Here is a 144179-nt window from a genome sequence, read left to right on the forward strand (position 1 = left end):
CTCTCTCACACTCTCTCACTCACTCTCTCTCACACTCTCTCACTCACTCTCTCTCTCTCTCACTCTCTCTCACTCACTCTCTCTCTCTCTCTCTCTCACACACACACACACACACACACACGCATACCTCCTTTAACCTTTAGCCTGCTGAATTGATTTAGCATAAAGCGCTGAAAAGATAGAAAACTACACATTACAAAATACAAAATACACAAAAATATCCTGAGGTTTTCAATCATACCAAAGTTAACACCAAGGCGAACATGCTTCTTGAACTTACCTGAATTACATTATTGAAGGGGTATGCGTTTCATGTTAGAAACCTGTCGTTAAATTTGTTCAAATTGATTTTAATTATCCTATATCCGATATTTTTAATCTAAGTTTAAATTTGATTTTATATCGGCAAATAACGCGATGGTAATCGGTAACAACACAGTTGATTGTGCTGTCAACCGACTTGCATGCTTGAATGAAGGTTGTGTTCCGTCACTGCACATACGGTCGATACTGTGAAACCAAGTCCTCGCTGGAACGTAAAGCTATTTTCACAACTCAGCCCAGTGTCTCAAACAAACTGTTAAGTAACGGTTAAATGATATATCTATGTGTCAGTTTGACCCAAAGGCGTTGTGGAAAGTTGTTGTAAATTACTATTAAAAAAGGGTCAAATCTCTCAATTGAAACTCCGCATGGGGTGTTATACTGCTCGATCTGCGCCTTCCTCAGCTGTGCCAGCACACCACTAACGCAGTTTATGATAGGGTTTGTTTGCTGTTTTTAACGCCGCACTCAGCAATATTCCCGCCATATGGCGGCGGTCTCTACATAATCCCGTGATTCATATCATGAGCATCGATCCACGCAATTGGGATCGATGACATGCATCAACCAAGTCAGCGAGCCAGACCTCCCGATCTCATTAGTCGCTTCTTACGACAAGCATAGTGACCTTTTACGGCAAGCAATATAGCTGAAAAGCTATTCTACCCGGATCTCCACGGGCAATGAATAAAGTGATGATTTAAACCCGATGCAAACACACTGATAATAACTCCGAACAGCCTAACATTACGGTTTATTGACGTTTTCACTCATCTCTGAGATATAGTACAGCCACGGACCTATATAACCTATACAAGTCCGTGGTACAGCCAACCAGCCCTTCCTCAAACACAATCAGAAGCACGACAAGCAGGTGCTTGTTTAAACAGCGCCTGTCCTGTACGGTTCAGCAACTTTCATGAACCAGCCAGCTTCATCACCATCCAGTCGATGCATGGATGCAGGTTGCATGTAGCACATCTGGCTCCTCCTTATCCAAAGTGCCATTTAAACATTACTATCGGTATTCTTGAGTGAACCCTAGATTCAGCATGGTTTCAAGGAAGAGTCAACCTATTTGCTATACCTCCATTCTAATCGGAGTTGCCGTCGCGTGTGCGGTCACCAAAGGGGATGGCGATGGGAAAGAAAGAGAGGTTGCTCCAGACAACTGTTTGATTTGGGGACCTGGCCTGACACCCAGAATTGCTCTACCTGTTCGATATTTCTACATTCAAGCTGTCGATCAGTTTAATCAGAAGTAAGTGTGGACGTTCGTTGTATTTTATAGACTGCAAGCAAGTGTTGCTGTCTACACGCGTCCCTAGCAACCAATCGATCCTCACTGACCTTGGCCTCAAGTAAGAGTAATGGTATGTTTGAACGTAAGGGTGATTTTGCGTCAAACAAATTTCCTTAAATGGAGAGTTACATAAATTACCACATTATACAAACGCCCACGGATGAGTGAATGTTGTTTAACGCCGCAGTCAGCAGTTTGTCAGTGATATGGCGGACTGTAAAATACAGTAAACTACGGTTATAACGAACTCAAAGGGACCACTAATTTTAGTTCGTTATATGCATATATACAGCATAACGATAGCAAATATTTGGGTAAAAAAAGTAGGTTCGTTATATCCGTCAGTTCGTTATAAGCGTGTTCGTTATAAACGTAGTTTACTGTAATAAGTCTGGACCAGAGACACTAACAACAGAAAGCGTGTCGAATGATCCACATTTTGATTCGCAGTCCACAAAGGGGCATCAACATAATCGCATCGAATGTCATGGAATAGTATATTTTCATATGAACATCTATCCCATCAAAGGGATGGGATTATATCGAAAAAATATTTGCTTAATGCTTAAAATAAAAAATTATGCTTTGGAAAGTTGAAAACAGAAAATACACTTAATTATTTAATTACTAAATTATTCATTATTTTATGTCATTTGTGGTAAATGTTCATTATTCTCTGTCACCTGTGACATATATTTCTTTATTTTGTCACCTGTGACATATATTTCTTTATCTTGTCACCTGTGACATATATATCTTTATCTTGTCACCTGTGACATATATTTCTTTATCTTGTCACCTGTGACATATATTTCTTTATCTTGTCACCTGTGACATATATTTCTTTATCTTGTCACCTGTGACATATATATCTTTATCTTGTCACCTGTGACATATATGTCTTTATCTTGTCACCTGTGACATATATTTCTTTATGTTGTCACCTGTGACATATATTTCTTTATCTTGTCACCTGTGACATATATATCTTTATGTTGTCACCTGTGACATGTATTTCTTTATGTTGTCACCTGTGACATATATTTCTTTATGTTGTCACCTGTGACATATATATCTTTATCTTGTCACCTGTGACATATATTTCTTTATCTTGTCACCTGTGACATATATTTCTTTATGTTGTCACCTGTGACATATGTTGTTAGTTATGGTGTCTGTATACGGTGTCATGTTAGGTTTGCAGAAAAATATTTGGCGAGGCGTCAACTATACGGCAACTAAAGAAACCGTAAAGAATTAATTATGCCGAAAAATTTACAATATTTGGTATTTTTGTTGCAGATGTCATGTCAAACTTAAACACTTACAACCGAAGACGTTAAAGACCAAAGGGAGACTACTCTTCAAACCTTGTTGATAATTTAATTGTATATATTCTTAATTAAAGTTTATTGTGTTTATTGACACATGTTCATTATCTTGTGTCACCTGTGACACATGTTCATTATCGTGTGTCACCTGTGACATATGTTCATTATCGTGTGTCACCTGCGACATATGTTCATTATCGTGTGTCACCTGTGACATATGTTCATTATCGTATGTCACCTGCGGCGAAATGTATATCATCTTTTGACCCCTATGTGGATAAGATTCAACACATGGGTATTCCCGATGCAATACCGTAATATTGCTGCAATGTTGCTAAAATTGGCGTTAATCTATACTCATGCCCTTATTAACTCTGTTACAGAATCCGACCTTACACTACTTTATTTTCTAGTGTACAGATGTTGGACCTCTTGTTAACTGAATCGTGATAACACCGTGATACACCTGGAATATTGTTCAACGCGGCGTTAAACTCTTACAACCGAAGACGTTAAAGACCAAAGGGAGACTACTCTTCAAACCAATTGTACAGGTGTTGGACCTCTTGTTAACTGAATCGTGATAACACCATGATATAACTGGAATATTGTTCAACGCGGCGTTAAACTCAATTCATTCACTCACTGAATAGTGTGGTAAAGTTCAAGAAGGAAAGAATAGGACATAGGAAAATATGTTCTTTTCTTTAAAACGTTTAAAATATTCTTTAATACAAACTTTCAATTTTTGTTGTGTAGTTTCACGGAGTCAGTTGGATCACAGGCGTTTAAATTCGGCATCAACTTGTCGGATGGTAGTCGTTTACGGAGTGTTAGAGTGGATGTTATTGACAGACGGGATGGATCGTACATCGCCAGATTCCGTCTCCTCAAGGCGTCAGTGGAAAACGTCATCATCACCGTCATGTACGACGGCAGGCAAGTCGCAGCATCGCCTTATAAATTGATGGGTAAATATGTGTTTATGTTTATTCCCTTTGTTCAGAGTAAACGTAGGCTATTAGTGAGTAATAAAACAAAGTTAGACGTTTACCACTTTGGTGAGCAAGGGTATGTTGAAACATTATCAGGACAAAACGGGATTCAAATCCGTGCTCACTGGCTTCTGGTACGTCTAAGGGACACAACTCTTCACAACGAATTGCGTTGCCTAAGACGACTGGGCAGTATGTTAGCTTTAGACGGCGAAACTATTTATTCCCAGCAACAGAGGACCAGAGATGATAAAATTGCCTGAGACACGTGAGTTCTTAGCCATACCAGGATCCGCTGATAATGGGTTCAAATTTCAGGTCATCCCTGATTATGATCCTTGGTCTGTCAGCACCTTATCCGGGCGTTCAGGTTTCCCTAGAGTGGAAAAAGTCACACATGTCACTTCACCAAACTTTTTACCTTTACATTTAGACTCTTCAAACTTCTTCATTGTACTAACACAAACCTTATTAGTTTAATAGTATTCAATTAAGAATTTCATTTAAGATTCTTAACTTACTTCTTCCAACTGCAATGCCCAGAGAGGGGAGTCTGTTGTTATATGTAAGTGTAACAGACGTACACTGATGCTAACCACCCCTAGTGTGCATGTTCTGTGCGGGTTTCACCGCCGCTAGAGTGCTGGTAGTATACGGCATGTAGCACACCAAGTATGCAGGTAATATAAGGCAAGTAGCACACCAAGTATGCAGGTAATATAAGGAATGTAGCACACCAAGTAGGCAGGTAATATAAGGCATGTAGCACACCAAGAATGCAGGTAATATAAGGCATGTAGCACACCAAGTAGGCAGGTAATATAAGGCATGTAGCACACCAAGTATGCAGGTAATATAAGGAATGTAGCACACCAAGTAGGCAGGTAATATAAGGAATGTAGCACACCAAGTATGCAGGTAATATAAGGCAAGTAGCACACCAAGTATGCAGGTAACACATACACCAAGTGTGATGTAAGAAGCAAAAACTACTAGAAAGGGTACTCACAGAACTATTGCCATGGAACAGTTACAAAACATGATATTGGATAATTGATTTCAGTTTCTGTGTTTCAAAATGTGCATAAAACAAGCTACGAAACATTTCCACATTTCATGTGAAGTCAATGCTACGATTCCGACTGTATCATGAGCATGTGTTTATGAATCAGTATCAAACAGTGATGTCACATTGGGCTCCAAAACCAATGTATATCGTCAAGAAATCAACGCAGGATACAATATCTATGAAATATACAGTAATACATTGTTATGACTCTCTCATGTTTCTACCAGGCCCGATCTATGATGAGCATTGCGACTGTCCACAACCGAACCTCCAGGAATGGTTCTCCACTATGATGTGTCCTGCCACCTACAAGCAGCTGCAGCAGGATCTCAGCATCTTCCAAGACCCACTAGACTTTGATAAGGTGGCAAAGGAAGCCGTGGAACGGTTTTATGGCACCTTTAGCCACTACAAGATCATCGCTAACAAGGCATGTTGGAAACCAATAATAGATAGAACTATGAATCATGTGAAACATTCTTTTGTTTGCAATACTGACAGGCACGGTTCATATATATAAGGAGAACTCTTTGCTGGAATATAGTTCTAACTAAAGCCTTGAAATCTGTTCATGTACCAGTTTACACACTATATGATGCCCATTTCTGGTAGATATTGTTACAAGGATAAATGATTGAATTCATCAAACTGACCTAGCTAATGAATATTTCTAAAATATGTTCTCAGTGAAATAACTTGGTAAAATCACAGGACAATAGCTGTATCCAATTATCGCAATTAATTTACACTTCTTATTTCATTAACAGATATACAGGAAGGATTTCTTTGGTACAAGGCACATTACTGGAGTGTCGTTTATAGACGAAATTCTGCTTTCACTCGCACGTAAAGTAAGACTTTGTTCTAAGTATCTACCCTGATGGTATTTGGTTTATTTTCTAATTTTAACCCGTTTTGTGAACAAAAAACCCTTTGTTCTATTCTTAAAACAATGATCATTTATATGTTTGGAAGAATAGAATGTTTAATATATTTTTAAAAGGTTCATATGAAAGATTCCTTATATGAAGGTACTTATGATTACTGTAGTAACCTGTTCGTTGCAAGGTAGTGGGGAGTTGTTAGGTTTAGTGACACGATTCAGGCTTCGAAAGTCTACGGCAAACCTGATTATGTGACCTTATTTACACCATTTCTAATCGACAGATTCTGCTGTCAGACTACATGTACGATCTAATAACAGCATCATTTCCCCACTCATAGGTAAAGCTGCCAGATGTTGAATTCATCATGAACCTTAGTGATTGGCCTAAGGAGAAAAAAGATATTAAGGACGGACCCATCCCTATTGTCTCCTTTTGTGGATCTGATGACAGCAGAGATATAGTTCTACCGACCTATGAAATGGTTAAATCTACTATATATATGTTAGAAAGGTGAGTAGGGCTGCCCCTATGGTCTAGTGGTAGACTGTCCGCCCGGAGAGGTGAAGGTCCAGGGTCGATCCCCAGACGCGTCATACCAAAAGACGTTAAAAGATGGTACTTGTTGTTACCCTGTCTGGTGCTCGGTATTAAGGGGCTAAAACAAGGACTGGTCGGCTCGGAGTCAGTATACTGTGTCTGAGTGGGGTAATGTGACGTCACATGCGACACAATCCCTTGCTTTCTGTCTGCAGAATGAGTGCATGAGTAAGAATGGCTTTACGCTACTTTTTGCAGTATTCCGGCCCATGAAGATCCGGGGTAGAATAGGTCTTCAGCAACCCATTCTTGCTGAAAGGTGACTATGCTTGTTGTAAGAGGCGACTAACGAGATCAGGTGGTCAGGCTCGCTGACTTGGTTGATGCATGCCATCATATACCAATATTGCGTGGGTCGATGCTCATCACTGGATTGTCTGGTCCAGACTTGATTATTTACAGACCGCCATCTTATAGCTGGAATATTGCTGAGTGCGCGTTAATCAACAAACGAAACCAAAAAGCAATATTCCAGCAATACTATAGCCAGGGACACCAGAAATATCCTATCTGTAGAACATTATGAAGTGATAATAAGTATATACTAGGACCAAACATTTCAAGGCTCCCCTCATTTTGATTTGAAAGGTCCTTCAGAGAGCTTACAGAAATCACACTGTTTCTGAATCGATTTAATGTACGTGTATATCTACATGTATATGTAGTGGTGTAAATAGTAGATGGTTTGTGCATGTGAAAGCAAACATTTGTGGATCAAAAGCAATACTGTAAACAGCTTTATTTCTGCACCGTTAAAATATTGCGAATACCACGCCAAAGACAATACTGCGACGAGATATTTTTGTGAGTTGCTGTGTTGAGATGACCCCTCGCGTACCAAACAATAGACAGCTTCTCTCCGAAGCTAGTTTTTCTGAGTTGGCCGGAAAGTTGACCGGAAGAGATTGCGACCAATTATCAAATACGATAATTGACTCAACTCAGTGTCATGTCATGTCATGTGTGGACAAAATTGCAAAGGACACTGACGCAATCAAGCGAGGTTGGAAGAAGGCATGATTACTGTGAGGTAACAGTGACACTAACTGGTCTGTTTACATTGTCATTTGTGATGTATTGTGTGACCATTCTGCATTCATTTGTGTTTTTAACTTATTGAGTAACTTGTAGTTCTGGTTGATGATTTCAAATTTGATGACGTGTTGCAATGAATAAAGTATGTATGTATTATTTATACTTACTTTTGCGTTTTTAATTTTTGCGATTGAGTCTCGTTCGCAAAACTTGCAATAATAAAACGGTCGCAAAAAATTCCCTGTTTACAGTACTTACTGTTCCCTGAATTCGACCATCCAACCAGCTGAAGATATAAGCATAGGTTTCCAGACAAAATTAAACATTTCTTGTTTTGATTGATTGAGTGATTGGAGAAAAACCAACTTTAACATACCTCCATGTCAGAATGACGAGATCTGATTGGCCCACGTGATCTTGATAAAATACGATGTATCCCGCCTTGGGGGGAATCATTTCTCAGCATCATTTCTAAATCCCTTATACCCCGCCACCAGCAATTCAGCCTGCACGTGCATTTCTGAGAGACAAAATATATCCCTTATACCCTTCCTTATACCCTTCCACAGCTCAGTCTAACAGCTGTTTTCTATCAATTTTGAATATGTTTGAATTATTTTACAATGACATATAACAACATGTCGGTAAGATAAATTCGTTGCAGCGTTTCATTTCAGAGTTTCGTATGAAATGTATGGACTGAAACCTTGAAACCACTTTATTGAAGCCCAGTAGGTCCTGTGCGTCTGAACCTTCTTTCATGTATTCCAACAGACACAACACAGACCAATTCTCTGTCCAAGGCAAGACTGGGCCAGTTTGGGAGGAAAAGACCAACTTGGCCTTCTGGAGAGGGAGGGACAGTCGACAGGAACGTCTGGACTTAGCTGTCATGGCGCAGAAACATCCAGATGTCTTCAACGTGTCTCTGTCACGGATGTCCTTCTTCCCGAAGGATGAGAAGTACGGGAACATATCCAAACACGTCAACTTCTTTGACTTCTTTCAGGTTACTGTTCTTTACTTTATTCAAATCTTGAGCTTATGTATACTTCATCAAACATATGTCATTGCTTTAGTAACTTCTGTCATGCGCTCTGTGTGTGCGCGCGTGTGTGCATGTGTGTGCGTGTGTGTGTGTGAGAGAGAGAGAGAGAGGGAGAGAGTGTGTCTGTGCGTGACTGTGTGTGCGTGTGTGTGTGCTTGTGTGTGTGTGTGTGAGAGAGAGAGAGAGAGAGAGAGAGAGAGAGTGTCTGTGCGTGACTGTGTGTGCGTGTGTGTGTGTCTCTGAGGGTATGTTTGTGTCTCTCTGTGTGTTTTTGTGTGTATGTGTGATTTTTGTTTGTGTGTGTATCTCCGTGTGTGTTTCTCTGTGGGTATGTGTGTGTGTCTCTTTCTCTCTGTTTGTGTGTGTGTCTCTGTGGGTACTAGTATGTGTGTGTGTATGTGTGTTTTTTCTATATGTGTGTGTCTGTGTTTGTGTGTGTGTGTCTCTGTGGGTATGTGTGTGTGTGTGTGTTTTTGTGTTTGTGTGTGTTACTCTGTGTGTTTTTGTGTCCATGTCTGTGTGTTTCGTGTGTGTGTGTGTGTTTGTGATTTTGTCTATGTGTGTATCTCTGTGTGTTTTTGTGTTTGTGTGTGTATGTGTGATTTTTGTTTGTGTGTGTATCTCCGTGTGTGTTTGTGGGTATGTATGTGTGTCTCTTTCTCTCTCTTTGTGTGTGTGTCTCTGTGGGTACTAGTATGTGTGTGTGTCTGTGTGTTTATTGTATATGTGTGTGTCTCTGTTGGTATGTGTGTGTGTGTTTTTGTGTTTGTGTGTGTTACTCTGTGTGTGTGTCTGTGTGTTTTTGTGTCCATGTCTGTGTGTTTTGTGTGTGTGTTGTGTGTTGTGTGTTGACATGGTTAGGGTGAGGGTGTAGGTAGTTGGTTGTTCAAATTCGGGATGTTTAACTTGGTAATTGATAGGTAAAAAAGTCAATATTACGAGCAGTATGGATGCTTGTTAAATCCACTGTTCATTCAACTAAATATATATTGTCAATGTAAGAGAATAACCAGTCTGGCTTATCCACTGGAACAGATTCCTTTTGGTATAAAGGGCAAAAGTACTAATCTAAGAACCAATCTGATCCAATAAATTAGCATGTTGCTGTTTCACGTGATCACCTGATATTAGACCACAAGACATTCACTAGAAATACCACAAAGCTTTTGTTAATGATGGCACCACTGTGAACCATGTGTATACATCTTGAAAGATCATGTGATGGTTTTGGCACAGAATTGCTGTTCAGTAACCTATGATTGTGGACAGAGGAACCTTAAATGGGTCGGATGGTCGATCTCAGTGACCTTTATCATAAGAACAAAACTACATGTCTACATGTAGGATTGTACAGAATTTCACTCAAATATGTGCATGTTAAACAATGTGACCTGACAATGTGATCATGAATTCCCTGTCACTTATATATGCTGTTGTTATTGTCAGCAGCTGGGAAATCCCAGTGACTTCATTGGGAAACAACCCGCTTTTTCAGTCCCTAACACAAATAAGTTCTCTGTCAGAGTTATGATAGGTATTCGAAAATCTATCTTATCTTAACCTTAAGATATCTTATCTTTGAATGTAAGTTGTTAAGATTTATCTTAGCTAAGATCGTTTCGAAAATCTAGGCGCTGGCTGCTTACACCTGGTTGTCACCCTGCGCTGGCAGCATGGGTACATTGCTCACGACAACCACTAGTGTGTCAGGACTATTTACCACCCAACATCATAAAACTGAAATATTGCAGACTGTAGCATCCATTCAAAGAAGATTGAGGCGACCCATGAACCACTCCTTTGTGTACTGACTTATATACATGAGAATATATTTACAGCACAAGTACCAGATCACAATCGACGGCACTGTGGCCGCATTCCGACTGCCTCTTCTTCTAGCCTCAGACTCTGTTGTCCTGAAACAGGACTCCACATATTACGAACACTTCTACCACGCCCTGGAGCCATACGTTCACTATATACCCTTCAAGAGCGATCTCAGTAACCTCTTAGAGCAGATCCAATGGGCGAAGGACCACGATGAAGAGGTAAGGTGGTGTACAGGTACTTATATTGGGACCCATGAAGATCCGGGGTAGAATAGGTCTTCAGCAACCCATGCTTGCCGTGAAAGGCGACTATGCTTGTTGTACGAGGCGACTAGCGGGATCTGGTGGCCATGCTCGCTGACTTGGTTGATGCATGTCATCGATCCCAATTGCGTGAATCGATGCCTCATGATATTAATCACTGGATTTTCTCGTCCATACTCGATTATTAACAGACCACCGTCATATAGCTGGACTATTGCTGAGTGCGGCGTTAAACAACAAACAACAAACGTTTCTTAGCATATTGGCATTATTGCCATCCATATCGATGGACAACTTAAATAATTCTTAAAAATATCAATTATTGGGTTTTTTATCATTGGATTTCAATATATTGAAGATGTATTTATTGTTTTGAGTTACGAATTGTGGAGTAACAAAATTTTTGAAATAACGTACAAATTGTTAAGTTGATGTTATCCGAAATCCTACATCAATACATTACATGTACAAACCCTGATACACAGTTCCCTTCTTAACCAGCATCCGACCCGTGATGATCCGGGGTAGAATATGTTCTTAGCCACCCATGCTTGCCGTAAAACGCAACTTTGCTTGTCAGACGAGGCGACTAATGGGATCGGGTGGTCAGACTCGCTGACTTGGTAGATGCATGCTACCGTATCCCAATATTGCGTGGATCGATGCTCATGATGTCAATCACTGGATTGTCTGGTCCAGACTCGATTATTTACAGACCGCCATATATAGCTGGAACATTGCTGAGTGCGGCGTTAAACAACAAACCAACAAACAATAACCAGTACCCTGTCACTTCCAGGCCAAGGCTATCGGGCGAAGGAGTCAGGACTTCGTGCTGGAGCATCTCACACCAAGCCATCTGTACTGCTATCACGTCAAGGTCTTGCATGTATGTAACTACTTACTTATGTAAGCAACAGAAACAAATAAACCTCATAAATCATTAATATCGTTCCCAATCCAAATCATGGTTTCAAAGAAGGGTCCATTGTTCTTTTACTTTAACCATCCGGAAAGCTGAGTTTCCGGAATAACGCGATTCGGATTGACGAGTTTCGCTATAATTGATAACTTTTTCATCAAATTTAAGTATACTTATTTTATTTTGACCTACGTTGTATTCTTGTTGTTATTCTGTATATTGGTCATCGTCATTCTAACAATACCCCATCCGAAGTCTAGTGTATAGAACCTCTGCCGCGAGAGCGGAAGGCTTGTGGTTCGGTCATCGGCCCCGTCATACTAAAATACGTTAAAAGATGGTACTTATTGTTACCCTGCCTGCTGTTCGGAATTAAGGGGATAAAACAACGACTGAAGGGCTCCGAGTCAGTATACTGTGTCTGAACGGGGTGTTAAACTGCGGTGTGTTATCTTAGTGGGTCAACACTATGAAACCGACGTAAGTCCGGCCTCGGACAGAAAGAAACTTATACGCATGCACGCACGCACGCACGCACACGCATACACTCATGCACGCACGCACACAAACACACGCACGCACACACGCACACACACACACGAACATGCATACACACTCATGCACACACACAAACACGTGCACGTCGCTTTACAAGTGCAATAATCTTGAGCGCAACGTTAAGCCCCATTTCACCTCATCTGTATATTACTCATTGTTTTTTAATAAAGAAAATGAATGAAAACGAAAATGAAAAGTTAGCCCATTGTTCAGATGACGTAATAATATCTATTTGTGATGTCATGAACAATAGTTGACGTCGCTTTAACTATCCAGCCAGCCTCTGGAATCCCTACGAATCGGGAATTTATTAAACTCGGTCATTCTACCATTCCGGTTTATCAAGAGGCATTTGGTTTGCAAAGTGCACATAATGTATTTTAGCCGGAAGGGTGATGGGGTAGCCTAGTGGTTAAAGCGTTCGCTCGTCACGCAGAAGACCCGGGTTCGATTCCCCACATGGGTACAATGTGTGAAGCCCATTTCTGTTGTCCCTCGTCGTGATATTTCTGGAATATTACAAAAGGCGGCATAAACCAATACTCACTATTTTTGGCGGGATGGGAAGAGATTGAGATTTAATACAAGGGGAGAATTCGTCTTTCGTTACTTTTTACACCTTCTCTGTTTTTTTCTATATATTTCAGGAACTTTCCAAACTGTTAAAGAATAAACCGAAATTGGAAGAGGGTTTCGCTTTAGTAACATCCAAGGATCCGATTTCTAAGACCTGTGACTGCAAAGAGTTCGACAAGGTGAGATTATTTCGTAGAGTGAACAAAAATGTAATTCACGAGTACGAGTATGGAGCTAGTAAATCTAGAATTTTGGTTTCAAACCCCCGTTATGTAAATAAAACATTAACATAAAGTGATAGATCAGTCTTTACATGTTCCTCATTAAAATGACCGCCTTGGTGGTTTAGTGGTAGAGCGTTCGCCCGATCCCCGGCCGTAAAAGGATGGTACTTGTTGTTTCCCTGCCTGTCGCTTGCCATTAAGGGAGTTAAGGGTCACTGTGTCTGAGTGGGGTATTCATGTTAAACTGTGGCATGGTATCTCAATGGACAAGCACGATAATTCGGCATCAGTCCGGACTAGAACAAGCAAACACACACGCACGCACGCACGCACGCACGCACGCACGCACACACACACACTCACACACACTTGCATCAAACAAAATGGCGGTGCCCAGTCAAGACGATGTGATCGATAATCAAGATCTATATTGTGTTAAAACGGGTCTTACATCGCGAAGTGCATCAAATCACGTGAACCCCTTGATTAAAAACATGAAAAGATTTGGAAAATAGCTGTTGACAACGAGTTGGCGGTGCACATGCAGTCGACCGAAAACTGCATTACAGTATACGAACAGGATTTCGAATTCGTTGCGCTATTTTGATTGGACTCTGCATAGACTCGTTAGTCCAGCCAAAATGTAACTCCTGGTTAACAGCCTGGTTCGGCAAGGGTGGAAACTGGACTTTTATAGTCAGTTAACTCCCTTGTCCCGGGAAGATGTCATGAAAAGGCTGACATATTGCTGAAAACGGCAACATTCAAGCACGCACTGTAAGCACTAACGAGCAATGTAAGCACTGACGAGCTCAAAACACACAACGTGCAAAATACCTCGGTATGTTGTCCTCTTTACAAACTTTGCTGAGGTTTGATCACGTGAGTTAGATTTACTCCAAACTCGATGGAGGACATCAAGAATGGCTTCACACACTGTACCCAAATATAGAGTCGAACCCAGGTTTTTTAATGCTCTTGTGAATCGATCAGGAAATTAAAGGTGACATGGGGTGGCTTAATGGGTAAAGCGTTGCCTCGTTACACCGAGTAGACCATGGCTCGATTCCCAACATATGCAGAGATCATTAAGTGAGTGAGTGAGTATGCTTTTACGCCGCTTTTAGCAATATTCCAGCAATGTCACGGCGGGGCACACTAGAAATGGGCTTCACACATTGTACCCATGTCGGGAATCGAACCCGGGTCTTCAGCGTGACGAGCGAACGCTTTAACCACTAGGCTACCCGACCGCCCCTCACAGATCATTAAGCACATTATGTCCCCAATCGTGACATGGCTGGAATATTGCTAAAAGCGGAGAAAAACCCAAGTCACTCACTCTCTCTCTCACTCACTGAAACATGTTTCGATTGTTTTTGCCACTGATAAATAATCTACCGATTTGAAGAAAATTAGTTCCAGACCCGCTTTGTTCTTTCAGGCACAGGAACAGTCTCATACAGAATTATAAAGTGGGTCTCTGGGGCCCTCGATATGAAGTACGGGGCCCTCGAGATGAAGCACGGGGCCCGCGAGAGGAAGTACGGGGCCCTAAGGGCCAACACTTAGTGTCTTTAGTTGCCGTATACGGTGTCATATTAGGTTAGCATATAAAACATTGGGCTCGGCGTCAGCGGTATACGGTGTCATATTAGGCTGACGCAGAGCCTAATATTATTTATGCTAACCTAATATGACACCGTATACGACAACTAAAGACACCATAACGAATTTATTATGTCGAAAAGTTTACATTTTCTGGTATCCACATCAGACACTTTGCCTTTTATCAGAGATTTCCTCATCGGTGCTACCATCAAAGCGTTTGACAGCCATTGCTGATGTCAAAGGGAGGCCACTCTTCAAACCTTAGAGGCCAAACCTTGTTGAAAATTTTATCTATATCAATAAAGTTACGAACGTGATCTAAAAAAAGATTAATGTCCTTGCACATCACAAGTAATGATAGTAAAACACTAAACAGTGTAAAAAAGCATTTCCATGTGAAATATGTGAGGTGGGGGTTGCAAACACCAAGATAGCTGTTACTGACGGTATACGGTCTCATATTAGGTCAGTATCAGCCATCTTGGATATTTACTGACGGTATAGACCTTTTTCACACTTTGCAACTCCTGGTTTGAAAGCGAGGCGTGGGGAGCATCGCTGCTCGTGCAGGTCGATTCAACACACATGAAGTAATGGCTCACTGCGCGGTCCCATTCTGTGCGATCGATCGGAGAAAAGCAGTTTCTTCGGATTTGTCTTTTTTTAATTTTCCTAAAGACACGCATCTCAGGAGGAAATGGATCGCAGCCATACGTCGAGATGTGAGCAACTCCTTCCAGGTAAGCAGCCTGTCACAGGAACTCGATGATATCCTCTGTAACAACATATATACATGTACGTATAGAGAAAAACAATCACACCCCTCTACATAGCCTGCAACCTCGGGGCATCGCGGTACTTGTCATGTACGCTAAACGGAACAAAATACACTCACTAACCTTTATGTTCTCTATATCAGGTGTCATTTATTTTATCTAACAAGGCATGTTTTACTGATAAAAGTTCATTATTTACATTAGTAGCTCCGGGTGAAAGCCGGGCCTCGTGCTCAGTTTGACAAGGGAGATAACTCCATCGTATCGCGGTACAGAGAAAAGTTGTGTATGGAGGTCCGAATTGGACAATAAGAGGACATAATTCTACGAACCACTTAGTATGATCATGCCAGATATCAGTGATTTGTCCAGACAAGTGCAAAGGAATGCACAAGTAAAATTCTAAATGTGTAATCAGTAATAGGTATTCAATGCATATTTGCCGAAAAGTAAGAGAAAAATATTTTAAAAATCAACAACAAAATATCAGAAATGATATACTAAGATTGTTTTTAAAAAAGATTGGATGACAATAATTTTTCACAAAATGGAAAAATGTTTGATGGACTCCTAGTATGCCCAAAGTATGTATTTTTCTTTTGGCTACAAGTGAAGAACGTATTTCTAAGTTTGGCATTATGGCCCTTATGATCTCCCAATAGATTCTGAGCATAGAGCGGTTACCTTACCGTTACCTTATTTTGCTCCCTTCACATACACGGATTTTTCTTACGAGTCCTTAAGGATCGCACAAATTCACGGATCCTTACGATTTGGCCACTTTTACGACCGATTTAAGGATTGTTACGAGTTATTACGAGCTATAAACGGTTTATTACGGATTATTACGAGTTATTACGATGTATTTACGGCAAAATTCCACGAGTTGTTACTAGTTGTCACGGATAACTCCGAGCAACTTCCGGGCATTTCACGAGCTTTTTACGGATTGTTACGAGTATATTACGGAATGTTACTATTCATCGAAGCTTTTACGTGTTAGTTACGACCTGTTTACGTGTTGTTACGAATCGTTACGAGTGAGTTACGAATACTTACGAGTCCTTACGATTTTGTGCCAAAAGATATATAGATCCTGCAAATCTCAATGTATCATCATTCGACAACTGACATCCAGAGAGACAACATGGCATATGAGAGAAACAGATTGCAGTTATATCAACAATTTCTACAATTGCTCCTTCAACTAGCCCAGAAGGAAGAGAACGAGGCCCGGCAGCTACCAGATATTCCTGGACCGATATTGTAGAGTAGATATGCAGAGATGTGACTTCTATGACTTCTTAATACAACTGAAAATGAAGTGTTCGATTTTGTAGCTTTTATACCTTTTCCCAAATCGTAAACAATACGAAAGAATACGTAAAATATACGTATCTATTCGTAAAGTAATCGCAACTACACGTAAAGTGCTCATAATAACTCGTGGGAGTAGTGCACTTTACCGGGCGCACTTTTTCAAATCCAATTAGCGCTGTGGGGCTCGAACGCGCTTCATTAGCACTCAATTAACACACATGCTTAATTCAGTAATCAATGAATTGGGCATGTGTGTGACGTCACGGTCCGCTCTCCCATTCATCTTTTCTTGAAACCACACCCGCCATTGTTTATGTCAACATGACCGACCAATCGAATTAACCGGATTAACGCTTGAAAAGGTAAGAATTTATGGCTAACCCTTGCCCAAAGCAAGCTAACCCTAAGGACCGAAAAGGGGTGTTGGATCGTAAAGATGTGTAAGTTTCCCTAAGACCGAAAACGGGTGTTGGATCGTTAAGCGAGAGTCACCGGAGCGTGAGACACTGTAACGGTATAGCGAGACAGCGGTTGCACTATAGTAATTGAGTGGATGGCAGAGCTCGGGCTGTGCCCGGTAAACTGCATTGTTGCCCTTTTGCAATTTGGTTTACCCAAGTTTCAACAAAACCGGGTCCTATGACCGGGACACAGTTTAAATTTTTGGTCCACACAGTCTTCACGCTCAAATTGGTGGAAGCCATTTCGTTACTGTTTCCTTTACACGGAAGCACTCAATGCTCCCCAAGCCTCGTTTTCGATACAAGATGGCGAAAGTGTGAAAAAGCTCATATATATTATACGGTCTCATGTGGAGTCAGTAGTAATTATGCTCTCTGATTGGTCAGTCTCACTTTGAGGCATAATAATCCCCGGTATGGTACCCTTTACAAGCATGGTGAAGATGTCGTGACTCACGGAACTGAAACTAGTCACATGCCTATGGGAGACAACTCTGGTGTGTTTTTAGTTCTTGCCAGGTGTGCTTCTTCTAATATACTGAACCGCAAAAGAAACGTCACCCCAAGTAACATTGCATGAAAAGTTGTCATTTAAATATCTGGATATTTTTTGTCAAAGTTTTTAAAATTTAACATTACCTTGTCCGAAAAAATGAATTTTGATGATAAAAAACCCCAAAGTAGATGACAATAAAACCGATCGCCCAAACGCATCACGGCAGCGGCCATGGTAACCCGATGCACGTGAGTTCCGTGCAAGTTGAAATGCACATGCGTTCCCCCATTTTACGCCTATTAAGATCCACCCAGATCGGATAACGTTCATTCGTTATTGAATTGCTACCACATGCCAAGATTGACAAGAAATCAGCGACACCAAGCCTTTGGACGATTGCAAGCTGGACAAACTGCCCGGCAAGTAGCCAATGCATTTCAAGTCAACGTAAGGACCATATACAGGCTCCAGCAACGGTACCAGACCACCAACACAACAGATGACCGACCACGTAGTGGAAGACCAAGGATCACCACCCGACGTCAAGATCGTCAGATTGTGTGACAGCATCTTCAAGATCGCTTTATTACTGCTGCGGAAACTGCTCGACAGACCATGGGGACACACCAGCGACAAATTAGTGCGGACACCGTGCGTCGACGATTGACGAGCAGACACCTCCACTGTCACAGGCTACACCGAGGACCCATTCTGACACCACGTCATCGCCGGGACCGTCTTCAGTGGGCAACACAGCACCATCATTGGCGCCACCAGCAGTGGAGAAGAGTCCTATTCTCAGACGAGAGCCGTTACTGTCGCCGCAACCACGAGTTTCAGCATGATAACGCCCGTGCCCACACTGCGAGAGCAACAAGAGACTACCTACAGCAGAATAGCATCAGAACCATGTTGTGGCCTGCCCTCAGACCCGATTTAAATCCCATTGAGCATCTGTGGGACGAGATTCAAAGACGGCTGAATGACGTCCGACCAAGGTCGACAACTGCAGCTGAACTGCATCAGGCGTTCCTCGGAGTGCCGGCTCAAGTGCTTATAGCCTTCATCAACCGCCTCATCCATCCATGTATCGACGTTGCACGGCAGTCATCAATGCACATGGCGGACACACGAGATTCTGACTTGTGATGTCATTTTCCCAGAGACTATTGTGTTTCACTATAAGAACATTTGACACTTTAATTTCAACCTTGATGATCAGTTTTGCCATATTTCATCTTTTTAATATCTCTCAAAGTATGTTTACAGTGTTTGGACAAATAAGGTTTCTCATATATCTATGCATGGTGACGTTTCTTTTGCGGTTCAGTATATTATCCCCATTTGTTATGCTCCATTGGATTGAATGTATGCGGTGTACTAAGGGTGATGTCCGGCAGCCGGCAAACAGTTAATCCCCACCATGTGTGTTTAAGACGAGGGGTCGTTTCAAATATGTCTATATTTATTCGATATATAATATGATTTCTGTACATACATTCACAAACCAACAAGACGCGACACTGGGTCATGGTACTGGTATTTGGATTTCTGATTTGTAGTCAGAAGTCGCTTCTCTCTTCCAAGAGCGTGTTCCAAATTCAGATACCGCCTCTTTTTTGGCGCATCAAACTACCAGACTGCAGCTGCATGATTACAATCTCATTACTGTCCTGCTGGGCGATTTCACTGCTAAGACAAAAGGTGCCAGACAAGTAGGATGCCCCCCTAAGTGTGTTTATTGCTGTGTAAAGGACCTGGGCAAAAAGGACAGTTTGGGTAAGATGCAGTTATGAAGTTATCGATTTGCGAAATGATGCTAGTGCCACTTCACACTGTCATAGTTTAGTCTTCACCTGGAAGAAAACATTTTAACTGGTTTTTTTTATATAAAATGATTCGAAATGTGTTTTGTGAGCCATTTCGACCGATGTTTGTGCCTCATTTTTCGTGTTATGAAATCAAGATAATATTCTTTTATCGTTCACATTTTATGATGGTCAATTTATAGTCAATTAATTGCAAGTGATTCTATGGTATTTGATTGGCTGACTTAGATGTTGTTTTCGCTTTTTTGGTTCCACAAACTGAAAAAGATTAGGCCACGCCAACTAATGGACTTCTGTTTCCTGATTTGGCGGGGCTTGTGTTGTATTAATGCCCTGTACGATGTCACTGATTTCGTATCGTTGTCTACAGTTTTTTTGTGTGTGTTAATGAATAAATAAGCAGTCTGTGGAGTTGTTTCTTTAAAATAAGATTTGACTTGAAATTATTTTCTTTGCGTGTACATGGCCTTGCGGATTTACACAGCATCCAATGTTCTTTGGGGGAGGTCTGCGGTAAGGCTGTTACAACACGTGCAACATGTGGTCTGGCAGCAACCTGCTGCAACGTGACGTTACGCCCCTTCATTGGCACAAAGGGTAGAATAGGATCTCGAACGATGTCGTCCCTGTAGCGTACGCCAACGCTTGTCGATTTTATTTTTTTATTTATTCTAAAATTATTATTTAACAATGAATACACAAGTACTTAAATGTGTCTCAAAAGCCTAATAAGACTGGATGTACAAGCTTTTGTAATGAACACCTCTCTCTCTCTCTCTCTCTCTCTCTCTCTCTCTCTCTCTCTCTCTCTCTCTCTCTCTCTCTCTCTGTGTGTGTGTCTCTCTCTCTCTCTGAGCCATTGCTGTCAGTTACACAGGGATTTACTGGAGGCAGATCCCACCAGGTTCCTCTGGCATTTTCTGGCAGAGATGTAATAGAGGTAGAGGTTTCGTAAGAATTATCGAACAATAGTTATTATTGTTAATAAGTAGTAGGTGAGGAGGGAGAAGTGGTATTACTGCCATTATGACGTCATGGTAGTTACGAGACTACTTGGCGACAAGACCCGTGAAGATCCGGGATAGAATCGATCTTCAGCAACCCATGCTTGACGTAACAGGCGACTATGCTTGTCGTAAGAGGCGACTAAAACGGGAATCGGGTGGTCATGTTAGCTGATTTGGTTGATGCATGTCATCGATCCCAATTGCGTGGATCGGTGCTCATGGTGTCAATCACTGGGTTGTCTGGTCCAGACTCGATTATTTACATCATATCGCTGGATTATTTCTGAGTGCGGCGTTAAAAAACAAACAAACAAAACAAAAAAAATTTGGCGTCAACTAATTGTGTGATTGACAGTGAAGAGGACATCTGTTGAAAATCTAAAAAAACATCAGTGTGATTAAGGCCAAAATACAGGATTTATGGCAGAGATGTAATAGAGGTAGTATTCTTAGAATTATAAACAATGATTACTATTGTACTTTCTAGAGATAGTGTCACGAACCTGTGCTTTAGGTTCATCATATGCAGGCAAGCTGTTACGGCTATGGCTGAGAGCCATCTCGTCACATTCTGTGCAGGGCCGGTGGCTGATACTTCAAGCTACCACGAAGGGAGACGCCAAGCGACTCACCAATCTCCGCTCTATTTAAGGTAAGATTCAATTATGTTTATAGTTAAACTGTTCTTGCGATCCACATATTATACGATCGTCTCCATGGTCTAGTGGTAGAGCGTTTCCCCGGAGAGCGAAAGGTCGGGTGTTCGATCCCCGGCCGCGGCATACCAAAAGACGCTAAAAGATGGTCCTTGGTATTTCCCTGCCTGACGCGGGGGTTAAAATGACAAGTCGGCTCGGAGTCATACTGTGTCTAAGTTGAGTGTTCAAGTTAAACTGCGGCATGATATTTAAGCGGGATAACACTAAAAAATCGGACGAGTACAAGCAACCACACACACATACACACGCTATATAAGTGCAATAATCTTGGGCACGATATTAAACCCCATGATGTGCTTCCAAGCGGTGTATAAGGGAATATTCTGCCTCTCCGAAATAACAATAGACCGCATAGCTGTCAACCCCTGGATGTCTAAATGCGTGAGAAGCCAAGGTGCAGGGTCCAGGGCTAATTTTAAGCCCCCCCCCCCCCCCCCCCCCCCCCACACACACACACACACACACCCGAGAAAACTGGTTTAGAATGATTTTCAGACCATTTAAATGGCCTTAGAGAGCATGTATTCTGAAAAATTATATTTTTATCTACATTTTAATGAATGCGTGAGAATTTCCCAACCTTCCGTGTGAGCGTGACATAGGTGATAAATGTGTGAGACTCACGCGAGATGCGTGAGTTGACAGGTATGAGACCGGTACTTATTTTCATACAGTATGACTGTTAACATTTACTTTCATGACATTGTATCTTTACTAATGAATTTACATACACAAAATGTATTGTGCATACTGTATAAATAAAATACCAGATATTTCACAGATTACATCTACAATATTAGGTAGCTGACACATTTTACAAAATGGCATGATTTGAAAACAAATAGATACATGTTGTTGTTGTTGCATTAAGTGTCTAAGAGGTCGCCTTCGGTGTTCACATAATTTCGGTTTTTGCATTGATATGATTTCTATTTTCTTATATTGATGTGGTTTCATTTTAATCCTTGGCTGCTCTGTTTATATACGTTCGAGCAGCTGTCCATCTCTCAGAAATAGAGTTAGTTTGGCCTTCGCTATTGCATATCTTGGCTTTAGGAGATCTATGACAGATAGCGGATCTAACTGAAATTCTTGTTTTAACCTAGCTCGGGCTGGGGCATGGTCTTGACATTCAGTAACAGGTGGTCAATGGTTTCAGCCCGATTGCAAGATGAACAAACCTTGTCATAGTGCTTTTTGTGACCAAGTCTGAGGCGTGAGATAGCAGTTTCAATTTTCCTTTCATTTGAGTATGAGTTTGGCTTTTGTTGGACCTTGGGTTGAATTTTGTATAGCCATCTGCCGATCTTACTTGCGTCCCATTGGACTTGCCATCTTTTTGCTATGGAGGCTTTGATTTTGCTTTTTATCTCTAGTTTACTTTTCTAGATACATGTACTTCACTTCGAGAATAAGGACTCTAAGGGTCTCATCATCTTTGTATGTTTTAAGGTAATAGACATTGTGACGTGGCAAACAAGATCACGCCAATGCCCAAAACGGCAGCAAGCAAAGCGACCTCACAACAAACAAATTAACTAAACATGTCATACCTTTGCTTTGATAAGTAATCAAAACATTTCCAGGTGACAGGTGTTCACTCAAAATTCAACTGTCAAATGTTCTCTTCAGCTTCTAAGCTTTTGAGCTTACTAGCGTTCACTCCACAGGATCAGACAAAAAATCCCCAAGCCCGAGTTTCAGTTTTCAGCGCATTTAAGACACTGAGTAATTAATGTCAGGATAAAAAAATCCCTCACTAAAGCCATCTGGGATATAAGTATGTGAACTCATTCGAAGTCACACCAGGCCTTAACAGGAGAAATGCCACTTAAACTACGTAGGGAACAACTTACCCTAAACATCTGGGCCGCGTCCCAATCAAACCCACTAATCGAAAACTTAATAAAACAAAATATTAGCCCTAGAAACCAAGCCCTAGCCCGGAAACATCCACTACTTACTCCAATTTCCCAAAGAATAACCAATTACCTAAACGAACTCAAAATAAATAATCTTAAACAAAACAATAAATCATCCAATATCTTCACTCCAAAACTTAAAATACCAAAAATAGACACAACACTAGCCGATACACTAAATAAACAGACCGATCCTAACATCGCTAAAACCACCACACTAGCATACATACATGAAAATTGGCCAAATTGGTGTCACATATACACAGACGGATCCTCAGATCCGATCTCAAAACACACAGGTTTCGGAGTCCACATCGCACAACCAACCAAAGACACACAATCTTACCGACTCCCAAATAACCAATCCATATTCACGGCCGAACTAATGGGCATGGCCTCAGCACTACACAATCAGCAATTTAAAAAACACCAAAAAATCCTCATCCTAACCGACTCCCTCAGTGGACTACAAGCCCTCAAAAATAAAAACACTAAAAACCGCCCCAAACTAATAAATCAAATACTCAATAGCTCAAACAACTTAACTAAGGTAGGTAAACAAATAGAGTTCATTTGGAACCCCGCCCACGTAGGAATCTTTGGAAATGAAAAGGCAGATAAAGCAGCAAAATTATCCCTTAAACTCCCAGAAATATGCTTAAACTTACCCAACTCAAAATCAGAAATCAAAAGTGTCACTAAACAAAAAATGAACAAAAAATGGCAAAATATATACCAAAACTCAAATAGCCAAATCAGGAAAGTACTCAAAAAAAACCTAAATAAACCCAAAATACTACACCCATCCATAAAAATCGACAGAATAATTACCAAACTACAAACAGGCCACACCAAACTAAATAATCACCGTAAAATAGCTAAACTACACACAACAGGAAACTGCCCACATTGCAAACAACAAGAAACACCAGAACACGTACTCATTCACTGCACACACTACCAAACACACCGAACAACACTACAGACCACCCTAAATCTTAAAACCGGACTTACACTAGAATCAATCCTAAATCCACAAAATAAATTAGAAAAATTCAAAGCCTTAGGCATATACCTAATAAAAACAGGACTAATTAGTCGCATTTAAACCCCAAATAAAATATTAAAACCAAAACTACCTTATTTGATAACCACCCAACACACACAGCTCCCTTAGTTCGTCCCCCACCCACTCTTGGCATTCTTTCCAAATCTCAAAATTTCAAGATTACTATATAAGTAACCCCTAAAGTCCCCTCCTAGGTTGCACAAACTCACTTTTCCCCTTTTTGGAAACACATTAAATGGCCTGGCCGGGCCCGTGTGCGACATACGCTTGCAGTCGGAAAGCGCACGTTAAATCTCCAATATAAGTAAGTAAGTAAGAAGTCACAATTGCGATTAATATTCAGCCTCCAGAAAGTCACTACAAAGGGTTACACCCTCCCTGGACTTTACAAACTCCCAAAGTTGACACTGCTTTAACATCAGAAGTCACTAAAAGAGAAAACCCAACCCTACTACGATCCATATCCACAGCTCCAAACCCCAAGCACGTTCAGTTCGCTTGCCTGATGGTCAGTCAGTATTCACGGCAGTCAACAATATTCTATACGAATATACAAAACTATCGGACCAAGGGCAACAGGTGGAGCTGTGTTGGATACCCTGTCACATAGATATTCATGGAAATGAAAAAGCAGACTCACTAGCGAAGCTAGCTCTAGACAAAGCGAATATACAGCCTATTCCCTTTAGTAAACTAGAGATAAAAAGCAAAATCAAAGCCTCCATAGCAAAAAGATGGCAAGCCCAATGGGACGCAAGTAAGATCGGCAGATGGCTATACAAAATTCAACCCAAGGTCCAACGAAAGCCAAACTCATACTCAAATGAAAGGAAAATTGAAATTACTATCTCACGCCTCAGACTTGGTCACAAAAAGCACTATGACAAGGTTTGCAATCAATGAGGCTGAAACCAATGCTCACATGTTACTAGAATGTCAAGACTATGCCCAGCCCGGGCTAGGTTAAAACAAGAATTTCATTTAGGTCCGCTATCTGTCATCGATCTCCTAAAGCCAAGAGATGCAATAGCGAAGGCCAAACTAACTCTATTTCTGAGAGATGGACAGCTGCTCGAACGTATATAAACAGAGCAGCCAAGGATAAAAATGAAATCATGTCAATATAAGAAAATAGAAATCATATCGATGCAAAAACAGAAATTATGTGAACACCGAACTCACAATAGATATGTGTATCCTTCTCACACACAGGAGTCCCAAAGAGGGACAGGTCAGCCGAAATTGCCTAGGCAGAAGGCGACCTCTTAAACACTTAATGCAACAATACAAGGATAGAAAGAAAAATTGCTTTAACCTAGCCCGGGCTGGGGCATGGTCTTGACATTCTAGTAACACGTTGTCAATGGTTTCAGCCTGATTGCAAGATGAACAAACCTTGTCATAGTGCTTTTTGTGTCCAAGTTTCATCTGCATACATTGATCATACCAAGCGTGTTGTCGATTACAGAAGAAGAGAAGAAGAAGAAAAATGGTTTATTTAAGTGTCCAGCGGTGTATACATAAAATTACATCAATTTATACAGGAAGTAAAATAATTGCTGTCAGTGACAAGGTCAGGTCACACGCCACTGCAGCTTAATTCAATTAACACGTCGATATAACCGACAGAACAGATGGCAAATCCAAAATTGATTGTTAAACTGTGTGGTGAAACGGGATTAGCAGTGTATATATGCGGCTGAAAACGGTTATGTGCAGGACGCCATCATGTAGCTGGAATATTGCTCAGCGCGGCGTTAAACAAACAAGCATACATGCAAACAAACAAACTATGTTTAAATAAAGAATCTGTATTAAGGTTCCTCTTCATCTTGTCGTCAAGTCACAGTTTTTTCCAACACAATAAAATAAGATACTATTAGGCTTTACCCCACATAAACCCCTAAGGGGTATGTCACGTGGGGATACCTCGGTTTGCCGGCACCTATAGATCTTGGTTAAAAATTACCCAACCCTCACTGACAAGTATACAATAGGGGGATTATGAGGATTAAAAAGGGATTTAAAAGAGGGCAACATGGCTTTCGTTATTTTATTTCTCATGTACATACAGCATACATTATAAATCATACATGTGTTCATACATACAAAATATATAAACTTAAATCAGAAATTAAATTAATTATTTACACTTCACACACAACTCACAAACCAATAAATCTTGCCACAGAATCAGCATATTCTGTTGGTGACTGCCAACTACTGCAACTCCCGGAGGTCATTCGAAAACATCGTCCCGACCGAGTATGGCGAAAACACGAAACAAACAACCCCCGCCAAACCAGCTACCTCGCCACCTCAAAACACCAAAAAACGCAAACTCGACACATCCACTCCACCTCCATCGCCCACACCCTCCCCGGCCGCCTTCCTCACCACCTTCGCCCTCTACTTCTTCTCAGCAGGCTCAGGCACCACTGTCTAACTAGAACTTTCGACAGATAAGATAGGACTTTGGTTTAAAAGAGAAAAAATAAATAACAACAATATTAAAAAAAGCCAACAAAGGATACCAGATAATCTTCCCTAACCGAGCATCTTACAACGGAGCAAATAAAATAACTCAAATATTGAGAGAAAGAATGTTTATTTAAGTGTCACGTGTGTATTATATGATAAAATACAAAATGTACATTCATAGAAAGATAAAAAGCACCCGGCCATATGGCCTATGGGACAATATAATCTAAAATATCACAGAACAACAATAAGTTAAGAAAGTACAAATGACAAACAGTCCCTACATTCAATATATAATTAAAACATGAATTATACCCAAACCTGTATGAGAACAATCATACAGGTCTATCAACAACATAGATTCTCGTACAAACATGCATTCAGCCGAACGCATACACACACATACATACATACACGCACACACACACATACATACACATAGACACACAGACCATACCCCCCCCCCCCCAACACACACACACACATACATACATACATACATACATACATACATACATACATACATACATACATACATACATACATACATACATACATACATACATACATACATACATACTTACAAACATTACAGAAATTACGTTAACTACATAAATCATAAAAGAGCATTCCTTCTTCTGACCATGAGATAAATCTTATAAGCAAGTAAGAGTTGGCAATTAGGATTTTGCATTAAAAACACATATTTTTCTGTTGGTTTTTTATGCGTAAATTCATCGTCTACATTCAGGGCATACTTGAAGACGTCGTACATTATATCTGAGTACAGTGGGCAGGTGATGGTGAAATGGGCTTCATCCTCGATCTCTAGGGGGCAGAGAGGACAGATTCTGTCATGAAGTGGAATAGGCGGCTTAGAATATCTGCCTGTCTCTACACACAGAGGCAGACTGCAGGATCTCACGTCACGGTAATCAAACAAACACCTAATTGGCAACAATATACACGAGGCGTAATTAGGTTTAACCCAAGGGAAACAACTGAGGACTTACAATTATACTCTCTAGAAGCTAACATAAACCAAGACCATAACCCTCATGCCCTAATCACCAGCACGCGTAGAATAACCTCAACCAGAAACGAAAAAACGGTCCCAACCTCCATTGTCATAATCAACTTAAAAAAACCCGCTAAATTCCCTGAAGCCCCCAAACACATATCCTTCGGAGCCCACACCAACTTAGAAGTCAAACCCTATATAAAGCAGGTTAAGCAATGTTCAAAGTGCCTTATATACAACCACACTGCCTCCCAATGCACATACCCTAAAACTAAATGTAAAAAAATGCGCACAGACTGCCCAGGCACATGCACACCCTGGTGCATCCACTGCAAATCCATCCAACACACTTCCCTTTCAAACCAATGCCCACACAGACACACACTCACCCAGCAGGCCAACAAACACATAAAATTAGACAAGGCTAAAATCCAAACACGAAAATTTGCTACACCCGCATCCAAACCACTCCTCCCTGCACCACACCCAAACACCATCCCACAAACAAACACCACACCCATAACCGACAGCTCTGTCTGGGGCCCCTACCGAGAAACCGCACCCACCTCACACACACAAGCAGCCACTCAACCAACCACGAACCCTCCCACATCTCACATAGCCAAAACATCAACCCCCGCATGCAAAACGAACCACAAAACGACCGCCACAACACGACCCTCATCCAAGCACCCTACAGCCCACATGGCAACAACACTCCCCTACAAGCAAGCACAAAAACAAAACACAAACACTAAGAAATCATCAACAATAACAAAGAACAATAAAAATCTGGAAATAAACCAACCATACACAATGGAGGAGCTCCTCTACGTAATCCAAAACAGGAAAAAGGGCACAGCCCCAGGATTAGACCAAACTTCTTACAAAATAATTAAAAAACTCCCCCTAAAACTACTCCAGGCACTACTCAAACTATACAATCTCATCTACCTAAACGGACAGGTTCCTACTCCCTGGAAACAGACCCTAGTCATACCAATCCCTAAACCTAATAAACCAGCTAATCAAGCTAACTCATATAGACCAATATCCCTAACTTCAAACTTATGTAAAGTAATGGAATCAATTGCTAAAAATAGATTACAACATTACTTAACCCAAAATAGCATCATAAACCCAGATCAAAGCGGTTTCACTCCTGGCCGCTCAACCCTAGATAACCTCGCCCGACTAGAGCAAGATATTAAGACAGGACAACTAAAAAAACAATATACCACAGGCATCTTCTTAGACTTCTCTAAAGCTTTCGACATGGTATGGCACGATGGGCTAATACAAAAACTTAAAAAAATTGCACTCAAAGGTCAGATAATAAACTACATCCAGGACTTCCTAAACAATCGTAAAATAACCGTGGGTATAGACCAAACACTATCGGATCAATGTCCCCTAGAAAATGGCACTCCCCAGGGAAGTATCCTCAGCCCCACCCTCTTCAATATAATGATAAACGAGCTATTCGAGGGCCTATCCCCTAAAGCAAACACATCGAAATTCGCTGATGATGGAGTCCTCTGGATCCGCACTAAAAGCATTAAAATGTCCCAAAATTTACTCCAAAAATCTCTTAATAAAATACAACAATGGGCTGACAAATGGGGCTTCTCCCTTAACTCAGGAAAAACAACAGGAATAGTATTCAAACATAAAAACATGAAATCCGCCTCCCCAATCCTCCAGCTAAACAACCAAACAATCAAATTTCAAAAACAAACCAAATTCTTAGGACTTATTTTCGATGAACATCTCACCTGGGATGCTCACATCCAAAACCTAACAACTAAATGCAGTATAGACCTAAACACCCTAAGATGCCTAACTGGCTCAAACTGGGGAGCCTCCAAAGATACCCTTCTCTCTCTCTACATATCACTAATGAGATCAAAACTAGACTACTGCTGCGCCATATACAACACCCTAAACAACTCTCTATCTAAAACACTTGACTCAATACAATATCACGCTCTCAAGCTAATTACACGCATTCAACATGGCACCTCCTACACTTCACTTCAGGCCTTAATAGGAGAAATGCCACTAAGTCTACGCAGGGAACAGCTAAGCTTAAATTTCTGGGCCGCGTCCCAATCAAACCCTCCCATCCAAAACTTAATAAACCAAAATATCAGACCCAAAAACCAAGCTCTAGCTCGTAAACACCCCTCACTTACCCCAATATCCCAAAGAATAACAAACTACCTAAATGAACACCAAATTAAAAATCTTAAACAAAACTGCAAACAATCAAATATCTTCACCCCTAAACTTAAAATACCCAAAATAGACACAACACTAGCTAGCCAAATAAATAAACAAACCGATCCAAACATAGCTAAAACCTCCACACTAGCATACATACACGAAAATTGGCCAATTGGTGTTACATTTACACGGAAGGATCTTCAGATCCGACCTCCAAACACACAGGTTTGGGAGTCCATACCACACAACCAACTAAAACCACACAATCCTTCCGACTCCCAAACAACCAATCAATATTCACGGCAGAACTAATTGGCATGGCCTCAGCCCTCCATAATCAAGAATCCAAAAACCACAAAAAATCCTAATACTTACCGACTCCCTAAGTGGACTGCAAGCCCTCCAAAACAAAAATACCCATAACCGACCTAAATTAATAAATCAAATACTTAAAAGCTCCAACGACCTAACTAAAGCAGGCAAACAAATAACCTTCTTGTGGATACCCGCCCACGTAGGAATATACGGTTATATACCGCCCATAAAGCAGCTAAACTATCCCTCAAAATCCCATAAATAAGCTTAAACTTACCCATCTCAAAATCAGAAATTAAAAGTGTAAACAAGCAAAAAATCACAAAAAAATGGCATAACCTATATCTAAACTCAAATAGCCAAATCAAAAAGTACTCAGCAAACCACTAACCAAGCCAAAAATTCGCCATCCATAAAAAAAAAATCGACAGAGTAATCACTAAACTCCAAACAGGACGCACCAACCTAAATAACCACCTAAAAAATATTTTAAAAAACCCACTACAGGTAACTGCCCACACTGCAAACAACTAGAAACCCCAGAACACGCACTCATCCACTGCACACACTACCTAACACATCGAACCGCATTACAAACCACCCTCAATCTAAACAAGGCTCTCACTCTAGAAGCAATACTAAATCCACAAAATAAACTAGAAAACTTCAAGGCCCTAGGCGTATTCTTAATCAAAACAGAACTAATAAAACGCATCTAAAAGCACTATAATCTACCAAATCAAAATCACATAAACAAACAAACATCGACCATACCCATCTCCCTTAGTTCTACTCCCCAATCCCATCGGCATCTATTCCAAATCTCAAAATTCCAAAATTCTATATAAGCAACCCCTAAAGTCCCCTCTTGGGTTGCACAGACCACTTTTGCCCCTTTCGGAAACACATTAAATGGCCTGGCTGGGCCCGTGTGCGAAATACGCATCAGTCGGAAAGCGCACGTTAAATCTCCAAAGCAAGCAAGTAAGTAAGTAAGTGAGTGAGTGAGTGAGTGAGTGAGTGAGTGAGTGAGTGAGTGAGTGAGTGAGTGAGTGAGTGAGTAAGTAAGTAAGTAAGTAAGTAAGTAAGTAAGTAAGTCGAGGTTAAACCTGTCACGTATGTAGCTATTCAGTACATCTATATAATCAAATGCATTTGTGTGAACAAATTATTGCACAAAACAGAATATAAAGGATTTTATTGTCACCTATTAGTACAGTTAGCTGTTGTTAATAAACCCGTGAACCAATTACCACGTTTTCATTATTACTTCATTCTTGTTTAATGACAGCCCTCTTTGGAGGCATTCGACATAACAATAGCACCATGGCCATTTTCTATCATTCGGCATATCAATAGCGCCATGGCCTTTTACCATCATTCGGCATATCAATAGCGCCATGGCTATTTACTACCATTCGGCATATCAATAGCGCCATGGCTATTTACTACCATTCGGCATATCAATAGCGCCATGGCTATTTACTACCATTCGGCATAACAATAGCATCATGTCCATTTACCATGACTCGGCATATCAATAGCGCCATGGCTTTTTACTACCATTCGGCATATCAATAGCGCCATGTCCGTTTACCATCAGTCGGCATATCAATAGCGCCATGGCTATTTACTACCATTCGGCATAACAATAGCACCATGTCCATTTACCATCATTCGGCATATCAATAGCGCCATGGCTATTAACCTGGATTTATCATTCCCATTGTCTAAGTCTTGTAATCCTTCGCGGTTATGTTAGACGACTTTCTATCAGCTGGCCAGACAAGTTGCAATTCAAGCACAAGGCGCAATATCTCTCAACCAGCTCCTGCCATACCTGGTACACCCTGACAAGTTGGGGTTAGAGCCAGCTCAAAGCATTAACTACATAGGGGCAGGGTTGTATCAGGGGCGCTCGTCACGCCGAAGACCCGGGTTCGATTCCCGACATGGGTACAATGTGTGAAGCCCATTTCGGATGTCTCCCGCCGTGATATTGCTGGAATATTGCTAAAAGCGGCGTAAAACCAAACTCACTCTAAAAGGTATCTTCGCACCTCCAGGGAACAGATATTTAGAAGCACGGGAGATAATCTTAAACACGCTCGATCATCCTATCAGATCACGCCCCTGAATATCTCGCCAAAGCACTGTTACATCTCTCGAGGGCGGTCGGGTAGCCTAGTGGTTAAAGCGTTCGCTCGTCACGCCGAAGACCTGGGTTCGATTCCCGACATGGGTACAATGTGTGAAGCCCATTTCTGGTGCCCCCCCCCCCCCCCCCCCCCCCCCCCCGCACTGATATTGCTGGAATATTGCTAAAAGCGGCGTTAAACCATACTCAATCAATAACTTACATCTCTCGAAGATCTAACCTACAGTGAGAGGTTACCATTATGTCCACTTCTGGCTTCAGATGAACACTACCAGAAATATAGAACAGGAAGATCTAACTCAACACCATCCAGGCCAGCTGTTGGAACTACTGGTGTCCCAATGTCATGCCAGGCACTCCTCTCATATTTCTCTATCCAATACGTCACCAGTACACAGACGCGTCAGACAAAGGGTGCTCACATAGATGACGTCATAGTTCAAGGGGTTTGGTCAGAGTAAGACAAGAAGATGCATATCAATTGTCTGGAAGGAGAGCTATTATCCAAACAAACTAAGCATGGAAACATCTGTTGCACCACTCGTGAGCAATGTAGCCACAAACAACACCACGTCAAGGGGGAACGAGGTCAAAACAATGAAGGTTTCACATTTATTTGCCTTGGCAGAGTTGAGGGGATGTAGGAAGGAAGCACCTTGCACACCGCGCAACATAAACGTGCTTGCAGATTACCTGTCCTGTCCCGGAACCACAAGACCATGCTAACTGAATAGCCCTTCCATCCTAAGGTATTCAAATTGATCACCCCTTTGGCACATGCCTCATCAGATCTCTTTATTTACAAGGCGGGTCGATGTAGTTGCAATATTGATAAAAGCAACACTTATCCAACAATCCACCCACTCACTAACTCAACCACACACTTACTCAACGCTCAAGTAAAAGTAAGACGAGATGTTGTTTAGCCCTATCCATCTATTGCTTGATAAAGGTGTTAGGATCTACACCGAAACGTCGCACTAATTGTAATAAAGAAGTTGTTCATCCATAGAACTCGTCTTACTTCATCACTCCAACTTCTAAATGCCACTGAAAGAAGCTCAAGTAAAAGCTGGCTGCTGACGGGTGCATTGTAAGTGTTCGTCAACCGTGACTGTTCCTTTCAGACGTTCTAAGGCTGTGCACCTGCCCACGCTTGGTAACATACGGATGAGATAGCACTAATTCCCACATATCCTCATATTAATTTAGGACTACATTTGTTACGTAACCTATACTGCATGTCAGGAACATCTGTTTGCCTTGTCATCTGCCTAAAACTAGTCGTTCAGCCGGGACGGTACAGCCTATTGTGTCTGTGCCTGGTTCTGTACGTTCAGTCAAGCGAGAAGGGCGTGTATTGGGCGACGCATTTTGCTATTGGTGTACGTCTTATGTCAAGAAGGGGTAAGGTGACATATATAAATAAGACGAAGTTGAACAAAGCTGATGGTGGAGAATGTGTTTCCGTTGTTGATGCTTCTTTGAGAGGCATTTAGAAGTTGGTGTACAAAGTAAGGATACGATTTTTTTTATGGATGAACAACTTCTTTATCACAATTAGTATCGACGTTTCGGCGTACGTTCTAACACCGTCATTAAGCAAGTGATGTATAGAGTTGTTGTTGCATTAAGTGTTTAAGAGGTCGCCTTCTGCTTAAGCAATTTCGGCTGACCTGTCCCTCTTTGGGACTCCTGTGTGTGAGTAGGGTACACATGTCTATTGTGAGTTTGGTATTCACATATTTTCTGTTTTTTTGTATTGATATGATTTCTATTTTCTTATATTGATATGATTTCATTTTTATCCTTGGCTGCTCTATTCAAATACGTTCGAGCAGCTGTCAATCTCTCAGAAATAGAGTTAGTTTGGCCTTCGCTATTGCATCTCTTGGCTTTAGGAGATCTATGACAGATAGCGGATCTAACTGAAATTCTTGTTTTAACCTAGCCCGGGCTGGGGCATGGTCTTGACATTCAAGTAACATGTGAGCATTGGTTTCAGCCTGATTGCAAGATGAACAAACCTTGTCATAGTCCTTTCATTTGAGTATGAGTTTGGCTTATGCTGGACCTTGGGTCCTTGAATTTTGTATAGCCATCTGTCGATCTTACTTTCGTCCCATTGGGCTTGCCATCTTTCTGCTATTGAGGCTTTGATTTTGCTTTTTATCTCTAGTTTACTAAAGGGAATATGCTGTATATCCGCTTTGTCTAGAGCTAACTTCGCCAGTGAGTCTGCTTTTTCATTTCCATGAATATCTATGTGAGATGGGATCCAACACAGCTCCATCTGTCATGTACAGAGTATGGTTGACAAGTATATATACAGGTAGGAGGCTTGTTTATACAGTAGAGTAGATGTCAGATGTAGTTACACTGGAGTGGAGAAGCCGGTTATGTACACAGAAAGGGTAGTAAACATATTGATCGGCGAAGTCAGTAATGTAAACAAAAAGGTGAAGCCAGTAATATAAACATAAGGATTATGACTGATTGGGGTCTTTGATGAGTTGATGGTAGGCCGGGGGTATGTAATAGTCTAGGCTTGGGTTGTCACGGATATGGTCTGATAGATCTGATTTAGATTCATCTTTTGAGACTGAGCTTTATGTTCTTTAATTCGGGTTTTGAGGGCATTAGATGCCAGCTCCCTTAGTTCTCCTCCCAAACCCCATCGGCATCTATTCCAAATCTCAAAATTCCCAAATTCTATATAAACAACCCCTAAACTCCCCTCTTGGGTTGCACAGACCACTTTCGCCCCTTTCGGAAACACATTAAATGGCCTGGCCGGGCCCGTGTGCGAAATACGCATCAGTCGGAAAGCGCACGTTAAATCTCCAAAGTAAGTAAGTAAGTAAGTAAGTAAGTAAGGGCATTAGATGTTTCTCAAATATAAGCTTGTCCACAATTGCACGGCTCCTCCCTAACCCCATCGGCATCTATTCCAATTCTCAAAATTCCCAAATTCTATATAAGCAACCCCTAAAGCCCCCTCTTGGGTTGCACAGACCACTTTCGCCCCTTTCGGAAACACATTAAATGGCCTGGCCGGGCCCGTGTGCGAAATACGCATCAGTCGGAAAGCGCACGTTAAATCTCCAAAGTAAGTAGTGAGTGAGAGAGTTGGGTTTAACGCCGCTTTCAACAGTATTCCAGTTATATCGCGGCGTGTCAGCTTAATGTGGGAGGAAAGCCCGAAGTGATGCAGGTCCCAGACGTTTACCACTTCGGTGAAACCCACGAGCACGGGTATGGTGCTGACAAACCTAGAAACATAATCGGGGCGAACCGGGATTCGAACTGATCCTGAATTTAATCTGAGTTAAGAGCTGAAACATACTGCACAAAACCTTTTGAAGACCGATCATGTCAAACTAAAAAAAATCATATATAGCATTGAATGCACCCTTTGTGGATTGATATATGTTGGAGAGATACAGCAGAAATTATCGACACAATTCAGCCAGCAAAAATTGGGATATTAATGAAATCACCACCCATCTAATAGCCCTAAATGCAGTCGACCTTATAGAATGTCCAGAGACAATCATTGGACTCGACTGTTGTGTGCAGCAATGCCACATGGATGTAATGACAAAATATAAGACGTCGGCAGTTCGTTGGTTAGAAAGACACTGACTCTGTTTCCGGCATCCCAAAGACGTCGACGCCGCCATGGGCCTCAGAGAGGACAAAGGCCAAATTATACCATTGATTTGGAAGATTTGTTGCCTCTCCGTCAGGAAGCATTGGGCCTGCACAAAGTAAGAACAAGACGATTTCATGTGTCATTAAAAGAAATTTAACGACTCGAGAAACTTTTGCTGATATGTTGGTCTACAAACAGCACGAGCCTATCGACTCGAGAATATATTTCTTGATATCGTTTTGAAACGTTTGGCGAAACCAGAAACGGACTCCACTAAATCAGACAAAGATCTAGAACGCATGTTCTTGAATTTGAAATTGGCAAACAAGGGATTTGATGCCATAAATTTCGGTAACAGGCAAAAATTAGTTTCCCAAAATGTGCCACAATATTTTAAATTTCAGGAACCACCAACGTCATTTTCTTATTTCGTCCAGGCTGTTCAATCATAGGAAAGTGTTGCTGAAAGTGGACTTGACAGCTCATGATGTTAATTCCACTACTTGTGTCTGACAAGACTCAGCATACTGCTACCAACCTGTAGGTCATATAATTACAGGGGACTTCTCTATTGTTGACAATAACAACCTCCGTCAGTTATTCAAATATGGACCAAAATACCGTGAGCAGACTCTTCCAAATTGGGATCACAACTTTAAAACCATTATAGATGCAGTCGAAGCATATACCAGTATATGGGCCAAAAGAGAAGAAGAACCTGTTGATTGTCTTTCAGAGTGGGTTAAGCCCGTGTGTGATGTTGTCATTGGTAGAATGCACAAACAGATAAAGGAGGAAACAGAAATGAAACAAACCCATTCTGTCGCAGCCAGCTGTCATCCAAAGTCTGGTAGCCCTACATGAAAAGTTTGTTGTTAATCCAACTGGCAAGGCCTCAAATAACATGAGCATTATATGTAAACATCACTACATTAATTGCTTGATGAATGAACCTGGTACATTAATTGCTTGATGAATGAACCTGGTATAAGTGACATGACACAGTGACGTAAGGCCAGTATGTTAACCGAGCTTGACATCTGCCCAAACCATGCATCAGCACTATCAACGTTTGACTTGACCCTGAAGACATGTCTATTCGGGGGACACGGGGGGCCAAGTCGTCTAAGGCGCCGCGATTCAGAGTGCAGAGTTGCGTCCCTTGGGCACGCCAGAAACCTATGATTGTGGGTTCGAATCCCGGTTCGCCCCAATTATGTTTCTAGGTTTGTCAGCACCATACCCGTGCTCTTGGGTTTCACCGAAGTGGTAAACGTCTGGGACCTGCATCACTTCGGGCTTTCCTCCAACATTAAGCTGACACGCCGCGATATGACTGGAATACTGTTAAAAGCGGCGTTAAACCCAACTCACTCACTCATGTCTATTCGCCTTTTGTACTGGATTCCAAAACTTAATAAGAAACAGTACAAAGAGAGATATTTTGCTGGGTCCAGCAAATGTACCCAGTCTCAAAGACTAACCATAGTCCTTAATACATTCAAGGAGAGACCTTCTTTATATTCACAGAAAGTACTTGTAAGAAAAGTGGAATTAATACCATTATTACTATTCTCAAATACTCAAAGGATTTACTTGACTTTTTACAGTCTCAGAAAAGAACCAGGTTCCATTCTGTCAGAACATTTGATTTTTTAACTTTGTACACCACTATCGCACACCACGAATCAAAGGAAAAACTTCATCCCTTGACCCATAGGGACACACGTCACTAAACTGGTGACCGGGGATATAGTTACACCTCTATCTCCAGAGGTTAAAGTCAATTTGTCAAAAATGAAAGCAAATGCCATTGAAGTTTGCTGAGAAATCCATTTGTGAAATGCTGGACTTTCTTACTGATAACATCTATGTAATATTTGGGGGTAAGACATTTAGGCAAGACGAAGGTATCCCCACGTCACCAACTGAGCTCCCCTTCTTGCTGATCTGTTTCTTTATGCATATGAATCAGAATTTCTGCTCGGTTTGGTCAAAACAAGGTAATTTGGCCAAGAAGTTTAACTTAAGCTTTAGGTATATCGATGATCTGATGTCGTTCAATAACCATTAATCTTCCCATTTCCCTTCCACTGATTTACCCACCTGAACTAGAAATAAAGGAGACCAGCGAGACCGCCTCGTCTGTTTCATATTCAGATCTATGCATACAGATTCAGAGTGACAAAACATTCTCCACAAGACTTATGACAAGAATGATGACGTCCAATAGTCAACTTTCCCTTTATGTCAAGCAATATTCCTTTCAAAACGATCATGGTAGACATGTATGACCACTTTCCATATAGCATTGTGTGCTCACATGTGTAGGACATTTCCAAATTTGACGGAGTGACAAAAAATGTTGTCCGATGCAATTCCCTAATTTGACCATATGTTCCCGTGTTTTTTCCGGTGAACAATTGACTTGCCTTTGCGTGCGTTTGTCTCACGTCATTAGGCTGGTCAGATACATTGTAAATAAGTGAGCGAGTTTAAAGCTGCTTTTAGCAGTATTCCAGTTATATTACGGCGTGTCAGCTTAAAGTGGGAGAGGGGCACGGGTGGCCCAGTCGTCTAAGGCGCTTCGATTCGCTGATCAGAGTTGCGTCCCTTGGGCACACCAGAAACCTATGATTGTGGGTTCGAATCCCGGTTCGCCCCGATTATGTTTCTAGGTTTGTCAGCACCATACCCGTGCTCGTTTGTTTCGCCGAAGCGGTAAACGTCTGAGACCTGCATCAATTCGGACTTTCCTCCCACATAAAGCTGACACGTCCTGATATAACTGGAATACTGTTAAAAGCGGCGTTAAACCCAACTCACTCACTCACTAATGTGGGAGGAAAATCCGAATTCCGAAGTTCGAAGTCAGACCTTTACCACATTGGTGACACTCGCAAGGACGAGTATAGTGCTCACAAACCTATGAACACCATCGAGGCGAACCGGGATTCGAACCCACGATCTAGGTTTCGAGCGTGTTCAAGGGAGGCAATTCTGCACAGCGACTAGACCATCCGTGCCCCCGAAAACAAGTGGTTGCAACACAAGCAATGATTACATCCGTAGGCTTACTCTCTTGTAGGGGGTACGCTCTTGTCATAAGAATGTGGGGAGGATAGAATAGCCTCGTGTGTATTACATGTATATCTAAAGGTAAATCAAAGGGGTCTACGATGTTACCGTTTGCACATGGTGTTCATCCTGTTTTATCTTTCAGATAATCACATAATGGAGAGCCACCACATATTTTCAACTTTCAACGAGGAAGAAGTTAAAAAAGCATGGGCAAGATCAATGGGTAAGTGGTAATCGATATTGATCAATCAGAGGTTTCAAATAGAGAATCTCACCCGAGTGATATCAAATATATCAACTCGAGTTGATAAAAGTGGGAAAGCTCCGAGGCTTGCCGATGATATTTTCCACTTTTATCAACGAGTGTTGGTATATTTGATATCAAAAGACACTCGGGTGAGATTTTATTTATCATCCAACATCATTCTTCCAACTTGGTCAGTTTGTAGACAGTAATAAGCAGTGGCTAAAGGTACTGTTAACGGCTTCAGTAGCAGAGCCATTAGTGATGTCATTTGATTGTGACGTCATGGTAACCAGTGACGTCACAATGGTCTGCAAAGCAAGCGATATCTCCTGTGGGAGCCAGTTTTGAATGATAAATAGAGAATCTCACCAGAGTGTCTTTTGATATCATATATATACGCATCAGTCGGAAAGCGCACGTTAAATCTCCAAAGCAAGCAAGTAAGTAAGTAAGTGAGTGAGTGAGTGAGTGAGTGAGTGAGTGAGTGAGTGAGTGAGTGAGTGAGTAAGTAAGTAAGTAAGTAAGTAAGTAAGTAAGTAAGTCGAGGTTAAACCTGTCACGTATGTAGCTATTCAGTACATCTATATAATCAAATGCATTTGTGTGAACAAATTATTGCACAAAACAGAATATAAAGGATTTTATTGTCACCTATTAGTACAGTTAGCTGTTGTTAATAAACCCGTGAACCAATTACCACGTTTTCATTATTACTTCATTCTTGTTTAATGACAGCCCTCTTTGGAGGCATTCGACATAACAATAGCACCATGGCCATTTTCTATCATTCGGCATATCAATAGCGCCATGGCCTTTTACCATCATTCGGCATATCAATAGCGCCATGGCTATTTACTACCATTCGGCATATCAATAGCGCCATGGCTATTTACTACCATTCGGCATATCAATAGCGCCATGGCTATTTACTACCATTCGGCATAACAATAGCATCATGTCCATTTACCATGACTCGGCATATCAATAGCGCCATGGCTTTTTACTACCATTCGGCATATCAATAGCGCCATGTCCGTTTACCATCAGTCGGCATATCAATAGCGCCATGGCTATTTACTACCATTCGGCATAACAATAGCACCATGTCCATTTACCATCATTCGGCATATCAATAGCGCCATGGCTATTAACCTGGATTTATCATTCCCATTGTCTAAGTCTTGTAATCCTTCGCGGTTATGTTAGACGACTTTCTATCAGCTGGCCAGACAAGTTGCAATTCAAGCACAAGGCGCAATATCTCTCAACCAGCTCCTGCCATACCTGGTACACCCTGACAAGTTGGGGTTAGAGCCAGCTCAAAGCATTAACTACATAGGGGCAGGGTTGTATCAGGGGCGCTCGTCACGCCGAAGACCCGGGTTCGATTCCCGACATGGGTACAATGTGTGAAGCCCATTTCGGATGTCTCCCGCCGTGATATTGCTGGAATATTGCTAAAAGCGGCGTAAAACCAAACTCACTCTAAAAGGTATCTTCGCACCTCCAGGGAACAGATATTTAGAAGCACGGGAGATAATCTTAAACACGCTCGATCATCCTATCAGATCACGCCCCTGAATATCTCGCCAAAGCACTGTTACATCTCTCGAGGGCGGTCGGGTAGCCTAGTGGTTAAAGCGTTCGCTCGTCACGCCGAAGACCTGGGTTCGATTCCCGACATGGGTACAATGTGTGAAGCCCATTTCTGGTGCCCCCCCCCCCCCCCCCCCGCACTGATATTGCTGGAATATTGCTAAAAGCGGCGTTAAACCATACTCAATCAATAACTTACATCTCTCGAAGATCTAACCTACAGTGAGAGGTTACCATTATGTCCACTTCTGGCTTCAGATGAACACTACCAGAAATATAGAACAGGAAGATCTAACTCAACACCATCCAGGCCAGCTGTTGGAACTACTGGTGTCCCAATGTCATGCCAGGCACTCCTCTCATATTTCTCTATCCAATACGTCACCAGTACACAGACGCGTCAGACAAAGGGTGCTCACATAGATGACGTCATAGTTCAAGGGGTTTGGTCAGAGTAAGACAAGAAGATGCATATCAATTGTCTGGAAGGAGAGCTATTATCCAAACAAACTAAGCATGGAAACATCTGTTGCACCACTCGTGAGCAATGTAGCCACAAACAACACCACGTCAAGGGGGAACGAGGTCAAAACAATGAAGGTTTCACATTTATTTGCCTTGGCAGAGTTGAGGGGATGTAGGAAGGAAGCACCTTGCACACCGCGCAACATAAACGTGCTTGCAGATTACCTGTCCTGTCCCGGAACCACAAGACCATGCTAACTGAATAGCCCTTCCATCCTAAGGTATTCAAATTGATCACCCCTTTGGCACATGCCTCATCAGATCTCTTTATTTACAAGGCGGGTCGATGTAGTTGCAATATTGATAAAAGCAACACTTATCCAACAATCCACCCACTCACTAACTCAACCACACACTTACTCAACGCTCAAGTAAAAGTAAGACGAGATGTTGTTTAGCCCTATCCATCTATTGCTTGATAAAGGTGTTAGGATCTACACCGAAACGTCGCACTAATTGTAATAAAGAAGTTGTTCATCCATAGAACTCGTCTTACTTCATCACTCCAACTTCTAAATGCCACTGAAAGAAGCTCAAGTAAAAGCTGGCTGCTGACGGGTGCATTGTAAGTGTTCGTCAACCGTGACTGTTCCTTTCAGACGTTCTAAGGCTGTGCACCTGCCCACGCTTGGTAACATACGGATGAGATAGCACTAATTCCCACATATCCTCATATTAATTTAGGACTACATTTGTTACGTAACCTATACTGCATGTCAGGAACATCTGTTTGCCTTGTCATCTGCCTAAAACTAGTCGTTCAGCCGGGACGGTACAGCCTATTGTGTCTGTGCCTGGTTCTGTACGTTCAGTCAAGCGAGAAGGGCGTGTATTGGGCGACGCATTTTGCTATTGGTGTACGTCTTATGTCAAGAAGGGGTAAGGTGACATATATAAATAAGACGAAGTTGAACAAAGCTGATGGTGGAGAATGTGTTTCCGTTGTTGATGCTTCTTTGAGAGGCATTTAGAAGTTGGTGTACAAAGTAAGGATACGATTTTTTTTATGGATGAACAACTTCTTTATCACAATTAGTATCGACGTTTCGGCGTACGTTCTAACACCGTCATTAAGCAAGTGATGTATAGAGTTGTTGTTGCATTAAGTGTTTAAGAGGTCGCCTTCTGCTTAAGCAATTTCGGCTGACCTGTCCCTCTTTGGGACTCCTGTGTGTGAGTAGGGTACACATGTCTATTGTGAGTTTGGTATTCACATATTTTCTGTTTTTTTGTATTGATATGATTTCTATTTTCTTATATTGATATGATTTCATTTTTATCCTTGGCTGCTCTATTCAAATACGTTCGAGCAGCTGTCAATCTCTCAGAAATAGAGTTAGTTTGGCCTTCGCTATTGCATCTCTTGGCTTTAGGAGATCTATGACAGATAGCGGATCTAACTGAAATTCTTGTTTTAACCTAGCCCGGGCTGGGGCATGGTCTTGACATTCAAGTAACATGTGAGCATTGGTTTCAGCCTGATTGCAAGATGAACAAACCTTGTCATAGTCCTTTCATTTGAGTATGAGTTTGGCTTATGCTGGACCTTGGGTCCTTGAATTTTGTATAGCCATCTGTCGATCTTACTTTCGTCCCATTGGGCTTGCCATCTTTCTGCTATTGAGGCTTTGATTTTGCTTTTTATCTCTAGTTTACTAAAGGGAATATGCTGTATATCCGCTTTGTCTAGAGCTAACTTCGCCAGTGAGTCTGCTTTTTCATTTCCATGAATATCTATGTGAGATGGGATCCAACACAGCTCCATCTGTCATGTACAGAGTATGGTTGACAAGTATATATACAGGTAGGAGGCTTGTTTATACAGTAGAGTAGATGTCAGATGTAGTTACACTGGAGTGGAGAAGCCGGTTATGTACACAGAAAGGGTAGTAAACATATTGATCGGCGAAGTCAGTAATGTAAACAAAAAGGTGAAGCCAGTAATATAAACATAAGGATTATGACTGATTGGGGTCTTTGATGAGTTGATGGTAGGCCGGGGGTATGTAATAGTCTAGGCTTGGGTTGTCACGGATATGGTCTGATAGATCTGATTTAGATTCATCTTTTGAGACTGAGCTTTATGTTCTTTAATTCGGGTTTTGAGGGCATTAGATGCCAGCTCCCTTAGTTCTCCTCCCAAACCCCATCGGCATCTATTCCAAATCTCAAAATTCCCAAATTCTATATAAACAACCCCTAAACTCCCCTCTTGGGTTGCACAGACCACTTTCGCCCCTTTCGGAAACACATTAAATGGCCTGGCCGGGCCCGTGTGCGAAATACGCATCAGTCGGAAAGCGCACGTTAAATCTCCAAAGTAAGTAAGTAAGTAAGTAAGTAAGTAAGGGCATTAGATGTTTCTCAAATATAAGCTTGTCCACAATTGCACGGCTCCTCCCTAACCCCATCGGCATCTATTCCAATTCTCAAAATTCCCAAATTCTATATAAGCAACCCCTAAAGCCCCCTCTTGGGTTGCACAGACCACTTTCGCCCCTTTCGGAAACACATTAAATGGCCTGGCCGGGCCCGTGTGCGAAATACGCATCAGTCGGAAAGCGCACGTTAAATCTCCAAAGTAAGTAGTGAGTGAGAGAGTTGGGTTTAACGCCGCTTTCAACAGTATTCCAGTTATATCGCGGCGTGTCAGCTTAATGTGGGAGGAAAGCCCGAAGTGATGCAGGTCCCAGACGTTTACCACTTCGGTGAAACCCACGAGCACGGGTATGGTGCTGACAAACCTAGAAACATAATCGGGGCGAACCGGGATTCGAACTGATCCTGAATTTAATCTGAGTTAAGAGCTGAAACATACTGCACAAAACCTTTTGAAGACCGATCATGTCAAACTAAAAAAAATCATATATAGCATTGAATGCACCCTTTGTGGATTGATATATGTTGGAGAGATACAGCAGAAATTATCGACACAATTCAGCCAGCAAAAATTGGGATATTAATGAAATCACCACCCATCTAATAGCCCTAAATGCAGTCGACCTTATAGAATGTCCAGAGACAATCATTGGACTCGACTGTTGTGTGCAGCAATGCCACATGGATGTAATGACAAAATATAAGACGTCGGCAGTTCGTTGGTTAGAAAGACACTGACTCTGTTTCCGGCATCCCAAAGACGTCGACGCCGCCATGGGCCTCAGAGAGGACAAAGGCCAAATTATACCATTGATTTGGAAGATTTGTTGCCTCTCCGTCAGGAAGCATTGGGCCTGCACAAAGTAAGAACAAGACGATTTCATGTGTCATTAAAAGAAATTTAACGACTCGAGAAACTTTTGCTGATATGTTGGTCTACAAACAGCACGAGCCTATCGACTCGAGAATATATTTCTTGATATCGTTTTGAAACGTTTGGCGAAACCAGAAACGGACTCCACTAAATCAGACAAAGATCTAGAACGCATGTTCTTGAATTTGAAATTGGCAAACAAGGGATTTGATGCCATAAATTTCGGTAACAGGCAAAAATTAGTTTCCCAAAATGTGCCACAATATTTTAAATTTCAGGAACCACCAACGTCATTTTCTTATTTCGTCCAGGCTGTTCAATCATAGGAAAGTGTTGCTGAAAGTGGACTTGACAGCTCATGATGTTAATTCCACTACTTGTGTCTGACAAGACTCAGCATACTGCTACCAACCTGTAGGTCATATAATTACAGGGGACTTCTCTATTGTTGACAATAACAACCTCCGTCAGTTATTCAAATATGGACCAAAATACCGTGAGCAGACTCTTCCAAATTGGGATCACAACTTTAAAACCATTATAGATGCAGTCGAAGCATATACCAGTATATGGGCCAAAAGAGAAGAAGAACCTGTTGATTGTCTTTCAGAGTGGGTTAAGCCCGTGTGTGATGTTGTCATTGGTAGAATGCACAAACAGATAAAGGAGGAAACAGAAATGAAACAAACCCATTCTGTCGCAGCCAGCTGTCATCCAAAGTCTGGTAGCCCTACATGAAAAGTTTGTTGTTAATCCAACTGGCAAGGCCTCAAATAACATGAGCATTATATGTAAACATCACTACATTAATTGCTTGATGAATGAACCTGGTACATTAATTGCTTGATGAATGAACCTGGTATAAGTGACATGACACAGTGACGTAAGGCCAGTATGTTAACCGAGCTTGACATCTGCCCAAACCATGCATCAGCACTATCAACGTTTGACTTGACCCTGAAGACATGTCTATTCGGGGGACACGGGGGGCCAAGTCGTCTAAGGCGCCGCGATTCAGAGTGCAGAGTTGCGTCCCTTGGGCACGCCAGAAACCTATGATTGTGGGTTCGAATCCCGGTTCGCCCCAATTATGTTTCTAGGTTTGTCAGCACCATACCCGTGCTCTTGGGTTTCACCGAAGTGGTAAACGTCTGGGACCTGCATCACTTCGGGCTTTCCTCCAACATTAAGCTGACACGCCGCGATATGACTGGAATACTGTTAAAAGCGGCGTTAAACCCAACTCACTCACTCATGTCTATTCGCCTTTTGTACTGGATTCCAAAACTTAATAAGAAACAGTACAAAGAGAGATATTTTGCTGGGTCCAGCAAATGTACCCAGTCTCAAAGACTAACCATAGTCCTTAATACATTCAAGGAGAGACCTTCTTTATATTCACAGAAAGTACTTGTAAGAAAAGTGGAATTAATACCATTATTACTATTCTCAAATACTCAAAGGATTTACTTGACTTTTTACAGTCTCAGAAAAGAACCAGGTTCCATTCTGTCAGAACATTTGATTTTTTAACTTTGTACACCACTATCGCACACCACGAATCAAAGGAAAAACTTCATCCCTTGACCCATAGGGACACACGTCACTAAACTGGTGACCGGGGATATAGTTACACCTCTATCTCCAGAGGTTAAAGTCAATTTGTCAAAAATGAAAGCAAATGCCATTGAAGTTTGCTGAGAAATCCATTTGTGAAATGCTGGACTTTCTTACTGATAACATCTATGTAATATTTGGGGGTAAGACATTTAGGCAAGACGAAGGTATCCCCACGTCACCAACTGAGCTCCCCTTCTTGCTGATCTGTTTCTTTATGCATATGAATCAGAATTTCTGCTCGGTTTGGTCAAAACAAGGTAATTTGGCCAAGAAGTTTAACTTAAGCTTTAGGTATATCGATGATCTGATGTCGTTCAATAACCATTAATCTTCCCATTTCCCTTCCACTGATTTACCCACCTGAACTAGAAATAAAGGAGACCAGCGAGACCGCCTCGTCTGTTTCATATTCAGATCTATGCATACAGATTCAGAGTGACAAAACATTCTCCACAAGACTTATGACAAGAATGATGACGTCCAATAGTCAACTTTCCCTTTATGTCAAGCAATATTCCTTTCAAAACGATCATGGTAGACATGTATGACCACTTTCCATATAGCATTGTGTGCTCACATGTGTAGGACATTTCCAAATTTGACGGAGTGACAAAAAATGTTGTCCGATGCAATTCCCTAATTTGACCATATGTTCCCGTGTTTTTTCCGGTGAACAATTGACTTGCCTTTGCGTGCGTTTGTCTCACGTCATTAGGCTGGTCAGATACATTGTAAATAAGTGAGCGAGTTTAAAGCTGCTTTTAGCAGTATTCCAGTTATATTACGGCGTGTCAGCTTAAAGTGGGAGAGGGGCACGGGTGGCCCAGTCGTCTAAGGCGCTTCGATTCGCTGATCAGAGTTGCGTCCCTTGGGCACACCAGAAACCTATGATTGTGGGTTCGAATCCCGGTTCGCCCCGATTATGTTTCTAGGTTTGTCAGCACCATACCCGTGCTCGTTTGTTTCGCCGAAGCGGTAAACGTCTGAGACCTGCATCAATTCGGACTTTCCTCCCACATAAAGCTGACACGTCCTGATATAACTGGAATACTGTTAAAAGCGGCGTTAAACCCAACTCACTCACTCACTAATGTGGGAGGAAAATCCGAATTCCGAAGTTCGAAGTCAGACCTTTACCACATTGGTGACACTCGCAAGGACGAGTATAGTGCTCACAAACCTATGAACACCATCGAGGCGAACCGGGATTCGAACCCACGATCTAGGTTTCGAGCGTGTTCAAGGGAGGCAATTCTGCACAGCGACTAGACCATCCGTGCCCCCGAAAACAAGTGGTTGCAACACAAGCAATGATTACATCCGTAGGCTTACTCTCTTGTAGGGGGTACGCTCTTGTCATAAGAATGTGGGGAGGATAGAATAGCCTCGTGTGTATTACATGTATATCTAAAGGTAAATCAAAGGGGTCTACGATGTTACCGTTTGCACATGGTGTTCATCCTGTTTTATCTTTCAGATAATCACATAATGGAGAGCCACCACATATTTTCAACTTTCAACGAGGAAGAAGTTAAAAAAGCATGGGCAAGATCAATGGGTAAGTGGTAATCGATATTGATCAATCAGAGGTTTCAAATAGAGAATCTCACCCGAGTGATATCAAATATATCAACTCGAGTTGATAAAAGTGGGAAAGCTCCGAGGCTTGCCGATGATATTTTCCACTTTTATCAACGAGTGTTGGTATATTTGATATCAAAAGACACTCGGGTGAGATTTTATTTATCATCCAACATCATTCTTCCAACTTGGTCAGTTTGTAGACAGTAATAAGCAGTGGCTAAAGGTACTGTTAACGGCTTCAGTAGCAGAGCCATTAGTGATGTCATTTGATTGTGACGTCATGGTAACCAGTGACGTCACAATGGTCTGCAAAGCAAGCGATATCTCCTGTGGGAGCCAGTTTTGAATGATAAATAGAGAATCTCACCAGAGTGTCTTTTGATATCATATATATCAACACGAGTTGATAAAAGTGGAAAAATTCCGAGGCTTGCCGAGGATTTTTGCCACTTTTATCAACGAGTGTTGATATATTTGATATCAAAAGACACGAGGGTGAGATTTTATTTATCATCCAACATCATTCTTTCAACTTTTTCAATTTGTAGACAGTAATTAGCAGTGTCTTCAGTGTAAAAAGTACTGCAAACAGCTTCAGTAGCAGAGCCATTAGTGATGTCATTTGATTGTGACGTCATGGTAACCAGTGACGTCACAATGGTCTGCACAGCATTGTGATGTAATTTCATTGCAGCGATATCTACAGTGTAGATATCGCTTGATCTCATCCAAGCGATATCTCCTGTGGAAACCAGTTTTGGATGATAAATATAGAATACTAAACGAGCTCCCGTGTAATACCAATTTTATGAAACGAGTGAAAAGTTCGCGAAAGCGAACCAGATACCACAACTATTAACGAGTTTCATAAAATTGGTTTTACACGGGAGCGAGTTTAGTATTTTATTTATTACTGGCCATTTATAACGTTTTTAGAATTATACTGTTGAGCGTAAATAGGCTGACACCTACACGATCCATGCATGGCATAATCCAGCTGAGTTTAACACAGTAATACTTCAAACACGTCAAAAGTTGAAACGTATGAATTTAATACCATCCAACGGTCCACCTTTAGAATTCAGGCGTCCGTTCCACAAAATTATCGTAGCGTTAAGGTTATCGCAACCCATATACTTTAACTTAGACCAACGACTGTCGTTGCGCTACCGTACGATAGCCTTGTGGAACGGGGCCTTGCACCTCAAAGTTTACAATCACGTCACAATACCCGATGACGTAATTTCTGGAATTTTGTTGCAAGATCCTAAGGCGTAACAATGCCATGTGACGTCAACCTAGCAACAAGGTTGCTGGGGTCAACGAGTGTGCATAAGCTCCTCTCAGTGATCTATCATCTCCACACGCAATGTCGTTGAATAAGCCAAGGGATGTTGAGAGCTTTCAATATTTGTTCGTGAAACGTGTTCCGAGAGTACATAAGCACGCGTTTTGGTATTACACAATGTTGAATACAGCTGTATGTTTATTAAACGGGTGATCTCTTCACGGGCAAGTAATAAATAGAGGTTATCACGCGAGTGTGTTTGGGGATGGTAAATATCATGCATTAGGAATAAACATTGTATTTAGCGAGCCTTGGCGAGCTTAATACATAGTGTTTATTCCTAATACACCTTTTATGGCAAGCATGGTTTGCTGAAGAACTGAAAATCGGCGTTAAACTTACATGTACCTCACTCACTCACTCACTCACTCACTCATATTAAATAGAATGACATAGTTGATTGTCGCTGTCACCGATTGAGTAGTGTACTCAGTGTATATGGATACCGATTATCCGAGTAAACTGCATTATCAATACCTAAAATACATTCATATTGAATCACATATTACCTTGAAGATTTGTTTTTGTTATGACAGATGTCTTTTCGAATATGAATACTCGTATGGCCTTCGAATATTTTTTATGGCTCACTGTTTTAGTTGTTAGATAATATAGAAAAAAGGTTAGGAATGGCGCAGCTGGGAATTAGTATTTTACCTACTGTGCACATAGATCCATGTTACAAATGTTATATTTGGGATAACTATTTACAAACCAAGAAGTAACAGCTTCGCATCCCGTCGAGGTTTGAGTGAGTGAGTTGGGTTTAACGCCGCTTTTAACAGTATTCCAGTCATATCGCGGCGTGTCAGCTTAAATAAATAAATAAATCCAGATTATGTTAATAATAAGAACATGTTGTCCTGGACTGTTGAGACTGGAGTACTGTCCATATATCCAGACTTGCCTATTAGGAGGATATTATACTACTCAAAAGAAGTTAAGGATCACCCGATTCTTTCATATGGTAAAGTTAATCTGTCATGACATGAGTGATTAACTATAGTGATATGAAAGAATCAGGTGATCCTTAACTTCTTTTGAGTAGTATATTACTACACATCCATGGACTTATCTCTCAGTACAGCCCTAGGGCAAGGTTACTCGAGCGGGTTTCAATCAATTAAAAGAAATTACAAAATAGCCATGGTATATATCTAAGTGATATATCTACCTGAAACAATTTTCACCGAGACAGTCGGACCATTTGCCCAGCGGGCAGGGGTGTATGTAAACTCGTAACCCAAACACATTCGTACACCTTGGTGACCACAAGTCAACAGTATTAACTTCAAAGAAAACGTTGTGAAACAAAAATGTCTGACGCCATTGCAAACAGGCAACACCAACTATAGTGCACTATTTCTTTATTGTGACATGAAGGATAAATCATCATGAGTAATGGTTATGTCTTTGGTGTAACCGCCTTGTCTTTGGTGTAACCGCCTTGTCTTTGGTGTAACCGCCTTGTCTTTGGTGTAACCGTTTTGTCTTTGGTGTAACCGCCTTGTCTTTGGTGTAACCGTTTTGTCTTTGGTGTAACCGCCTTGTCTTTGGTGTAACCGTTTTGTCTTTGGTGTAACCGTTTTGTCTTTGGTGTTACCCCAGAAACCTATGATTGTGGGTTCGAATCCCGGTTCGCCCCGATTATGTTTCTAGGTTTGTCAGCACCATACCCGTGCTCGTGGGTTTCAACGAAGTGGTAAACGTCAAAGACCTGCATCACTTCGGGCTTTCCTCCCAAATTAAGCTGACACGCCGCGATATAACTGGAATACTGTTAAAAGCGGCGTTAAACCCAACTCACTCACTCACTCACTTTGGTGTTACCGCCTTGTCTTTGGTGTAACCGCCTTGTCTTTGGTGTAACCGTTTTGCCTTTGGTGTAACCGCCTTGTCTTTGGTCTAACCGCATTGTCTTTGGTGTAACCGCCTTGTCTTTGGTGTAACCGCCTTGTTTTTGATGTAACCGTTTTGTCTTTGGTGTAACCGCCTTGTCTTTGGTGTAACCGCCTTGTCTTTGGTGTAACCGCCTTGTCTTTGGTGTAACCGCCTTGTCTTTGATGTAACCGTTTTGTCTTTGGTGTAACCGCCTTGTCTTTGGTGTAAACGCCTTGTCTTTGGTGTAACCGTTTTGTCTTTGGTGTAACCAGAGGAAATTCTGAAAATGATTCAGGTAAACACACACTTCATAGCATTATTTTCAACACGCACAAAGAACGTGTTCAATTAAAAATAGAATATTGAAATTATATCGATCATTTCGGTAATGTGTGGGACACAGAGAAGAGTAAATTATCTGTTTTTCTTTTTATTTCTCACAAAGAGTGATAATCCAGGTTTTCAAACGTCGTGATGTTAAAATGAGATTCTTTTTCTTTTCTTGGCAGAGGAAAAATATTAGTTTTACAATAATACACCGAAAGAAATATTGTATTTATTTTGTACTTCTGCAAAAGATCGGTAACTATAGTGGTTACACTAAGGACAATAGATTTCCACCGATTCTCCAGTGTATTTGAAATATTTCAAAATTATGTTTCTTTGTGTTGGCATAATTCAATATTTGTTAAGTTTAGATGTTTCTTGTTAAATCACTAAAAGTTTGAATTTTCAAGTTTTATTTTTGTTTATTCAACAGAACCAAAAGAGGTACAAATTTTGATGACCCAAATGCGTAAGAGCGATATTTCAAATGAACAAGGACAACGTTTATGGGGTTTATCTTCTGATGAAGCTAAGCTTTAAGAAATCAATGACAATTACTTGTGGGCTCCTTGAATCCAGTAGCTGTTGAGATGGAGATGGGGCGGGATTGTGTATGGTTTAGACCAGGAGGGTCCAGTGTCTAATCATTGAAATGGTTAATTGTTTAGTTAAAGGTATTTTGAAAGATATTCAGGAACTCTATGCTCAACTGTGAGAACACTGTGTGAGTCGGCCCTGCATGCAGCACGTCAAATGTGTTCCCAGAGTCTTTCGCACGTGCACGTCGCACTTTGCCGATTGGGTTATGAAATGCATGTCCCGGGGCAAGTATCCCATCCATTTTGGACCAACTCAAGCATAGTTATCAATCACCTTGATTTTATTTGGCCATGTTGATGGGCCTATTATGGAAAACACAGCCCTGATTAATTTGATAGTAATTTCTTTTCTTTCTGTTCGTTTCGTTCAACGAAAAGCCACCAAATCACAAGTACTGTACAAATACTAGAATGCATAGAGTAACATACTGTATAAAAAATACATAAAACATATTTCGCAGTTCATAAACGGATAAGCAATTAGTCCTGATGTAAGTAAATATTCAGTTGTTAATTTCATACAATTTGTCCTAAGTTGCCGTGGCAGAAGTCTACATTCGTTGACCTTCGCGGGTTCGAATCCCGCTGGCAACAAACGTTTTTCATGGAATTATTCTATCATCAAGATAAATGACAGGGAAAAAAAGAAGTTCCGTCATTGCCAAGTGGTGTTTAACTAACAATTCAGTTAGTTAGATCTCGGTCAAGGACAAATGAGCCTCGGTTTAATAAAGAAATAGACGAGTGGGAGTTGTTTATCGTACAATAAAACACTGCAAGGAACATAAACCATGATCATAAAACACTGCAGGAAGAATAAACCATGAAGGGCGCAGCCCCGATTGGTTTTTTCTCTCTGCAGTGTTTTATTGTACGATAAACGGCCACGACTCGTTTATTTCTTGTATGATATATCAACATTATGCGCAGCCTCTCTAAGGATGATGAAGTAATTACAAGCTTTAAATATATTTTCCCGTATTTTAATAATGATAACTCCCTCAATAGAATCCGACCTCGGCAATGTCGGCCAAGTCCATTTAATGCACGCCTGACGGTGGGTATTTCCAGAATATCTTCACAATCCTCAGGTCGATTGCTCCTTTACCTAGCTTTTCTCCCAATACCGATTGTGATATCTCTCTCGCTTTTAGATGCGATCGTTCGGCCACTGCGATTATCTGCCCAGCTACATCTATGGAAAACAACTAACACTCCCCTCTCAAAAATAACGTCGCCCAATACACGTCAAGTTGCGAGCACATGTTCGAATCTCCAGAAATGACGTCATGATAGAACAATGTTTTATAATAAACCACATTTCGTTCTTGTTGTTTGCTATTTATCGCGTATCTATCTCATATTTAACGACAATACCAGGAAAAGGTGTATAAAGTGAAGATGAATTCGTTCAATTACTTTGAACGATGGCTTATGAATCGAATGTGATTTTGAAATTCAGACGCGCAAGCAAGCACTTCAGTGTGATAAATGCGATGGGTGGCAACCCTTTTTAAAAGATGCAACGTACAAAATATTCATGGCTATCTGAATGCAATGATTGCGAGGTGATATGTTTTTCTACAAAAGTCTCAAAAGTGTGTTTCCCCCCTCTATTCCTGTGCGTTGAATGAACTGATCCAGTAGCTGTGACATCACCCAACGAATATATAGAAATACGAAATAGGGTTACGAAGTTTCTTATTTTTAGGGGTTATAAATTTTCTAGGGTTAAGAATTCGTTTGGGTTACGAAATAACCGCCACTCGCGGGCAGACAGATATTTCAAGCACTGGTCTTAAAAGGTGTGTTTGTTTTTTTTAATTTGGAAAAAATGGTTAAAGGGGAAGTGTACACGCAAAAATCACTTTCTTTCTTTTTCTAAACAAAACGCAATTTTAGAATTAGTTAGTATCTGTGTTTGAAAATATACACTCATTTTTTTCACAGTGAAAGTAGGAAGCTCACAATAGTGTGAAAGTGATATGCCGTTATGAGGCCTTCGTTTTATGAGCGAAATAGGCCTGAGTTATCCCCCTTAGATTATGACGTAATTGGTGCCAATTCAACTGGGTCCCTGTCTATTCTCAACACAAAAGATATCAAGAACCAGTTTGCGGTAAAACAATATGGTCTACGACACACTCCGGCGCAGGGTGACTCAGCATAACACAATTCTGGCTGGCATCTGAGATGCTAGAATCACAAAACTGTACCTACACCACGTGAAGCGGCTCTAACAAAGCATGATGACGTCATAATGTTTATCAATTGGCAGCAATGACGTCATATTGCAAGGGGCATAAGCCATGGTGTTTTTGTTATGGAAATAGAACACTTGGTAAATGTGAAAAATATAAATCGTTTTAGTGCAAAAAAATATGTTTATTAAATATGATGTTTTTATATTTTCAGTAACACACATATATATATCGAACTAATTTTACAATACAAATCTATGCAGAGTCTAGGTTTAGTGAACCAATGTAAAACGACAACACATTTACTAGATCTAGATATAGCTTTAATTAATAATATTATTACTGTCGTTGTTATGGAGCCAAAGATACTGGCGATTCAAATACATCCGTGAACTGAGCGGGCTATCGCTGTGTGGAGCTTGGGCAAAGGGGGGTAACTCTAATACCACAACCTCACGTGCAATATTGTCAATAAATCCAGGAACTGACTTTGTGACGAAGAGAAGGTAGTATAACAAGTGCTTATTTCTCACAATACACCACATTAAGCATAGGCATAATCATGAAATGTAATATCGGAACTTGAGCTTGATGTGACAAAGGTGCAACTGTTCAATAACTACGAAATGCTCGTAGACCCTCTAATATCTACTAGGGCCGACTCGGGAGTATTCGCTAGTTTTTTACAACCTGACATCTGACACATTGTCTGTCCTAATATATAAAACAATACATATAACTTATTTTCTTACGTATTGTGGATGCATGTGCGACCAATAGATGTGGGATAGTGAAAACAGTAAACGGTTTTGCCGCGAGGACATCGAATCATAATTAACATTATCAGCTGATTATGGCTGTTGGAGGTGGGGAATTGCAGAATCTACTTCTAGTCCTTCCCTGTAATTTTAACATGCTGGTCGGCGGACACACTGAGTGGAATTTGCGCAAGTTTTTTGCGAGTTTGTTATACATTCCTCCCGGCTTGATCCTTAGATTCCTTGTGTGGAAACATCCTTGATCAGAGTTTCCAGCTTTTTACCTTCATTTGCCTAGCATGCATCACCATGACGACCTGCCCAGTACAGGGCATGCCCCTGGATCTGTGCAGCACACTGTCCTCGATCTGGTCCACTGACTGCCTCCCCAGCTTGACAACAATGTGATAACGTTATGGTAACGCTTGGTATAGCGCTTGGGATAGTACGTCCATATAACGATATTCTGTGGGATCCTCATTCATTATGTCACAACGTCATGGGCTAACGTTGTGTTACATCATACTTACGTTGTCACAATGTGGTGATCATGTTGTATTTTACGTTGTGGGAAAGTTGTATTTTATGTTATGGTAATGTTGTATTTTATGTTGTGGCAATGTTGTATTTTACGTTGTGGCAATGTTTTAATATTGCATCCCTACAAAGTTATTCTGTGGACTCCCATGGACGTTGTCACAACGACGTGTAATAACTTTGTGTTACAAGGATGAAAAAAGTTGTGACAACATTATATCATGCCCATTCCCGCAAAAATGTTGTAAAAACATACCAAAAACATTTCCTGACATGTTCCGGAAATGTTTTAGAATATGCTTTCATCATGTGTGTAATCTTCTATTCTATTGAGACTTATTGACAGAAGATTGACAGAAGCACACAAGTTTATTGGTGTATCCAACTCGCAGGTGTGAGACGGCATGGACTTCCCAAAAGTAATGACATCCAACACATACATGTATACCGTATATACCCGCTCTAATAAGCGCCCACAGCGGTATAATTGCTAATATATTGGCTAGTGAACAATCCCAATTAGCACCCCTCCCGATTGATCAATGTTCACAAGACTTATTTATTCGCATACAATACTCACTCATGTGTCATATGCACCCTTAATTATGGGCAATTAAATTCTAGAAAAATATATCTGTCATACATAAACATTTTAGGCTGTCAGCATAAACCACGATATTTATCTTTCAACTCCGTTTTTTTTCACCAAAATAATATTCTAATCAGAGCCCCCTATTTCTATTTTTGAAAGCGCCCTGGGCGCTTATTACGCTGAATACGGTAATAATATCGTAACAATATTACGTAATAGCGCAACTCATCCCATCTCCCCTGATTACCTGACATTTATAGATGAACACAGAAATAACTTGTTCTAATAAATTCAAAGAACACACATGGGAAATGTAATAAAGTTAATGTCTTTGAGTTGTCTTTGAGATTTGCACAGACATTTATGCACACTGATTTAATGTCTGATTAGAGTTTCTTATAAATCAAGTTTCTCAGGTGGTCGGATAATGTGACCACATCTGGAAGTAACAGTCCCTTGCACAGGTGTGACTATGTTCGTCACAGGTGGTGGTTTTGGTTTTGGTTCGCTGATCCTTGGTGTAGCTGGTTTCATCGGTGATGACTGCTTGACTGGTGGGGATGTTGCTAATCCAGGTCGGTTACATGTTGACAGAGTTGTCTCCCCTCTACCTGCTGAAGCATGTTTCCAGTTGATGTTAGTAGTCCAGCCCTGGGTGGACGTCACATTCACTGACCTATGGACTATATTGTGGGATACAAGAAAAAAATCTAATCTAGCTTGCTTAATAGGGTTAGGCTGTCGCCAGGTGAAACACCTGTCAAACAGATTTGAATCTTGCCAAACATCTTTCAAATCAAAAGTTTCCATAATATCTAATACCCCATTCCTTGCTTTGGGATTGTTTAAATGCTTATAATTAAACGTATCCATATTCATATCCATAATAAAATTCCAGTCCCCACACAAAATATGTACACTACTGCCTAAAAGTTCATTCCCCTAACACGCTTTGTGAACGCATGTAACATGTATGTGACACAGGTGCCCAACGGGTTGCACACAGGTTGAGTACTTATACCATGTTAATAGGATATCTTTAGGATTTTAATCCTTTCTTTCTCTGTGGGTAATCCTTTCAAGTTGATGGAAGGAATCACTCGATCAGGTCATGACAATGGTTATGCGCAAGGCTCGGGATCGCGAGGTGTTGATTGTTGATCACAAGAGGTGTTGATTGAGGCTGGACATACAGCATACAGCATTTCCAATGTAGGCTGGCACCTCGTCTTTCTTTCACTCAGTATTGAAAACCTTGTTTAACTGGTCACTGCAAGTGCCTTAATTATTTAAATTTCAGTGAACTGAGTTTATTCACATGTTAGCTTTCATAGGTTGTGATGGACACTTGTAAAATCCTCAGTTGAGTTCCCTAACAACTGTGAGTGTTCTTGGCATGACTTCTGTGCTTGTGTAAACACAGTAACTGTTAAAAGCGGCGTAAAACTATGCTCGCTCACTCACAGTAACTGTTAATCCTCTGCAGTGTGCTGGCAGAGGTAGGGTGAGAAAGAAGTTTAGTATTAATAGGGATTTAGGACACCTATTAAACGCAACAGGTTTTAAAGATAAATTTTCTGTTTGTACACAGGTGGAACAATGGTGTATGAATGAATATGTTACCCATTGGAATGATATGTTAAGAAAGGAAGAGGGGCGAAACGGGCTTAATAAATTGAGAATGTACCGATGTTACAAACAAGTATATGGGACAGAATACTATGTTTCAAATAAGATGGCCAGAGACTACAGATAGGCACTAGCCAAGTTTCGATGTGGCATGGCTCCTATTCGAGTGGAAACCGGTTGGTACGAAGGTGTACCTGTCCACAATAGAAAATGTTTTCACTGTAATGACAGCGTAGAAGACGAGGTCCATGTTTTGTTTCACTGCGCCTTTTATACATAACAAAACCCTGTGACCGATGAATTGGTGCCTTGATATGCAACAAGAAAGTATCTTGTTTATTCCGAGGCCATCCTGATCATTGTTTACTACAACTACATGCATGGCTAGAGGCAAGATCAAAAGCACCGCCCAGCATTTATTAGACAACAGACAGGGTTGTCTGTTTCGCTTTGAACCACCAGCCACACCCAGTCGGATGGGGTTATGTAATCGGTGCGCACATAACTGTGTCCAGTCTACCGTAGGGTTTGATGCGGTGTCAGTGTCGAAAGGTTTTGTGAAAGTTGTGCAAATATTCGTTGTATATCGTATATGTTTGTTACTAACTATCTCTATTTGCTAAAAGAAAACGGATATTACCAACAGTAAGTCAGCCAACTGGAAGATCCACTGCCCGCATGCTGGTACAGTATCGTAACATTTACATATATAGTCATATTCAGATGATGTCTCTACATATAAGTAAGGGCAAGCTTCTTCTCTTTGTTTACCGGGGGTAATCAGTTTTCCTCCTGGCTATGAATGTGGAACATGGACTTTAGGGTTACATCTTGTTAACATTGTATTTTAATGCGATTTGAATATTATTATTTACGTGTAAGCTCAACGCAATTGACAAATACTCTAAAAGATATGACAAGTAAACCATTAATGTACGTTGAAAAAAATTATATTGTAAATGCCAAAATGATGTATCTAGGATCAAGAGGAAGATATATTGACAGTAGCACTGGGAATTTATTCAACAAGCCAGTGAAAACAACACATGCTTCAGCTCAATGTTTACCTCTCCTGGCGGCCATTATGCGACGGCCATCTTACACACAACCCAATGCTGATTGCTTACGTCTACAGGTCTCTTCCTGTGGTACGGTAATTAGTAGAACCCTCTCCCCAAAGTGTATCCTCCATCATATAACCTACTCTCATTAATTAAATGCTGAGACAAAGAGACCCAACCATCATAAAGTAATTAGGGTCCAATAAAAACAATGCTCCGCCAAACCTCATAAACATGATCACTGAAAGTCGTACTACAGACTTTTATTGTCAAATCACAAAAAAGCATGTGAATAACAATAACATTTAACAGGATCATGTATTCTCTTAACACCATCGCAAAACATCATGTAGACATGGTAGAAGCCACAACAGTACTCATAATTTCCAATAAAATCACATCTAAAAATGAGACATCAGCAAATACATATAATAAAATGTGTATTAACATTTTTCGCCAGGAAATAAAAACTATATCTCCTTGTTACCACCTCCATGTTCAGCTTAACACGGGTCCTCCTTTGGTCAAATGTTTGTTCCCCCTCTAATGAGTGCGTTGCACACGAGTGACGAACGGGGTGCACCCCCGTGTGCAACGCGTTGAACACGGGTATCACACGCGTGGCGGACAGGTTCCACACGCATGACCAATTGGGTGCACACGGGTCGCGTACACGTTGCCCCTGCGTGTAAGGGGAATGAACTTCTAGGCAGTAGTGTATATGTCCATCTAGTTCTGTAATAACATCTCTTAGTTTTGCATAAAATTCAGGCTTATCTTGATTGGGGCCATATATATTAACAATAGTATAAACAATGTCCTGTATCCTAATATTCAGTGCTAAAACATTTCCTTCCGCATCATCTTTGATTACTTTTAAAATTTTAAATTCAAAATTATTATTAGATAAGATAGCTGTGCCTCTTGCATTACGTGATGTTCTATATTTGGATGGTCCACGTGGGTAAGTCTACAAGTTTGTGCTTTTAGCAGAAGAACTCGTTTAGTTTTTTAAATCATAAGATAATGCGATCAAATGTTATTCTTGCTAAAAATATAAAAGCCATAAATCCTAGTTCAGCATGAATCAAATACGAGTGATACGAACAGTTTTCTTAACAGTTCAACAATACATTAATTATCACTGTAAATTCAATACTGTAAATCTTGAAATTAACGCGAGCGTGAATTAAATGCGAAAAATGCGTGTGGTCTTTGCTCGCATTCTTAAACATGGCATTTATATCAACAATAAGACAGTTTGGATAGCAAAAATATCAACTTAGACATAAGCTGATGTATTCCACACCACTGTTTATTGAGTAGCATTTGTATATAAACTTTATAAAGTATATAAAAAATGTCATTCAAACACTAATTACGTCCTGTGAATTGTCACTGCTGGGGTCAAGACAAGAGTTCTACTCATTTATGTCATCACTGATCACAGCTGCAAGTCCAGACAGATGCCACCCTTTGTTCTTTGTGACTGCGTCGAAGGCCGACACGAGCCAGCGCGCACGTATTGTTTTTGCGGAAGTACTTTACTCAGCGCTAATAAGCGGTGCTATTTAATGTGTGATTGGATTAATGTAAGGTTGGATTACGGTTAGGATTCTAAACCTGACTGAGGACATCTTTAGATAGAAATCCACTGATGCTTGAGAGGAGGGGGTGTCGCATTCATATTGAGTCGCATTTTTGGCTAGGGTCCAGTGGTCGCATTCTTTTGGAGACGCATTAAATTCACGTTTTCCAGTATCTGGGAGGGTGGGATAAAATTTTCACACAATAAGCATTTGAGGCGATATTTATCTTTAAAAATCCTTTATATCTAACATCTAAGGAAGAATGAAAACTAATAAACTCCTTGCCTTTAGGAATTCCATGAATAACACAAATCACAACTACCTGTTATTTTACGCTCAAGCCACCTCACACTTTTGGCAGATAACTTGAGATCGCTATGCGTCCCGAAAATAAAACTGGAAAATAACAGTGTCTTAAGCAAACACTGTCCAAACCGTTATTAGTGTTAACACATATGTAAACACATCCATGGTCCTGAATGGGCTTGTAAACTAGTCAATGCACAGTATCATCTGGTCCAAAGCTGATCCACTCTGCTCTTGAATTTCTTCTGTACTGTAGTGTCAATACTATTCCCCGTTCCAGGATCCGGGTCTGGTAGTGATGGGTCTGTCTGATTTCATACGCCCTATTGGCAAGGCTGCGTCTCTATTTTTTTAACACAACTGGCAGGTCTGTGCGAATGTAGACCTTCTTACTGCTCAATAAAGCTGACATCTTGAAGCTTGCCTCACGCACCCTTTGTCTTTCAGACATCAAAACAAACTTCATAACAATCGGCTTGGGCCTGTCAGCTGATTGCGATGTATTAGCCATATGGGGTAACCTGTGTATCGCGGCAAACCGCATCATCTGTGCCACAGGTATCTCCAACTCTTCCAAGAGATCTCGTGTTGCCGTCTCCGGGTTTTCATTTTCGCCAGATACTTCCACTGGTGAGATCATTTTCCCCTGTAAACCTCTATATTTTATCTCACCAGTGGAAGTATCTGGCGGCTGCCAGATAAAATATAGAGGCATACAGTGGAAAATGATCTCACCAGTGGCGGGTATGTGCCACCGTAGTCATCAGCATGATCAGATGTGATCAACATGTATTTTGATGTCACAGTTTTAATATAATCATTATTTATTTTTCAATATAAGGAATGGCAAGTCCAGCCCGGAGGGTGAAATGGACAGCGATAGTTCTCACGTGTGCCAACAAGACTCACACACAGGCTCTACAGAAAGGTGAGACGAAACAGCAATTACCGTATTCAACGTAATAAGTGCCCCGCTCTAATAAGCGCCCACGGTGATGGTTGCTAATATACTGGCTTATCCACCCCTTCCGACTGATAAATGTACACAAGACTTATTCGTGTATGATACTAACTCGTGTGTTATATGCACCCTTAATTATGGGCAATTAAATGCTGGAAAGATATATCTGTCGTGTATAATACGCACAGACTTTTCTTTTGTATCATTTCAGGTTGTCAGCATAAACCACAAAATTTACGATCTTTCAACTCTGTTTTATAGCACCAAAATTATATTCTAATAAGAGCCCCCTATTTCTAATTTTGAGAGCACCTTGGGCGCTTATTACGTCAAATATGATAAGCCTTTGTTGGTTTCTTGTTTTACCAAGTTTATCCTAAGTTTTTAAAAAAACAATTTGAAAAAACTTGTAATTATGCTGTTTTAATGCATGTAGTAGGTCAGAGAAAAATCTCCTTAATATTCGTTATTATGGTGTACTTCTATTTAAATGAAATAATCTTGAATGAGACGTTAAACCCCATTTCACCTTTGGGGGCACGGGTGGCCCAGTCGTCTAAGGCGCCGCGATTCGCTGTGCAGAGTTGCGTCCCTTTGGGCACGCCAGAAACCTATGATTGTGGGTTCGAATCCCGGTTCGCCCCGATTATGTTTCAAGGTTTGTCAGCACCATACCTGTGCTCGTGGGTTTCACCGAAGTGGTAAACGTCTAAGACCTGCATCACTTCGGGCTTTCCTCCCACATTAAGCTGACACGCCGCGATATAACTGGAATACTGTTAAAAGCGGCGTTAAACCCAACTCACTCACTCACTCACCCATTTCACCTTACCTCACATCTCATGGGCATGACAAAATACCCAGATGCCTCACCATGCCACGAACACATTTGATAAACAGAACTTGAATTTGAACTTAATATATTTTAAATTAAATCTTAATTTTTTAAAAATATTTTATTTCGAAATTCTATGAATCCATTTCAGCCCAAAAAAAGATGAATACACATTAAAGACATGAACTGAGTATGTTTCTGGAAAATATTCACACATGATGCAAGGAAGATTATTGCAGTTACTATAACAATGTTTTATGCTAACTTCCTGTTCACAGAGCTGGAGATCCGACAGGCCAAGGGTTATATAGACAGGGATGTCATCCTGTTAACTGTGGAGGACCCCAAGTCTAATGTTGGGAGCGGCGGTGCCACCATCAATGCCCTACTGACTGTTGTAGAGTTCATCAGTGCTAGGAAGGGCTACACGGTGAGTCTTTGACATCAGGGGTCTCAAATATCACTTACGCCCTACTGACTGTTGTAGAGTTCATCAGTGCTAGGAAGGGCTACACGATGAGTCTTTGACATCAGGGGGCTCAAATATCACTTAGGCCCTACTGACTGTTGTAGAGTTCATCAGTGCTAGGAAGGGCTACACAGTGAGTCTTTGACATCAGGGGGTTCAAATATCACTTAGGCCCTACTGACAGTTGTAGAGTTCATCAGTGCTAGGAAGGGCTACACGGTGAGTCTTTGACATCAGGGGGCTCAAATATCACTTTGGCCCTACTGACAGTTGTAGAGTTCATCAGTGCTAGGAAGGGCTACACGGTGGGTTTTAGATGTCAGGGGGCTCAAATATCACTTAGGCCCTACTGACTGTTGTAGAGTTCATCAGTGCTAGGAAGGGCTACACGGTGAGTCTTTGACATCAGGGGGTTCAAATATCACTTAGGCCCTACTGACAGTTGTAGAGTTCATCAGTGCTAGGAAGGGCTACACAGTGAGTCTTTGACATCAGGGGGTTCAAATATCACTTTGGCCCTACTGACAGTTGTAGAGTTCATCAGTGCTAGGAAGGGCTACACGGTGAGTCTTTGACATCAGGGGGTTCAAATATCACTTTGGCCCTACTGACTGTTGTAAAGTTCATCAGTGCTAGGAAGGGCTACACGGTGAGTCTTTGACATCAGGGGGCTCAAATATCACTTAGGCCCTACTGACTGTTGTAGAGTTCATCAGTGCTAGGAAGGGCTACACAGTGAGTCTTTGACATCAGGGGGCTCAAATATCACTTAGGCCCTACTGACTGTTGTAGAGTTCATCAGTGCTAGGAAGGGCTACACAGTGAGTCTTTGACATCAGGGGGCTCAAATATTACTTAAGCCCTACTGACAGTTGTAGAGTTCATCAGTGCTAGGAAGGGCCTACACGGTGAGTCTTTGACATCAGGGGGCTCAAATATTACTTAAGCCCTACTGACAGTTGTAGAGTTCATAAGTGCTAGGAAGGGCTACACGGTGAGTCTTTGACATCAGGGGGCTCAAATATCACTTACGCCCTACTGACAGTTGTAGAGTTCATCAGTGCTAGGAAGGGCTACACGGTGAGTCTTTGACATCAGGGGGCTCAAATATCACTTAGGCCCTACTGACTGTTGTAGAGTTCATCAGTGCTAGGAAGGGCTACACGGTGAGTCTTTGACATCAGGGGGCTCAAATATTACTTAAGCCCTACTGACTGTTGTAGAGTTCATCAGTGCTAGGAAGGGCTACACGGTGAGTCTTTGACATCAGGGGGTTCAAATATCACTTAGGCCCTACTGACTGTTGTAGAGTTCATCAGTGCTAGGAAGGGCTACACAGTGAGTCTTTGACATCAGGGGGTTCAAATATCACTTAAGCCCTACTGACTGTTGTAGAGTTCATTAGTGCTAGGAAGGGCTACACGGTGAGTCTTTGACATCAGGGGGGTTCAAATATCACTTAGGCCCTACTGACAGTTGTAGAGTTCATCAGTGCTAGGAAGGGCTACACAGTGAGTCTTTGACATCAGGGGGTTCAAATATCACTTTGGCCCTACTAACTGTTGTAGAGTTCATCAGTGCTAGGAAGGGCTACACAGTGAGTCTTTGACATCAGGAGGTTCAAATATCACTTAAGCCCTACTGATAGTTGTAAAGTTCATCAGTGCTAGGAAGGGCTACACGGTGAGTCTTTGACATCAGGGGGTTCAAATATCACATAAGCCCTACTGACAGTTGTAGAGGTCATCAGTGCTAGGAAGGGCTACACGGTGAGTCTTTGACATCAGGGGGCTCAAATATCACTTAAGCCCTACTAACAGTTTTAGTCTTCATCAATGTTACATGGTGAGTTTTACATCAGGGGGTTCAAATATCACTTACGCCCTACTGACTGTTGTAGAGTTCATCAGTGCTAGGAAGGGCTACACAGTGAGTCTTTGACATCAGGGGGCTCAAATATCACTTAAGCCCTACTGACTGTTGTAGAGTTCATCACACAACAACAAAAGGCAATACTAAGTGTCTCCATTTGAAAGCATTGAACATCATTTATTAAATACATTTTCTCTTTTAAGAATGGGAGTTATCTCACTTTAACAGATATGTTGAAATGTTGCTTGTTCAAGAAACTATTGAACAACATGCCAAATAAGTTTTGATAGGGGTTTTGCAATGTATGCATGATTCTGTGGAAATAATGCTCGGAAACTATTTGGCACTATTTGTTGCATGAGGCAGTTCACACACACTGTATTCATACGCAGTTTCTAAATGAGATTATTACCCTTATGCACATTCGTCACCACTCGCCCCTTTCCATAACCTGCAAGAAGACTCGTCCCCCTATCGATAAATGTTATGTGCAAAAATACGACAAACCAATCAGAATGAGCGTCTGATTTCAAGTTCTTCATCAAAGAATCCCTCAGGAATAGTTTTTGAATTCACATATGTCTTGGATCTAAAAATATACCAAAGACACAGTAAAATGTGTTCAATCATACTGTATAATTCCGCTCGTCCCGATGTGCTTTAAATTGCACCTGAAATATATATGATATATGGGGAAAATGTGTGAACTATTAAAGCAACGAGTTGACAATTGTTTTAGGTGTGCCCGTTTGCGCTAAGACGGAACCCGGTCGCAAAAATGGCCAGGAGAGGGGCACCAGTCGCTATTTGGCTTGTCACGACTGCCTTATGCAGTGTTCAAAATAAGCTTCTACCTGGAGGATTTGTGTTTGGCAAATAGTTTCAAATTTGTATGGGTACTTATTGCCTGCACTGAATTAACGTGATGTTTTTTTCACAATAAGATCAGTTTTTTTAAATGAGGGTCTGAAGAGTTTAGTCAGGGCCTGTAGCTTCTAAAGTCTGTGCTCCCTGACGGCAGCGTGGATATTTTTTTTATTTCATATATTTACAATTTTATATTTCAGACACTGCCCATGTGTTTCTGTGAAATAAATATCATATATTTAGAAAGATGCAATTGGCTCACTAAATGCAATTTTGGTTCCTAATTTATTATATTAATAACATGGAAACACAAACGCTAATACCGTATTCAATGTAATAAGCGCCCCGCTCTTATAATCGCCCATATTTGCTGATATATTGGCAAGTGAACAATCCCAATTGGCACCCCTTCCAATTGATCAATGTACACAAGACTTATTTATTTGTGTATAATACGCACACGTGTGTTATATACACCCTTAATTAAGGGCAATTAAATTCAGGAAAAATATATCTGTTGTATATAAACAGTTCAGGCCATCAGCATAAACCACAAAATTTATCTTTCAACTCTGTTTTTTCCACCAAAATAATATTCTAAAAAGAGCCCCCTATTTCTATTTTTGAGAGCACCCTGGGCGCTTATTACGTCGAATACGGTAATCTCTATATATCTCCCTACAAGTTGTATTGGCAATACTGGAAGCTATCAGTACGATGGGTGCAGTTTTTTTTTATCTGTGTTGAAAACTCATTCTTTTGCTTGTTTCAGGTGATCAACCCAGATGTACTTGAAGATGCCAAAATTCTCATCCTCCATCACGTGAGTTGTGAAGACAGGGATTTTCTAGTTTATGACTAATGAGCTGTGAGGAATTACTGACTCTCTGTCCCTCCTGGAAGAATAGTGTCGGCCCAAGCTGTTAGCAAGGAACCTTCTACCATGTGACGCCACTTTGAACAGTATTCCTGTTATATCCTGGCTTGTCAGCTTGATGTGGAAGGAAGGTCCGAAGTGATGCAGGTTTCGGACGTTTACCACTTTGGTGAAATCCACAAGCACGAGTATGGTGCTGTCAAACCTAGAAACATGAATCGGACGAATCAGGATTTGAACCCAATTATTAGTTCCTGGCATCCCCAAGGAAGGCAACTCTGCTTAGGAAATTGTGGCTGGGCCACCCATGCCCCCATAAGTTGTTTGAAATCAGGTGAAGCATGCCTCATCTCATCCAGCCTGGCCCCCAAAATATATCACTGTGAGTCCCCTGAACAAGATAGGGGATAGATGGCCCCAGTGAAACCCTTCTATATCTTTGTTTGCTCTTTCTTTGTTTGGGGCGGTCGGGTAGCCTAGTGGTTAAAGCGTTCGCTCGTCATGCTGAAGACCCATTTTCGATTGCCGACATGGGTACAATGTGTGAAGCCCATTTCTGGTGACCCCCACCGTGATATTGCTGGAATATTGCTAAAAGCGGTGTAAAACCATACTCACTCACTCACTCACTCACTCTTTCTTTGTTTGACTGCCTCCGTGGTCTAGTGGATACAGCATCTGCCGGGAGATGGAGATACCGCATCAGACATTTAAAGATGGTACATTCTTACCCAGCATTTAGGGGCCAAAATATGAGCTGGTCGGTTCGCAGTCCGCATACTGTGTCTGAGTGGGGTATCCATTTTAAAACTGCAGCATGGTATCTCAGTGGGCTGGCATTATCAAACCGGCATTAGTCCAAACTAGTACAAGCAGCCACACACACGTGAATGCACGTCGCTATGTACATGATGTAGGTGCAATAATCTTGAATGCGATGTTTAACCCCATTTTACCTCACCTCACCTCACCTCACCACACCCTACCACCTCACCTCACCTCACCTCACCTCACCACACCTCACCTCACCACACCTCACCACACCTCACCTCACCTCACCTCACCACACCTCACCACACCTCACCTCACCACACCACACCACACCACACCACACCACACCACACCACACCACACCACACCACATCACCTCTGTGGGAGAGGAGAGGGGGCATTCATTACTTATCTCAATGAAATGGATTAAAATAGTCCCCATCAACATGTTTTCTATGTGTTTGTACCAGGGTCGACCGTACGGCTATGACACGTGTGGCCGGGTCTTCACGACACTTCCTGTGCACCACACCTCCCCACAGTATGACGGCCTTGTCGACACCATCGACACCTACCTGAAAATATTCACAGAAAAAGTGAGTTTTATAATGAAAGTTATACTGGGAATCCATCTGGTCAACTGGTGAGGTTAATATCTGTTGTATTAATTGTAATTATACACTTGTTTTATTTATCATTTTAATCAATATTAGTGTAATATACTCCTTGCTTTAAGAAAGGCTTGTACATTTCATTCATGTAAAAGATTTTGCACATTCTGGGCCTATAACGTTTTGGCAGCAATTTCTGTAGAGTTTATATTATTAAATGGACTATTAGCTAACTTGACTCTACTAGATCCAGATCCAGACTTCAGACAAGTGTTTAAAGGGCAAGTGAAGTGAAAAATTGATTGCGATGTTTTTTGGGATTATCAGTTGTCCAATATATATGAAGTCAATTTCCGAGTGAAATAAAATCATGTTTGGGGGAGTGGTCTAAAGGTACCAGCGCAGCAGTAAGTGACAAAGTTTTTCATTGGCTGATATGTGATTCTTAGCAGCTATATATATAGTATTTCTGCTATTACTGTCCTACAAATATAACAACATTGTTTTCATTGTTGAATTTGTGAAATGTCACCTTATTGTGAATAATAAAAATAACAGTTAACAATCTGTAATTAGCATTTTATTACTATATCGTTTTGGGTTATATAAACAATGTACCCATGAAGATCCGGGTTAGAATTGGTCTTCAGCTACCCATGCTTGCCGTGAAAGGTGCTTCTTGTAAGAGGCGACTTATGGGATCAACTGGTCAGGCTTGCTGACTTGGTTGATGCATGTCATCGATCCCAATAGCGTGGATCAATGCTCATGATATCAATCACTGGATTGTCTGGTCCAGACTCGATTATTTATACAGACCGCCATCATATAGCTGGAAAATTGCTGAGTGCGGCGTTAAAACAAACAAACTATAAACAATAATCGTTCACCGGTTCCTGGTTGGCAAGAAGATGTCTCATCTCTCTCTCAAGGGCACGGTCTAGGTTTTGAAACTTCTTTTTGGGTGGCATCAAACAAACTGGATTGTGGTCGCGGTATTATCCAGCTCAACCCGCAGTATCTCAATGAATTTTTACAGATGATTTGCTGGCGTTGACCCACTCTTCAGTGATATATTGTTGTGCTTTGTGACAAAGTCTTTGTGAGTGAGTGAGTTGGATTTAACGCCGCTTTTAACAGTATTCCAGTTATATCACGGCATGTCAGCTTAATATGGGAGGAAAGCCCCAAGTGATGCAGGTCTCAGACGTTTACCACCTCGATGAAACCCACGAGCATAGGTATGGTGCTGACAAACTTAGAAACATAATTGGGGCGAACCGGGATTCGAACCCACAATCATAGGTTTCTGGCGTGCCCAAGGGACGCAACTCTGCAAAACGAATCGCGGCGCCTTAGACGACTGGGCCACACGTGCCCCAACAAAGTCTTTGTGTTAATGGTAGTTGGTCATCTTCTTAGGGAACATTTCAAATGAATGGAAGTTTAAGGTCCAGTGTTAATCATGAGCTTGTATAGCGGTAGCGAAAACTGACATCTGACTTTATGAGATTGCAGTTGAGGTGGACTGTGTCAATATCAGATAACTTGCAAAAAATGAAGGGTTAGAAGTATCTTGTATGATCATTATGAAAAAATAGCCTGCGACAATAATGGCGATTATATGCTTAGTTGACACAATATTTCAGCTGGCAGTGAAGGCAGACCCCGGTGTCTGGATCGGCAGCACGGACATGCTCCTCTCCATCCCAGCTGATGCTGGTGAGTTCTCTGATAATAAGAGCATTATCTGACACCCAGCTACAGTAATCTTTTTAAATTTATATTTTGTTTATTTTGCTTCTTGTTTAATGCCGCACTCAGCAATATAAAAGCTATATGACTGCGGTCTGTAAATAATCGAGTCTGGACCAGACAATCCAGTGATTAACATCATGAGCATCGATCCAAGTAATTGGGATATGAAGACATGCATCAACAAAGTCAGCGAACCTGACCACCTGATCCCGTTAGTTGCCTTTCATGACAAGCATATGCGCATAGTCGCCTTTTACGGCAAGAATGGGTTGCTGAAGACCTATTCTACCCCGGATCTTCACGGGTCTTAAATTTAAATATATAGCAGTCTTGTATATTATGATTAATGTGAAGCCAACAGAAACACCCATACTAACAAGTATCAGTGTAAGCGTATTACTTTTTCCACACTTCCCGCTGCCATTTCATAGTCTCACAACACATGACTTGTTGGCATACAGAAGTTCAAAACGGAACATTTGAACATATTTTTGAGTGTCTTTTTCAATCCTGATACAAATAAAGATAATTCTGTCCATGAGTATGCATACCTTCAATTGTCCGAAATGGTCATCCCTCTGTGGTAACGCCAAGGGGGTTCTGGGTTAGAATTGCTCCCCAGAAATCTACAGGTCGTAAAAGGCCAGCAAATGGATCCGGTGTTCAGAGTCGGTGTCTTGGTTATTGCGTGTCATCGTACCCTGATGACGCGGTTCACCGCTCACAATATATCACTGAATTGTCTGGTCCAGACTTGTTTATGTAAAGCTGCCATCATATGGCAGGAATATTGCTGAGTGCAGAGTAAAACCACCAACAAAACAATTTATCATCATCATCGTCATCATCATCATCATTGATGTTCTTTGAACTTCTAGATGCCTATCAAACTCTTGAAGGAGACAAGGGTTTAAAATATAGTGACTGGCAAAATTTGTATTGTTCAGTAATTCTTGTGCTGCTATAAAGCCAAACTGAAACACTGTTGTCGATGTTGTAGAGATTCCATGGGAGCAATCGGAAGCCATTGCTATCACTGTACCATCCACTCCCCAGTATTGTAAGGACCATGGAGTGTTTAAGATTGATACGCAGGTGAGTACACAAGGTGTTCTGACATAGAGGCTTGAGTGACGAAGTTGTTGAATAATTGTTGGAGTTGTTGGACGGTGGATCTTGGAGGGGTGGATCCTAGAGGGATGGATCCTGGAGGGGTGGATCCTGGAGGAGGGGATCCTGTGGAGTGGATCCTGGTGGAGGTGGATCCTGGAGGGGTGGATCCTGGAGGGTGGATCCTGGTGGAGGGGATGCTGGAGGGGTGGATCCTGGTGGAGGGGATCCTGGAGGGGTGGACTCTTGTGGAGGGGATCCTGGTGGAGTGGATCCTGGAGGGGTGGATCCTGGAGGAGGGGATCCTGGTGGAGTGGATCCTGGTGGAGGGGATCCTGGAGGGGTGGATCCTGGTGGAGGGGTGGATCCTGGTGGAGGGGATCCTGGAGGGGTGGACTCTTGTGGAAGGGATCCTGGTGGAGTGGATCCTGGTGGAGGGGATCCTGGTGGAGGGGATCCTGGAGGGGTGGATCCTGGAGGAGTGGATCCTGGAGGAGTGGATCCTGGTGGAGTGGATCCTGGTGGAGGGGATCTTGGAGGGGTGGATCCTGGTGGAGTGGATCCTGGTGGAGGGATGGATCTTGGTGGAGTGGATCCTGGAGGGGTGGATCCTGGTGGAGGGGATCCTGGAGGGGTGGATCCTGGTGGAGGGGATCCTGGAGGGGTGGATCTGGGTGGGGTGGATTGTGGAAGGGTGGATCTTGAAAAGAATGGGAAGTTGGTCATGGAGTTTGAGAACCCGTTCCTTCAAAATCAAACATGGACCCAAATGATATGGCCCACAAAAGCAAAATTTAAAAATTTAAATTCAAATTATGCCGAGCGATTCGCAAATTCTTCATGTAAATTGGAGATGTTCAGCAGTGTGAGAGGGAATAAAACATTTGATGTGTGACTTTCTTTTGGACCCCAGTATATCTACATATACCATCAAGCTATTGTGAACTGTGAACTAAGATCCTTGTTGTGTATAGAGAAGACTGATAAGTTTGTTAATTGCCTTATTAATATTATTACGTTTAATGATCAGTTAATGTAAACACATTTACACCATCGTAGAAAGTTTTTGTGTTTTGAGTAGATAATAAATCACCTGACTGCCATGTTATTCCAGGGATTCGTAGAGGACATTCTGTACAAGGAAAAAGTTGGAAATTTGGAGTCGTGTCAGAGGTCAGATGGATCCGTGCCTTCCGTGAGTATCAGTGATGAAATATGTCGGTAACATTGGTCAGATCTCTCAAATCAAATCAAAGCTGGAACAAGAATCCTATTTGAGTTAATACAGTGTTCAGAATACTTGCTGTTAGAATTCAGAGATCTCGTCACAACTGATGACTTTGTTAGGGGTTTGGTAAACCTCTTGTTTATGATTGAAATGACAAGTACAGGAATGGTGAATGTTCAGTTTACTGAGGCTTTACTTAATATCATCTTCAACTCGTGAAGATCCAGGTTAGGATAGGTCTTCAGCAACCCATGCTTGCCGTAAGAAGCGGCTATGCTTGCCGGAAGAGGCGACTCTGCTTGTAAGAGGTGACTAACGGGATAGGGTGGCCAGTCTCGCTGACATTGTATCCCAATTGCGTGGATCGATGCTCATGATGTCAATCACTCTGATGTCAATTGTCTGGTCCAGACTCGATTATTTACAGACCGTCGTCATATAGCTGGAATATTGCTGAGTGCAGGGTTAAACAAAAAAAAACCAAACAAACAAACAAACAAATCATACCACCTTCAGGTTGTTTCTTAGTTGGTGTTGTTCTCATGTGTCTAAACAGTAAGAATTTGACCCCAGCACACGATTGCTAGACGTAGGTTTTATGACTTTGTTGCTCATGATATCGACCACTGGTTTGTCTGATTCAGATTCAATAATTTTCAGGCTGCTGTGATATAGTTGACTATGACTTGGAATAAATACATAATGTTTCTCAATTTTTTTGAACACGCAATGCCTTTTAGAAAGTGATCAAATGTAACAAATGTTATATTTGGGATAACACTTTCTTAGTAGATTACAGGTTCTCATACTTTTTTGGGCTGAGTCCCGTCTGGGATTCGAACCCACGCTGCCAGAGTGAGGCACCTAATCCCCAGCAAAGTCAACGATCTAACCCACTCAGCCACCGAGGCTTCCACAAAAAATGAAAGTCCGACAACTGGTAGTCTAGATCACGTACTGGCGATTGTGTGCTGGCGATATCTGTACTAAGAAAGTGTTATCCCAAATATAACATTTGTTGTAATTTTTTCTATTTAATTTGAATACCTGCAGGTTGTGGGAATTGTTTACTTCAATGAGGCAGTTGCTGGCAAACTGCTGTCCTTCTACATGAAGCCGCCACTTGACGCCTGCACGTACATGGGGCTGGACAGCGGTCAGCCTCCCCTCCAGGTAACAGGCCATGAGTTATATATCTACTACTTATAGTCCGGTCAAAATAACGATAGGCCCACCACAAATTGCAACAGAAATGTTTCTAGTTGATTCATATTTAACAAGCCCTCCTTAACATCATATCAAAAATCTAGAAAAATCTAAATGGGGGAACATTTCCAAATTCAGTCATCTTTATTATTACCTCATTTTTGGAGGCAGAGTGGGCAAACAGTCAAAAGCGCTAGGCAAGCAAGCTCCTGGTGCTGAGATCGTATCCCGCTTGTGACCAGGTTGTTATGGCCTCGAGACCAACCATGATCTCAGGTCCTGACAGTGTCGCACTACCCCTAGTGTACAGTTCATGCACCCTGTGCACTCAAAAGAACCTACTCATCCGATGGTAGATGACCAGGTGTTGGAACACGAATATGTACACACACCCGAAACACAAGTGTCAAACATGTGGTGTCACCCCAGGCAAGTGACTTGGATCGAATGTGCCTCGGTTCACCCAGCAGGGAATCGGTACCCCGTATGTGAGGTGGATGTAAAAACCCTCTATCGCCCATAGGCAGCTTGGGTTGTATACTCCACAGGGAGTTGGGAATGATTACAGGAATGCAAATGGATCCATTTGAGATGTTATGTATATAAATTTATGATGATGATAATAATAATAAAATGACAATAACAATGATGATGATGATGACGATGATGATGATGATGATGATGATGATGATGATGATGATGATGATGATGATGTTAAAGTTATATTCAAACAGATTCCAAATCTATAAGTATCCAAGTCTAAAATCTGTTTCTAGCTCTCTCTGTATTTTGACGTCCTGTTGCCAATGACAACTGGTCTCTCTGAGACGGACTTTGTATCTGGGGAGAGAAGCGGCACCTTTGGTAAACCCATGCTGCAGGAGAGCAGCGAGTCTCGGACCAACATGGCGCTGGCTCGATCTCTTCTGTGGAAGGAGCTACATGGATACAGGATGAGGACATGTGAGTTGGATCCTTAGTTTTTTGTCTTTGTACTCCAGTCTCCATGGCAACAGTCAATAAACAATTAAATTTGGAACCTATATGAACAAAGTTTGTTTTTTAGAAATCATTATATCTTTTCACTTTCCATGAAAACAGTGTCAAAATGTTGAGATTAAGGATTAAGGTTTTTTTAATCCTCTTGATTTTTTGGGGCTCGTGATTTAATGGCGCGGAGATACAAGGCTATTGAACCAGCGTATATTGTTGTCTGTAATGTATGTTTTGGTACCTAGAATGACGGGGTGTGAAAGGGGGTCATACTGTGCAAGAAGGAGAAGATCTCAGACAGAACCATACAGTTCCAGTGCCGTAAACATTGTTTCATTTTAGACAAGGATTCACTGTGTTTATAAAAAATTTAATATCCATCCTCTCTCCAACACTTATGTCCCTCTCTCCCACTCCCACTCCCACACCTACCTACTCACTCACACGCCTACCTACTCACTCACTCACTCACTCACACGTCTCACTCGCCTCACTCACTCACTCACTCACCCCCCCCACTCACTCACTCACTCACTCACTCACTCACTCACCCCCCCACTCACTCACTCAATCACTCGCCTCACTCACTCACTCACCCCCCACTCACTCACTCACTCACTCACCCCCCCACTCACTCACTCACTCACTCACTCACTCACTCACTCACTCACTCACCCCCCCCACTCACTCACTCAATCACTCGCCTCACTCACTCACTCACTCACTCACTCACTCACTCACTCACTCACTCACTCAATCACTCGCCTCACTCACTCACTCACCCCCCACTTACTCACTCACTCGCCTCACTCACTCACGCACTCACCACCCACTCACTCACTCACTTACTCACTCACTCACTCACTCAGGTATGGTAGAGGGTGGGAGTTTCCTCTACCTGACGGACCTGGCCTCGGAACACAAGAAGATGATGCTGGCTTGTCCCTTGGAGAGATGTGGCTTCAAGGATCTCATCTGGAGCAACATCATCCACTCCTGCATGGAGGTAGGTATTGCTCTCCTGACGGTGTGCCAGACGGTGTGCATGAAGTTCTCCAGATACCACGACATCACAGGCTGCCCAGGTACGATGACATGCAATCAGCCGAGTCTGACCACTCGATCCATGTAACCTCGTACAACAGACAAAGGATACAAGGATCTACTTTGTCCCGGAATCCTGGGCTAGGTTCATTATGATTCTTGTTTTTTCAGCACCATCCTCATGCTAAGTGTGGTTACATCTACGACCTGAATCACTTGGGACTTTAATCCCACAATAGGCTGCCTCATCCTGATATGATTGATACACATAAGGAAGAGAATTTCTGGTTGTCAACTTCTTTATTGATAATTTAAGTTAATTTTAAATAAAGCGACAAAACCCTTTCCCTGTCCAATCGAAATCTCTGCATAAAGCAGAGTTGAATGTTAATTCTGAGTATATCATGAGCATGTGTTTATGAATCACTTTCAAATAGTAATGATACCAGGTGTTCGCGAAAAGGTAAGTGTATCCTGCCCCACCGTCGGCAATCATCACAAACACATGCAAAAGCAAATCAATTGTTCACCTAATAAAAAAACATGGAAGCATATAGTACAAGTCAAAATAGGGAATTGCATTTGACATCAAATTTGGAAATGTCCTCCACATGTCTACCATAAAACGTTTTGAAAGCTTTCCTGAGGCCTTGAGTGTTTTAACCCTGATCAAACAGCTTCTGATCTGATTTTAAGTCCTTGCTTCCAGTTGCCCATCGCTTCAGTGATAATTAAAATCCTGGTTTCCAGTTATCCAGTTTGTGTTGGCTTCCATTTGTCCATTTGTTTCCACCTTTGTCAGCTTATTATTTTGTTTGTTGTCACAGGTAGGTATATATGTTCTCTGCTTCATAACAATTATTCACCTGATGAAAGAGTAGGTATGTACTCTGAAACGTTTGTGTTACTGATAATTACGCAGTTGACATCCAAAAATTCTCTTCCTTATGCGGCACATTTTCAGTTTTTCCTTCACAACTGCCACCAGTGGCTATTACGAATTATGTCCCTTCATTGCCTCTCCTTTAGACCAATCATATTCCACCTCTCGTATCACTTGCATTTGCTTCAAACAAAATGGTGGCGCGCTGTCAGGACGATTTGATCGATAATCAAGATCTATATTGTGATAAAACGGGTCTTACATTGCAAAATGCATCAAATAATGTGAGCACCTGGATTAAAAACATGCCAAGATTGGGAAAATATCTGTTGACAACGAGTTGGCTGTGCACATGCTTTGCAAATCCTGCAATCGACTGAAATCTGCATAACAGTTTATGAACCGGATTTCAAATTTGTTGCACGATTTTGATCGGACTCTGCATAGACTCTTTAGCCCAGCCAAAATGTAACTCCATTATACCAGGATAGTTCAGCAAGGGTGGAAACTGGACTTTTATAGTCAGTTAACTCTCTTGCCTCAGGAACATGAGTTGTCGAAAGACTTTCTTCAGCTTGTCAGCTGGTTCTAATCCTAGATTTGTCCCGATAATGATATCAAGTGTGACAATGCAAGTGGGATTCATATGCAGGGGTCCGGAAACCGTCATATGCGCCGGACATGTCCGATTGGGAATCTCAAATGACCGGTTTAAAATATTGCTTACCGGACATTTTAAAAAGTATTGTCCGGACATTCTTAAATTTTGACCGGACATGATCAACAGTTAGGACTGAGCAGTTTCTGTCTGCAGTTGCAACACAATTAAGATTATCTACACTGACAAGCTTTGTTTGTTTTGATTGCTGTAAATACATCGTACCTACATGATAGTCCAATCGGTCAATCACTGTAATAGGCAATAAACTGAGTTGACACTAATTAATCAAGGATTAATTACTGAGAACATCTTGTTAATTTGCGTGAAAGGTGTTTACAACTGTACATAAATACCTTGCATCATCGATGTACATCATTATCCTCACAATGTTACGATACGTAACCTCAGACAAGAAGCGAAAGCGTGACGACAGCCAGTCGACTGATGCAGATCAGTCGAGCGGATCTGCCAAACCCTCAAAGTCAAGACGATCATTTTGTAAGTCGTGGCTAACGACTTTCACTTGGTTGACATACAATGAAGATTTGCAGATTTTATTGTTTTCAGTAGCTAGTCGTATATTGAATCTTGATTGACCGCCATTTTGCTTTCTCGGACGATCGATATCAATTTTTTTAAGGTCAATATTTAAGTACAGATGAAAAAAGTATTCAAATAACTATTGCTCTCAACGATATTTTAGTATTTGTGATTAAATTATCTGTCTTGTTTTAAAAAAATCTTTAGTTTAAAAAAAACCTTTTCCCGTGCGGTCACGTGATAACCAAATATGGGATAATAGTCTCGATCCAAATGTTACAACGCGTACACTTGAGCAGACTCATGAATATAACTCATGAATATTAATTAGACCGTTTACTACGTTCACAGATCGTTATTATAACAGAAACAAACGTATGTTTTCCAAGTATATCTAAATTGATATTATTTGTTATTAATTGTCCGGTGAATTAAACAATTTAAATTGAAACAATTCATAATTCATCATATTATGAATACGTAAACTTGTAATGTGTGTCATAAGTCGTACTAAAATACGCTATTTGAAGGGGGCGTGGCCTAAATGCAAATGTCCGATTGGGATTTTAAATGTTCCGGACCCCTGTTCATATGCCAATGGAAATAACCTGCGTCCTTTTCAGATATTTATTATTGAATAAAAAGCTGTTTTTTAACTGAATTCTGATTAAAGTGGTTCTAAACAACAGTCATTCATCAGATTCCTTCCATGATTATAGACTGAATGTTGACTAACACATGATGCCAAAACCAAGCTCTCACTCTAATCAATGAAGGTGTAGCGTGGCCCAGTCGTTGAAGCCGCCGCAATTCGCTGTGCAAAGTTGCATCCCTTAGCTATGCTAGAAACCTATGATTGTGGGTTCAAATCCCGGTTCACCCTGATTATGTTTCTAGGTTTGTCAGCACCTTACCCGTGCTCGTGGGTTTCACCAAAGTGGTAAACGTCTAAGACCTGCATCACTTTGGGCTTTCCTCCCACAATAAGCAGACATGCCTTGATATAACTGGAATATTGTTAAACCTAACTCACTCACTCACTCACTGATCAATGATAGTCTTAAACTTTATAATGTGGACTAGTTTTCTGTCTTCCTGAGTGAATTACCAGTTAAAAGGAAGTCAAATGGCGATCTGTCTTGCATGGGAGGAACCGAGAATACGTCTAATATTTGATTATATCGGTAACATTTCATGATTCAGGGTGAAGGTCAGGTGGATGACAAGGTCACAATCATCAACAGCCGCTTGCAAGGGGAGGTAACTGTTGCAGCACGGAGTGTTGTGAGTCACTGTGACCTACATGGACGGATCAACATTGGGCGAGACTCTGTCATCACCGGTCTCAACGTAGAGGAAGTCAGTGTAAGACATTTTTTTTAATTTTCAATAATTCAGTGATGATGGGTACAAGTTATCACAGTTTCTTGTTGCTATTTTGAAGTTATAGTCAAGGCAAAATAAGGTTTCACTGGAACAACTTGCAACAGAATTTAACATACTAAAACATCATACTAAAAGTCCCAAGCAATCCCAGTTTGGGAAATATGTCTTAATTGCATAATCCAATATGGCCACCAATTAACAATATATCTTCCATATTTCAGATGAGGTTCAATGTTTTGATGAAAAAAATCATGTGTTGTATTGCGGAATAGCCTTATTATGTTTCTAAAAAGATATTCACAACTACTGAACGTTTTCGACTATTGTCAAATCTGGAAAAATTCAAGATAGCCACCAATTTCAAGATGGCCAACAAGATTCCTAAATGTGTGTTTACACTGTTGAATTTTTTAACTTTAAAACAGTGTGCTAGGACTTATATTCATATAACTCACTGAAGTATAGTTAACACTTTTAGATAGAAACTCCGTCACCAGAGCCCCCTGGTGGCCCAAAATTCCTAGATGGCTAGGCATAGAATATCAATACACTGTTTGTCTCTGATGACATATTTGAGTGATCTGAACTTTTACATTGTGGTAAACAGACCCAAGGATGCATGAAAAATACTCATTCATTTGCATAAATCCAATATAACCAAGAAATATCAATATTTATCTCTTAAATGACATGTCTTGGCGAGTATAAATTTCATTGTTGATTGTTATTGTCTGAATCTACTTATAACATGACAATAAACGCAGTGACAAGTTTCATTTTCATATATGTGAATACTTGTTGGAAACAAGTATGACCTATATGAAGTCCTCTCAGAATTTACCCAAAACCAGTTGTTTCACAAGAAGTTGATGAGTTATCTCCCTTGTAGTTCATTTGTGGAAATCCAATAAAACCACCAAATACCAAACGCAGAAGGGAACACCCTTAGTGATTGGTGCATCTGTAGGCACCTGACAACAAAATGATGATGTGAGGTCTGGTAGTGATGCAGGCAGACGTGAAAGTCTGATTGTATATTTGGCACAGCCTTCGGTAAGGATATCTGTCACAGTGTCCATGGTATAAATCTGTCATTTCTTGTTGTAGAAGAAAAAGAGAACGATCAACTTTGGTGAAGGACTAGTGATTCAGGGGTACCACATCTATCTGAAGACCTTAAGGACAAGTCCATATGTCCTTACTGTCCATGGCAGGTTCGACAACATCAAGGTATGTTACGCTTGGTCTGCATCTAGGCCCTCCTTCACAAATCAGTCTTACCTCCTGCATTCCATCATAGGATGGTGTACTGATACTGTTGCTTTGTGAAACAGGGCCTAGGTCAGGAGGCTGACAAACAAGTTATAGATTTTTAGGTGCCTCTTCTCTCAGAAATACTGCCTCCTTGTCTAGTGGATAGAGCGTCATCCCAGGGAGCGGAAGGTCAGTGGTTCCATCCCCGGCCATGTTATACCAAAAGTCTTCAAAGATGGTACTTGTTACCCTATCTGGCAGTCAGCATTAAGGGACTAAAACAAGGACTGGTCAGCTTGGAGTCAGTATACTGTGTCTGAGTGGGGTATACGGGAAATTGTAGCTAAATTGTAGCTAGCACTATAAACCATTAGTCTGAGCTAGTACAAGCAGCCACACACACACACTAAGCACGTCACTATATAATTGCAATTTTCTTGAACTTGACGTTAGCTCCATTTCACGTGGCCTGCATTAGCAATACACATCAGCTGACTGTGGATCCCAGATATCAACCTAAGATCCTAAGTCTGTAAGTACCCTTTCTGTACTCAGATTTCACCAAGGGGTAGAGTAATTCTTCAGCAACCCATGCTTGCCGTAAAAGGCGACTATGCTTGTCGTAAGAGGCGACTCAAGGGATCGGGTGGTCTGGCTCGCTGACTTGGTTGATGCATGTCATCGATCCCAATAGCGTGGATCGATGCTCATGATATTAATCACTGGATTGTCTGGTCCAGACTCAATTATTTACAGACCGCCGTCATATAGCTGGAATATTGCTGAGTGCGGCGTTAAACAACAAACCAAACCAAAATCCTCCCACGTCAAGCTGACAGGCTGTAACGTAACTGAAATACTGTTCAAAGCAGTGTTCCACACAGCTCCCCGACTCGCTAACTTCCAAACCGTACTGTCATGATAAGTTTCTGATCGTCAGCAGAGGGGGAGAATCTGATAATAGTTAGGTGACATTAAACCAACGAACGGGTTAGGTTTAATCCAAAGTAAAATGGTTTATGCAGTTTAGTCATAACAATATTTGTCAAGCACCTGATCTTGTTTACAATCACATGATCAGTTAGAGCGTGCACATTCTCACAAACACTGAAGTGATGCTCTGTCTGATACTACAAAATGGTCCGACCTTGTAACCTCTGTTGTAGAGAAAGTTTAAAAAAACGTTTAGTCAAAATTGTATATAACGTATTCTAGTATGGGCGGCCAGGCAAACGCAATCCTCGCACAATGTTCACATTTCAGATGTTATGAAAATGACGCAAGACATTGTGCATCTCAGCATGCAGTTATCATATACACCTCGGAACATGCCGATTAAACTCGCCATCTGGAGGTCTATATTGTCAACATCCTTTAGAAGTTTAGTGTCCTTTCATGCGCACTGACGTTCTTTAGTACACATTGTTCTTTCGTTTCATATGATGTCTTTTCGTAACATTTGACTGTTTTAGCATACTTTTTACCTTTATTTCAGCTTCGTACTTTTTACCGGCATCAATTTGTTTTGTAATTCGACCTTTATTATTAAAATTTAATACTTTATTTGTAACATTTGACTGTTATTGCATACTTTTGTCCTTTATTTCAACTTTGTATTTTTGATCAAATGGCCACTGATCCTTTAAGCCTATTTTGAGATCAGAAGTCTGAGACATTTATGCTGGAAGCGAACGTATTAGTAGTATACAGATCAGAAAATAGATACTAGATGACGTAGTCCGCTGTGATGGTTGACTGATGCCTGCGGGTGATGTCTTGTGTTGTGCAGGCGCCGTCGTGGAAGAGCACCAGCTCCTTCTGTAACGAGCCATGGCTGGTGGTCCTCAACAGGACGGGCATCACCAAGGAGGACCTGTGGGGGACGGAGTTGGTAAGTGAAGATCGGCAGGTGATCACAGCATTGGGAACATTTTTTCAAAGTTAAGTTCACAATGCCATATTTGGTATGGGAGAAAGCTACCCGTGATGCCAACCTGGATGATTTTTGAAGAATTATTGCCATATTTGGAACTAAATTCTGCAAATTTTGATGATTAAGTGAAATATGTTGCAGACTTTGTCAAGAAATGATCACCTGTAATTTCAACTAGCTTTTGATCTTGTTAGTCATTGTCAAATATGTAACTTCCATATAATCACTTTAAGAATCATATGTTTTAGTTTGTGAAGATTAACAGATTTTGAGGAGTTTTTATGATATATGAAATGAAATATCAAGTGTTATGTTCACTGCAGTGAAATTTCAAGTGTTATGTTCACTGCAGTGAAATATCAAGTGTAATGTTCACTGCAGTGAATTATCAAGTGTTATGTTCACTGCAGTGAAAATATCAAGTGTTATGTTCACTGCAGTGAAATTTCAAGTGTTATGTTCACTGCAGTGAAATATCAAGTGTTATGTTCACTGCAGTGAAAATATCAAGTGTTATGTTCACTGCAGTGAAATTTCAAGTGTTATGTTCACTGCAGTGAAATATCAAGTGTTATGTTCACTGCAGTGAAATATCAAGTGTTATGTTCACTGCAGTGAAATATCAAGTGTTATGTTCACTGCAGTGAAAATATCACTATTCTGAACTACAGAAAAATTTTGCACTGCAGTGAAATATCAAGTGTTATGTTCACTGCAGTGAAATTTCAAGTGTTATGTTCACTGCAGTGAAATATCAAGTGTTATGTTCACTGCAGTGAAATATCAAGTGTTATGTTCACTGCAGTGAAATAATCACTATTCTGAACTACAGAAAACTTTTGCACTGAAGTATATAAAACAATAATGTCTGTGTTGGGCTAATTATCTCTACTGATCAATTTAAACAGATGTATATTAGGTCAAACTTTGCTCATCTCCCTGCCTTCCAGGAGAATGACAACCAGACGATACTGACGGCCAAGATGTTCCCTGTGTTTCATGCCACAGATGTGATCGGTCTGCGCGAGATTCTGTGGCTGCAGGGACAGCTCGCTGATGATGGAGAGAGGACAATACTCAAACGGTGAGCACTACATTCACATTCCTCCATCTCACGGACAGGGTGAACACGACATTCACATTCCTCCATCTCACTGACAGGGTGAGCACTACATTCACATTCCTCCATCTCACTGACAGGGTGAACACGACATTCACATTCCTCCATCTCACCGACAGGGTGAACACTACATTCACATTCCTCCATCTCACTGACAGGGTGAGCACTACATTCACATTCCTCCATCTCACCAACAGGGTGAACACTACATTCACATTCCTCCATCTCACCAACAGGGTGAACACTACATTCACATTCCTCCAACTCACTGACAGGGTGAACACTGCATTCACATTCCTCCAACTCACTGACAGGGTGAACACTACATTCACATTCCTCCAACTCACTGACAGGGTGAACACTACATTCACATTCCTCCAACTCACAGACAGGGTGAACACTACATTCACATTCCTCCATCTCACTGACAGGATGAACACTACATTCACATTCCTCCATCTCACTGACAGGGTGAACACTACATTCACATTCCTCCATCTCACCAACAGGGTGAACACTACATTCACATTCCTCCATCTCACTGACAGGATGAACACTACATTCACATTCCTCCATCTCACCAACAGGGTGAACACTACATTCACATTCCTCCATCTCACTGACAGGATGAACACTACATTCACATTCCTCCATCTCACCAACAGGATGAACACTACATTCACATTCCTCCATCTCACTGACAGGATGAACACTACATTCACATTCCTCCATCTCACCAACAGGGTGAACACTACATTCACATTCCTCCATCTCACCAACAGGATGAACACTACATTCACATTCCTCCATCTCACCAACAGGATGAACACTACATTCACATTCCTCCATCTCACTGACAGGATGAACACTACATTCACATTCCTCCATCTCACTGACAGGATGAACACTACATTCACATTCCTCCATCTCACCAACAGGGTGAACACTACATTTACATTCCTCCATCTCACTGACAGGATGAACACTACATTCACATTCCTCCATCTCACTGACAGGATGAACATTACATTCACATTCCTCCATCTCACCAACAGGGTGAACACTACATTTACATTCCTCCATCTCACTGACAGGATGAACACTACATTCACATTCCTCCATCTCACTGACAGGATGAACACTACATTCACATTCCTCCATCTCACCAACAGGGTGAACACTACATTCACATTCCTCCATCTCACCAACAGGGTGAACACTACATTTACATTCCTCCAACTCACTGACAGGATGAACGCTACATTCACATTCCTCCATCTCACCATAAGGGTGAACACAACATTCACATTCCTCCATCTCACCAACAGGGTGAACACTACATTCACATTCCTCCAACTCACTGACAGGGTGAACACTACATTCCTCCAACTCACTGACAGGGTGAACATAACATTCACATTCCTCCATCTCACCAACAGGGTGAACACTACATTCACATTCCTCCAACTCACTGACAGGGTGAACACTGCATTCACATTCCTCCAACTCACTGACAGGGTGAACACAACATTCACATTCCTCCATCTCACCAACAGGGTGAACACTACATTCACATTCCTCCATCTCACCAACAGGGTGAACACTACATTCACATTCCTCCATCTCACCAACAGGGTGAACACTACATTTACATTCCTCCAACTCACTGACAGGATGAACGCTACATTCACATTCCTCCATCTCACCATAAGGGTGAACACAACATTCACATTCCTCCATCTCACCAACAGGGTGAACACTACATTCACATTCCTCCAACTCACTGACAGGGTGAACACTACATTCACATTCCTCCAACTCACTGACAGGGTGAACACTGCATTCACATTCCTCCATCTCACTGACAGGATGAACACTACATTCACATTCCTCCATCTCACCGACAGGGTGAACACTACATTCACATTCCTCCATCTCACTGACAGGGTGAACACAACATTCACATTCCTCCATCTCACCAACAGGGTGAACACTACATTCACATTCCTCCAACTCACAGACAGGGTGAACACTACATTCACATTCCTCCAACTCACAGACAGGGTGAACACTACATTCACATTCCTCCAACTCACTGACAGGGTGAACACTACATTCACATTCCTCCAACTCACTGACAGGGTGAACACTACATTCACATTCCTCCAACTCACAGACAGTGTGAACACTACATTCACAGTCTATCCTGTGAGATAAACATGCTACTCCAAGCTCAATTGTTAACTACAGCAACTCATTCATCTAGCTATAGTAAAAAAAGCACTGACTGACACTGAGTTACCATTTCATCATGCCGCTCCTTACTTATCAAATATAACACCTATAAAAGTAGCTTTAACCTTTTAATGTTAACAGTGTGTCACAAAATATCTAGAAGCAGTTAATCTATAAAGCCACTCATAGTAATTTCATGGTGCAAAAGTTTCCCCATTTGCAGCAATCACTACAAATGCTTGGAAATACATGTACATTTCAAATGGCAATATAATCATGTTTTGTAATATACTTGGGAAAATTTACATTGCTGCTTTAACCAAGTTTGAAATGTGTTCACTCCTGTCTGGATTTCTCCGGAAGCAAAACAATACAGGTTTCAACTGTATATTAAACGCAGGCTAGATTTATTTCCTGAAACCTTGTCCCAGAGTGATAGTCCATATTCATTATAGAGCGCCTCCAGGCGGAAGGTCCGGGGTTCGATCCCTGACCGCGTCATACCAAAAGACGTTAAAAAGATGGTACTTGTTGTAACCCTGTCTGGCGCTCGGCATTAAGGTGCTAAAACAAGGACTGGTCGGCTCGGAGTCAGTATACTGTGTCTGAGTGGGGTATTCATGTTAAACTGCGGCATGGTATCTCAGTGAGCTAGCACTATAAATCGGCATCAGTCCGGACACACACGTACATGCACGTTGCTATATAAGTGCAATAATCTTGGACGTGACGTTAAAGCCCATTTCACCTGACCTTACCATATTCATTAGGAAATATTCTACACAAAAAGCTATAGCAGGCTCTATGCGTGATGCATGTCTTTTCTACCACCAGGTGGCGCACTTCATGGCGGCTCTCTCTGGAAGAAATCCAGACTTTTACTGATGCTGGTAAAATATTTGAACAGAGACGGTAAGTCTGAATTGAAACCAATTCTTTCCGTTCATGCAAATAAACATTGACTGGATCAGTGTTGCTATGGTTACTAATAGCATGTGTAGCAAATAATAAAGAATATTCTCAATAAGCATGCTTACTATCATGCTTAGTTTCACATCTGAAATTAAAATCATTCAATACTAAGGAAGAGAAATTTATGGACTTCTTTATTATGAGGAACACAACATTTCGGAGTATATACTTACGCCTTCATCAGGTGAATGATGAATCCATAAATTTCTTTTTCCTCTTGTGTATAGGGGCATGGGTGGCCCAGTCGTCTAAGGCGCCATGATCCGCTGTGCAGAGTTGCGTCCCTTTGGACACACCAGAAACCTATGATTGCGGGTTCGAATCCCGATCCCGATTATGTTTCTAGGTTTGTCAGCACCATACCCGTGCTAGTGGGTTTCACCGAAGTGGTAAACATCTGAGACCTGCATCACTTCTGGCTTTCCTACTACATTAAGCTGACACGCTGCGATGTAACTAGAATACTGTTTAAAGCGGCATTAAACCCAAAGCGGCTACCAATGTGATTTGATGTGAAATATTACCTCTCGAAAGCCGGCCTGCTAGTTGATATGACTGACTTTGGTTCCAGAGAACTCTTCTACAACATCAGCAACCATGAAATATGCAACGTATTGACCAAACAGCAGCACAAGGGATTCCGCAATGTCTACAACAGTGCCAGCGTCGAGGGATACTCACAGACGATTCTCAAATCCCTAGATGAAGGTGCAAATACCATAGTTTCATGTGTATAGTGGGCACTTGGGTACACACGCGCCCCTATTCTTAGGTACAAGTTTAGGAAAATTGCTTTTTTGTGTGTGTGCGCAGTCAAAAACTACATCCTATCGCTTCAAGTGAACAAACAAGTAGATAAGAAACTTGGTCGATGAAATTTTGAAATTTGCAATTAAACAACGAAGTTGACGGATGACAAAGTAGACACACTTTATGGATAACAACTTCTTTAGTACTGTAAAGGACGGCCTCCGTGGTCTAGAGGTAGAGCGTCCGCCCGTAGAATGGAAGGTCCGGGGTTCGATCCCCGACTGCGTCATACCAAAAGACGTTAAAAGATGGTACTTGTTGTTACCCTGTCTGGCGCTCGCATAATGGGGCTAAAACAAGGACTGGTCGGCTCGGAGTCAGTATACTGTGTCTGAGTGGGGTATTCATGTTAAACTGCGGCATGGTATCTCAGTGAGCTAGCACTATAAATCGGCATCAGTCCGGACTAGTACAAGCAGCCACACAAACACACACACATACATGCACGTCGCTATATAAGTGCAATAATCTTGAACGTGACGTTAAACCCCATTTCACCTCACCACCTACTACTGTAAAGGCGACGTTTCGGAATAGATCCTTATACCGTTGTCAAGCAAGACTGAATGAGGACGTTCTTGCATTAACAACATCTGAGCGTCTGAGCAGGTTGAGATGAATCCTGCACATTCACCTATTTAAGGAAATACTACTATGCAAGAATATCTTCACGGTATTAGTATGACAACCTGTCCGTAGGTTTTCATTTTAGATATTATCAGACATTCACAGGATCATCTGAAGTGATGAAGTTGTCTGTAATGTCTGGTTTCAGTTGCTAGCAGCACAAGGTCGCCGGGTATCGCTGCTCGGACGTTGGCCAACATCGCGGACGTCCTTGGCTGTATGGCCGCGAATAAGGGGGGCCTGCGGAGTGGCCCTGCAGCCAACAAGTCCTGGTCCAAGGCTTTTGGCTATCTGGAAGTAGGCATTGATGAAGTGGGCACAATTGTGCTCAAAATTGTGTCCTTGGTTTCTTGAAGTTTTGCGCTGACTGTTATTGTATGCGTCAATTGCAAGTATATGCCAAGAGCTAACAAGTTGATTTTCACATTTCATGTCTTAAAGCCAGGCCAATATGTTTTCTTGCTTCGAGGAGGATGTTTATTTCATAGATGAGCATCTGCCTGGAAAGCAGAAAGTCGGGGCTTCGATCCCCCGTTGCTTAATATGCCAAGAGGTAATATGTTAATTTTCACATTTCATGTCTCAAATGGGGCGGTCGGGTAGCCTAGTGGTCAAAGCCTTCACTCGTCACCCCGAAGACCTGAGTTCTATTCCCAACATGGGTACAATGTGTGAGGCCCATTTCGCCGTGATATTGCTTAAATATTGCTAAAAGGGGCACAAAACCATACACCCTCACACTTGCTTTATGGATGAAGTGAATTTCATAGATAAGCATCTGCCTGGAGAGCAGAAAGTCTGGGGTTCCATTTCCTGTTGCATAATACCAAAAGACGTTAAATGATGGTACTTGTTGTTGCCCGGTCTGGCACTCGCCATTAAGGGGCTAAAACTCGGCTTAGAGTCAGTATACTGTGTCTGAGTGGAGTGAGTGAGTATGGTTTTACGCCGCTTTTAGCAATATTCCATCAATATCACGGCGGGGGACACCAGAAATGGGCTTCACACATTGTACCCCATTCACCCCTTCTGCATGTATTTTTGACTTTTTTAATTGGACACTTCCTGTGAATCATGTCATTTCGATGAGAAAATATTAAGGGGGGATGAGGTCGTGTGAATGGTTAACTCAAAGAAAGATATATGTTGATCATCTGGGTAGAATGACAACAGGCCGCCATTTTGTAATGTTGTGTACAACAACACCTTTATCTGTCCATGAATCACTATGAAATGAGGCAAATGGAAGTCAAGATTTAATCTCAGGATTATGGCAGGAACAGGCGTTTTGGGGGTGAGGAGGTTTTTGTCCAGAGCCCTGCTAGGTATCTCCGTGACCCAAGTTTCATCCACTTCGCGGCCTCCACCATTTAGTTGTAGGCCACTTAGTTTGGAGTAGGGCCAGTAACATTTAATAGGAGCAAGCGGTAGCGAGCACTAAGATCTGATTTTAATGAGATTGCATTATTATTAGTTTTTAATAAATGTCTTTCATCGTCTTACATTTTCTCTGACCTCCCAGACTAACGACCTCGCAGTGGGTGTGGCTGCTCTGGCCAAGGAGAGAGAGCGCTGGCTGGGTCGTCCCGACCTCCTGGTGAGGGCAGCGCGACATTACGAGGGAGCGGCACAGATACTCATCAGGCAGGCAGTGATGACAGCAAAGGAGGTAGGATCACTGATACTCAGGAGGAGGAGGAGGGACGGTGGGTAGCCTTTGGCCTTGGAGATAAGGCCACACGATCACGGACTCATGCAAAATCATTCAACAGTCCTGCAAATTTGTATATTTACTTCTTTAAAAAGGATTATTTATGGCTCACATATATGAACTGCCACACATTTTCAGTTTTGTGTATCACTAGTGGTTATTGGAACAAGGGCGTTGGAGTAGCCTAGAAGTATAGGGTTCGCTTCTCCCCTAATTCACACCACCACTGTTTGTATTTTTAACTTCATACATTTCAGTTTTTCAAACCCCAACAAGGAACACTGCCACGTATCAACAAGTGGGTGACGGCGGAATGCCCCGCCCGTATTGACATATCAGGGGGGTGGTCGGACACGCCCCCCATCACATATGAACACGGCGGCGCTGTCACAATCGTTGGACTACTTATTAACGGCAAGGTAGGTTGATGATGATGCTGTGTGTACTTTTTCATCATCATCATCATCATCATCATCATCATCATCATCATCATCATCATCATCACTGTTTTATTCCAAATAGGCGTGGCTGAGTAGTCCAAGGCACAACAAACCTCTGTGCAGAGTTGTGTCCCTTATGTGTGCCAGAATCCTATGTTCTTGTCTTTCACTCGGTTCGCCCTGATTTATATTATTAATTTGTGTTAGTATCATACCAGTTGGTTTGACCGAAGTGGTAAATGTCTAAGACCTGCAACACTTCAGGCATCCCTGACTGCCTCTGTGGTCTAGTGGTAGAGCGTCTGCCCAGAGTGTGGAAGATACGGGGTTAGATCCCCGGTGGTTACTACTAAGAGGTGTCAAAAAGGGTACTTATTGTTACCCTGCTTGGGGCTGAGCATTAAGGGGGTTAAACAAGGCATGGTCAGCTTAGAGTCAGTAGAGTACTGTGTCTGAGTGGGGTATTCATGTATTGACGCACGCACAATAGCACATCGCTATATAAGTGCAAAAATCTTGAACGCTACACCTCATCCTCCCACATCAAACATGTTGTGAGTGAGTTGGGCTTAACGCTGCTTTGAACAGTATTCCAGTTACAATGTATATAATGGCATGTCAGCTTAATGTGGGAGGAAAGCCCGAATTGATGCAGGTCTCTGACATTTACCACTTTGGTGAAACCCACGATTACATGTATGGTGCTGACAAACCTAGAAACATAAGCAGGGCAAACCAGGATGCAAACCCAAGATCATCGGTTTCTGGTGTACATAAGGGACGCAACTCTGCACAGGAAATTGCAGCACCTTTGACGACTGGGCCACCATGCGCCCAAAACCCGTCTTGTTTCAAAAGCAGTTCAAAGCATTGTTAAACTCAACTTTTTCACTCATTTCCCTAAGATTAATTTCGTATTTTTTCAGAGACCTATTGGAGTAAAAGCACGAAGAATACCCGAGTAAGTATGATCAGAGAGTGGAATAAGTTTGAATCAGGAGATAAACATGCTGTGATTTCAGTGTAGAGCTAGATTATCTGAGGATTTAACCCAGTCTCATTAAAATCAGATCTTAGTTCTCGCTACCGCTTAACAAAGATCTGAGGACATCCCATTACGGGTCACGTCAGACCGACCTTGCGCAAACTTTGACAGACCAATGGAATGACCAATCAGAAGGCAGCTTTCTCGAGCTTTACGGCACTAATTTCAAATTGGCGACTACGCCTCGAAACATATTTTGACAAATTCTCGATTATAAATTTGAAACCTGAACAAAGGAACATTCTGGAATGGCTACAGTCGTTAAACCCGTAACTATCGTTCGGAGTTAAAGTTTTTCGAGGCTGCATGATCAGAAATCACATTCCGACTGTCACTTTCATAATCTGGTAAGCGATGCTCTGATTGGTCGGATGAAAGGTTGTTCTGATGTGATCCCTAATGGGATGTCCTCAGATCTTTGTTTAGCGGTAGCGAGAACTGAGGTCTGATTTTAATGAGATTGGAATTAACCTCACTAAATGGAATTTGGTTCAGAATGCTTAGCAAATGTTAAATTTGACACAGTTAAACTACGGCTAACCTTGCACTAGTGTGTTTATCAAAATTAAACGGAAATGTACTGGTGTTAACAGCAATATTGAGTAAAGTGGCAATGGTAGAGTTCAACATTTTTGGTGGGTTGGCGATTATTACTTTTCTACAAATATTAGCCTCTGCAATGAGGTAGCCACTTAAACAGTCACTTACACACCTATAAATGCCTATGAACATCCAATAGGCCTGTGATCAAGTTGGAGATTTGCAGCGACACTGCGGAGAGCCAGTATGTGGAGTGTAAGGAGCTAGGTGACCTTGAAGACTACTACCAGCCCCACACCCCAGGTGAGACAGAGTGGAGCATGTCAGTTTACTGATTAAACAATCGGTGAAACTATTGTATGGATGGTCTGGTTTCGGTATTGAAATTAGTATTGCAAAAATCCCTGTGGAAAGCCGGATTAGAATAGGTCTTGAGTAACCCACGCTTGCCGTGAGAGGCATCGATGCTTGTTGTCGTCTAAGGGGATCGCGTGGTCAGACTCGCTGACTTGGTTGATGCATGTCATCCTATCCCAGTTGCGTAGATTGATGTTGATGACATCAATCACTGGATTGTCTGGTACAGACTTGATTGTTTACAGACATTTGTCATATATTGCTTGAATATTGCTGAGTGTGTTGTTAAACAACAGACAAAGTATTACAAAAGTGTTTTAACTGCTCTAATTAGGGCTGGGACGAGTGCAAATTTACTACCCGGGTACCGACCCGCTATTACCCGATCCTACCCAGGTAACCACTGTAAGTCTCAAGAGTTAGGAACAAAATGTCAGAATGGGAATTGTTTTACCACAGCCCTGGCAAGAACTGTTTAGATACATGTATCAAACTATCAGATCATGCGTTCACTGAAGTTGACTGAAGCTTTATCTTTACTCAAACATATACAAGCCAAAAGGAATGTGTGCATCACGAGAAAGAAATGCGAACATTAGTGCCTTGTAGTGTAGCCACTGAGCTATAGTGAGTTTTCGACATAAAACAATATGTCATGTGACTAACCACGGGTCCGGGTAGTCCTGTGGGTCCCCGGGTCCTACTCAGGACCCACCTGACCCGAGTACCCGAGTTACTTGTCCTAGTTGTGATACAATTACAAAAGTGACAATTCCCCCAGCAGTGATCAGTACTGACAACTGTCATGCCAGGACTACCTTTGGACTTGTTTGTCCAATACAGTTCATAAATGCTGCTGCCTGATGCAGTCAAATAGTACATGCACACTACACAGACATCTGTTGTGCTTAGTTGGTCTAAGGGAGATAACTCTTGCAAATCTAGGCTGTGCCTTCTTCAAGCAGTATCACTTTGCCAAATGATGAAAGGGAGATAACCTGTTACAGCATGAATGCTTTCTGCTTCTTCAATGTGTGGAAAGGTCTTTATTATGAAAATAGTTGGATTTCTTTGTGTATTATATTTAATGCATAGTTTCTCGTCTTGCCCTCGTCCAGCCACACAATAAATATCTATTGGGGATTCCACATTAAGGCCTATGCTTGAGACTGCCAACTCTCTTTTGGTATTTGGGATTCCAGGGTTTTTTAAGAGGGTATTCAGGGGTCAGTGGTGGTGTACGTGGGACCCAAACATTCGTACGCAGATTCAACTTTTAAAAACAAATAAAAGCTTACTTAAAAAATTCCTTTAGATTTTTTTGGTTGATATTTTTTTCAGTAATTAAACTTCAAATTGCACCTTTTTGTGACCACGGAGCATGAAATATAAGTTTATATTTATGATCTGCATGCTGACTTTGTGAAGGGAATTCTGACATTTGAGATTTGTGTTAGCTAGTATTTGGGATTCAGTGGGTGAGCAAAGGAGACCATGAAACATTAGATGGCACTTGGGATTCAGGGGAGGGATTGGCACCCTCATGCTAGGATAAGGGATCTGAAGGGAATGGGAGGTCAGGGAATGGGAGGTCAGGGAATGGGAGGTCAGGGAATGGGAGGTCAGGGAATTCGAGGTCAGGGAATGGGAGGTCAGGGAATGGGAGGTCAGGGAATGGGAGGTCAGGCTCGGTGACTTGGTTCATCATGATCAGTTGATGCTCATGATATCAATCACTGGAACTCTGGTTTTCTGTCCCAGACATGATTATTTGCAGGTCACTAGAACATAGCTGAAATATTGTTGAGTGATGTGTTAAACAACAAACAAACAAACAGGTATGTTTACTCTGATACATGTCTTAATAACTTCCCCTCCCACGGTGCAGGTGCTCTGTTAAAGGCCTCCTTCGTGTGTGCGGACATCGTTGACCTGATGTCCAGCAAGTCCCTGGCCAAACAACTCCTGGACAACTATGGAGGAGGCTTCGAGATGCAATCCTGGTCAAACTTGCCCACTGGCTCCGGTAAGTACATGAAAAATACCATCCCAGGCCCCTCTCAGAATATTAAATGGTTCGTCCCTCACGTATATTTGTATTTTTTAACCTACCAGCCAAATTCTTCAGTCAAAATCTATTCACCAAATAGAAACATAAAAAAGCCTTGGTGGTGTTGTACAGAGCGATCCTAGCGCTAAGGTGAGCGTAACTCCCAAACCTTCACATAGACTTACAACAGTCGTAGCGCTAAGGTTCTTTTGTACACCACCCAGGGTGCCGTTGTACGAAACAATCTTAGCGTGGCGACTGTCGTGGGAGTTATGATCACCTTAGCGCTAAGGTTGTTTTGTACAACGGTCTACTATTCCATCTCTGGTGTAAGGATGCTGTGATGTGATGAGGTCTGCTTCTCCCTCCCCCAGGGCTCGGCACCAGCAGCATCTTGGCCGGCGCCGTCATGGGGGCGGTGCTCACAGCAGGAGGCAAGACATGTGACCCTGAAGGACTGGTGCATGCTGTAAGTAAGATGTACATTGGATGTTATGGTGAAGAATTCCACAGGGGGATTCTGGGCTTGAATTGGTCTGCAGCAACCAATGGATCCGTGGTCAGGCTCGGTGTCTTTGTGCCCCGACGGCATGGAGACCCGTAAAGATCAGGGATAGAATAGGTCTTCAGCAACCCATGCTTGCCGTAAAAGTGACTATGCGTGTCGTAAAAGGCGACTAACGGGGTCGGGTGGTCAGTCTCGCTGACTTGGTTGATGCATGTCATCGACCCCAATTGCGTGGATCAATGCTCATGATGTCAATCACTGGATTATCTGGTCCAGACTCAATTATTTACAGACTGCCATCACATAGCTGAGATATATTGCTGAGTGCGGCGTTAAACAACAAATAAACAAACAAACAAATCCAACTGAATGAACCCTGTCACTTGAGAGTTACGTCCCCTATATCAGCCCATCTCCATATGTGGTAATAAGAACATTATTACTTTATTTTGTGTATTTTCACAATGACCTATTGTTCCCTACTGGTGCTGTATGTACAATGCCCTATTGTTCTATACAGGTGCTGTATCTGGAGCAACTGTTGACAACAGGTGGGGGGTGGCAGGACCAGATTGGGGGTCTGTTTGGGGGGGTGAGGCTGGGTGTGTCGGAGGCCCAGCTACCCCTGAAGGTGGAAGCGATAGACCTGCAGGTGTCCGAAAGATACGTCCAGAAATTTAGTGATCGACTCGTCCTCATCTACACCGGAAAGACCAGACTCGCCAGGAATCTGCTTCAGGTATGAGTGAGTGAGTGAGTTAAGGAGGGAGGGAAGGAGCGAGTGGAAAGACCAGACTCGCCAGGAATCTGCTTCAGGTATGAGTGAGTGAGTGAGTGAGTTAAGGAGGGAGGGAAGGAAAGAGTGGAAAGACCAGACTCGCCAGGAATCTGCTTCAGGTATGAGTGAGTGAGTGAGTTAGGGAGGGAGGGAGGGAAGGAGCGAGTGGAAAGACCAGACTCGCCAGGAATCTGCTTCAGGTGTGAGTGAGTGAGTGAGTTAGGGAGGGAGGGAGGGAAGGAGCGAGTGGAAAGACCAGACTCGCCAGGAATCTGCTTCAGGTATGAGTGAGTGAGTGAGTTAGGGAGGGAGGGAGGGAAGGAGCGAGTGGAAAGACCAGACTCGCCAGGAATCTGCTTCAGGTATGAGTGAGTGAGTGAGTGAGTTAGGGAGGGAGGGAAGGAGCGAGTGGAAAGACCAAACTCGCCAGGAATCTGCTTCAGGTATGAGTGAGTTAGGGAGGGAGGGAGGGAGGGAGGGAAGGAGCGAGTGGAAGGACCAAACTCGCCAGGAATCTGCTTCAGGTATGAGTGAGTGAGTTAGGGAGGGAGGGAGGGAAGGAGCGAGTGGAAAGACCAGACTCGCCAGGAATCTGCTTCAGGTATGTTTGAGTGAGTGAGTTAGGGAGGGAGGGAGGGAAGGAGCGAGCGAACTGTTTCCAGAGCAGAACTACTTAACTATTAAATATGTCTTGATGAAACTTGTCGTACAGATCTGTCTAGTGGTGAACTGGTGCCTTTTAAAGATTTGAAAACTTTGTCCGCGTGATTTCTCTTAAACTATTCATGGGATTCATCTCAAACTTAGTACATATAATCTGTGTCATATGGAGAGGTGCAGTCAAAAGAAAAAAAATGTTTCTATTAATTTTCCATTTTTTTATGAATTTTTCAAACCCTAACGTCCGTCCGAAAACTTTGTCCGCGCGATTTCTCTTAAACTATTCAGTGGATTCATCTCAAACTTAGTACATATAATCCTTGTCATATGGAGGGCTGCAGTCAAAAGAAAAAACTTGTTTTATTAATTTTCCATTTTTGTATTAATATTCAAACCCTAACGTCTGTCTGAAAACTTTGTCTGCGAGATTTCTCTTAAACTATTCAGTTGATTCATCTCAAACTTAGTACATATAATATGTGTCATATGGAGGGATGCAGTCAAAAGAAAATTTATTTTTTTTATTAATTTTCCTTTTTTTTATGAATTTTTCAAACCCTAACCCTATCCTAGCTATTTAATTTGTAACTACTGACACACTAGGCTGGTCAGGGGTATTAGTGAGCCACGCTCACTTTTGCACTTGTTTATATTTTGATCTAAGAACTCAGCCTATACCCAGTAATACTGGTATATTTGTGTCACTGGTCCGTGGTTGATTTGTGATATTGCTTGCAGGACGTCATCAGGAACTGGTACGCCCGCAACCCCCACATTGTGACAACAGAGGATGCCCTGGTCATGCTAGCGCGGGAATGTGGTCGTGCCTTCACTGATGGTAATTGGTGGTGGGTGAGGTGAATAGGGTTTAACGTCGTGTCCAAGATTATTGTACTTACATAGCGACGTGTATGTATGTGTGTGTGGCCACTTGTGCTTGTCCGGACTGATACCTATTTTATAGTGCTAGCCCACTGAGATGCCATGTCGCAGTTTAACATGAATACCCCACTCAGACACAGTATACTGACTCCAGGCCTAGCAGTCCTTGTTTTAGCCCCTAAATGCCGAGCACCAGGCAGAGAAACAACAAGTACCATCTTTTAACATCTTTTGGTATGACGCGGCCAGTATAACCCCGGGCCTTCCGCTTTCCAGGTGGGCACTCTGCCACAAGACAATGGAGTCAGTCAGTTACATACTCTTCTCCTGTTTTGCCAATGTCTATATCAGTATAAACATCTCTGTACAACATCGTTTTTCAGGGGCAGTCGGGTAGCCTAGTGGTTAAAGCGTTCGCTCATCACGCCGAAGACCCGGGTTCGATTCCCGACATGGGTACAATGTGTGAAGCCCATTTCTGGTGTCCCCCGCCGTGATATTGCTGGAATATTGCTAAAAGCGGCTTAAAACCTAACTCACTCACTCACTCATTGTTTTTCAGCTCTGATAAATCTGAAAATGTGAGATGTACCCTTTTATTGACTGGCAGTTGTACATTGAAAAAAAAATATGGATTATCTCCCTTAGGTGATCTGGAAGCTCTTGGTTCCTGCGCCAACCAGTATTGGGAAATGAAGAAGCGGATGGCACCGGGATGCGAGACTCTTGTGATTCAGAGAATAATGGAGGTGTTGCGACCCCACAGTCTCGGCCTGTGTATGGCGGGGGCAGGGGGAGGGGGGTTCATGTGGGGCATCATGAAGGAACCAAGCTCCAAGGACATGGTGGAGAAGCTTCTCGCCACTGTTGAGGTAATGTCACTCCTCCGTCATGGGGCAATATTGATACAGGGCTGACTTTTATGTAACACATGTTATATTTGGGATATAGAGAATCTCATCCGAGTGTCTTTTGATATCAAATATATCAACACGAGTTGATAAAAGTGGAAAAATTCCGAGGCTTGCTCAGGATTTTTGCCACTTTTCTCAACGAGTGTTGATATCAGATATCAGAATATGATGCTTTATTTCAAGTAATAATATTCGCCCCGATTTTGTTTCTAGGTTTGTCAGCACCATACACATTCTTGTTGCTTTCACCAAAGTGGTAAACGTCTGAGACCTACATCACTTCAGGCTTTCATCCCACATGAAGCTGACCCTCCGTGATATAACTGGAATACTGTTAAAAGCGGCGTTAAACTCAACTCACTCACTGACTCAAGTAATAATAGACAAAAGTAAACATGTGAGCATGTAAAGCATGCATGCGTGCAAAGCTTTAGAAGATTTCCACAATACTTTTATTGCGTGATGTAACCAGTGCATGTGTGTGTTTGTGTTAAGACACTGAATGGGAAGAAGATAATGTTTGATTTATACAGGCTTCCCATCTCTTCCAAAACGGTGAAAACTTGAGTCCTATCTTCACTCAAATACATGCAATACTACTCAACTCCTGATAGGGAGACTGTTAGCTCACACTCCTCCGAAAGTCAGGAGACAACAACAAATGTTTACTTTTGTTTGTTATGAAAAGAAGCTTCCAGGCCAAATCGCATCCTGTTTGTGTGGACTTTTGAGTTGTATATCTATTGACAGACTAGTTCCATGTTGTACATGCCCGGCATCACCTTCATGATGTGTAGAGTTCTGTTAAGGGTTACGTTAAACCAAACTCTCTTATTTTGACATTGTGTTTCTACAGGGACTGGAAGATGCTGTAGTGTACGAAGCTTGCGTGGACCAATCGGGGCTCTCCATTTCCATTGAGGAGTAGGTTGTCATGGTAACAAGTTTGCGGGATACATGTTGACTTTCATGAGTGAGATTTGCCTCCATGACTGAAAAGAAAAAGCTGAAGAAAAGTGCACAAACTCAAACTGATCCCAGGAGCAAGATGAACTTTAAATTTTAAAGTTATTGAAAGGATCTCATTTAATGGGTAAATTGACAATTATTATATACAGTTGATCAAAACTTTGAATGCATTGATTGTTTAATCTGTTGTTGTATGTGAGGAAAATAATATTTGTCTGTTAGATACATCAGACATTATGCATGGTTGTTTGTTAAACTTACATCAAAATTAAGTTTGTCCCAAAATTGTTTAATTCTGTTCAAGGTTTATTTTATTCTTCTGTATTCTGTAAAATAATTGATTTTTCCAAGCTGGATTCATCAGTGTGAGAGGGACAGAAATAGCTGGCTCTCATTTACCCTTGAACTTGAGGTGTATCAAATGATGCATGTGTGGAGTTGTCTCCCTTAGGAATACCAGGATCCTATGATTGTGGGTTTGAATCACGGATCGCCTGGATTATTTTTCTGGTGTTGTCAGCACCATACCCATCCTTGTGGGTTTCACCATCTTAGACCTACATGACTTTGGGCTTTCCTGTCCCATCAACTGACACACGGTTATATAACCGATATTCCTTTCAAAGAGGCGTTAAACCAAACTCACCTTGATGGGGGATGGTATTAAGGACTCAAGTGTGTACTTATTATGGAGATGTTGATTTTGAAACCTCAGGTGATTTTTTAGCACTTAAGCAACTTGTTTATGAACTTTCCTGACCCCAGGTCATGTCATGTCTTCACCCGATGTTTCATGTGATGTTTTGAGTGACTGGACGTCAGTCTTGAACCTTTAGTTCTCAGGTAGACATTTATATCAACCTAATTTTGGTTACTTTATGTGAGAGAGAGGATTACCAGGGTATGAAACTCCCAAAATTTCAGCCAGACCACAGGACTGGCTAGCTGAAATACTTGCCAGCTCTGACCAAAACCTGCCTGCCCACTATAATCATATGTTTCTGAGGATAAGCTAACGGGGTTTCTTTTTGGTTACATTTTATCATCCATCTTTACATGTGAATTAATGCTTATCATTGGGAAATATTTAGAATATTGTCACATATGAAATATAACCCGACCGTTGGGCAAGGGGATTTGAAAATCTGGCAGCCCGAGTTGAAATCAACCCATCTCGGACGGTCGGGCAGGCAGGTATTTCGAACACTGGGATTACACAACAGGTCAGTCTTCATGTTGGTGAAATTATGTGGGAAAACCTTTGATTGTGGTATGGTTGTCATGTTAATTAGGCTTAAAAAATAAGAGATTTGGTTCTCAGGCAATGACTTTTGAAAATATAGTGCGGGATGGCGGTATTTTTTGTTGTTGTTTTTTTAGGGGGGGGGTTCAGACTAGTATGTAACCAAATAAACAGTTGTGTACCATCAACCTTAGAAAGGGTCTTCCAACATAAACAGGCATACAAACTCCTATCGCCACCATGACCATAGCATGAGATGTGCAGTAAAGCAGTGGGTATGTAAAGGGAAGTAACTGCGTGCTATATTGGATTGCATTGTTTTTAAGTATTAGGAAAAAAAATTTAATTTTAAATTGAAATAAAAACAAAATGTGCGGCAGACTTTTTGATGATATGCCTGAGAACCAAGACTATTGTTTTTTTAGCCTTAGGTGTTTATAGTTTTAGGAGTGGCTGTGATGATTTTAGTTGGAGAATTGTTAAGGATATGGGTAAACGACTTTTTGGCACTCTAGATTTACTTACTTAAGAAATGAGAAAAAGATTAAACATTCTTTGTGAAAGTTACGGCTGTGTTATAACAACTCAAAGTTTTGTGATCAGGTTGAAGTGTTTCAGAAACTCATATGTTTGAGTTTAGAGGAATAGATTCCTAATATTGTCCAAGCACCAGTACGAACATTGGTATCAAATCATAGACTTGATCAACGTTAGTTTTTCTGTTGAAAATTGAAAATTCAACTTATTTTTGACATACTGGAATATATCATAAGTCCATAACTTGCAAGTTACAATATGGACCCAAAAATCTAATTGTCAGTCACATATACAGATTTTTGTAAGTGATTTTAACATTTTCATTGCCGAATAGTGTCCTCTCTTCTTCGTCCATTGTTGATACAGCAACATTGGGTCCACCTGCTCGATTCATACAGTGACATCATCGATACTCTCCTGGTTCCATTGCTGCCATGAGCAGGGGACACCATTGGTGCCCTGCTGTGTCATCGCTGCCATCACTGTAGTCGCAGACATTAGACAAGTTTTTTTATATTTTTTCACTCCAACCCAAAATGTTGTGACATGTATCTTTTTGTGCTTTTCTGTGGGAAGGTCATTGTAGTGAATTGAAAAAAGATTTTTGACAGATCGAAGTTATAAAGAATGTTTACTTGTTTACAGTTTTGTCTCTAATTGCAGACTAACTGCAAAGCTCCTCTTATTTTCTCACTCTTGTAATGACAGGATACTTGAATTGAATAGAATTTCAATTTGACAAACAAAATGTGAAAATTAAGGCACTTACCGGTAGCTTAGAATGCTCAGGCGATTTAGTCCCAGTAATTTCGTCATGTTAGAGGTGACTAACTTGGATCAGCTCAGGACTAGTTGATTGGACATAACCCAGAATATCAAGCACTAGGTCATGCCCCTATTGTGTACAGGCCGCTATGGTATAGCCTTAATAAAATGATAAGACATTAATCAGAATATCAAGCACTAGGTCATGCCCTATTGTGTACAGGCCGCTATGGTATAGCCTTAATAAAATGATAAGACATTAATCAGAATATCAAGCACTAGGTCATGCCCCTATTGTGTACAGGCCGCTATGGTATAGCCTTAATAAAATGTGAGGACATTACTCAGAATATCAAGCACTAGGTCATGCCCCTATTGTGTACAGGCCACTATGGTATAGCCTTAATAAAATGATAAGACATTAATCAGAATATCAAGCACTAGGTCATGCCCTATTGTGTACAGGCCGCTATGGTATAGCCTTAATAAAATGATAAGACATTAATCAGAATATCAAGCACTAGGTCATGCTCCTATTGTGTACAGGCCGCTATGGTATAGCCTTAATAAAATGTGAGGACATTACTCAGAATATCAAGCACTAGGTCATGCCCTATTGTGTACACGCCGCTATGGTATAGCCTTAATAAAATGTGTGGACATTACCCAGAATATCAAACACTAGGTCATGCCCTATTGTGTACAGACTTGTATGGTATAGCCTTAATAAAATGTGTGGACATTACCCAGAATATCAAACACTAGGTCATGCCCTATTGTGTACAGACTTGTATGGTATAGCCTTAATAAAGTGTGTGGACATTACCAAGAATATCAAACACTAGGTCATGCCCTATTGTGTACAGACTTGTATGGTATAGCCTTAATAAAGTGTGTGGACATTACCCAGAATATCAAACACTAGATCATGCCCTATTGTGTACAGACTGCTGTGGTATAACCTTAATAAAGTGTGTGGTCATTACTCAGAATATCAAGCCTGAGGTTATGCTCTATTGTGTACAGGCCACTAGGGTATAGCCTTGATAAAGTGTGTGGACATTACCCAGAATATCAAACACTAGATCATGCCCTATTGTGTACAGACTGCTGTGGTATAACCTTAATAAAGTGTGTGGTCATTACTCAGAATATCAAGCCTGAGGTTATGCTCTATTGTGTACAGGCCACTAGGGTATAGCCTTGATAAAGTGTGTGGACATTACCCAGAATATCAAACACTAGGTCATGCCCTATTGTGTACAGACCACTGTTTTATAGCCTTGTTGAAGTGGGTGGGTGAGTGAGGTTGGTTTCCATTGTTAAGCAATATTCCACTTATCAGCAAGAGACACCAAGAAAGGGCTTGACACATTGTACCCAACTACCCATGGAGACTACTCCACCATCCTCTTAAGTGAAAAAAGACCCTGAGTGTCCACCTTGAAATGTAGGGGGAGAACTAGTGACCAGGATGATAAAAGATGAGCCAGGTGACCATGGGCATATTATCCCCCCCAAAGTGGAAGGGGGATAATGGAATCGGTGCTTTCTGTCCATCCTTCCGATTTTTCGTCCCTCCCTCCGTCCGTCATGGTGGTGCTCTTTTCCTGAGCAGATCTTGAAAACAGTACAATATTTCTCCAACAAACATGGCCCACAGATAGGTCTCGTGGTGCCTTTTGGTAGGTTGGGATTTAACAAATTTTTATTGTTTCCATAGCAACAATTTAGACTGAGACTGAAAATGGCGGTAGTGCTCATTTCCGGAGAAGATCTTAAAAGTCGTTAATACATCTTGCCTTGCACACATCTAGACATGTCATATTGGCAGTGGGTATGAGTATTCCATGCTTGTAAATGCAGCAACACTGGCTCCACATGCTCCATCCAAGGGTAATATCATCGCTGCCCTCAATGTTTTTAACTATACATACTTTGTATAAAATATAGATTGGTCAAGATTTAATCCACAAAAGAACAGATTTGTGAATAACTGAGCTTGTCACAAGAAGTCAGTTGAGAAGATGTGAACGTGATATCAAGCCTTAATGCAAGTATGCGTAATTACATAAATGTGCCTCATGTTTGTTTGTTTGTTTCTATGTTTGTTTGCTTGTGCCTCATGTAAAATGTGTGATACATTTAGTTTTTATTGAATATAGTATATATACTTACTGAGATACATGTGCTGTACATATTGTCTGTCATCTGGAAAGATTGTTGAGTAATATCATCTTGTATTTGCATGCTATTATTCAGTTGGGGGTCATGCATTATCTTCATGCCGAGATGCCGGCCATTACAGTCATGGCGGAATCATAGTTTGAAAAACAAATGCCAAAATGACCAAGTGTAATATTGCAAATTTTGTGAAAAAATATTGACGGTAATTTAGAGCAATAACCAATTAGTTATCAATTAATAATCAATAAGTAATCACTTGTAGCTTGTGATGGAAAGGTTGAAAGTTTTGAGAGAGAAAAAATATAAATTAGTAAAATGTTATGCAAAAGATACTGATCATGATGATGGTGATAACTTTTTAAGACAAATTTTAGATCCCACTAATCCAAGATATCCATAACTGCACCAATTTAGGTTTGGCATCTCTGTCACCTCCACTGACAACGTTCAGTCATCGGTATTGAAGGCTAATTAAATGGGTCACATTGGTTTTGAGTGCATTTATGTCGATGTATGTATATTATTCAGGCCCTGTGGTGACCTGGGTTAAAGTAGTGTGTGCGTGGTGATACACAGTAATCAGAGGTTTCAAATCGCAATAACCACCTCTGATTGAAAAAGCTGATTTGACATCTACATCACTGCTGATGTCAATATTAATTGACAAGAACTTTGTGTGGCAGTACATCAAGGAAGGAAATCAACCATGAGTGCATAATTCAAGCTATACGAACAACAGAGAACATTAAATTTGACACTTCTCTGTACCTGTCAAATCTTTTGTGTCGCAATGAGCAGTGTGGAGTAGACTTGCTTCAGTTACTAGTGTGTAACCATTCAATGTAGCTGTGTTGCACTCTCTCAGTGCCTAACATATATGCCAGTAGAGTATATTGATGAAGAAAACTATTTCAGTATCTACAGCGATGTAGTTTGAAGGTTATAATGAGTGTTTCTACCTACTCAAAACATTAACGGGGGCACAGGTGGCCTAGTCGTCTGAGGCACCGCGAATCACTGTGCAGAGTTGCGTCCCATGGGCACGGCAGAAACCTATGATTGTGGCTTCGAATCCCGGTTCGCCCCGATTATGTTTCTAGGTTTGTCAGCACCATACCCGTGCTCGTGTTACTGGGTTATTGCCACACTCAGCAATATTCCAGCTATATGATGGCGATCTGTAAATAATCGAGTCTGGACCAGCCAATCTAGTGATTGACAAGATGAGCATCGATCCATGCAATTAGGATCGATGACATGCATCAACCAAGTCAGCGAGCCTGACCACCCGATCCAATTAGTCATCTCTTACGACAAGCATAGTCGCCTTTTACGGCAAGAATGGGTTGCTCCCATTTAAAGGACACACGTTGCTAAAAAACGAGGATAAACTGAACCACTTGAATGAAGGTAAAGTTTTATGTATCGGATATATATCTGTATGTCTGTATACCTCTGGTTATACCCACTGCAGTAGGGTATTTGTTTTGCTGTTGACAATGTGTGCAATAATGATGCTGATGTAAGATGTATAGATGATCCTCCTCCTTGAGAGCACACATATTTGGGTTTTTTTGTGTTACGTAAAATAACCACTTCAATACAGTGTCGTAGCCTCTTTAAGTCTCATTAAACAAAACCAAAGTGGTAAATGTTTGAGACCTGCATCACTTTTGGCTTTCCTCCCACATTAAGCTGATATGCCGTGATGTAACTGGAATAATGTTGAAAGCAGCGTTAAACCCAACTCACTCATTCACTCAGAGACGATATGTTAGTCGAGACAAATCTTTTTTAGATTATTTGGACGAGGCTGAAATAAATGCTTACAAGAATGGCTTGAAATTTGGCAAAATATTTGACAACATTTGCAAAGTGTGTTGTGCCTTGAGCTAAAAATGATACACCCCTTTCCATACCATTTTTATGACCAGTTATTACATGGGAATCGAATATTACAAGAGGTTGCATATCTGCTCCCTGTATAATGATTGATCAATATTTCACAACATATCTGATTCAGGTAATGTTTCAAACTGCTGAGTTTTGCATTACATTATTGTGAACTTGACTCATGGAACTATTAGCATTGTGTGTTGTGTTGTAAATATATTGGCAAGGAATAAAGTGATATTTCTATATATAATGTTTTTTCCTTGTTTACTCATTCATCATTGCTTGTTTATTCCTCTGTTTATTAATGACTGTAAATATGTACTAAGTTTATAGTTAATAGAATTGGAATTCTGAACGCCAAAAGTGGCCTTAAGATCAGTCATTTCAAAATCTACTCTTGGAGAAAAACAGGTGCCCCAGTCGTCTAAGGCGCCGCGATTCGCTGTGCAGAGTTGCGTCCCTTGGTCACGCCAGAAACGTATGATTGTGGGTTCGAATCCGGTTCGCCCCGATTATGTTTCTAGGTTTGTCAGCACCATACCCGTGCTCGTGGGTTTCACCGAAGTGGTAAACGTCTGAGACCTGCATGGCTTTCCTCCCACATAAGCTGACACCCTGTGATATAACTGGAATATTGTTAAAAGTGGTGTAAAACCCAACTCACTCACTATTATTCTGTGAGCAAGAATGAAACTTCCGCATCTCTATACAATAGAACATGACCGGAATGTTCACATACTCTAAATAAAAGTGACAACATTCATTCCATAGTTCTACGACAACTCTGCCAAAACGATAGTGTGATTCCGATCGTACCATGACAATGTATTTATGAATCACTATCTAACAGTGGTGATACCAGGTGTTAACAGAAAGGTGAGGGTGTCCTGCCCTGTTGCATCTTCCCGAGGCAAGAGAGTTAACTGACTTTAAAAGTCCAGTTTCAACTGGACTTTTATAGTCAGTTAACTCACTTGCCTCGGGAAGATGGCCCTGTTGGTGTCATTCGTCATAAAGTCAAGTTCAATTTCCACTAAACGAATACGACAACATACAGTGCGGTCTCGTTAAACCGACATGGTTGGTTAAATATGATTATGTCGGATTATTGAGTATGTTGGATAAACGAAATTAAGTTGTATTAGCGTTCGTGATCGAAAATCGGACAACTTCACGATAGATAACGATACAAACACGTTGTAATGAAAAATGAAATATTCATATTGTTATGTTACATTGTTTGCGGAAAATATTTCCGAATCATGCAAACTCTAAAACTAAACATAACACTACGGCTAGGGCTGTATGACTGATTCAAAATATTTTAAAAAGCATAGTCTGGAATGGAAGTCGCCTTTTCGAAACTAGTGCCGCAAAGCTCAAGAACGCTAATGTCGACTTCCTGTTAGTCATATACAAGTTATGGCATCGGACATGTGTTTGGTCACTGATGCCTTAAATGTGGAAACGTATGTTCAAATATGTTGGAAATTGTACTAGGGGACTGAAGTCTGTAACCCTGAACAAGCAACTTTGAGCAAGAGTCGTATGAGATATTCATCTTCTTGAGATATTGCTCGACATAAAGGAAATGTCACCATTTATGAAATTTAGGTCATCCTCTTGTCATTTTTAAAGAGTTTTTTTTTTTATCATTCTGAATCTTTGTGCATTGATCTATATGTGAAACATATGAGGCGGTTTTCACTATCTCTCTCATTTCTTGTTCTGATGAGTAAATCAGTGGAAGGCTTGACCATTATTGGACGATATCAATCAGCGATATATTTGCAGCTGAAGTTAAACCTTCATGGCGAAATTCCTTGTTTTGATTTGGACAATCCAGGGAGAAATTCCTATTCTCGCAACGTCCTTTGTTTTGTCATTACATCCATATGGTTCGTTTGTTTGTTGTTAACGCCGCGCTCAGCAACATTCCAGCTATATGACGGCGGTCAGTAAAATATCGAGTCTGGACGAGACAATCCAGTGATTGACATCATGAGCATCGATCCACAGAATTAGGACACGATGACATGCAACAACCAAGTCAGCGACCCTGACCACCCGATCCTGTTAGTCGCTTCTTACGACAAGCATAGTCGCCTTTTACGGCAAACATGGGTTGCTGAAGATCTATTCTACCCCGGGTCTTCACGGGTCGGATGTAGCGTTGCTGTACACAACAGTCATTTAGTTGTCGACAAGCCCACCTGGACAGTGAACATGTAACACTAATTCATACACTGGTTCAATTTAATCTTGACGAGACGGCCTCACGCAATACAGCTGATTCCTGTTCGCCAGCCGTGATGAATAGAGACGGTGTACATAAACAGATCATAAAATGTGCACGAACTGAAGCAGCGTGTTGTAAAGGCGATACCAGTCCTGTTCGTTCACCATCCCAGCACCAGTTTAAACTGCTGTGAAAGACTTTTAGTTTATACGTCAACTGTTCCCTCTAAGAGCGGATAGTGCGATAAGTCAATATGACAATATTACTTCATTACTTTAAATGAAAACTAAAGTATTTCTGTTAGTTTATTTTTTTAACTACTTAATAACTGATAAATTGATCATTTTAGATTAATGTTTTGTGAGCAGTGCTATGGCTCTATTTATGCTCACCACATACTAATGAACATAATGACCTACCCTTTATATAATAATTGATTATATACTGATGGAAATTAATAAGGGAACACTTGTCTACCAATATGCTTTGGAAACAATGCACACAAACACCTTTCAACGTTTGATTCGGACGTGTTGAATGTGTATGCGCGCTATTTCAAATATACTGACATGTAAAACTTATTTCCCCCTATTTTTCACTGATTCCTTGTCCGTTTCCATCAGTATATATGATCGGCCTTGTCTCAACTGTCCATTGATGTGTGGTACAGGTAGAAACACGTGTAGTTAATCCGACATGAAAGACGATTAGCATTAATCTGATATTAATTTACACACTTATATCAATTTAGATTTGGATGATAGCACTTGACGTAAAAGAAGTAAAGAAAATGAAAGAAAAAAAAGTAAAAATAACGATACTGAAATTGCTCTAAAGGATTTCAACATTTATAAATATACAATAGAAGTTGCAATAACTAACAGAATAATAAATCTTGAGAATTTAATCAAGAGTTAAAGCTGAATTTGGAGAACGAAGGCGAGCTTTTAATAGATATGTCTTTAAATGATAAATAGGGATAAATAGGCTGAATTGCCGAACGTTACTCCAACCATGAAGATCCGGGGAAGAATAGGTATTCAGCAACCCATGCTTGTCGTAAAAGGCGACCAACGGGATCGGGTGGTCAAGCTCGCTGACTTGGTTGAAGCATGTCATCGATCCCAATTGCGTGGATCGATGCTCATGATGTCAATCACTGGATTGTCTGGTCCAGACTCGATTATTTACAGACCCCCGCGATATAGCTGGAATATTGCTGAGTGCGGCGTTAAACAACAAACAAACTAACAAATCCAACCATGACTTTTTTTATTTGTATAAATTTCTTTATGTTTTTTGTAGGCATTATCTTAGTGAAACACTCAATACGTGGATCTGAAAATAGCTCCATGCTGCCTTTTGTACGCGGCCGTGAATCTCAGCCTGAATGTGTAAATAATAAAACTGCAAAATTCACGGGGATTCATATAAAAAACCATAGTGGACAAAATGCTAGCCCAGCTGTACATGTCTAAACTCAATCTAGCTGGTATGGGCATATGCAAAAATTCTGCATTCAGAAAATTCAATTAAACTTAAAAAATGTTTTTTCATTGTCATTAATTTGATATATATTTATTATCCTGGTACATTACAAAAAAGCTGCTAAAACACAACAAATGGACTGAATTTTAAAAACTATTTAATTTTCAAACTGTAATATATTTTGAACTGGTGTCTATTTCTGTTACTTTAACATATTTATTATATGTTAGTACATAAAGGATATGGAACTTACAACTTTCGTTACCGATATAAATCATCAGTGATCATCAGAGATTAAGCTCAACGGATTTGAAATTAGCCCTTTACTGAATGTAAACACAGTCATCGGGATACAGGTTTCTTGCACTTTACGGAAAGGGGCGAGTGGTGGCGAATGTGCATCAAGATTAATCTTAACCAATCATCTCATTCGGTAAAACTCGCGTCATTCCGTGACCCAAGTGTGTGACATTTCAAAAGAGGAAAGCAGACCTAACGATGAAAAGTGACAGATTGCGTCAAATGTCTACAGTACACAGAGAATCGACAACAGAAAACAATGAGAGCGTAACCAAAACCTAATAATAATAATACACATCTACAACATTCTATATTAGAGCAATATTCCAGCTGTATGACGGCGGTCTGTAAATAATCGAGTCTGGACCTGACAATTCAGTGATTAATATCAGGAGCATCGATCCACGCAATTGGGATCGATGACATGCATCAACCAAGTCAGCGAGCCTGACCACCCGATTCCGTTAGTCGCCTTTTACGACAAGCATAGTCACCTTTTACGGCAAGCATGGGTTGCTGAAGACCTATTCTACTCCGGAATCTTCACGGGTCTCATCTAGACCAAGACAACCAAGACACACACGCACACGCACACACACACACACACACACACACACACACACACACACACACACACACACACACAGATGACCAAGACACACAGGACACAGAAGCAAATGTAGCCTTGTTTCTTGCCCAGGTGAGAATTGGGCCAGTCGAATCAGATGATCTTGTGTGTGAAACTGTGGTAGTACAAGGGAGATATCTTCAGCACCATGTTTAGAAACATGGAGATACTAAGAATACACTGAGAATGTCTAATGAAGATCTTATCCGCATATTATGTCATTCCTACGTCTGAGCCATATATTAAGTATTCAACAGTTTCGATACAATGATAAAGTCAATACTGATTTACTTTAGTGAAATAAATGTAATCATGATATATTTGAAGATGAATACCATTTCAGATTACTTTGTCCCCTTTATATGAAAAACAGAAAGCTCTACACACCAAGCTAAGTACGTGTAACCATCACGAGCAAAAAATGTTTGGCTAAACTTTTTGTTTATATTTGAAAAGAAATCTGCCTGTATAAAGCATCAGAAATATTATTTTGAGGTAGTATAACAGTTGTCCCTCCTGTCCATGTGCAAAAGGTTTATCTCATGTATTGAACTCTTCTTCTTCTTCTCCTTCTTCTTCTTCTTCAAAAAGAGACAGACTATTCGCCCAAAATAGTTGGATAATTGTTTGCAAACTACAAGGTATGTAAACCATACACTGATTGTTATAAAATGTGATGTTTTGTTGTTTGTTTGTTTTTTCACTAAGTGATATGTTACAGCTTCCCTCTTATTTATGTAACCAGGGGAAGGTTTTTATTTTTTGTGGCAACAATTAATGTAATAACTATGATTTTTCTCTTGTGATTTGTGAGAGTGAACCCCTCGTACTTTGAGCTGACAGTCATCATAGCAACAGCAGTTCCAACTTTGCTCCATACAATAACAGTCAACATCATCTTAAACCTAATCAATCTGACACAAGCACATGTACTTCAGGGGTGGTTGGGTAGAATAGCGGTTAAAGCGTTCGCTCGTCACGACGAAGGCCCGAGTTTGATTGTCCTCATGGCTACACGTGAAGCCAATTTCTTAAGTTCACCGTCGTGATATTTATGAAATATTGCTAAGAGCGGCGTAAAACCAAACTCATTCTCTTACATGTACTTACCCGCTTTAAATAGCTGTGGAAAATATATCATCGCAATGACCAACAAAATGGATGTTTCACGGTTGGGTGTAGCAATGGATGTACTATGTGAAGGTCAGTGAGCATCTTATTTCTGACTATTTGTGTTACACAGGACTTCGAAATAGTGTGTCACTTTCATCTCAAACAGCCGACTTCTGAATCCTTATCCAACACAACACAAACAGAGGTCACGCACCGGTTAGCACGGGTATTTAGGGTAAGGGGCCATCTGCATGAATACCACGGCGATGTTATACATGTGCGTCTCGGAAATAGTTTTTTTTATCACTTTATTTCTTTTGAGGGTACGGGCACACCCTATGGGTGTTGACATATTTCAAAGAGAATAACTGATGGGCAATGTTGTTATTTTACAGATATATTATTAGTGTTGTGTAAACATTGGACATTGGATCAATCTTACTTATGTAAACAGATTGTGACATGTGGACCAGAAGCCGTAAACGTCCCATATTTTCATTCTGAATAGTGAGTGAGTGAGTGAGTTGGGTTTATCACCGCTTTTAACAGTATTCCAGTTATATCGCGGCGTGTCAGCTTAATGTGGGAGGAAAGCCCGAAGTGATGCAGGTCTCAGACGTTTACCGCTTCGGTGAAACCCACGAGCAGAGTAGTGGTTAAAGCGTTCGCTCTTTACGCCGAAGACCCGGGTTCGAATTCCGACATGGGTACAATGTGTGAAGCTCATTTCCGGTGTCCCCCGTCGTGATATTGCTGGAGTATTGCTAAAAGCGGCGTAAAACCATACTCACTCACTCACTTACTATCATCCTGGCCATGGTCTCTGCACATTGTAACCTGTATTTAAGCAACTCAATTATGTTATACGTATACAATATGTCGTGAAACTGACAATTTACATTTTTCCACTTACTGGAACCGCATACTGCCATAGTTCAATCGAATAATCAATAATCGAACATATAACTTGCACTGCATAAGTAAAATTTACCACCATTCATGTTAAATCAACGACACCAGGATGACAAATTAATAATCAATACCATATCACTCATAGCCGCGAGATTAACTGGAATACTAAATCGAGAGGCCACCATATTTGGATTACACATTGAATAAACAAGGCGTTCCCGAATGCACAGGGAAGTCAGATTTTCTTTTTTAACCGTTTTCTAATGTGTGATCAAATTTCAATACATTCGGTTTTCAATTTAAACTTGAATACAAACACAAACGTTATGCCTGATTAACTGTGAATAGAGACGCACATAAACAGACCTGCATATGCCACACGTGTCCCTATGGCGTGTGCCTCACTGTATTCAATAATGCACCAGCTTAATCTCATGTGAGACGCAACGTTATTTTCGACGGATCTCCCGACTATCTGTGGATAACGCGATGTTGCTACATGACCATGATACTCCTTGAAATCAAGTTTTATATACCTGATAAATTCAAATTTTGGAAAAGCTTTCTTCTTATTAACAACTCTTATTTCAATATTAATAGGGGCGGTCGGGTAGCCTAGTGGTTAAAGCGTTCGCTCGTCACGCCAAAGACCCGGGTTCGATTCCCGACATGGGTACAATGTGTGAAGCCCATTTCTGGTGTCCCCCGCCGTGATATTGCTGGAATATTGCTAAAAGCGGCGTAAAACCAAACTCACTCACTCAATATTAATAAGTTGTATCAATTTGTAACCTGATGCATATACAAACAAGAGACATATTCTAATTAAACAAACTTACAAGAAATACGTATATACGGGTTTTGCGGACTTCTGCTTTCATTCAAACTGTAAATATTATGGGGGAAAGCTTTACCGGTACTCAAAAGGTAGCAGGCTGGTTTTCTTTGGACTAGACATTCCAATGTCCAAGTTTACGTTTTCTTAGAAGCATAGGGACTATACATTTTATTTTCACTTAATCAAGTCTCTGTAATAATTTCAAAATAAAACAAATTCAATAATGCAAATATTATAATACTAATTAATTTGAATGTGTGAATGTTGTAATATCCTACAAAATTAAGAATTGTATTAAAATTGCCAATGTTAAAATTAATCTCCATAAACACCATACCATTCTCAATGTATAATATGAAATAATGATCAAACACTTATTTATAATAATCTGAACATGATGAAGGAGTGATAAGGACAGTAATATCATAATCAAAATTATATTGATAATCCTAAACTGAAGTAGTCCTCTAAACTATACATTAAAGGAAGAGTGAGTGAGTATGGTTTTACGACGCTTTTAGCAATATTCCAGCAATATCACGGTGGGCTTCACACATTGTACCCATGTCGGGAATCGAACCCGGGTCTTCGGCGTGACGAGCTAACGCTTTAACCACTAGGCTACCCGACCGCCCCATTAAAGGAAGAAACCTATGAACAGAGTAACCTTTATACATTCTGACATGTCAATATCAATATTGTGCAACCAATTCAGGAAACAGTGAGGTACAGCAAGTTGATCACATTTGTCACTACTTCCATCAGAGAGAAGATCCATATGCCTTTTTGCATTGTGTGGTGTTTGCTTGTTTGTTTGTTGTTAAACGCCGCACTCAGCATTTTTCCAGGGGTGTGTACGTGATAGAGTCTGATCAGGTAATCCAATGATCTACATCATGAACATCGATCTGCCACAATCATGGGTTGTTGAAGACCAGTTCCAACCCGGATCTTCAAAGGGGGTAGATTGTTTAATGAAAGTCAAGACAAATCAGGCAGACAGTTGGGGAAAAGGACATATTACTTGCGCTGCATTTATTCGCTGCATCGGAGGGCAGAGTCGCAACTAGACTAATTTAATTTAATTGTAAGCCAAACAATTTTACGAGGGCCACCCAGAAGGGTTAGGGGTCATGCTCCCCCAGAATGTTTATTTTTAAATTAGATTCTCTTAAACTCTATTTATTGCAGGACCGTTCAGGATAGATTAAATTTCTAACAAATATTGGTAATATATTTATTATATTTTTTATTAGTAGTATATATATATATCTATATATCTATATCTATCTATATCTGTATCTATATCTATATATATATATGTGTGTGTGTGCGTCTGTGTGTGTGTGTGTGCGTCTGTGTGTGTGTGTACGTCTGTGTGTGTCTATGTGTGTGTGCGTCTGTGTGTGTGTGTGCGTCTCTGTGTGTGTGTGTGTGTGTGTGTGTGTGTTTCACCAACACATTTTCGACGTTCATTCAAGAAAAGGCTATGATGACAAATGAAATCTAAACAATATTACAAGATGAGTATTACTTGAATGTGTTTTTACATGTTATGATAAATATAATTGCGTGAGCGATGTTTGACATCCAAATAGTTAATTGCAAATGAACCTTATCCGTCTGAAACGAGAAGTCATGTTGGATTACACTGTTACATTGCATGATGAAGGCCCCGACATCAGATATGTTCTTTAACAATGTCCTTTACTGTGAAAAAAGTTCAATACATTCGGCTTTCAGCAACCGAATACTGAGTTTAACCTTGATAATAAAGCCCCACATAATGTCTGACAGTCATGCTTGACTATGAAAAGAGGTGTACAAGAGGCGACCTGAGATTTCACGTAATAGCAACAGTTGTTCTAGTCGTGGGCTACGTGTATTGCCTTGTCTAATACCACCAGTTTAATCTCATCTAAGACCACAAACTGGTCTTTTCGATGGATTTTGATAATATCCATATTTTCATTGATTAATACAGACTTAATAGATACATTTATTAAAATCATAATTATATTACACTGAATATATCCCTACATCACCTGATGCATACAAAGGCAAGATAAATGGATAACACTTAAGTTATATATGTACTTTAAAGACTTCCTGTCATTCTCACCATATATTCGAATGCACCTGCAAACATATAGAAGAATAAAGTCAAGGAGACTCCATTGATAAACGTTAAACAAAGGTGTTATTTAGGACAAATCTCGTTAGATTTTCAAATATATATATCAACTATATCTAACCAACACCATCTGTGTAAGCATACAAATAAAACGATTTCTTAACTTAATAATTCCTGTTTTTAGCTTGAGCGTACATCCAACTAGTTGAGACACACTGATATTTGACCTATATGTTTATATTTGTAGAAATAGAGAAACATCTCGATTATTGATGCACAATGTTTCAAAGTGATGATTTTATCATTACAAAATGATATATGTTACTGTTGGAATCATTGATATGGTTTAAGTGACATTTCTATAAACCTTTTAAAGTTAATTAGCTGTTCAGATAGTTAGCAATAATATTTTCGTTTAATTCAATGTTCATGTCAAAAAATATGAATAACTAAACTTTTGAGATGGTGTGGTTCAACTATAAATAGCTCTTATTAAAATTTCAGTTCAGATGAAGCTACGCAGGCTTTCTAAATATATAATTATTATGTTATTGCTCGGTTTACGTTTAATCTCGACCAATAGAAAAGACATTCCAATACAAGTCTAGCTAACGCTTACTACAGTGGCTGGTGTAATGGACTTCATACATGGAAAGTTGGCCCACAACAAACACACCGTGTATGTTACATCACGGAACAAAAGGCAAATACAAATGTATCTGTGCAAATATTTTTTCAAAATGTTACTTACTTTCACAAATATAAGTAACCAAAAGCCATAGAAATTCAGATTTAATAATCAACTGTTCTTATAACTAGCTGTGCACTTTTTTGTTATAGTGAAACTGTAAATAGTGCAGCTGTTTAGTTTATCAGATAATGTATATGTAATCTCTCATATTATTTACATTTCTCAAACAAGGAAAAAATTACACATTTGCCTTAAATAAACCGGAACCGTGAATTTATGTGGATCAAAAAGTCAATATGATCAATATGGCCTAATATTTCGACTCAGTTTAGCTATTTAAGCATTTATTTGTTGATACAACTTGATAGAGGAACGTCACCGAGTTTGTCCTGAAATGTTTCAGTTAAATGGAGGGGACACGTCTCTTCCATATTTATAACAATGCTGAAAGCAGGGTCCATTGCACGATTGCTACTATGTTATAACCGTATTTATAAAAAACTATCAAATACTTATGACACCAGGTGTTCGCTAAAATGTTATTTTATCCTGCCCCACGGGCGGCACCAGTCCCATGCACATGCAAACGAGACGCAGTTCAAAAATATAAAAAAGATGTTAATTTCCATTTTATAACAATAAATAAGCCACTCTAATAATCGTATCATATTACAATATGTTTGGGTTGGAAATATCTTTTGTCTACTACGATGTAACTGGTCCCTCAACAGAGCACATGGTATAATTACAGTGAATATAACAGTACGTTACTGTAAGATTTTTGGAAAAGACATTTAGGCAAAAAGTAGGAATCTCCATTGGCACCAATTCTCCTCCCCTTCTAGTTGATCTGCTTCTTTGTGCATATGAGTCGATATTTCTGCTCGGATTGGCAGTCAAAACAGGATATTTGGCCATGAAACTAAACTTAAGTTTCAGGTATATTGGTGATCTGATATCGACCGATAAGCATTATTATTTTTAAGTTAAACTTGTTTTGACTTTCCGATCCGAGCTGAAATTCAATCGAATCAGTCATGCTGATGGTGATAAACTGTAAGAAGACTTCAGGACACTATACAATGACCGCGTAGTGCAAATGTGAAAACTAGTTTGCTACGTTCTGAATATACAGTAAGAAGTCCTTCAGTCTTTGTTTGGAGCAGGGTGGAGGAGAGAAATTAGATTAATTTGAAATGTAAAAATCAATGCACATGCATGAATAACTTAAAATCAATATGATAATTGTATAAATATCAATGAACATACATTAATAAGTTTAACTCAATGTGATAATGGTGGACGCCGTGAGTCTTCCGACCACATACAACCACTCCCATATCCCAACTCACATTTACATCTTATAATTGAACTTTCCTTGGTCCTTCGTGATTTTATTATCCCATTTCATATGTTTCTATAACCATCGTATCCGTGTCCAAAGACTTATTGATCATCCTCTGTTTCTACCGTCCAAGCTGCTGCCGAAGTTCATCAGAAACAGGCCAACATAGCTCTTGACAAGTTACCTTAACCACTTGAATGCCGAACTTCCCTGTTTATCAGACTTGGTGTCTCACAAGGTCATTCATGAATGGGGAAATTCTAGTTGCCACAAACCTTGGTCCTTTTGCTTGAGCAACGTACCTGAGCTCTATATATTACTTTTGAATCTGCAAAGAAAGCACAAAATAGTTTCTCTGTGCAAATCTTGCGATTCAGATACCTTTTTATACACCAAGAATTATCTTCTTATTTCTTTTTATGTTTATCTTTGTTCATGTCTGGATATGGATGAATCAGGTCATAGGTTTTCTTCTTATCCAGTAGAAACAAATGTATTCCAAATCAAAGTGAAAGAACAGGCAATGAATATTTTATCGAAGTATGCACCGAGTGCCCAGTCCTCAACAACAATTGTATCCCTTTATTTTACTTTAAACGTAGATGATATAGATGGTATAAAATGACCATAATTAAAGGCATACAAGTGTCACATTATTGAGGAGAAATCATAGCACCTAAATTTATTGGAATAAGAATCATATAATGAAATAATTATTCTTTATTCTATATAGACCAGTGAAGATTCCGGATAGAATAGGTCTTCAGCAACCCATGCTTGCCGTAAAAGGTGACTATGCTTGTCGTAAAAGGCGACTAACGGGACCGGGTGGTCTGGCTCGCTGACATCAATCTCAATTGCGTGGATCGATGCTCCTGGTATTAATCACTGGATTGTCTGGTCCAGACTCGATTATTTACATACTGCCGTCATATAGCTGTAATATTGCTGAGTGCGGCGTTAAACAACAAACCAACCAACCAACCAACCTACCACCTTTTATCTATATCAATGTCACGGAAGGATGCAAGGTATTATATTTTCTTATGTGAAACACGACTGTTCTGTTAATTAAATGTACATTGCATGTAAATCACATCCATGAACGATGTCTACACCTTTAAAGTAAAGGGAACCAATAAAGAAGTTTGAATAATGTATTATTTGTATTCTCTATATTCTCTATTTTTAACTGTTCCAGTAAAATGCGCTTTCATTTGCTACGGCCATATAATTGAAATTGTCAAATTAGACAGATCATATAGCAGTAGAACCGTCTCTATATTATGATAACGTGTAAATAAGGTCTGAAAGGACCAACATGCAAAACGAAACAGAAATTTTGTTTAAAAAGATGATAGAGACACTGTTTCAAGAGCTTTTTTACATTCGTAAAATATCAAGGACGAGAATAAATATATCTTTGACCGTATAATTTAGAGCTACATTAACATACATGTACATCCTTAAAGAGATAAAATATTTCACAGCTAACTTAGAGAGAATCTTGAGCTGAAGTAATCTGTGGAAGTGAAACAAAAACCAGCGTGTGATGAGTGAGCTATTTTCATGATTAAATGTTTCGGTTTTTTCAACTTATTTTTAATATTTAAAAAAGCATTTTCCTACATCTGTCGATCATTAATTTTGTAGGTGACCTCCTCCAGTTCTCTCGTTACCCTAGTTTTTAATTTTCCAGTTTCATAAAATCATCCAAACGGTGTGACATAGGTATAAACAACATGTTCTTCAACAGTTAATCACATTGTCAACACACTCGTATTGATGCTTGTTGGCCTTTGTTCATGTTTGACACCCGACACACCTTGGTGACCCTTCAGTAATGACACAGGCTGTATTATGCATACAGTTCTCTGTATATCAGGAAATATTTGTGTTACTTTTTTAAACGTACAACATTTCATCATTCCCTACGAACACCAATCCATATTCCAGATTGCATCTTTTACTATCGAATATAAACATTTACAACTTGCAGTTACATGCAGATTACAGGCATTACCTGGAATTATTTATAGCTGAGTGGGAAACACCTAGTTCAAATATAACATAAAGACACATATAATATCCATATTGAATCGGGAACAATGAGAGTCTTGTCATACTTTATTCATTGTTGGTAAGATTTTGATATTATAAGATATGATGCAGTAAAAAATGACAAGACAAAAGCGGTTTTCGGTTTAAAATAATTTCACAAATGTATTTCACAGATATATTCAGTTGAGAGTGACAATTTTGATTTTTGTCTTTTCGTGCCTTGAAAACGGCAGTTTGAGAATTATTTATTTCAAGACAGCGTTACCACAGGGCATTGTAGTATACACAAATTATATGAACAATAACATTATGAAAGAATACCATATTCACCATGTCTTACTTGTACGAGGCGACTTGGTGGATGGGGCGGTCGAGCTCGGTGATAGGGTTCATTAGCTTCTCGACGGCGTGGGACTTGCTTAGTGCTGAGTGCTCAGCACTCGTATCAGTTGTCCAAGGCCTGTTGATCATCCTGTTTTAAGCTTACAAAGTGGACCTCTTGCTCATCAGAAACAGGCGCCCACAGCCATTGACACCTTCGCCCCTTGAATGCCGAACTTCTATTCACATGTAAGGGGTTAACTTCCCTGTTTCGCTATCTTTACAAGGTCATTTATGAATGGGGACAAGCGACTTACATGGGCCGTTCCATATGTGACGTTTAAAATGCACAAGTCGCCTGTATAATGATATTGAAAGTACAATACAAGGTGTATGTGAGAGAGAGAGAGAGAGAGAGAGAGAGAGAGAGAGAGAGAGAGAGAGAGAGAGAGAGAGAGAGAGAGAGAGAGAGAGAGAGAGACCTTTCTTCCCTTGCTATTATCGTTGCGTGATACATTGAAATTACAATGTTTAATACCAGCTTGGGTACAAACACATGTTTTCTTATTACAACGGATTAAGTCGTTGCGGATGATTTTACATGTTTTTCCCATGCAGAATTTCTGCACTTTTCTGCACAGTTTACATATCATTTCTGGTTTTAAGTCAGTTTATGCGCTTCCGTGTGACTGGGTTTCTGGTCCATCACTTGATTGTCTGTCTGGTTTGTTCACATACCGCCGTCACAGGGCAGGAGTACTGTTATGTGGTGTCAGGTTACATACCGCCGTCACGGGGCAGGAGTACTGTTATGTGGTGTCAGGTTACATACCGCCGTCACGGGGCAGGAGTACTGTTATGTGGTGTCAGGTTACATACCGCCGTCACAGGGCAGGAGTACTGTTATGTGGTGTCAGGTTACATACCGCCGTCACAGGGCCTATGTGGTGTCAGGTTACATACCGCCGTCACAGGGCCTATGTGGTGTCAGGTTACATACCGCCGTCACGGAGCAGGAGTACTGTTATGTGGTGTCAGGTTACAAACCGCCGTCACGGGGCAGGAGTACTGTTATGTGGTGTCAGGTTACATACCGCCGTCACAGGGCAGGAGTACTGTTATGTGGTGTCAGGTTACATACCGCCGTCACAGGGCCTATGTGGTGTCAGGTTACATACCGCCGTCACAGGGCAGGAGTACTGTTATGTGGTGTCAGGTTACATACCGCCGTCACGGGGCAGGAGTACTGTTATGTGGTGTCAGGTTACATACAGCCGTCACAGGGCCTATGTAGTGTCAGGTTACATACCGCCGTCACAGGGCAGGAGTACTGCTATGTGGTGTCAGGTAACATACCGCCGTCACGGGGCAGGAGTACTGCTATGTGGTGTCAGGTAACAAACGCATACTTTTCTATGTAGTTTGTAACGGGTGATACCGGTAGGCAGGACAAGGTTGTCCTTCTCGCGAGCACCTGGTGTCTTGGCAGATTTCCAGTGACCCATTCTGTTTCGTCTGATAATCGAGACTGGTTATTTTCTGGTGTTGACGTTATATATTTATGTGAAAACCGGCTCCTATGTTAATTAAAAGTAAATTGCATGTAAATATGGTCAGTAATAGTAAAGGAAACCAATAAATTAATTTGTTTATTTTGAAATGTTCCAGTGTGATGCCCTTATTCACTACGGTCATCGTGTGTCTATTATTGGCATTGGTGAACCGCATTAGACAGCTCATCTTACAGTAGACAGGAGCAGTCTAGTAGCATAATATGTAATAAATTCTGAAATGACCTTAAACAAGCAAACGGATAAATGTGAAAATGAAAATGAAACATTGTCAAAAACACCATCAACTAACAATAGTAAAACAGCTATAGCCATCGAAGTGGATATAGTCTGTCTATTAATAGACGTTATGCTGCAAATCATCTCTGCTGTCGATGTTGGAAATATATCAAAGTGAGTGAGTGAGTGAGTATGGCTTTACGCCCATGTTAGCTATATTCCAGCAATATCACGGCGGGGGACACCAGAAATGGGCTTCACACATTGTACCCATGTCGGGATTCGAACCCTGGTCTTCGGCGTGACGAGTGAACGCTTTAACCACTAGGCCGTCCGACCGTCTCTTTTTCATTAAGAGCTACATTTTTTAGCATACACCCTAAAAGAGAAAGAACCTGAGATGAAGTATGATGGAACACAGAAGTCAGCGTGAGGTGAGTGAGCTACAAGGAATACTTCCACTGGGCCAGTTTGACGTGGTTCTCCAGTGTGTGGTTCCCACGTAAAAAGTGTATCGAGATATTAGAGTTATAATTCTTAGGCATCATCTTTTCAATATATTTAGAAAAATAATTATCTACATATGTCCATTGTTCGTATAGCTGCAATATTGCCGATGCGATGTAAAATTTGAGCTCTCACTATTTGTACGTGACTCTCTCCACCTAGTAATGGATCTCTGTTCTTGTAGCAAAAGGGGGGCACGGGTGGCCCAGTCATCTAAGGCGCCGCAATTCGCTGTGCAGAGTTGCATCCCTTGGGCCCGCATGAAACTTTTGATTGTGGGTTCGAATCCCGTTTCGCCCCGATTATGTTTCTAGGTTTGTCAGCACCATACCAAAGCGGTAAACGTCTGAAACCTGCACCACTTCGGGCTTTCCTCCCACATTAAGCTGACACGCTGCGATATTTCTGCATAGTATAGCTCACCCAGTCCTGTAAAAAAACCCACCTGTTTTATACATGTATATATCAGGAAAGAAGATTTTTGTGTGTGAGTATTTCAAATGTACCACATTTCATCATTTAGCAGCACCCCTACCAGACAGCATCTTGTACTATCAAATATAAACAAATTACAACCTGCAGATCACTTCCGCAAGACAATCTCCACGTGTTAATGACGAGCCTCTGGATAAAGTCAGTCGTCATGAAGTACTGGTCTTTCTGCCTGGGGGGCGGTCGGGTAGCCTAGTGGTTAAAGCGTTCGCTCGTCACGCCTTAGACCCGGGTTCGATTCCCGACATGGGTACAATGTGTGAAGCCCATTTATGGTGTCCCCCGCCGTGATATTGCTGGAATATTGCTAAAAGCGGCGTAAAACCATACTTACTCACTCACTCACTCACTCACTTTCTGCCTGGGATCACGGGGATATTTATGCAGACGAATCAGATATACAATGAACCCCCATTAATCCGAACCCCGTTAATTCGGAAACCTCACTCTTGGTACCTCTACAACGTCAAACGACGAAATTCGCATCCGTTAATTCGGACATTTGTTAATCAACTATTTAACTTGGAACTGTTCGGATTAACGGGTTTCGTGGAACCCCAAATCTACAGATAGCTCACTTTATGAAACGATTGTGTTAAAAAGGTGCACCAAAAAGCGCCAGATTTACCTAAGCCAATCAGATTCAGCGCCATAGATTGTCAACCTGAAGCTAGTTTAACCTGAACCAATCAGATCGGATAGAATTTTTATCAACTGCATGTCTGATCATGTGTTTGTTCAGAGTTTGTTGTCTAACGCCGCACTCAGCTATATTCCAGTTACATGTAAATAATCCAGTCTAGACCAGACAATCCTTAATTTCAAAAGGCTTAAAAAATCATACATAATCAAACTATCAATATCAGATTAAAACAGGATCAATGAATTTGGTATCGCTGCCAGAGCTTGTTTAATTATTATCACCAATAAATGTTTATCGAGTCTAAAAATAGCTCCGTCTTTGTTGCAGTACCTTCATATCTTCCACTACGGTTATGCAACCAGTACATTTTGATTGAACATGTATGGGTTTTTTCAAGGTTGCCACACTTTATTAACACACCCAGAGGAGTTTCATATTGTGACCCTACACATAAGAGCACAGAATAATGAACTTATATACTATAATAATCGCCATCGCCAAGTCAGCACATTATCGGGCAAAAGATGCCTGTCGTATGAAATTCCAATCACGAATTCCATAGACCTATTCCGAACTCATAGAGGTGAGGTGAAATTGAGTTTAACGTCGCGTCCAAGATTACTGCACTTATATAGCGACGTGCATGTACGTGTGTATGTCTGTATGGCTGCTTGTACTAGTCCGGACTGATGCCGATTTATAGTGCTAGCCCACTGAGATACCATGCCGCAGTTTAACATGAATACCCCACTCAGACACAGTATACTGACTCCGAGACGACCAGTACTTGTTTTAGTCCCTTAATGCCGAGCGTCAGACTGGGTAACAACAAGTACCATCTTTTACCGTCTTTAGGTATGACGCGGACGGGGATCGAACCCCGGATCTTCCGCTCTCCGGGCGGACACTCTACCACTAGACCACGGAGGCGGTCCCGAACTTATAGAGGTTAATCCAGATATCCGACTGAACTTCGGAATATTCCGTTATTTTACGTACCAGTGGAAATCTCCGATCTGTGCAATCAGACTAACCTTATCCAATGAATCAACATGTAACACTAGCATCAGAATCTGTAAACATATTTTTCATTGGCTGAAACCAGCGGTGAAATATACAGAGCCAGTAAGATTAATCTACTTACCCAGGAAGTACAAAGTGGGTATATAACAGACTCAACTACACACGAACCGTGTTGTGTAGATTCTCTTGATTGATAAGTAACAGCTTGCTGTAGCTGTAAGGATGTGCCCCATGGGCGAGACTGACCCAGCAGGTGTTTTCACCCAGTCTAAAGTGCAGTTGAAGATGATCTACAGCAGCGCGGGTACCTGCTGAAACAATGGAGGACGTTTGGGATACTCTGTTTATATTCTGGAAAACATCACTTCTATCAATACCCACAGCAAGGGTTGAGTAATGCACAGCTGACTGTGACAATTTGAAGCAGGCCATACTGACAACATGGATGCTTCCTCGAGGTATAAAGAGCTAATACTGAGAGCGGTTATAAAATGTGGCTTGTTGAGAAAGATCTTATACACAGCCAATCATTATTATCTACTAAAATTCTTACCAAAGGGTTCCGTAGGATGTGAATCACGTGACATTTGGAGACACGTAATGAAACATGCAAAGGACGCGGGACTGTTGAGAGATATTCTTGAGGCTGCGCATCGATGTGGACGATTTGAAGAAGTGGTAGCAAGAGCTGTCGACGGCGGTTTTCTGGATTTTCACGAACAAGCTGAGGTCGCACGACCTACAGCAGATGGCGTGGAAGAGTGTCAGCTATTTCTCAGAGTGTTCCCCTCCATTAATAGGAAGGACATTTTCAGAGCACTGACACGTCCTGAAGTAAGTATTGTGCAGCAGAAATTAGTTGAACAAGGTAAAAACGATTTTGTATTGAGAGATGTACTTGAAGGTGCTAAACAGTGGGAGGAAGAAGATCTGTTTTGTCTTTTCCAACACAAATGGAATTTATCAAAAATATTGACAGCAGCGAAGGAAGCTGGTCTTTTGACGAATGTACTACATGCCGCTAATCAGAATGGTCTGCTTGGAAAGACTGTGGCAGGAGTGAAGGACGCTAGTCTTTTGAAGGATGTACTACTTGCCGCTAGTGAGTATGGCCTGCTTAGAAAGACTGTGGCAGCAGCGAAGGACGTTGGTCTTTTGACGAATGTGCTACCTGCTTCTAGTGAGCACGATCTGCTTGAAGAGACAATATATTTCAGTTTGTATTTTGCAGCGATGCAACATAATGAATCATTTGCCCACTGGCTCTCCATACTTCATGAGGTAAACAAAATAGCAGATTTCCTTAGGATCTTGATATGGCTTTTTCTTAACTTCATGACTCCGAGATTATGTCTTCGATTATGTGGTACACGGGATGCTGAACACCACAAGAGTGTAATCAGCAAAGTGACTAGTTGTAGTGGGGATATTGAGAGAAACCCCGGCCCTCTGTTCTTGAATGACTGGCTGAAAGAGATGTATTCCATGTTAGTCCGGAAGTGGAAAGGTTGGCAAAAGAAGAAGATACCTTGGAAGCAGTTCGGAATGCCTGATCCACGAAATAGTGGACTAGACAGGGAAACACTCATCGCTTTGTTTCGAAGGTATGGGCTGCTTACCCACTGTGCCATCCAGGATGACTCTGACATTTACACTGAAGAGTTTCGACTCCTCAGAGTCTATATAAATGACAGAGTGGAGCCAAATATAGATCAGCTGGACAAGATCGTTAGACGCAGAAAGCTTCTGGTGAAATTCAAGGAACTGTATGGTGAACTGAGTCACTTGCCTGAGTCTGAAAGAGAAGAGGTCCAGAGAGCTGTTAATAACATCCACCTGCAGTGTGTTCCTTTCTCCGGACAGGTAATTTTGCATTAATTACATTCATAATTTGGAATACAACTAAGCTGTATTAATTTTACATACTAAAACAATCACTGTTAATTAATGTTCTTATTTTCATTTGAATAATCAGATTTCTTTTTTGGATATTTTGTCACCTACAACATTCACGCTACGTTGCGAAGGTTACCTGTTTTCATTTCAGTGACTCTTGAGGGTTACGTGATATTGGTCCCCAGTAACCTAGGCTTGTCGAAGAGTCAACTAAAATGGATCGGGTGGTCAAACTGTGACTTGTGTGTCATAGTGGGACATTGCTTATCCTTACAGACACTGGTTTGACTGATCCAGTAACTATAGCCAGCCGTGATATATATGAAATATTGCTTCCTGTGAGGTGAAACAAAATTCACTCATTCATTGCAGGGAGAGCAGGGAGAAGTACAAGAGCAGAGAGAGGAAGAGGAGAGCGATGGAGCAAATGTGGAGGATGAAGACGAAGATCGAGGAGCACAGATCAGGGATGGACCACCCCAGCAAGACTGTCCACGTGGTGCAGTTGTAGCAAACAATGAAGCAGCCATGCCAGCTTCATCCACAATAGAAGACAGTGTTCGACAAAGTAATGGTCCTTCTGGCAATAACCCTGACGATTTCCGGAACGAAACACTTGCAGATGATGAGCTTATTCAGGTAATAATCTATGTTTCACATCCGAGCCGAGAATATGACTATCTCTATGATAATAATACAGAAAAGTACTTCTGACCCACACAGACAAATACAAAAATATCAAACAGTAGTTCTTGCTTCCCATGTTCAAGATGTTCGTTCTATCCGTGTTCTACTGTACTGTTTTCACTTTTTTCAGCTTTTTTGGATCCTTATGGAAGGGTTACTCTGTAAAGTCTGGTCTCCTGAGGTAGGAAAAACGATAATTGACCAACTATAGGTAGATAATAACTTACGTTTTACCGTTTCGCTGTGTTATGTCTATCATCTAACTATTTACTGAAACTGGCAGAATGGCGTATTAACTTTTCGGCTTTTACTTAATGGAACAAACTTTGTTTTGTAAACCGAGTCACATATCGTTTTTTCAGGTAGATTCTCCTCCTGACCATACACCAACTGATCCGGCATCTCAAAGTTGTTCTGGGCCAAAGGTGACAAACGACTCGGATGAAACGATGAAGGACACACCCGATGTGACTGCTGACCCACAAATTCTCCAACCACCTGGCCCAGTAGATGTTCAGTCACAGTCTCAGAAGTCTCAGAACTTTGCCATAGTACCTGTTGAAGCACCTGGGCAAACACCTGCCCCAACACCCGTTCTACTACAAATTCCGACAACCCATGTCGACAGTCGCTTACAAAATGCTACGCTTGTCCAGAACTTATCACGGAAAAGATCACACAGTTTAGATTCCGGTTCTAACTGCAAGAGTAGCAAGATGGTTAAGCTCACCTGACTCTTGAAAGGTGATCAATGAGAGAACATCAATATCTAAACGTCATCGGAGTTGTTTGTCCCTGTGGTGTAGGGGAGGCAACTCTTCCCTTGTACCGTTTCGCCACTGCTTTAAAATTCACCTGCTTTCGCTGCGTGCTTTTGCCATGAGCGGTTCTTTTATCGAGTGTGATGCTGTCATTTGTTTGTTCATTACATTTTTGTTTTTATGTTTTACTTTTTCTCGAGTGTAGCTTTCCATGATCGTCTTTTTCAAACAGTTGACCTATATCAGTTACTTGATATAACTTGACGATGTTCCCAACTTGATGTTTAAATGGAGGATTCCAGTGAAGTAATGTGTTGTAGCATTTTGAGTCAATGATCCGGTCATATGTCCAGACCAATTTCAGAACACATTCTATTCATCAGCATGACTTATTTTAAATATGTGTTGCTTTTATGAATCATTATTGCTTCAAGATAAGTATAGTTTTCGCTTGTTATAATGGACATGCATTTTTGCAAATGTGATTGTAAATATTACAATAATCTTCAACTTCATTACTTGATTATAGTTGGCAACATGTGGATCAATTGTAGACTGGAAAATAATTCTTGGTACTTTCACCCAACGTGTATTTTGTAAACGTGTGTATATATATATACATGTGTATATATAACTACATTGTTTTGGTAAATAAACAGTTACATGCAAAGAAACTGAATACGTTATTTTTGACTCGGGTATGTGATAGGTTCATAAACTTAGCTGCGCTATAAACCTATGGGCTTCAGTCAAAGTATGTGAGCAATGCGACACTGTGCATGTCTACAGTACTTGCATTATGTCTGCAACAATACTGATGCCACTTTAAGTTTTAACAAAAAAACTCGTTCCTGAGCTCACAGGAAACAAAAGTTACAAGATACTTTTAGTGCTGGATGGTGTCTTAGTGTATCAATGCATTTAATTTAATAATCCGAATATACATGGAGATTGGCGGTGAGATTAGAGTGAGGCTCATGTTATGTATGAATCAGTCAATCGCTAGAGAATGATCAGTTAAAACACCTGTAGTGAGTGATGGGTCAGACATCTGTAGTAAGTGATGGGTCAGACATCTGTAGTGAGTGATGAGTCAGACAACTGTAGTGACTGATGGGTCAGACACCTGTAGTGAGTGATGGGTCAGACAACTGTAGTGACTGATGGGTCAGACACCTGTAGTGAGTGATGGGTCAGACAACTGTAGTGAGTGATGGGTCAGACAACTGTAGAGAGTGATGGGTCAGACACCTGTAGTGAGTGATGGGTCAGACACCTGTAGTTAGTGATGGGTCAGACATTTGTAGTGAGTGATGGGTCAGACACCTATAGTGAGTGATGGGTCAGACACATGTAGAGAGTGATGGGTCAGACACCTGTACTGAGTGATGGGTCAGACACGTGTAGTTAGTGTCCAGTCAGGCACATGTAGCTAGTGTCCAGTCAGACAACTGTAGTGATTGATGGGTCAGACACGTGTAGTTTGTGTCTAGTCAGACACCTGTAGTTTGTGTCTAGTCAGACACCTGTAGTGAGTGATGGGTCAGACAACTGTAGTGAGTGATGGGTCAGACACGTGTAGTTAGTGTCCAGTCAGGCACATGTAGTGAGTGATGGGTCAGACACCTGTAGTGAGTGATGGGTCAGACAACTGTAGTGAGTGATGGGTCAGACAACTGTAGAGAGTGATGGGTCAGACACCTGTAGTGAGTGATGGGTCAGATACCTGTAGTTAGTGATGGGTCAGACACCTGTAGTTAGTGATGGATCAGACAACTGTAGTGAGTGATGGGTCAGACATCTGTAGTTAGTGATGGGTCAGACACCTGTAGTTAGTGATGGGTCAGACAACTGTAGTTAGTGTCCAGTCAGGCACATGTAGTTAGTGTCCAGTCAGACAACTGTAGTGATTGATGGGTCAGACACGTGTAGTTAGTGTCCAGTCAGACACCTGTAGTTAGTGATGGATCAGACCTTTGTAGTTAGTGATGGGTCAGACACATGTAGTTAGTGTCCAGTCAGGCACATGCATTGAGTGATGGGTCAGACCTTTGTAGTTAGTGATGGGTCAGACAACTGTAGTGAGTGATGGGTCAGACACATGTAGTGAGTGATGGGTCAGACACATGTAGTGAGTGATGGGTCAGACAACTGTAGTTAGTGATGGGTCAGACACATGTAGAGAGTGATTGGTCAGACACGTGTAGTTAGTGTCCAGTCAGGCACATGTAGTAAGTGTCCAGTCAGACACATGTAGTTAGTGTCCAGTCAGACACCTGTAGTGAGTGATGGGTCAGACAACTGTAGTGAGTGATGGGTCAGACACATGTAGAAAGTGATGAGTGAGACACCTGTAGTTAGTGATGGGTCAGACAACTGTAGTGAGTGATGGGTCAGACACATGTAGAGAGTGATTGGTCAGACACGTGTAGTTAGTGTCCAGTCAGGCACATGTAGTTAGTGTCCAGTCAGACAACTGTAGTTAGTTATGGGTCAGACACATGTAGTGAGTGATGGGTCAGACACCTGTAGTGAGTGATGGGTCAGACAACTGTAGTGAGAGTACACTCAGACACCTGTAGTGAGTGATGGGTCAGACACATGTAGTGAGTGATGGGTAAGACAACTGTAGTTAGTGATGGGTCAGACACATGTAGTGAGTGATGGGTCAGACAACTGTAGTTAGTGATGGGTCAGACACATGTAGAGAGTGATTGGTCAGACACTTGTAGTTAGTGTCCAGTCAGGTACATGTAGTTAGTGTCCAGTCAGACACATGTAGTTAGTGTCATGTCAGACACCTGTAGTTAGTGGTAGGTCAGACAACTGTAGTTAGTGATGGGTCAGACACCTGTAGTTAGTGATGGGTCAGACGCCTGTAGAGAGTGATGTGTCAGGCACCGGTAGTTAGTGATGGGTCAGACACCTGTAGAGAGTGATGGGTCAGACATTTGTAGTGAGTGATGGGTCAGACACCTGTAATGAGTGATGGGTCAGACACCTGTAGTGAGTGATGGGTCAGACACATGTAGAGAGTGATTGGTCAGACACTTGTAGTTAGTGTCCAGTCAGACACATGTAGTTAGTGTCCAGTCAGACACCTGTAGTTAGTGGTAGGTCAGACAACTGTAGTTAGTGATGGGTCAGACACCTGTAGTTAGTGATGGGTCAGACGCCTGTAGAGAGTGATGTGTCAGGCACCAGTAGTTAGTGATGGGTCAGACACCTGCAGAGAGTGATGGGTCAGACATTTGTAGTGAGTGATGGGTCAGACACCTGTAATGAGTGATGGGTCAGACACCTGTAGTGAGTGATGGGTCAGACACATGTAGAAAGTGATGGATCAGACACGTGTAGTTAGTGTCCAGTCAGGCACATGTAGAGAGTGATGGGTCAGACACGTGTAGTTAGTGTCCAGTCAGGCACATGCAGTGAGTGATGAGTCAGACCTTTGTAGTTAGTGATGGGTCAGACAACTGTAGTGAGTGATGGGTCAGACACATGTAGTGAGTGATGGGTCAGACACCTGTACTGAGTGATGGGTCAGACACCTGTAGTGAGTGATGGGTCAGACAACTGTAATGAGAGTACACTCAGACAACTGTAGTGAGTGATGGGTCAGACACATATAGTGAGTGATGGGTCAGACAACTGTAGTTAGTGATGGGTCAGACACATGTAGAGAGTGATTGGTCAGACACTTGTAGTTAGTGTCCAGTCAGGCACATGTAGTAAGTGTCCAGTCAGACACATGTAGTTAGTGTCCAGTCAGACACCTGTAGTGAGTGATGGGTCAGACAACTGTAGTGAGTGATGGGTCAGACACATGTAGAAAGTGATGAGTGAGACACCTGTAGTTAGTGATGGGTCAGACAACTGTAGTGAGTGATGGGTCAGACACATGTAGAGAGTGATTGGTCAGACACGTGTAGTTAGTATCCAGTCAGGCACATGTAGTTAGTGTCCAGTCAGACAACTGTAGTGATTGATGGGTAAGACACGTGTAGTTAGTGTCCAGTCAGACACCTGTAGTTAGTGATGGGTCAGACAACTGTAGTGATTGATGGGTCAGACGCATGTAGTTAGTGTCCAGTCAGACACCTGTAGTTAGTGGTAGGTCAGACAACTGTAGTTAGTGATGGGTCAGACACCTGTAGTTAGTGATGGGTCAGACGCCTGTAGAGAGTGATGTGTCAGGCACCGGTAGTTAGTGATGGGTCAGACACCTGTAGAGAGTGGTGGGTCAGACACATGTAGTTAGTGTCCAGTCAGGCACCGGTAGTTAGTGATGGGTCAGACACCTGTAGAGAGTGGTGGGTCAGACACATGTAGTTAGTGTCCAGTCAGGCACCTGTAGTTAGTGATGGGTCAGACACCTGTAGAGATTGGTGGGTCAGACACGTGTAGTTAGTGTCCAGTCATACAATACATACAATGTTATGTGTGATCCTTGAAATTATAGCCATTGTACGTTTCAGACTTTATCTTGAGCATATGTTTATGAGTCACTATCAGATAGTGGAGACACAAGGTATTGGCGAAAAGGTGAGCGTATTCTGCCCTGCCGATTGCACCTGCCACAAACATGCATGGGAACATATGGTTTAATTCAAATATGTTTGTTGACATAAAACATTTTAAAAAGTTTTATTGAGGCCTTGATGTTGTTGATCAAACAATTTTTGAGCAAGAATCGTATGATGCTCTTTGAGATCTTCGTCTTAAAGGATGTGAAATGTTGGCACCAAAAGCAGGAGCTGCTGGAATATTATTTATAAATAATCATTAAAATTTAAAATCCGCCATTTTAAGTGGCCATAACAGTTGTTGACTGATGTGAAATGACCATTAAGTGTCATATATCCTTACAATATAAACATATATATGAATAAAAATAGTTCATTGCAATAACCTAAACTGACGAGCAGAAGGAATGTTACCAATCAACATTGTTTGTTTCTAAAAGCAAAACAGGAAACTTGTATGGTCAAAAGACATGAATTAACAACAGCATTACAATTTACACCATGAGAATCAAGTTGGCTTAAAATGTACCCCATTGTAGTTTGAGATGCATCAGTTGTGAGGATGAAGGGTTTGTTTGGGTCGGGATATGTAAATGGGGGCTGTTGTGAGGGCTTGCTTTAGCTTTTCGATTTCCTGTTGGCAATTTTTGGACCATTCAAAAGATGCAGCTTTCTTCAGAAGGTTGTATAGGGGGAGGAGTGCCAGAAAAGTTTGCTACAAATTTGCGGTAATATGAGGCCAAACCTAAGAAATAACGCATGTTATGGACATTTTCAGGGGTGGGATCTGTGTTACTAAATCTATGTTTAAAGGATCGACATGAATGCCATCTTTGCTGAAGATATGCCCTAAGTAGGTGACTTGTTTTGTCGCGAATTTACATTTGTATGGAGTCCTGCTTCTTTGATCTTTTGGAATACCGCCTTGAGGGGAGTCAAATGTTCTGAAAACGCTTTAGAAGGTATTATGATGTCATCTACATATATTAATATGTAAAGCCAATTCATTTCTTTTAGTGCCTGAAATGGTTCCCTAAAATGCCATAGGAGCAGTTTTAGGCCGAAAGGGAGACGATTCCATTCAAAAACACCATGTAATGAAGGCCGACTTCTGTTTTGTATCTCGATCGAGTGGTATTTGCCAAAAGCCACAAGCACAATCAAGGACACTTGAAATGTTGGCATGGTTGTCAACTGTATATGGCCTCAACGACATCTTCAATACGTGATAGAGGGGAAAATATTTTAGTTTGGTAACTGCATTGAGGCGTCTATAATCTACGGCAAAGCGATAAGAGCTATCACGCTTTTAACCATGACAATGGGAGAGTGACATTCAGAAGAACTGGGCTGTATGACATTGGCTTGCACCTGTCTGGAATATTCTTTCCTAGTGGCTGCGTTTTGCTTGCACAAAGGGAGTCTGATAGGTCTGGAGCCACCTGTTTCTTTTGTGTGATGATGTTAGTGAATAAGTGAAAATCCTGACCAGTCTTAGGCAAAAACTGATCTTTGTGATTGGAGAAATGCATTTTACTGTATATGTATGCTTTTGATATTTGTCACTATTTTCAAAACGCTTTTAAGGACAAAACCTCCATGACGTTCAGGGGTATTGCCATAGTGCAAACCACTTCAATAGGTTTCTTTAAAACTTCATTTATCCAAAATACCTAACTGTTTCAATAGGTTTCCAAAGTGCACAGAAATTCTCCTTTCTCTGTTTAATGTATACAGCAAACACTCGGCGTATCCCCTCTAATCATAAGTCCCCTCCGGGCAGGACCCTTAATCCTCAGTCTTATTTATGAATGTCAATTAACACCTCCTTGCGTCGCTGATATGTTTTTTTTATTATCTAAAAATTCTTAAATATACTGAAAATCAACTACTTCTGTACAGTTATTATGTTTTAGTGAACAGTGAGAAACATTTAAAATTCTTTCCATAGGTTGAATTTGAAATATACCGTAAAAAAAACTCAGCTCTCTTTTCGGGAAACTTTAGCAAATTGGTACCACTTGGGGAAGAGCAGGAACATGTGCTTTGGTCATCGGAATGAACTGTTGTATCGGAATTGTGGGTTCAAACGGAAATAGATTCCGATCGTTGTTATTCCGATTGCTGTTTAGATATCTAGCTGATCAGCGTATCCTGACACGATAAAGGGGCGTACCTCCGTGACCCACTTCGGTATTATCTGAGTAAAAATCAGTGCAGCAGACATTCGTCACCACTCGCCCCTTTCCGTAACCTGCAAGAAGACTCGTCCCCCTATCGATGAATGTTATGTGCGAAAATATGACAAACCAATCAGAATGCGCGTATAATTTCAAGTTCTTCGTCAAAGAATCCCTTAGAAATATTTTTTGATCTTACATAAGTCTTGCATCTACAAATGTACCCAAGACGCAGTTAAACGTGTTCAATCATACTGTATAATTCCGCATGACCCGATGTGCTTTAAATTGCATCTGAAATATATATAATAAATAAGGAAATGTATGTGAACCATTAGCAACGAGTTGACAATTGTTTTAGGTATGCCCGTTTGCGCTAAGACGGAACCCGGTCGCAAAACTGGCCATGACAGGGGCACGAGTCGCTATTCGGCTTGTCCCGGAATAACACGAGTTGGTCACGAATGGGCTGGGGTATTGTCAAGAGCGCTGCAAGACGGTTTACTCAATCGGATGCAACAGGGCGGTCAGGTAGCCCAGTGGTGTACACGTTCGCTGGTCCCGCCTAAGTCATGGGTTCGAAGCTCCACATGGGTTTGGTTTCCATGGACGTGAAGTTGCTGGAAAAATGCGAAAAGCCACTGACTCACGGACACGTCACGCGTATTACCTGGGCTGACCTGCTCAGACGTTTTGATTGTGTGACAGAATATTTTGTGAAGATGATTTCAATCATTATGCTGTTCCAATTCATATCAAACCGGGACTTTAGCATTGCTTTAGCTGAATATGAAAGGCTATGTTATATTATTAAACTTTTAGTTGCCATTTGGATGAATTCTGCACTGCCGGCCCTCGAAAACTGAAATGTGAACATGCCATGCTCTGTTATTTCACTATGAAGACTCATTCGTATCCAACTCGTGTTAATCCGGGACAAGCCGAATAGCAGTTACGGAAAGGGGCGAGTGGTGACGAATGTATGAAGACTGAGTGATATAAATCATGTGACAAATGGAACTTGAAATGTGTGAAACGTTAACGAATCCCGGAGCCTGCCTGGTCATTAGTTTTTACACCCCTCGCCAGGTCTGTCTGTTTTACCGGGGTTTGAGGGGAAGGCTCGTGGCTGAAGCTTTCGTTCTTTTACGTGGAAGATCTGCTTCGATTGTCTACATGGGTACAAACGTACAGGCTATTTCTGGCGCGTCACCCGCAATGATATTGCGGATATTGCTAACAGCGGCATAAAACTCAATTCATTCCCTGCATAGGTGCTGTCATTACCATAGGTAAACGAAAGGAACGCCTGATAGTGAATATAGAAACAACCTATGGTCTAGGGGAGATAACTCATTTTCTCTCTCTTGTATGTGACGCTTTACGATGGGTGACGCAATTATCAGGTTGTCTTTTTTTGTTATATATTGCGACAGGCTCGAATTTTCAGACAGCTAGACGCATATTATGGAAAGCTCTCGCAATATGTATGGTTTATTTTCGGGCAATTTGTCCTTTCTTAATTCACCCTGGAAACTATTCCATCATGCTTGTCGTAAGAGGTGACTATGCTTGTCGTAGGACAACAACAACAAAAAAACAAAACAAAACAAACAAAAACAAACAAAACAAACCAACAACAAAATGTTTAAACAAGAAAAGGCTTATCTCATGGTCGAATTGTATCCGTTTTGAACGGGTGTTTTCGTCTTCGTACCGATTCAAGTTAAACGCACATGTTCGCATGGGAAGACACATGACATTTCCACGTGACATTTTCTGTGAACGCGTTCAATATTTCATAATCGCATCTTTTGTAGCAGATTATTCTCTCTTACACACGGCAGGGGACAGGTATATTCAAACAAACATATTTTCCTGTATGAATATATCGTCCTACATGTTCCCTACTCGTAACAACCTCAATTTATACAACACAATTCTGTTATTTGTATTCACTGCAGCGAGGAACTTACCATCTACATGTTTCCTATTTGCAAATAATTGAATTAAATAATGGGTCACTTTTGAAAAAAAAACGATAGAAAATATAACTCGTGCCGCAAAGGGAAAATATACCACGTTCAATGTTTCATAGTAGCTTCAGACCCATGAAGAAAAGGTCTTCAGCAACTCATGCTTGCCGTAAAATGCGACCATGCTTGTCGTAAGAGGCGACTAACGGGATCGGGTGGTCAGGGTCGCTGACTTGGTTGATGCATGTCATCGTGTCCTAATTGCGTGGATCGATGCTCATGATGTCAATCACTGGATTGTCTGGTCCAGACTCGATTATTTACAGACCGTCGTCGTATAGCTGGAATATTGGTGAGTGCGGTTAAACAATAAAGAACCAACCAATCATAGTAGCGTCCGTCTACTGCGGCCTAGTCTTACGCACAGACAAGGTCATATATATTTCAAATAAAAATATGTTCCTCTGTGGTAACTAAAGTCTTGACAAAATCAACTGTGTTAAAGAAACGTCATAATAATATAAAAAAAAAATTGACCTGAAAATATATTAATTTCGTCTGCAAGGACAGAGTTTTTTTAACAAAAAATTACATAGTCTGTTTAAAAACCTGAAACCTATTCAGTAAACTTTTGCAGTCGTCTAGATTATAATGTTGACAATGCTCTCGATATATGCATGGATAGAGATGATAGTTTTAAATGTATTGTTTAAAATATCGCTATCCATGTATGAATGAAGATGCATTGGCTGGATTTCAACTTCCTTATTTCCTCAGGGGGGCGTTTCTGGCAGGTGCCCGTGGGCTTCATAAAGGTATTCGCACGGAAACGTCGCATTGACAGGACAAAGTTGATTCCTAATGTCCTGAAGCTTCTAAATGCCACATAAATATATTCTATCCATTGAGCTGATTCACTTTCACTTTTCCGATTCAGATTGCCTTTAGAAAATTAAACGGTTTTAAAAAAACATTTTACTACTTACCCCTATCACACACACACACACACACACACACACACACACACACACGTAAAAACATTCGATTAGGTTACGGAAGTAAACGAGTGGTGACGAAAGGCTGTCAGGGTTCCACAAATAGTATTCCAATATTAAGCACTGCCTTTTTCAACATGATGACTTATGTTGAATGTGACCACAGATATTTTCAAGCAGGTGACATTTGGTGGAGAACTGGTTGGTGTGTTTGGCTTCCTGTCCTTGGAAATGGAGCTAGCCCAGCTAGACATATTTTTATATTTTATTGCAGCTTCAAGGCCAGGCTGTGCATACATGTACATGCAATTGTTATTGGATGTCAATTATATTAAAATTATATGAAGCTTATTATAGAAGTCAATGGGAAAACATTGGGTGTCGTGAAACTTCAACTTATTGCCGAACTCCACGGGGGAAAATTCTGTTGTAATGGGAGATAACTCGTCCTACCATAAAGAGCCAGCACCTGAGCGTTCTAATTTTGCCAACTATGAACAGGGAAATGATATATGATCTTATTCTACCTGGGCTCAGCCATGGTTTTAGTTTAATGGGGGCTTAATTGTATTTATTTTATTTTAGTCATATTTTAATCATATACTTCCATTTCTTTATCGTGTATATCCGGTGTACCTGCTTGTACTAGTCCGGACTTGGTCGGTTTTGTAGCGCTAGCCCACTAAGATACCATGCCTAAATTTGGCATGGATACCCCATTCAGACACAGTATACTGATTCCGAGCCGACCAGTCCTTGTTTTAGCCCCTTAATGTCGAGCGCCAGGCAGGGTAACAAAAAGTGCCATCTTTTTAAATCTTTTGGTATGGCGTGGCAGAGGATCGAACCACCGATGTTTCGCTCTGAGAGCAGACGCTCTATCCACCACACCACGGAGGTGCTCTTAAACCCCATGTACTAAAAGTAATGGATATCGGAAACATATCGAAAAATGCGTACTTCGGGACCAGCTAATAATAATCGGTATTAAACAATATCGACGCAAAATACAGCCTGTCATAAAGTGACAAAGCGTTGGTTTGTTATTTAACGCCACGCTTATCAATATTCAAACTATTTGACGTTTTCAGTAAAAAATCGAATCTGTACCTGACAAACCAGTGATTGATATTATGAGCACATTGCAAGCTTGGGGTACGAGGACACGAAAGCATGTTGGTTGGTTGGTTGTTTAACGCCGCACACAGCAACATTCCAGCTATATGACAGTGGTCTGTAAATAATCGCGTCTGGACCAGAGAATCCAGTGATTGATATCACGATCATCGATCCACGCAATTGGGATCGATGACATGCATCAACCAAGTCAGCGAGCCTGACCACCTGATCCCGTTAGTCGCCTTTTACGACAAGCATGGTCACCTTTTACGGCAAGCATGGGTTGCTGAAGACCTATTCTGGTCCAGACTCGATTATTTACAGACCGCCGTCATATAGCTGGAATATTGCTGAGTGCGGCGTTAAACAACAAACCAAACCAACCATCATATCACTAAAATATTGTTCAAACTGGCGTTAAACCCTACTCACTCACTCGATATTATCGTATTAACCCTGTGGGTTACATTTGGTCTTCACCAACACCCGATTTAAGCGATCGGGTGGTCAGGTTCGATTAATTGGTTGATGGGGCGTTAACTGGCGTTAAACCCATCTCACTCATTCACCGTTTTGTATCTTGCTGTATTTGGTCTGAGGTCTATCTTCACAGAATACGTCAGTTATAGGTAATATGGAGTAAGGACATAATCGATATACAATCACGACCAAGTGGTTCTAACTCATCTTCCAACAGATATTAATTGTCCGGTCAGATGTTGATAGACTATCGCTAACAAAGTTAAAGTTTTAAATGTGATTATTTGTTTACTGTACTTGGAATAAATATGATTTATGTATCCCTTTTAGTTTTATATATATTTTGACGTGATAAATAAAGTTTCCTGCAATTATGACACTTTAAAAAAAAGTGTTTTTTCCGAAGCGAAGTTATTTTCTGTTCATTAAACGATGACAATAATAACATGTTTTTTTAACATTTTTAGTTTAACAGTCATGTTTTGTCAGTTTGCACTGGGTGTTCCTGTTGACGACAATGGTGTCATACACATCCCAAGGCATATATATAGTTGACGTAGATATCGTTTCCTATGGCGTGCCGTTTTCTCGTACCCGATAAACGATTAAGTTAAACCCTGTTAAAAAATCCCAAGGAATTTGGGAAATGTCTAAATGTGAGAATTTCACATCGATTCTACACTGAAGCTAAGTAAACAACGAAAGCAAAGTTTATCGGCCAGAACAGCCCACAACTCGCGGCTTTAAACGGAAACCGCCCGACAAAATGACATCATGACCTGAGTTGCCGGCAAAGGTCAACTTGTGTGTAGTCTGAGAAGCGTTGTATTAAACCTGTATAAGTACGAAGCAAGAAGAACAGGTCTTGCCGCGTCGATATGTACAAAGGGAGGTAATTGCCATTGTCGTGTCTATACGACGAGGTCAGTGCACCGTGAGTTGTCTACGTGCCCTACATTTTCGTGTTTACATCCGGCTGATTCAATAGCTTTGATAAAACCGGCCGGTTTCCATGGAACAAACATTTGTCTTCAAATAATACACTTAAATAATATTCAAACGTTTATTATCGGTTTTCGTGGGAAACATGTTAGAAGATCCAAATCTTCCTTGACGTGTGTGTTTGTGCGTGTGCGTGTGTGTGTGTGTGTGTGTGCGTGCATGTACGTGCGTGCGTGCTTGTGTGTGTGGTTAACTCAAGGAGGGAGGGTGATGGGGAGAGAAAAGAAATGGCACAGTTCTAATTTTTCAAATATTTATTTATTTATTTATTTATTTATCTCTATATTTATAATATAAATTAATATTACATGATAATTATATATAATTCTGAACAATTGCAGATGAAGATTACGGGGCGCCGTTTACGTTAATCCAGGTTCATAACTAGGTCGTGGTGGATGTAATGGTGCTACAGCCGAGTTAACGCGTCCAGTACTCTCATTTTATTCAGGTCATGAAACAAGACCAAACACATCTTAGAGTCAGATGGCAAAACACGTGCCAGTATATTCATGGACCTTGGCGGTAGAATATATATAATATCTATATGTATTAACATCTATATGTATGTATATATATTAAAACAAATCCAATCTAGATATACATACAAAATAGGTATTGTCAGCTCTATTCCACATCAGCGTCAGGAAACTATTTGTTAGTTTAGTTCCAGTAAAGTGGGTTGGTTTGTGAGGAGGGTTTTACGCCGCTTTTAGCAAGACCCCAGTCCTGCACGTGTACACATTCTAATCAGTAGGTGATAGGCTGAGCATCGATCTGCTCCTGGCACACACCATATCCACACCATCCTTATGTGTTTGTTGTTTGGGCAAGAGTGTGAATTGGCTTCGTATGTTCAAAGACGTATATACGTCTGTGGTGTGTTGTACCCATATGGGAATCGAACCAGGGTGATCACTTTGTCCACTAGACCACTGCTTATCCGAATTACGGTTCTCTCCCCCTCTCCCCATGAATTAATGAGAAAGAGAGAGAGAGAGAGAGAGGGGGGGGGGGGGGGAGAGAGAGAGAGAGAGAGAGAGAGAGATCCTTCACGCTTATCGAAAGTATGCAGTCAAAGCATAAATGTCTATTTGGTGTAGAGAGAGAGAGAGAGAGAGAGAGAGAGAGAGATCGAGAGAGAGAGAGAGAGAGAGGGGAGAGAGAGGGACGAGAGAGAGGGAACGAGAGAGAGATATGGGGGGAGCGATGAGGGAGAGAGAGAGAGAGGGAACGAGAGAGAGAGAGAGAGAGAGAGAGACAGAGAGAGAGAGAGAGAGATATTACACATACATTATGATATTATACAACCCAAGATAGACCGGATGCTTGAACAACTCCTACTCGCACGTTAAACCCAATAAATAAACCTATTCACCCATACATACGTCTTACTGTGCATACAAAGTGTTTTCAGTGAATATCTGAAAGGAAGCACAGAGCATAACGTCATCCCAGCAATATGTCGGTCCCCCGAAGAGACACACACACCCATATTTCATCTTCCCATTCAAATATACCCCGAGAGCGTTCGAGTTAGCCCTAATCCTTTTCAAAATTAATTCGTTTCTCAAGAGCATTCGTAATTCAGAACACACCAACCGTGTCACATGTCAAGTCTGTCTGCAATATCGAGTCAAAACATTCAACGCGGCTGACATTTTTATTGTGCTCCCGACAACGACGATAGTGTTGTGGATTTCATTCATTCATGAGATACGCGTTCCCGCGCGCTCACACACCCCCAGGGGAGTTTCGTCATCAGCGAAAACAGGTCTTTCGACCTTACTGACCTAGCTCAAATGTTTTAAATACGTGGATAGAATTCATCCATGTTCAAATGTAGATTAGAACTGCCCCCTGTCCAACAATATCAACAGGAACTGACCTGTTTTATCAAATGGTTAATTCTGATCCTTAAATAGTGCTAATGAAACCTAATATGCTATACGCTGTGCTAATTATGTCTATTTCTCGGCATACCACTATCAATATAGTATAAGAACAATGATGTATCAAGAGTTTAAAAACCGGCCCTTGAATATCAACAATGATACGTGATATTTGATATCTTTATCAATTTCTCAACCTTCTCGCAAGACGCAAGCGTCCTACAGAGGTCAAAGTTCATTGATATAGAAGAGACGAAACGAGATCCAACCAAGATGGTTAATGGTGTATTAAAATACCGTAAATACAAACACATAAATGGATATGAAATACAAGTACATAAATTAGATGTAAGAAATATGTCAATCTTTAAAAACAACAACACTGTTGTTAATTTGCACAATCGGCATAAACACTCTTATGTCAAGCCCACAAATAGTGTCAGTCGCCATGATTGATTTGTTCGGCATGGTCACCGTGTGTTTGTTTATTTACTTTGCATAATAAAAACATGATATAATGCCAGCCTGTTAAATTTAGGGCATTATTTATATAAAAGATAAGCAAGCATTGTCGTATAGTATAGAGGCCTATAAATATATTTTGTTTACCATTTAGCTGAACTACATTGCGAAATGAGTCAGCGCGGACACGAACTTTGTTCGAGCTTTGCCCTTGCCGTGTGTATATGTCCGTCTTCTGGGGCACGCTGTCACATGTGTTTACATATTATATTATCATCATAATACCATTTAGAATATAACGTTTCGTCGAGAATGCATCGCGCAATATGCAGAATGTTTATGCCGTGGTCGATATAGCCTGTTACACAACGCCCTGAGCATGCGCTTCGTGACTCAGAAGGTGACAAAATGACAGATGTCTTCTGCCAATCAATGTAGATTTCAACAACGTAATTAACAAGACCGGGCCTCGGAAAATAACATGATCGATACATTAGGTACACGTATGTCATTTAGACAAAAGGAATATGGAAATTAGTCAACATAGAGATAAACATGATAATAATGACAGTGCGTACTGATAATACGTCTTGTAGAATGGAACCTCGCGATAACGAACTCCTGTGTTAACTCGTCGTCGTGCGCATGACTGTTGAAAGCATGTATTTTATGAAACCCAAACCATTGTAGATTATAAGAAGCAAGCCTAGCCACCCCTATTCCATGTGACATCAGCATCTTGAGAAGAATTTTAGAGGATAGAAAATATGCATTGTGTTATAAAAGAGTCCATAGACAATATGTTGGTCCAAATCACTCGGTGTGTAACGCTATGTGTGTAAGGTGATCCTAGATCGTATTGACACCATTGTCTAAGGTCCGGTTGTCTCAAACTACGGATTACTCGACTAATATCCGAGGGTTCGATATACTATTGATGTTCTTAATCACAAGATGCTTGGAACATTGTGAATGCATTAAACATTTCAAACAGTAGAAGGTAAACAACATAATTAATAATGACAGTTTTCATTGAATAATGTTTTCAATACATATCTAATAAAAATGAAATATTTCCAAGGTTTCCAACACAACGCAAATTGTATATCATAATCTTATTTGTTGACAGTTCACGTTCGTTGCCTCTGATTATCAGTGAGTGAGTGAGTTTGGTTTAACGCCGCTTTTATCCAGTTATATCACGGCGTGTCAGCTTAATGTGGGAGGAAAGCCCGAAGTAATGCAGGTCTCAGACGTTTACCACTTCGGTGAAACCCACGAGCACGGGTATGGTGCTGACAAACCTAGAAACATGTTTGGGGCGAACTTGGATTCGAACCTACAATCATAGGTTTCTTGGCGTGGCCAAGGGACGCAACTCTGCACAGCGAATCGCGGGGCCTTAGACGACTGGACCACCCGTGCCCCCTAAGGCTGTGTTGAAACAGTTTCAGTTATATCACGGCGCGTGTTCACGGTTCACGAATGTGTTGTATGATTATACGTCATATTCTATTCTTGTCACGGATCTTCACGGGTTGACGTTTATTTATACTAATACTTGTCCTGTATGTCTGTATATACACAATTTGCTTATTAAAAAAATTTATTTTAATTATCATGTAGTAATATTAATGTAGAAAGTTTTAGGAACATCGGGGGTACGGCCGGCCCAGTAGTCTCGGGCTCCTCAATTCGATGTGCAGAGTTGCGTCCCTTAGGCGTGTCAGAAACCTATGATCGTTCAGATTCGGCCTGATAATGTTCCAAGTTTGTCAGCACCATACCCGTGCACGTGGTTTTCACAGAAGTGACCTACCTCCTCCTTCAAGCTGACACGTGACATAATGTAACATTGCAAGTTCAAAGCGTCGTTAAACCAACCAAATATACTCGCATATGTGTGTTTGTGTGTGTGTGTGTGTGTGTGTGTGTGTGTGAAACTGTAGTCGCTTTTCTATCAACGCACAACCATATTTGTACTGATTCGCGGACATTGCTTATTACATCCAAGGTCATTTCTAGACTTGAGCAGTCTCCATTTTATTACAATATATAGCGTGTAAACAATGTCTCAATTTTAAATCACCTCACACTAGCACTCTAGCACACTGCACCAAAGGACACCACATAGACTAACATTTATAGTCTCTAAAATGAACTATTTTACTGAAAAAAAAGTTGTTATGTTATAGTTGAAAATAAAATAATAAGGAGGTCGGAAACTTTCTTCATTTTCAGATACTGCAGTAATCTAGACTTGCTAAATATTGTAGACTTGCATAGGCTGTATTGGATATACTTGTTTCAGGGTCTGTATGACTAGACAACCCCCCCAAACAGTGTTTAAAACTGATGAAATAGTCTGTTTTCTGGTGTCTTATTGCATTCGGAACACAGCAGAGAAAAAT

General features: G+C 41.1%; 3 protein-coding genes across 6 annotated transcripts; all 3 read left to right on the forward strand.

Annotated features, from left to right (window-relative positions):
• The first annotated feature begins 1376 nt into the window (after positions 1-1376).
• On the forward strand, positions 1377-14491 carry LOC139478138 (protein O-glucosyltransferase 2-like). Its single transcript, XM_071260470.1, has 10 exons — positions 1377-1585; positions 3718-3929; positions 5250-5452; positions 5790-5873; positions 6247-6419; positions 8316-8550; positions 10428-10637; positions 11482-11571; positions 12810-12917; positions 14407-14491. The coding sequence occupies exons 1-10, from the start codon at positions 1377-1379 to the stop codon at positions 14434-14436; spliced, it is 1554 nt and encodes a 517-aa protein (XP_071116571.1). The 3' UTR covers positions 14437-14491.
• A 27903-nt stretch (positions 14492-42394) lies between these two features.
• LOC139478118 (L-fucose kinase-like) lies at positions 42395-97724 on the forward strand. Of its 4 annotated transcripts, XM_071260436.1 has the most exons (28): positions 42395-42463; positions 47828-47908; positions 61604-61690; positions 62837-62988; positions 66539-66589; positions 67885-68010; positions 69675-69747; positions 70784-70878; positions 72008-72088; positions 73175-73294; positions 74104-74290; positions 75190-75326; positions 78652-78813; positions 79942-80064; positions 81878-81979; positions 82972-83105; positions 86211-86288; positions 86920-87056; positions 87934-88082; positions 89308-89454; positions 89754-89915; positions 90863-90897; positions 91721-91824; positions 93767-93904; positions 94303-94397; positions 94957-95175; positions 96613-96712; positions 97405-97724. In XM_071260436.1, the coding sequence occupies exons 2-28, from the start codon at positions 47839-47841 to the stop codon at positions 97671-97673; spliced, it is 3333 nt and encodes a 1110-aa protein (XP_071116537.1). In that variant the 5' UTR covers positions 42395-42463; positions 47828-47838; the 3' UTR covers positions 97674-97724. The 4 variants fall into 4 exon arrangements, with proteins under 4 accessions (XP_071116537.1, XP_071116538.1, XP_071116540.1 ...); XM_071260437.1 differs by lacking the exons at positions 42395-42463; positions 47828-47908 and adding an exon at positions 54748-54796 and having other exon boundaries at positions 97405-97723; XM_071260439.1 differs by lacking the exons at positions 42395-42463; positions 47828-47908 and adding an exon at positions 58314-58358 and having other exon boundaries at positions 97405-97723.
• Positions 97725-123909: 26185 nt separating this feature from the next.
• On the forward strand, positions 123910-127695 carry LOC139478107 (uncharacterized). Its single transcript, XM_071260421.1, has 3 exons — positions 123910-125655; positions 126070-126327; positions 126738-127695. Exons 1-3 carry the CDS (start codon positions 124234-124236, stop codon positions 127107-127109), a joined length of 2052 nt encoding a protein of 683 aa, XP_071116522.1. The 5' UTR covers positions 123910-124233; the 3' UTR covers positions 127110-127695.
• The last annotated feature ends 16484 nt before the right edge of the window (positions 127696-144179 follow it).

Source organism: Haliotis cracherodii, unplaced genomic scaffold (genome assembly GCF_022045235.1).
Source record: "Haliotis cracherodii isolate W230 unplaced genomic scaffold, xgHalCrac1.p SCAF_39, whole genome shotgun sequence".
Lineage (NCBI taxonomy): Eukaryota > Metazoa > Mollusca > Gastropoda > Lepetellida > Haliotidae > Haliotis > Haliotis cracherodii.

Excerpts from the sequence above, each read along its gene's own strand:
- LOC139478107 (XM_071260421.1), top strand. The coding sequence starts at position 124,234 with ATGGATGCTTCCTCGAGGTATAAAGAGCTAATACTGAGAGCGGTTATA. Across the intron at positions 125,656-126,069 it reads GTGTTCCTTTCTCCGGACAG|GGAGAAGTACAAGAGCAGAG; the intron begins GTAATTTTGCAT and ends CAGGGAGAGCAG. Across the intron at positions 126,328-126,737 it reads CAGATGATGAGCTTATTCAG|GTAGATTCTCCTCCTGACCA; the intron begins GTAATAATCTAT and ends TCGTTTTTTCAG.
- LOC139478118 (XM_071260436.1), top strand. The coding sequence starts at position 47,839 with ATGGAGAGCCACCACATATTTTCAACTTTCAACGAGGAAGAAGTTAAA. Across the intron at positions 61,691-62,836 it reads CACACAGGCTCTACAGAAAG|AGCTGGAGATCCGACAGGCC; the intron begins GTGAGACGAAAC and ends TCCTGTTCACAG. Across the intron at positions 86,289-86,919 it reads AAAATATTTGAACAGAGACG|AGAACTCTTCTACAACATCA; the intron begins GTAAGTCTGAAT and ends CTTTGGTTCCAG.
- LOC139478138 (XM_071260470.1), top strand. The coding sequence starts at position 1,377 with ATGGTTTCAAGGAAGAGTCAACCTATTTGCTATACCTCCATTCTAATC. Across the intron at positions 6,420-8,315 it reads ACTATATATATGTTAGAAAG|ACACAACACAGACCAATTCT; the intron begins GTGAGTAGGGCT and ends GTATTCCAACAG. Across the intron at positions 11,572-12,809 it reads ATCACGTCAAGGTCTTGCAT|GAACTTTCCAAACTGTTAAA; the intron begins GTATGTAACTAC and ends TATATATTTCAG.